This window comes from Orcinus orca, chromosome 17 (genome assembly GCF_937001465.1).
Source record: "Orcinus orca chromosome 17, mOrcOrc1.1, whole genome shotgun sequence".
Taxonomy (NCBI): Eukaryota; Metazoa; Chordata; class Mammalia; order Artiodactyla; family Delphinidae; genus Orcinus; species Orcinus orca.
This window is the reverse complement of record NC_064575.1, coordinates 79729554-79873732: the sequence shown is the minus strand read 5'-3', so window position 1 is coordinate 79873732 and position 144179 is coordinate 79729554. Positions and strand designations below refer to the sequence as shown.

The 144179-nt window shown below is 44.6% G+C and overlaps 2 protein-coding genes and 2 long non-coding RNA genes across 4 annotated transcripts; 1 reads left to right on the top strand and 3 right to left on the bottom strand.

Moving 5' to 3' along the window:
* Nucleotides 1–66237: 66237 nt before the first annotated feature.
* Nucleotides 66238–116300, bottom strand: LOC117199646 (uncharacterized). Its single transcript, XR_004480923.2, has 3 exons — nucleotides 116086–116300; nucleotides 67665–67756; nucleotides 66238–66665 (listed from the first exon to the last, which is right to left on the bottom strand). It is a non-coding gene; the product is annotated as an uncharacterized LOC117199646 (long non-coding RNA).
* Nucleotides 102555–110380, bottom strand: LOC125961661 (uncharacterized). Its single transcript, XR_007472637.1, has 2 exons — nucleotides 110086–110380; nucleotides 102555–102634 (listed from the first exon to the last, which is right to left on the bottom strand). It is a non-coding gene; the product is annotated as an uncharacterized LOC125961661 (long non-coding RNA).
* Nucleotides 102853–107732, bottom strand: LOC125961660 (uncharacterized). Its single transcript, XM_049700472.1, has 2 exons — nucleotides 107165–107732; nucleotides 102853–106557 (listed from the first exon to the last, which is right to left on the bottom strand). The coding sequence occupies exons 1-2, from the start codon at nucleotides 107175–107177 to the stop codon at nucleotides 105344–105346; spliced, it is 1227 nt and encodes a 408-aa protein (XP_049556429.1). The 5' UTR covers nucleotides 107178–107732; the 3' UTR covers nucleotides 102853–105343.
* A 23275-nt stretch (nucleotides 116301–139575) lies between the features above and the next one.
* Nucleotides 139576–140085, top strand: LOC101270502 (protein FAM229B-like). The gene has a single exon (XM_004265305.3). It carries the CDS (start codon nucleotides 139742–139744, stop codon nucleotides 139982–139984), a length of 243 nt encoding a protein of 80 aa, XP_004265353.1. The 5' UTR covers nucleotides 139576–139741; the 3' UTR covers nucleotides 139985–140085.
* Nucleotides 140086–144179: the final 4094 nt, after the last annotated feature.

The window sequence follows — 144179 nt, the reverse complement described above, 5'->3', positions numbered from 1 at the left end:
CAGGCTCTGTGCTAGCTCCTTTCCTTCTTGAGGGATTAGGGCTCTGAAGAGTCTTTTTTGTCAGAGAACACCTGTAAACTGATACTTGAGCTAACACACATGCCAGCAGACTGACCTGCGTAAATTATTTAATCCCTGCTAGGCTTAGCACCACAGCTGCAGCACACAGGAAACTCATCCTAACTCCTAGCCACATAATCATAAAACCTGAGGCCTATCTACCTCTGTTCCTTTTACTTGATATGTTATGTAAAGCTTTCAACAGAAAAAAAAAAAATATATATATATATATATACATGACATACTAAAAGGCAAAAACACAGTCTGAAGAGACAAGCATCAGAACCAGAGTAAGATATGGCAGGGATTTGGGAATGATCAAACTGGGAATTTAAAAGAACTATGATTGATATGACAAGAGCTGTAATGTAAAAAGAAAAAGACCTGTCAACTGAGAATTTGTATCCAGCAAAACTGTCCTTCAAATGTGAAGGAGAAATTAAGCCTTTCCCAGATAAACAAAACCTGAGGGCGTTTCACATTATTCCACCTAGAAAGAAAGAAAATTCTATGTGTGACAGCATAGATGGACCTTGGGAACATTATGCTAATTGAAATAAGCCAGTCCCCAAAAGGCAAATACTGTATGAATCCACTTATGTGAGGTACTAGAGCAGTCAAATTCATAGACACAGAAGGTGGAATGATGGTTGCCAGAGTCTGAGAGTAGCAGAGGGAGAATAGGGAGTTATCACTTAATGGGTCCAGAGTTTCAGTTTGGGAGGATGAAAAAAGTGCTGGAGGTGGATGGTTGCACAACAATGTGAATGTACTCCATGCCACTGAGCTGTGGACTTAAAAATGTTTAAATTGATAAAATTTACATGACATCTATTTCATCACAGTAAAAGAATAAATAAAGCATAGTTCTCCTCATAAAGTTGCCATGATGGCTACTTTTTTCTTTTTTCAGAAAAAGAAACTATTGTATCCTACCTTAATACAGAGATGGCAAGATTTTTCAATCAGTCTATCTTCTTTCAAAGCTTAAATGAGTTCATTAAGATTCTCAAAAATAGTTTTATCACCTTTGTCTATTGCTTCAGGCACCATCTCCCTTTAAATATGCATTAATATGGAAATGAGGCATTGCTCTTCACACATTTTCATTGTTGGATCCAGAGTGTGAAGGCGAAGTGGATGTAATCAAACCTGCTCGGGTTCCTGCAGCTACTTAAGGCCTGAGTTGATTGCAGACTTTGAATACAGGGCTGCTTGGTGAAATAAGTGGAGGGAACGACTTCAGCTGCAGGGAAGGTGAGCTCACCTTGAATTTGTGACTCTGGCTGGTTTTCACCATGATAATGCTTGCTACCCTGCTCACATCAACTTAGCCTCATTCCCCACACACAAGAGAGCCAGCCTCGCCATTACAGGAGTTAAATCTGGTCGCGACGCCTGCTGCAAAGGCTGTGCTGGCCTGGAGAGGTCCCACCATCTGCCGGCACACCACCTCTGTCTTGATGCTTCCGGCAAACAGGTGTGCAAGCGTCACAGTTGGCTGCCGGGGCGGAGACAAGGCGAGGTGGCCCAGGGCAGATGTGATTTACGCGGTTGAGTAGCGGAGGGCCAGATAGAGACTTTGGGAGCTTGGAGAAAACCCACTCCTTATTCCGAGAATGGAATCGAGTGAATTTCTTTTCACTTTGGTCTCCTCTTTTGAAAAATGGGGATAAGACTTGCCTGGCAGGTTTGTTTTCAGGATTGCATGTGATAATACACGTCACTTGTCTAACACACTGTAGGTAAGATGAATCTCATCTCTATTATTTAATACGATGTTCTGAGTAAAGCAATTTCATTCTTGCCTTGACACTTTTGTTTGAGCTGCTCCAAAGGCCTGAAATGTCCTCCCACTGCATTACAAACTACTGTTACTCTTTCATTATGCAACCCAGACGCCATTCGTTTTTCCTTTTAGGAAGGCTACTATCCCCTTGTCTCCTATAGAGACAAATGTGCTAAAGAACTCTCCCTCTTCTGTGTCTGGACCGTATTTCCAATGTCAGGCTGTCTTCACTGAATCACTGCTTGCTGTTTCTCTGTCTCCTGCGCTAGTCATTGCTCTGTCCCTGGTATCTGCAAACTTCTTTTGCACAACACCTCAGAGTAAATATTTTGGACTTTGAGGGACCATACAGTCTCTGTGATAACTGCTCAACTGTGCTGTTGTACTGAAAACACAGCCGTGGACAATAGGTTGAAAAAATGAACATGGCTGTATTTCCAAGAAGCTTTACAAAACAGGCTGCGAGCCAGAGTTGGCTCACAGCCATAGTCATATCCCACGCACAGAGCACAGAGCTTGGCATGACAAACACTGGAAAAATGTACTTGTCCCAAATTCTAGACTCAAGCCTGGCCCGGAAATGTCCTCTTCTAATCCATATGTTCTGTCCCCGTCTGTAATGGGCTTGCTGGATGCAAACAGAACTCCAGGGAAGCCTACTGCATGTGACTTTTGCTCCACAGGCTAAATATAGTGTTTTGTTGCTTGAGGCAAAAACATAAGACATTATAGTATGGAAGGTGTACTTCCTGTTCATGGAATCAGAAGACCTGTGCTGAATTCCTAGTTTGGGTACTAAGTGTGTAACCTTAGGCTGGCCATGTCACCCCTTTGAGCCTCCATAAAAATTCATCTACAGAATAGGCCGTGTGCCTGCCTTGGAGGACGTAATGAGGACCACGATGATATCACACATGGCATTGCATTGTGAGCTGTCGATATCACTAGTCGATATCATTAGTCGATATCATCATTATTATTATTATTAGACTCAGATTCTAGATTATTTCCGTACTCTGCTTTCTGGTAGGGCTGGTAGGAAGGTCATGTGTGCATTCATTCATTTATTTAATTCATTGATTCATTCATTTAATTCATCATTATTCACTCATTATTCATTCATTTCATTACAAATTTAAGGTTGGAAAATTGTCAAATAAGGAAAGAAACCGTTCTCTTGGGCCAGTACAGACTCAGAGAACATTCCAAGCACCGTCTAACTGATCTTATTTATTGTCTAGTTCTATTTTTTAATGTTCTGGTGGTTTGACCATTGGACAAAGATCTAGGATGAGAGAAACCAAAGTGCTGGATTCTTAGACTGTGAGACTCAGTAAGCCATGCATTGTCTACGGAGCCCCACTGAGAATGAGTTGGTGTGACAGATTGTTTCTGTTCCACCAGATTGATGCTATTCTCCTTTCTTCCCAAGTCACAACCATACTACCTGTCCCTTGAAGGTACACCTGGCCGTGAGACTGACTTACAGCCAGTGATGTGTAAGTGAAAGTAGAAGGTACCACTTCTAGGTCTGGCCCTTGGGAAAACAAAGGCACTCATAAAAGAAAAAAAAACAAAACATTCCGATGGACACTTCTCGAGTTCCCAGCTCTGCATGACCTGGGAGGGTATGAATGAGAGAAACCCTGGAAGCCTCATGCCAAGGACAGCATCCTGGATCCCTTAATGATATGGTGGATTGGAGCTGCCCTTGACTGGGAACCCCTCCCTGGACAGTTACCTGAGCACAACATGCTACTTGTTGTGTGTATTGTATTGTGTTATGTTGTGTTTTCAGCAAGTGCGTATTAAAGTCTAGTTGTTACAGCATTTTCTTACCAAAAATGTTATATCTACCTTATTTCCTTCCTTCCTTCATATCTTCCTTTCCTTCTGTCTTCCTTCCTTCTTCATTCCCAAATTGCATAAATCCATAACTTTTGAGGTGAGATGTGGTTTGGATTGAAAACTTTTCAAATTTTACAAAGTTCATGTGAAGTACAAGGGCTGATCCCTAGTGAGGTCTGAAGCTTATGCAATTTGGGGAGCTTCTTCAAGTAGAAGATTACAAAATGTTGAATACAAAATCAGATATAAAAGCCCTGAAGTCTAAGTTTCATCAGCTTCACCATAGGTCCCCCACTGGTGGTGTGTACACTGTAGATACAGGAATCTAATTCTACTGGCAAGTTCTGACTGAGTCCTCTAATCAAATTTATTAATAGTTCTGCACAAAACATATGAATATTCTACTTGGGAATCAATGAAGACTACATATAGGCTCCCAATATTTTGGGTCAAGTTTTCCCCCTAAAGTAGTTAAGGTCAGTAGTTTGCTTTTGCTGTCAAATGAGTTTTTAAAAATATAGTTTTCAGAGCTTTTTGGAATTTGGAATTGTGGACGTGGGATCTGTATCACAAATAGTCAGTCCTCACAGACATGGAGAACAGACTTGTGGTTGCCAAGGGGGAGAGGGGTGGGAGAGGGATGGATTGAGTGTTTGGGTTTAGTGGATGCAAACTATTGTATTAATATATAGAATGGATAAACAACAGGGTCCTACTGTATAGCACAGGGAACTATATTCAATATACTGTGATAAACCATAATGGAAAAGAATATGAAAAAGAAAGTATGTATATATATAACTGAATCACTTTGCTACACAGCAGAAATTAACACACTTAAATCAACTGTACTTGAATGAAATAAATTTTAGAACAAACAAACCAAAACAAATGATGAGGGCTTATTAGGTGCTGTGAGGGAAGGAAGGTACCATATGTGCAAGCTGAGCCCTAACCTCAGGGAGTCTACCGTCTCACTAGAACATGGACCATGATATAACATAGCTACAGTGTGATTACTGCCACAAGAGCAGCTCTCACGAAGTGCAAGACTTATGCTCATTAGAACTGCCTGTGGACAAAAGTCCATATAGAACAAGGGGTCTTGAAGAGTGTCTGCACCCAGTCACTGGGATGTTCCCTGATGTTCACCCAGATGACCTGATAGGTTCAGGCATCCTACACAGTGAATCAGTTAGAAGCAAACTGACTTAAGAAGCAGAGAGATGTGAGCTCAAATACCGATTCCTCCACTTGCTGTTCCATTGGGTAAGTTACTTAACTCTTTGGAATCATCAGCTATGATTAATGAGATACAACAATAGCTGTATTATTGGTTACCATTTACTGAGTCCTTCCTATGTTTCAAGGATTGTGATAGGCGATTGAGATGAATCATCTTATTTAATCCTCTCAATAACCCATGAGATAGATTTATTATCATTTTAAGACCAAAGAATTAAAGATCAGAGTGGTTTAGAAACTCATCTAAGATTCAGGTCTGTTTGACCCCAAAGCTCAAGTGTGGAACTATTATTAATTTGCCTCCTTGAGACAAATAATAATATAAAAACAACTCAGGAAGTCGTGAACATAAAATGATGCTGCTGTCTTGTCCTGAGTCTGTTTTTCCGAAGCTTCTGAATTCTCTCTGAACTTGAATTCTCCCTGACTCTGAACTTGACCCAGACACTTGGTATCTTCTCCTAGCCTGATCTTTTCCTTTCCAAGATGACATAATCCTGGATTTTAAGGCAAAGATCATAAAAACAGAGAACAGAGAAGCAACTGGACTCTGACAAGTTTTTGTTGTCTTCAACGTATCTTAAACTTTTTTGAAATCTTAATTTGGTAATTTTATATAAAAATCATGCTTCTCTTGAGAAACTGAGATGACACCACTAGGCTTGCATTTTCCCATGACACTAACTGGCCACCCCCAAAATCTCAAGTAAGTCCCTTTCTCATATATTCTCAAAGCACCCTGTGTATTTCTTTATAGCATTTAACATAGTTCATAATTTTACATTTATTTCTATAAATATATAATATATATGCATTACTTGTTCTCCTTGACAAGAGAGTAAGATCCATGTCTGGTTTGCTTGCCCTGCACTCCCAGCCACTAATAAAGAATCTGGTCCAAAGTGGGAAGTTAACAAATACTTGTTAAAGAAAGATACACTTCTGAGTTAATGAGGAAGATAACATGAAGGTAGTGTGTTCACCTGTCCATTTCATACCCCGTTACTATGACAGCTTAATAAACCATGCCCTTCAACATGCAGCTGGCTCTCAGTCTTTTTGAAAATTTGATGCATAATGGCCCAAAACACTTACCATCGAGGTCCAAATGTTGGAAGTATAATGACTTCATAGCGATGTCTTTCAGCCACTTAATGACCCTAAATATTAAAGAAATTAGAATTGGCAGGGTCTGCAGGGCAATTGTTTTTTAACTTATTGGAGTTTCCAGGTGGTGGTTTCATGCTGCCAGCTAGTATAGTATTGAGGATTTATAGGCAATAAAACATAGACGGATTCCCAACCATAAGAATTGTCATGGGCTGCACGTGGGAAAACAGTCTCCCATTTATGTTGCCTGATGAGACAGTGATAGGCTATAATCATACTTTTATTTCATACACTGGCCTTCTTCATAGGATCATGAGGTCCTTGAGCATATGGTCTATGACCTTACCATCAAGTACCAGTCATGACACATACAGACAATGCAGGTCCATCATCACCGAACCTTCTGTAGAGCACTCAGCATATCAGTCCCTCACTGTTTTAGGTTGTTTCTATTTGGGCGAATCTATTAGCCTTAGAAACTGAGCAACTACAAGATTCCAACCCTGAGAACATGGGGCTAATCTCCCCGTTGTTGTAAAAGGCTGACTCCATTCATGTATTTTTCCAGCAGGTGTTTCCTGATCCTCCCAAGTAGAATAACCTTCTCCCAGTCAACTGGGAGAAGACAAAAACTGGGTTTTTTTAAAGGGTTCAAAGTATTTGCTCACTGACTTAGGCAGATTAAACTTTTTCCATGAACATGTGTTGATATTACTCATTATATATATAAGAGTTTTCCTCATGCTTTCAAATTGAACTAATACTTACATAAGTATTTATTATGAGTCAGCCACTCTCACACACCTAACTCAGTGTGAGAACTCTCTAAGATTAGTATTCTTATCCACATTTAAAGGGGAGAAGATCAAAGTTCATAGAGGTTAAAGAACACATTCAGTCACACAAATAAAGAATAAACTAACTTTCCAGCAGGAGAAAGATTTAAACCTAAACTTTTTGCTTTGAAATCCAGTGCTTTGCTACAGTATCAAATATTTATCCAACAGAGCACACTTCAACAGAAATCATGAATATTTAACAAAAATCAGATTTAGCAGACATGTAATGATGCTTCTAAAATGTTCAAGTTGGGGCATAAGTGTTAAAAGAAAAAATGATACTGAAATAAGGGCCACCTACAGTTAATTAGCAAAAATGTTACAAAAGTAATGAGTTATAAGCACTGTGTTTAAGTGAAACAAACATTTGTTTAAGTCCTTCATGAATAAAAACATGCTAAGAAACAGGTGGTGAAGTGTGCCCACATTGACACCGGTTAAAACTGATATACCCAAATGGATATAAAAACTGGTAACGGAAACTGCTTGAAGTTGGTCATCCTGAATGCAATGTATGTGTAGCAGGAGAGGCTGTTGACTTTTGGTGTGCTAACGAGAATTAGTGGACCAGAAAATGTATCTTCATTTTCCTCATTCCAGAAATAATAGACTGTACAATAACAGAATTGTTATCACAAATGCAAAATCAAAACCTCATGCGTAAGCCTCATCTGAAACAGCGTGGGTAAAACATATGACACTTACGGAAATTCTTTCCCTTCAATTCTCATCATTACAGAGTTCAGCTGCTCCCATGCGATGGAAGCAACTTGCCAATAAATAAAAAAGAGATAAACCAATCTGCCTATGCACTGTGAGCAGCAGTGTCAGAAATGATAGCCATTGACAGAAGGACGTCTCCCGTGACAACATGTGGAGTAGAAAAGATGTTCCCATTTAGTTCAAATTCAAGACTTCCAAATAATGTGTCTGTAGAGAAAGACAGTGTTCATCGAATCTGGTGGCATTCACTGGTATATAATATATTTCAGAATACAGTTCTTGAAGGAAGGCTACTTTATCACATCTCTGCATCCACTTCTCAGCTTCCCCTGCCAACCACCTCTATGAATTTGGAGTCAGTAGACATGTGAAACCTGGTGAAGGTAAGCAAATCCTTGGGACGTGCCAAAATCCAGACCTAACATTGTGCTGAAGGATTTCTGCTCCCTAGATCAAATGAGAGCCTGAGAATGAATAGAGACAATCCTGGAGTGAGGAGTAGGACATGGCAGCACTTGTAGAGATTTGGGGTCTCCAAAATGTTCAGGGGCTGGAAAAAGCATTCCTAGAAAAACCTGTTGACCTTGATTTCAGAACAGCTTTATAGGAACTGAAGAGATGGGCTGGAGTCATCTGTTTAGCTGAGTCTTGTAAATTGTTAGTCTGTAGGATAGAGGCCAAGGTGCCTATCTCATCTTTGGGGATTGATGCTAAGATACTCTGGTAGCTGAACCGGAGCCCCACTGCATGGGCAATGGAAATTTGCAATCTACTCAAGAGGGATCTAACAGCCAGAGAGAGAAAATGCTGGAGAATCAGGCAACTTAAACAAACAAAATTATAACACTTAAAGTTACGTTACAGCATGAAAAAAAAAAAAGACTTCATAGAACCAGATACTGTCAGTTCTCATTATTCGTGGTAGTTATTTTCTAGACAAAGATGCAAACACTGAATTAGCAAATACTGAAATGCTGCTGCTTAGGGTCAGGCTCCCATGAGCCTCTGGCCACAGTATTTTCATTAACTTATCAATATATAACTTTGCCAAGGACACCTTATCTAGTACACACTGTTTATTCATTAACATTGTACTAACAGGTGAACAAGATAATAACAGATAGAGAAAGGGCTATAATAAAACAGTTAATATGTTAAAAATGCATTAAGTTAAAGAAAGATTGGAGTCTGAATCCTGAAAGCTTCACCCAATTCTAGGCAAGATTGATATTAGAAAAGACACACACCAAGACAAAGTCTGAGAATGTACTTTGTTTTTGAATCTCGGGGATAAAGAGAAAACATTTAAAGTTTTCATACAGAAAGCACAATAATTTACAAAGATTAAAAAGGATCAAACTGGCATGGAACTTTTCATCCACAGCCCCAAAGTAGAAGATAACGTAATAACACTGTGAGACTGCTAAGAGAATGAGTTTTGACCCAAGATTTCTACCTCTAACCAAGATGATATTTATCTGTTGGTGTGAAAGATGTTTGCAGGTATGTAAGGATTCAGGGAAGGTATCACCTACACCTCACTGAAGAAAATACTGAAGTACGGACTCTAATCAAAGAAGAAATGAATATAACAAGAGATCCCCAGACAGGAGAAGATGGGAGGGAAGGGTGAGAAGCAAATAAAGATAGAAGTAGAGATAGAGATACATAATCATCAAAGTCTTGGAATGCACAGCATACACACCAAAGACCAATTCCTGAAATAGAAGTCACATTCTATAAGACAAAATATTTAAAACTGGAAGAACCAAACTCCTTCTGTGAATAAAACCCTGAAGATGTGTGATAGACCAGAAGGCGGAAGTAAAAGTATTTCTAAATTCTTATTACATTGGGGTAAGAAATTAGCAATGGTTAAAGAATCTTGCATAGGAATAAAAACTGATATCTTATTTTAATACAATCATAGAAGAATAGCAATTCTGAGCTTCAAGAGAGGGGAGGTAATTGGTAGTGGTATCAAAAAGGACAGCATAAATTCTAAACTAACGAAGTGGAAAAATAGGGATGTGTAGTAACTAGAACAGACCAGCAACAAGAAATAAAAGAAAAACCTGGAAATAACCATATGCAATAAACAATAAATACAAAGAATGTGAAAGGAATAAATCATATATAGTTGTTATACTACATGTGAATGACAAAGGCTGCCAAACTTGTTTAAAAATAAAACCCATCTCCATCTTCTTGACAAAAATGAATTTAAGACAAAGTAATAGAGAAAATTGAAAATAGAAAAGATGTATAAACATATACCAGGCATACAATAAGAAAGCCAAAGTAGCAACATTAGTGCTACATATACTGGAATTAATTCACATGTTGTATACATATTTATAAATAATATGTGTGTATATATATTTCCCTATGTTCTTTGAATATATATTATACATTTTTACATATGTCTAACAAACATTTTCAAAAAGTGATCATATTCATGACTATGAAAAAGCTTAAGAAATTCAAAAACAGAAATTTGACAGACTACATGCTGTGATCAAAATCATAATGGCTATAAATAATTAATAAAAAAGAGCACCCCAAATGATTAGCTGCTTAGAATTTTAAAAAACTTGGTGATTGCCACTGAAATTACATACTATCTAAAAAAACATGAAAAGGAGAGAACTTTATATCAAAACCCGGGGGGGGGGGCACAACAAAATCAATATACAGAGAAAAATAGAGAGCCTTTAAGGGCATTGTTTTGTAAGAAGGAAGACAAAATATAAAAGAAATTAAGTCTCTTCTTCGGAAATCAGGACCTATAACAAACCAAAAACTCTGAATGAAGAAAGACTTATTCAAGTAAAAACTGAAATTAATGAAATACATATAAAATATGTATGTTTTAGAATAAATATCAAAAATCTGATTCTTTGAAAAGATTAATAATATAAATAAGTGCCTTATGAGGCTGATTAAGGATAAAAGAAACAAGGTAAAATATTCATGGTTCAAAATGAAACGGGAGGGTTAAACACATATGAAGGAGATTTTAAAGAATTACAAGTTAATAATATGTGTAAATCTATAGCAAATGAATAAACATGTAAACAAACCTGGAAAAATGGATATCTTCCAATCAAAATACAAACCGCCAAAACTACTTTGGAAGAAAGAGAAAATCTGAACAGATTAATTACCAAAAAAGGATTGGAAAAGTGATGAAAGATAGACCCTTAAAAAAAGGGATGAGGACCAGATGGTTTTGCAGAGTTCTATCTGATCTCTAAAGAACACTTATTCCCAATGCTATTTAGAAACTTCTGACAATACAAGAAAAATGAAAAGCTCAACCATGCAACTCTTAAGCCAGCATAACCTTAATAATAAATCCTGCAAAATTCTGAAAAAAGAAACAACAATGGCAATAATTACAAAAACTATAGATCAATCTTCTTTATTATTTGGGAGGCCACAACTTTAATATTAACGAATAAGATCATGCACTATGACCTGGCAGGGTTTATTCCAAAGATACTCTATTAAGAAATCTCTTAATATGGGAATAATAAAAATCTTTAAGGCCAAGGTGTGTTCAGCATGGACTCTGCACCAGATAATCTGTTAAATGACTCACATGTATTAGCAAAATTCCTCTCTCACGTAATCCTGTTTGGTTATCATAATCATAATTAGCATTGAATTTTGAAGATAAGAAACCTAAGGCATTAAGAAGAGAAGTTAAACTTCCATGATCACACAGAGTAAGTGGTAGGGCTGGAAACCTCATCTGGGAAGTATTGCTTCTCAGTCCTGTTCTTAACCCCTCCACTACAGAGCTGCATGTTGGGGGCAGGAAGGAGGTAGGGTAAGGACATAGGAACAGATGCTGGAAAGGAATTTGATAAAATTTGGTAGCTATTATAATTATAGCTAAGAAAAATAATATTAGAAACTAGGTAATGACTCAGTATTGATAAAAATCTACTCATAAACATAATTCTCAAATAGTGAAACTCTGAAGCTGTTTCTCTTAAAATCAAGCACAAGATGAGATGTCCATTAACTCCATCAATATTCACTATTTTTGTAGGTTCTTGCAAATGCAATATGACATGAAATAATAATAGTTTAAACACTGTAAGAATCTAAAAAAGAGTGGATATATGTGTACGTATAACTGATTCACTTTGCTGAACACCTGAAGCTAACACAACACTGTGAAGCAACTCTACCCTGATAAGAAATAAAAATAAAAAAAATCCTCAGGGATATTGCTCCAGCGGTTCTAAACCTCAGCCTTACATCGTCATGATCGTCCTGCCCCTCTAGCATCAGGACCATTGGCATACAGACAGAGCATCACTTTTCCTGACCACACTCCCTCCTCCAACACCACAGCGCTTCATCTTTGCACCAGAATACGTGAGAGTGGCTGTCACACATTTGTGGTTCTTCAGTCTCTTTCCACCCGTTTACTCTCACCACAGCCCAAGCTGGCTAGCCCTCTGCCCGAAATGCTCATATGAAGATGGCAGATGACCTCCAAGCTTTGGAAGCCTGTGGTCAATTTCATCTTTCCCACGTGTGGGTGCTGGCTGTGGCATACCACCCAGGTTCCCCCTTCAAGGTTAAGGTACTCATTCCTACAGGTGCCGGGAGTGTTGGCTGCTCTCAGCTGAGTGTCTCCTGGGAATTTCCCCCTAGGGATTGCTTGCAATATTTTGTGGTGGGGGGCACACATCCAGTGACTGGTCTGTGCCAGTCTACCAAGGCTTGCCACCTTTATCTCAATTCAAGATATGTTCTCCAAACTGTCCCAACATTGGTGTGTGTGGCAAATATGTGCAAAGATGCAAAATCAAATCAACCTGAGAAAGAAGTGAAGAGACCGAATGAACCTTACATTTTTATCTTTGGATAAAAGCAAAATGCATTTATATCGATTATGAGTTGGAGATTGTAAACATTCCCTGTTTGAACTCAAGTTCTGTTTGGTTACTCTTACTTCTTAATGAAAGTTTAAAAAACAAGTTTATGTCCAGAGAAAAACAAAACCAAACAACACTTCAGTGGCTCCCTAATTCTCTCTCTTTCTACGGAAAGAATAGGCAAATTCCTTACAGTGGTCTAATAGGTTGGACATGACCTACCCTACTCACACCCGACTACTTCATTATATCTCTGACCTCCTTCTCTACTATTGCCCACCCCCATTCCCTACTCCACTCAGCTGCTCTCACACCCTTGCTCCTCCTGGAGCAAACCAGATTTGCCCTCAACCCAAAAACTTTGCCCTAATGTCATTGTTTTCCCTTTTTTGTTTGTAGTTAGCCCTGCTAGGATATAAGCTCCACCAAGCAAGAATCCTGCACCATTCATTCACTGATAGACTCCAAGCACCTAGAAAAATGCTTGGCACAGGGTATGAACCCAACCAATAAGTGAGAATGAGTGAATGAATGGATGAGATAAAATTATCTATTTCTGATGACATTTTTACATACCTATAAAACTCAAGAGACTATTTAAGACATGCACACCTCCTAGAATTAATACGGTAATTGATGAGTGAGCTGGCTACAAAATCAATCTCTTTTTTTAAAATAAAAAATATAACAGGCTAGAAATAAACATGGAGTAAGAGTGACAAAAGCTCTAGACACTTTAGGAAGAAAATTACCAAAATGTATAAGACATATATGAAGAAAACTATAAAATCTTACTGAGGCCATAAAATTAGATCTGAATGAATGGAAAGAAAAACCGTGTTCCTAGTTGGGAATTTTGAATATTATAAAAATGTCAGCTCTTCAAAATTTATATACATACATTAACTGAAATATGAATTAGAACACTTTTTTGGCATTAGGTAAAATAATCTCAAAGTTTATATGAAAGGATGTCACTTAAAATCAGCAAGAATATTATGAAAAGAAATCTAGTGAGACTTGTTTTATAGACACTAAAATATAATAAAGCCATGCCAATCCAAATAGTATGGTATTTAGATAAGGAAAAATACATAAGTAAAATAAGACATATACTTCCTTTAAATGGGAATTTATGGATGATAAAGGTGATTTTTACAACAGAGAGAGAGAAGGTAGGTTTATTTAATAAATGGTTCTGGCTCAATTGGCTATCCATCCAGAAGAAAGTACACTTGGATCTCTACCTCATATGGTAAACAAAAACGGGGATAGATTAAAATTTCAGCTCTAAAAAATGAAACAACAAAAACTTAACAATTTTAATGTAATATATATGATATATTAACAATAATATGCCAGGAAAGATCTTCTTTTAAATAGAACAGGAAATCCAAAAGTTATAAATAAATCATAAAATTAAAAGAGAGACATCAAGAATTAAGTCAGTAGACAAAGTTTACATTATTATTCTAAATAAAATTGCAATATATTCTTTATTATGGAAATATAAAGAGTTTTTCAAATGAATAACTAAAAGACAAAATATCTAATAAAAAATGGGCACTCCATATGAATAAACAGTTCACAAAAGGAAAACATGAAATAACTAAATGCATGAAAAGTTACCAAGACTACCTTAATTAAACAAAAGAATACAACTAAAACTACCTTTAATATAGCACTTTATATCCATAACTGGACAAAACTAAAAAGAGTTATTACGTCTACTGTTGGTGGGAATGCAAGAAAAAAGAGTTTAGCATTACACATGGCTGGTAGAAATGTTCACTGTAGTGTTTTTGAAGAACAAAAAAGCAGCATCTTTTACAACATAAAAGAAAAAGATTGTATCCATTGCTCAGTAATCACATTTCTTGGCATCGATCCCCAAAAATTTACCAGTTAAATTTTTAACTGGCAAAGAAATCAAGAGCACAGTCTTTGTTTACCAATAGGAGATTGTTGATCACCATTATATCCATTCCATGAACTGTGTGTGGGATACAGCATATATATATATATATATATTTGTATTTATATACATTATCTATTAACGTTATATATGTGTATGTATATGAATTTGGAATATTGAGGATATATATTATATATTTATATATGTTTATACATATAGAGAGAGATATCAATCAATCAATATAATATATATGCCCTCAATACGGATTTGCCCCTTAACAATTAATTACATAAATCACCCAGGCAATTTGAATACATTTAACTCATATATTTAATGACTATATGCATACACACACACATATATATATTCGAGTATATATATTTGATTTAAAAATCAAATATTGATAACAAATTTTTAAAAATCTGTATATGTCTGTATGTGGAGGATAGAGAGAGTATGTGTATTACCTGCTAAATGGTGGGAGAAGGAAGAGAAAAAAAATTATCCCTGATAAAATAATATTATGGTGTTTCCCCCATTTAGTTAAAATTATAAGATTCTTCTTGTGTGTTTTCATCAAGAGAGGACAGAAATAAGGATAATAAATTGTTAATGGTGGTTAGCTTAGAAAGCTGGGATTTTAATTTTTATCTTTTTCTTTATAATTTTATATATTATTCAGATTTTTCACAATGAATATGTCTTGCGTATATGATTGGGGGAAAATAGAATAAAGCTCTGTTCTTTGTGGAGAAAATAGACTAACAGTGCTTACAAAAGAAATATTTAAAAGATTACCTCTTCCTTTCCCCTCATTCTGAGATTGTCAGGGCTAACTACTAAAGTGGGGGAAATCAGTGGAATTTAGTATGTAATAATGGCAATGTAATATGCAATACATATTACATTTAACATGTAAGGTTAACGTGTAACGATGGGAAGCACCACAACCTGCGGGGGAAACTAAGCTGTTTAGGAGAGAATTACAGAAGAGCCTCAAGTCTGGCAAGGGCCGGAGCTGGGTGTGATAGTCCAGGGAACCAGCAGGGACCAATAGGGACTCCTTCAAGATTGCTGAGAAGAAAGTGCTTGATAAGTCCTAGGTCTCAAGGAAATCTTTTGTTTGTTTGTTTATAAATTTATTTATTTTATTTATTTATTTTTGGCCACATTGGGTCTTCGTTGCTGTGCACGGACTTCCTCTAGTTGCGGCGAGCAGGGCTAATCTTTGTTGCGGTGCGTTGGCTTCTCATTGCAGTGGCTTCTCTTGTTGTGGAGCACGGGCTCTAGGCGCACGGGCTTCAGTAGTTGTGGCACGCGGGCTCAGTAGTTGCGGCTTGCAGGCTCTAGAGCACAAGCAGTCTCAGTAGTTGTGGCGCACGGACCCAGTTGCTCCGCAGCATGTGGGATATTCCTGGACCAGGGCCCGAGCCCGTGTCCCCTGCATTGGCAGGCGGACTTTTAAAAACCACTGCGCCACCAGGGAAGCTCCGAGGAAACCTTTTCTGGGGACAGTAAAACAATAAAACTAGTATAAAGCAATCTGTTTTGGTGAAAATAGGATTGAGGGGCCTTGAGGACACTCCACAATCCCACCCAACTCCAGTAAAAACTCCTGAAGGGCCTCTGCAAAATCCACAGGCTCCCAAGAAGCCTCGTTTTGAGACCACTTCTCCAGAAGACATTCGTATGACTGTGGATCCCTCCTATGGGCCACTGGGATCCTGACTCAGAGATAGATTAGTTAGCTTAAAGCACCACAAATTGGCCAGACAGAAAAGAAAACCTCTGTCACCACATCCATAGTGGCAACTGCTCATTACTAAGGCCAATAAGAAGTAAACTCCTCTTTAGTTTGGGTAATACAAGGACGTAAGATAGCCCAAGAGCCAACTAATTACCCTTCTAACATTGCCATTTATGATTGTTTATAGAATATATATAATGTGTATATATACATATTATATATAAGTATGCAATTATATATGCATATGTATACGTACTGTAAGATTTCTTACTTCTTATGTATTATTATGAAGTTAAAATACAGCATAGAAAATTTAGAGTAATTACTCATCTTGATCGACCTTAATAACTTCATTCACTAATTTGTACAACGATCAGTCACTGCGTAATGATCTCATTCTTTTCTTCTTTGGGGACTGAAAAACAATCTTTTTTTTCATCCATACTGCATTTGAAAATTAACATGAGCCCAACAAAAGGCTTAGTGGGTCACTATTCATTATTGCAGATTTTATTATAATGAACAACTGGGAGCCATCCAAACAGTAAATAAGAAGGGACTGAATAAAGATATTCTAGTGCATCTCTGATAGAATAGTAGGTATGCAGATGTGCAGATGTAAAACTGCTGTTTGCTTAGAGTTTATGATGAATTCCCCTATACCTCACCTGAGCACATAAGGGTATTTTGTCAAAAGTCATTAGCTTTTTTAACTTTCCCAACATTTTTATTTTTAGGTACAACTCCATTTCGCCTTAGCTTTGCCTGACCACTGAATACTTCTTTAATTGGGGTGATATTTTTGCATTTATGTATTTTTAAAATTTAATTTAATTTATTTACTTTTTATGCAGCAGGTTCTTATTAGTTATCTATTTTATACATATTAGTGTATATATGTCAGTCCCAATCTCCCAATTCATCCCACCACCACCATGCCCCAAAAGTCATTAGCTTTTGTCCCCACCTGTTTAAGAAGTCTCACCCAGATGGTACTGGTATACAGTAAGTGCTCAATTACTACTCCATCACAGTCCTAATGTCACTATTGTTGCATCTGTGGAATGAAGAAAATCGTGGAAACCAAGTAGCAATTTAATTTAGTGAAAAAGAAAACCTATGTCTCACTTTCCTTTGTTTCATCCATCTTGCTTTTCCTCCCTTCAGGGCTAATTGTCCCAGGCTAACTGGAGGCATGTTTAGAGAATACTAAATTGACTTCCTTAATGTACAAAACAACTAAACTCTTTGAGTTGGCTATGTCAACACTGATGAGATGGCAGCTTCACCAAATTTGTCTATTATGGAATGAGATCTGGAGAGGAGAACCATGTTTTTGCTGAGCCTGTCTTGAATTTCATGATCTGTGCCGATATGCATTCCAGAGACTTGACTTCTCACAGGAGTCAGTCAGAAGAACTCCAGATAACTCTGTGAAGGCCTCACAGGAACTGGAGCGATTAGGTCAACTCTGTGATCTGTGTCTCTACGTTCCTAAGAAAAAACTCTCTGATCTATAGCAGGAAGTGGTCCTAAGGACACAGTGTGTGCTGCAAACCTAGAATGCAGCCGGTCCCTGTTTCACCTTGCCTTTTACTAGAGAGGATATACATATATACCTGAAGGTGTGGAGACTCTCCTCAGCCGGATGGCCAAGGGTAAAGTTATTTCAGGTATAGAATCAATGGGACACTATGCTACTCACACAAGGTCTAGAACACGATATTCAGACCCAAGTATTACATCTGTCGCGGAATACACAGCCAAGGACTTCATCCAGATGAGGGTACCCAGCCTGTTGACAGGGATCAAAAGGGAGGTCTAGGAGGAACAACGAAAGTGGAAGTAATTAACACAAAGAAAATAAATCTGGGGAGCCTGTTAAAGTTTAAACTATCTTAACAACCATTATAGGAAGATTGGTGTGTTTGTTTTAGGTGCAACTGATACGGATCAGTGGTCTTGGCCTTCCCCAATAAATAGAATTTGATAAGAGGCCAGTCAGGAAATTCAGGTAAGGCTTTACTGGGGCTCCTGCAGCCGGAGGAGGGAGCGAGGACAAGTAACAGTGTCCCTTGCTCACTCCCCGAGGGGTGGGGGGTGAACGGGTTCCTTATGTGAAGTGAGGGTAGAAATGTGTCCAGGGGTTGGGCTGGAGGGGTAGCTTAGGTGTTTTGCCCACCCCTTTGGTGGTGTTGAGTGCAGGGGACATGCTCAGTACCCTGCTTTTGCTCCAGACACCCAGTTTTTGCTCCCAGCTCTTCAGAAGTGGCAGTTGGATATTTTTTGGTCTTTTTGTATCTTTTGTCCATAATTTGCCCCCAACTGCACATGCACGTAGTTATTTTTAGCCCCTTATAGATTCTTTGTATTTTGTTGCTGGAGGAGACTTTGGTCCAGGTGCAGGCACTGCAGCACTGCAGCAAAGGGTCCCAGCTCCCTGGTCCTAGCCTGTCCCACAACCAGTGTAGATTTAGGGTAAATGGATAGAACAATGGGAGAAGAAGTTTGCCTCTTTCTCAGGAGGCTATTTCCTCCTTCATAGTTGTCCAGGAGTGGATTGGGCTGCTTCAAGAAATGAGTTTTACCCATGGAGGTGTTTAAATATAGTAACAGGTATACAGCAAAGGACTAGATAGGATTCGGACACCACTTGAGGATAGAATCTTACGTTTCCTTTCCATTACACAGCATCTGTGAATCCGCAAACCCACTAACCACTCACCCCCCCAACCCACATACGCACGCCAACATAGAAACAAGTTTTGTTATTCAATGTGCCAGAGAAGTATTTGCTATGATAAATTTAAGGTCATAGATATAGACAGATGATGTATTAATCAATATGTAACTGACAGAGTATCGGTAATTGTGAGGATAGTTGGGGACTTCAGCATCTGGGAGATATTATTGTTATTGATTGATATTATTATCTCAGAATCCAGTCATGGTTCTTGGAAATCTGTAAGCTCTCCCAACCCTGTGCTCAATTTTCTGAGACATGTCCACTCATAACGTCCTCTTCCTCCGGCTCCTGGGTCCATTCCCTTCTTGCCTTTGACCCTTAAAAACCTGAATATTGAACTTGGCCATGCTTTGCCTTCCCCTAAAGGACACACTGTCACAAAGAGAATTAGTGATCAATGTAGACTTTACTAAAGATGGAAAGAAGGAGAAAGGAGTTAGAGGGTCTTTCCTTTCCTCCCCAAGTCCTTCTCTGGCCACCCCTCCAAGGATGCTCACTGTCTGTGCAGTCAACAGCTGCCTCCTTTCTCCTTGGTTTTCAATAAAGAAATTCAAAAATTTTCTCCATCTGTTACACAAAAAGACTTTCCCTTCCTAGGTAACTTTGGCAACCAATTCCCAGGTCACCGCAAGGTGGGAGTCTGGGCTGGGCTCTGGACCTGCCTGTGTTCTGTGTATCAGGCAGAATACAGGCAGAGTATATAACGCTTTTATGCTTTATAAGAGCATTCCTTCCCAATAAAGATAATGTTTTACTTCCCAGAATGTCACAAGAATCAGTAAGTTAGCTCCTGCTGCGTATTAGTGTGTGGGTAAGTGTATGTGCGTGTGTGTATGCGGGAAAGGTTTACCAGGATTTTTAATGAAGTTCGAAACTGTTTGCAAAAGATCAAGGAGGACATTATTAACTGAACCTGAACTGGCAGCTGCTGAGATCTGAGGAGATTTATTTCGTAGGTAAGCAGTAATCTCTTAATAAAATCTCGACTGATGCGTAGGAGAATTGGGCAGGCGGCAGACAAATGAAAGGACGGTAAAATTAAAATGTCAAAGGTACATTGAATGAAATGAAACAAGCGCATGGTGGTGGGAGGACTTGCAGAAATCTGAGGAAGTACAAACTCAGGGTTCTCAAGGAGGAAACAAACCTGAAAAATCCAACGTGAATCGGCGGTATTGGCGATTCAGGCCAAGGAAAATTGGCGAAGTTTGCTTCTTGCCTTGGGGGGAAACTTAACAAACTGAAGAATCTAGAGGAGAAGCCAAGATGTTGGAGAGTTTGGAAGCCTGATCCTGCCAGGGAGCTGAATGCGCAGAGGATATTGGGCTTGAGAAAGCCCGAGATAGTGATGGTCCCTGAATTCAGGGCAGGGTAGGCTGTCAGATGGAAGATGATGGAGGATTGTTGACCTTCCCAGAAGCAGAGACAGGAAAGAGAGGTCTTAAACTCAACCTCTAGAGAGAATGGGAGCATGATGAGAACGAGCGAGGTAGACCAGTTGAACATGACAAAGGACAGTGGCACTAGGGCTCACTCAGGCCACAACTAAAACCAGGAAGTGGCTGATCAGCTCCTGTTCATTTTGCCCTTTAGGAAACTAACTCTCTGTTTATAGGTCTTCTGAGTTTTCAAGAGAAGCCAGAGAAGTAAAATCTCTCTATTTCTATTGCTGATAATTCATGTTAAACATGACAACTTTGGGCAATAAAACAAAATATCTCTAAGGGCCATGGGCATCTACTGTACAACTTTGATGGAAACTGAAGAACCCTTAAGAGTTAAGTTTGTGTTCAACATAAAGGACTGAGTTCTAATGATTTGAGGGGCTCAAAATGAGCACGTGCTTACTGGCTCTCGGGGTGGTGGAATGGGCTCTCCTATCACAAGAGATATTTAAGCATAAGGATACTAGATTTAAAATGTTGAAACGTTGGATGGGGTGACTTTTTATCAAACCCACTCTTTATAATGAAAATGCCTGGATCTGTCCCCAAAGAGTCCTAGAGTAGGTATGTTGCAAGGCCAGACACCAGTGCATTGTAGGACTCCAGGTGATTCTTATGCAAAGACAGGAGCACAGGATGCTCTATTTGAGGACCACCAGGTTTCCATCCTCCTGAGATCCGATAGACGTGGAGCAATGAGGAGACTCAAGAAACTGGAGCTGGATGATTGGGAGAACTGACCAACACACACAGACTAGTATACGTTCCCCTGCAGTAATACACATCAGTCTAGTATACGTCCCCCTGCAGTAATACACATCAGACTAGTATACGTCCCCCTGCAGTAATACACATCAGACTAGTATACGTCCCCCTGCAGTAATACACATCAGACTAGTATTCGTTCCCCTTCAGTAATACGCATCAGACTAGTATACATCCTCCTGCAGTAATACACATCACACTGCTATTTTCTCTTATTCGGGTGATAGTTTGTCACAGGGGATACAGGATCATTTCTTTAGTGTCTCCTCTGCTGAACGTAAGCTAAGGGCATTTCTTAGCCTTGTGCATCAATAGTCCCACTGTGACCCCCCAGCTGGGAACCCCTTCTCTGTCTCCAGATATTTTAATGGCTTGTTCCCTCGTTTAATTCAAGTCTCTGCTTGAACATCCTCTTTTTAGAGTTACCTTTCTTATCCACACTTTAATATGGTGGCCTCTGTCTTTTTCTACCACTTTATCTGGCATTAACTCTCCTACGAGTATTATGACCAACATGGTTTATATACTTATTTGTTTGTTAGTTTGATGTCTATTTCTCCTTTCGAATGTAAGAAATTTGACTGCCCTGCTCTCTCTCTCCTGAGCCTACAACACAGCACAGTACACCTGAGATGCTCAATAAATACGTGTGGAATTAAAGAACATGCAAAGACTGGAAATCATGAAAGGATCCAGCAGGTTCACTGAACAGACGTGACTCCATTGTGCCTGGGCCCAGGGAGAGCAGCTATGTGCAGAATAGTGCAAAAAGTGTAGGACACCTGGGGTCAGATTATGGTTTTTCTTTTAAACCAAGGTAAGGAGATTGGACACCACTCTGGAGGGAATAGGTGGCCAGGAATAATTTGACCAGATGTGACTCCATTGGAAAGATCCATCCGGAAAATAAGAAGAGGACTTTTACATATCTTGTTGCAGAGGTTATCATTTGTGAGATAGTGGAGGCCTCTGAATGCTGGGAAATGGGGCTCTCGGGCTCTTTCTGGAGGAGACTGTGGTTCCTCATTGGTGTTTTCTAGCACTAAAGGCCCATTAGGTTGCCTTAGTCAGGTTGGAAGTCCAATCTTTTCCAGCAGAACTTGGGAACAGTTCCTAAGTTACACCCACACGTAAACTGATCCAAAATGTTGACACCATGAGACTGGTTTGAACATCACTCAGGGTCCACTGTTATCCAGACAGATGGACCAAATCCTGTACCATGAACTTGGGTAGGGAGAAAATGAAGCCCTGTGATGGCCTCCATTGGCTCTGCCTGTTTTCAGGCAGGCAGAAAAAGACAGGGGAGGCTTCTGAGCCAATCTAAGGGCTGAGCGGCCAGCTCTCTTGGTTGGCTGTGTCAGCATGCACCTGCCTCAGTTCTACCCCCTGACCCTCTGCCTTCTGAAGGCTCAGCCTTCCCAGATCAGAGCTCTGGGGACCCGGACAGGTAGGGTCTGGGAGTCAATTTGCTGCCCCCAGTCTAGTAACTACGATTCCTAAGGTAAGCCTCTGATGCCTGGGGCCCCTCCAGTACCTGACAGAGTCTTCCTCACTGAGCTAAGGGAGGCCCCGTCATGCCCACAGGACCTCTGCGCAGAGAGCAGCGTGCTTGGCCAGTGCTCTGATCTTTAGCCTGCTTGCTCTTTGCCTTAAGACCCCTATGTACCCACCTCCCCCTGAAAAATTTTACCAGCTGGGAAAAGTGCCCTAGACCACACACCCCAAGGCAACCCAGGGACTGGTGTCCTGCTGTCTCTCCTGTTCCCATCCTGCTCTGCTTCAGACCACTTAGAAATTGGCACAAGCCTGGGTGGAGGGGTGGGGACAGAGAGGTTGAGGTCAAGACAGATAAATATTAAAGGAGTGGCAGAAAAGAGGTGGGAACAATGATAAGAATGCCGCTGTGAATGTTACCTCCTATCTCTGCACACAGAGGCAGCTGTGTCCTCATTGCAGGAAGGAAGGCCAAGTGTCAATGTCAACATTTTAAATAAACAGAGACAGGTGGAGAGGAGGCTGGGAAGGCTGATTGACTTGCTGAAGTCAGCTGCTGAGTCAGGACACCATCCCCTGTCTCCTAACCCCTAAACCAAGGTATTTTCCTGTCTGCAATGTTGATTCCTCTCTGAGGGTCTGGAAAGCTCCTTTTTCTTCCTTTTATGTATTTTAGAGTTGAAAACTTAACTTTAAAACCTAGCTCTGTGACTTACGATCTGAATGAGTCTTACCTCATTGAGCCTCAGGTTCCTCATCTGTAAAGTGGGAACTAATAACAGCTATCTCATAAGGTTGTGCAAACAAGACAAAATACTGGAGATCCAAAAGCTATGTTATTAGAACACAATAAATATGCAGGTGATTATGTTATTGGGGCAAAGATCCCCAAACCCTGCTTTTTGTCATTACTGGTTACCATATGCTGGGCAGCTACGTAGACTGTGGGGTGGGTGGGAGGCGTCTGGGCCACATTTTGCACCAGAAAGAAAACTGAGTGTCAAGCCGTATGACATAGCTTGGTGCTGAGCTAGTAGAATTTCCTTCCTATGAAACAAGTACTGAAGAGATCATGGATAATGTCTAGGCAAGACACAAAAAGACAGGAAAGATGGACCAAGAGAGATGAAGAGATGCAGAAAGAACTGGAATCACCTAAGATTACAGCCAGTCCCCATGAAAAAATTCCGGCAATGGAATCACAGAATGTAGGAGCTCTAAGGGATTTCAGAGTAAGGGGTTCAAGGCTGAATTTCTAGCCCTCCCTCCAGACTGAGAAAGTGAGCACATGCACACCAGTCTCTAGTCAACTGTGGGTGAGGAGTCAGTTTTATCAATGACCAGGCAGGTGTCCAATCTTCCTCTTTTTGCAGGATTTGCCACTCAAAGCTAGACTGAATAATACAGCTTAAAGGCTTCTATACAGGTCAGATGTATAGAAGCCACTATACAGGTCAGATGTATAGTAGCCACTCCCCACTACCACCTAACAAACCAATCAGAGTAGGAACAGAGCAGGATGGAGGGGAGGGAATGGGCAGGGTGCTGGGTTACCAGGCTATGCTCAAAATCTGCAAACAAGTAGAGAGACGGACAGAGGGCAGAGGATCGTTCCAAATCAGTTTCACACCAACTAGTATCACTCTGACCAATGAGTGCCAAGATCCTCCTGTCTACTAGACAAGGGTACATGGCACTGGAGAAGATGGGGGTGGAAGCATCTTTCTAGGACTTCCCTGAGAAAGTAGAAGCAGAGGTGAAAATTCCCTCCTCTTTGCACCTAGTCAAGACTAAGAAAAGAGAAGGGCTTTCATATCAATGCCTTTCTCAGGAATCACTTTGTCTTATTGTTTCCCCACCTGTAAAACAGGGATAATAATAAGAGTTAGCACTGTTGTGAGGCCTAAACCAGTTAAAGTGTACAAAGCACACAGCATTAGCTGTTATTGAAACAGCATTAGCTGTTATTGTCACTACTGTAAACATGATTTCTTTCAAGACTCACACTGACTGATTTGCAGTGGCCCCTAGAGGAGGGTTCTGAAGCCCCTCTGGGCTCAGCAGGAAACAGTGCCCAGATGTATTCGTGATGCACCATGGACTGGCGTGGTGGAAGGGGACGGCCCCTGTGCAAGGTACCTGCCAATGCTCCGAAGCCCCACTGTCTTTTACAAATGAAAGAACTGATATTAGAGATAGGTAGTGATTTTCTAAAGTCAAATACAATATGGAAGATATGGAAAGAAAGCTCACACCTCCTTTCCAGTCCCACTTTCTAAGTTTGCTTTTGTTCCCCCAAGCTCTGTAGCCAACAGTGGCAACTGGAGGAAAATGAGAGCGGGAAGGACAAGTCCAATAGATTCTGGAGTTTTGTCCAAGAGGGGAAGGAATTTCTCTGTTCAAATGCAGGCTCCTTCTGGTAGCCGATTTTGACAGACTCTTCCAGAACTGCCAGAGACTGCTGGTCTACCCTGGAGGATTCCATGGAAATCGTTCATGACTTCTTTTCTCATGAACTGCCTAGCAAATTGCTTATTTGCTCTGTGGTTTGGGAACATTTTATTTTGCTGCAGAGGTTCTTGTTTATCTCAGAAGCACTGAGCAGCTCTGATGAGCCAGAAAGGAACACGCCAATTCCACTGTGTTCATTGAGCACCCACGGGTGCCGGAGAGGGCGCCAGGCTCTTTGAAAACTCTCATTTAAGCCTCCTAAAACACCCTGGAGTGGACATTGTTCTCTCTCTTAAAGAAATTAAAGTTGGAGTAGTTACAAAACTTGCCCAAAGTCCTATAGCAAATGGTGGCATCAGGAATCAAATCCAGCTTCATCCATCTCCATAGACTGAACTATTCCATTTCGATTGCAGGAAAGTTGCCTTTCTTTTCCTTAAGAAAATTATCAGGTATGGGTGGTGGAGGGATGAGTCACTGAGAATCTACAGCGAGCCAGCCTGCAATAGGTATTTGCATATATTGTTCAGAACATTCTATTCCCTCCAGGCTTCTTGTTCCCTGTGTTAGAAGTAAAGTAACAGAGTCTAAAAAGAGGCCCAGTATCTTGCATCAAGTTGCACCAGCTGAAAAGTGATGGAGCCAGCTTCAACCCAAGTCCCCTGGGTCCAAATCACCACGTTCTTTTCACTGCCTGACACTGCACAGCAGAGATTTCAAGCATTGTCTACAGGAAAATATGTCATTTGGGTCTCAATTATTCCTGATATGCCTCTTTGGGGGGGAGTAGACATTCGCTGTTTTGCCTGCCTAGGAATTATTATTATTTTTTAATCTGGTAAGAGTTTTTTGACTTCCCTTTAAGATGGATGTGGGGTACTTCTCTGCTCTTGGGTTCAGGCTCAGTGAGACCATCAGTCAGGTTTTCCTACCCTCCCTTGTCCCAGGTATGGACATGTGACCCAAGTTCTGCAATTTGTCTCTCTCTCTCCCTAGAGTTTGAAGTTTAAGTGGAGAGGCTAAAGAATGAGAGAGAGCTGGAGCTAAAGCTTCCTAATTAGAAAGTCCAAAGAGACTACCCCCATGGGAGCACATGCTGCAACGAATGTCTGTTGTCCCAACACAACTGTTAACAGCACTCCCTTTCACTCTCCAAAGTGAAAGGTTGAGATGATAAATTGTATAATCACTCTAACTGCCATCCCAGTTCCCACAGCCAGATGCCTTCTGATGTCTGGACATCCCCTTCGATTATGTAAGCTGTCTCATGCCTCTCCAATAAATTATTTTTGCATAAGTGAATCAACTCTGTGTTTTGCTTGCAATAATAACAAAGACTTGCACTGTGTCTCTTGAAATGATTCACCATATGAACTCGTGTGGAAGAGGCCCTTAATCATCAAGTGGCTAGGGTTTTAACCAATAATACTCAGCCTCCTTTTCTAACAATGCCCATGCTTACTCAGTGGGCTTGTGGACAGATGTCCACAGGAGCATGGACAGAAGTCATTCTTGAAAGCATGACTTCCCTTCACCTGGGTTGACCCAGTTCCCGCCATCACTCCGCGCAGAAATAACCAACCCTGAGGCTTCTTGTGGTGCCGTTCTTTGAAAGGATCAACCAGGCTTAGCTGATGAAAATGAATTGCATTCGTTTTGGTGAGATGGGAGTTTGTCCTCACTGGAACTGATGTCCATCTAGATTTGATTTTGCTTTCCCAGTTTCTGATGCTTACCCAGTCTGTGGATTTGCCGAATGCTTTATACACTGCCCTAGTATATCAAACCAAGGAACAATTGCCACTGCAATGAGACAGGACAACAGAGGGCTGCCTAACTGCCCCAAAGCAAGCACAAAGCCTTATAGAGGGATGCGGGGGGCGAGGTCCTCTCTATAGCCTTGGAGGAAGCATGCAGACAACATCTCGTAAGGATGGGGGCTTTCTTGCATGTGTGATATATGCTTTGAACCAACAACCAATGTTTGGCGCTCTTTTTCTCATTGACAAAATAGAAGGAGGTAGGAACTAATGGACCAATGTAGCAATAATGCAGTTCCAATGTTCCTAAGGAATTGCTTACAAGTTTTGGCTTCCCATCCTGCAATGAAGGCTTCTGTTGTTTTAGAAGTCTCTCTACCTGTTTCAACCAGGATCCCGACAGAAACAGCCCACACACAGACCAGGATAATTCTAGTTGAGCTTATTTACAAGACAACTATAACAACGTTGTAGGCAAAATATAGTGGAACCACGAGGGACAGTGATGGGACTCAGGGCCAACAGCATGAGAGCTTTTATTACCCGTAAGCTCAAGGAAACAAGGGGATGAAAACGAGGAGCGTGATCCCCGCAGAAGCAGGCGAGAAGCCATGACTTTCTGTTGAGAGACACAGTCAGCCAGAGGCTATCTCATAGGGATGGAACCAGACAGATAAACATGCTGGCTGCACTCTCTCTCCCTTACAGCCCTCTCCCATGGGACTCACTGGCCAAATTCCGCAGAAGTTCAAAGGCATTAGATCCTTTGATATGCAACCCAATAGGGCAGAGATCAGTATGGAGAACGGTAGCTTGTAACTAGAGAGATAAACAGGAGATATTCAGCCCAGGACCCAAATAAAGAACGGGGAAAACTATTATAATTAATCACTAGCTATGAATCAGTATTTTTTTAAGTCAATTGTATTTCTGTATACCAGCAATGAGCGATCAAAAACTAAACGGAGGCGGCATATATAATAACTAAACAACTTCAAATACATAGAAATAAATCTAGTTAAAAATGGATGAGAACTTAGCACACAAAACTATAAAATATTATTGAGATGAACTGAAGAAGACCCAAAAGAATGGAGGGATATACAGTTGACCCTTAAACAACTCAGGGGTTAGGGGTGCCAACCTCCTGCACAGTGACAATCCCTGTGTAAATTTACATGGTCCCTCCGTATCCATGGTTCTGCCTCCATAGATTCAGCCAGCCACAGATCATGTAGTACTATAACACATATTTATTGAGAAAAATCCACATATAAGTGGACTTCTGCCGTTCAAACCCATGTTGTTCAAGGGTCAACTGTGTCATGTTCAAGGTTTGAAAGAATTAATATCATTAAGCCAATATTGTATTATCCACAGTTGATCTATGGATTTCACGCTATTCTAATCAGAATTCCAAAAATTTTTAATGGAAATTTCAAGCTGATTCTCCCTTTTACACGGAAATGCAAAGAGACAAAAAATAGTCAAGACAGTCTTAAAGAGGAAGAGTGAAGTTGGAGGATTTACACTACCCACTATAAATGCTTCTTATAAAGCCACATGAATGAAGACAGTGTGGCATTGGTGCAAAGGGCAGACAATATATCACTGGACCAGAATAGTGTCCAGAAATAGACCCCGTCATATAAGGACACTTCAGTTATGACACAGGTGACACTGCAGAGGAGTGAGTCATGGACAGTTTTTTCAATAAATAGTGCTGCATCCACTGAAATTCATATGGAAACAAAAGTTCTAATTTTCTAATAATAAACAAAAAGCTTCTAATTAACTCGAAAGGGATCATGGACCTAAACGTAAAAATGCAAAATTATAAAACTTCTAGAGGAAGCATGGGAAAAAATCTGCATCACCTTGGGCTTAGTGATGAGTTTCCAGATACAACACCAAAAATTATTGTAAAATTGAAAAGTTAACTTTATTAGGAAAGAAAAATGGATACACTGGACTTTATTAAAATTGAAAAGTTTTGCTCTGTGAAAGACAATATTAAGAGAACAAAAAGAGAAGTTGGAGAAAATAATGAAAATCACTTATCTGATAAAGGACTTATATGCAGTACATGGTACAACTTATACTCCAGAGCTCCCTACAGGATCAGGCTGGGGGGTAGGCATTTCATGAATCCACATCCTTGCTTAGCTTCTCTCTCTGACCCAGAACTTTCCCCACATTTCTTCCCTCGCCTCCTTATTGGTTTCTCCTAAGAGTACCCCTTAATGAATTACTTATCCAATAATTCCTGTCTCTGGCTCAGCTTCTAGGAAACCTGACCTATGACAGGCCTCAAACTGGAAGCCACCTGTAATGATTAATTTCATGTATCAATTTGACTGGGCTAAGAGATGCCCAGGAAAGCTAGTAAAGCTTACTTCTGGGTGCGTCTGTAAGCTGCCTCTAACAGTACTAGTGTTCGAATCGATAGACTGAGTAATGATTATCCTCACCAGCGTGGGTGGTCATCTTCAGTAAGTCAGAGACCTTAACAGAACAAGAAGGACATCGGCACTCCTGGTTCTTGGACCTTCAGACTCGTAGGGAGACTTACACCACCAGCTCCTTGCCCCACGTCTCAGGCTTTGGGCTCAAATGGGGACTTATACCATTGGCTCCCCTGATTCTCAGGTCTTCAGATTTGAACTGAATTACACCACTGGCATTCCTGGTTCTCCCTAAATTACAGATAGCAGATCCTGGGACTTCTCAGCCTCCATAATCGGGTGAACTGATTCCTATAATAAATCCTCTCATCTCTCTCTCTCTCTCTCTCTCTCTCTCTCTATCTATCTATCTATCTATCTCCTATCAGTTCTGTTTTTCTGGAGAACCCTGACTAACATACCCCTCAAATGTCCATTATAGAAAAGTGGATCAATAAATCATGATATTTCCATAAAATGGGAAGCAAAAAACACCCATGCGGATGAGTGAATCATTGCTACATGCAATCACATAGATGAAGCTCACGATCATGTTATTTAGGTAAGAAACTGTACACATTACATAGATACTGTAGGATTACTTGTATGCAATAATTTTTAAACATAGAGTAGTATAACTAATCTATAGCATTAAAAGTGAGAATTGTGCCCACATCTGGGGAGGAGGGAGGAGGTAACGGGACATAGTTAACAGGAATGTATGGGATTCCAGGGATGTTCTCCTTCTTGGTTTGGGCAGGGTTAGATGGGTGTGCGTGGAACTTAGGTAACACTTGAATTCTCCCTCAATGGAGAGGAAAACATTTTATATAGGTTCTAAAAAACACGCCATAACTAAGTGTCCTGGCATGACCACAAAAGACTCTTCCCCCCTTACCATGGCAGCCTGCTGACTTGGGGCAGGATCAGAGTCCCTGATGCTAACTTGCTGAGAGGCCGTATCTTGTCGTTGATATCCCCAAATTTACAACTCGATGAGTTCAGCTTTCCAAGTAACCCATATAAAATTTCAAGAAAAATTCTGGAAAGTGGTTCCACAAAGAAAATAGTGGGGCAACCAAAAGAACAAAGGAAAAAACATTTTGAGCCGTGTAGAAAAATATATATCTGGTCATCTAAAGCTATAAAATTTCATTCTACTTTGACGGGAAGATGTCAGATGCCTATCGGGGAATGAGAAGAGGAGAAAGCTTGACATTTTTCTGTACCTTTAGATCACTACAATTCTATTTCAATATCATCATTAATATTCATCTCCCAACCACATTGCCTTGTGTAATATTCCTTGGCTGAAAAAGCATGGCCTTTAGAATCAGACAGAACTGAATTGAATCCCAGCTTCGCCATTCTCCAGCTGTGTGTCCATGGACATCTGATTGAACAATGGGCATGACTACAGCTCTCTCCCTGCATGGCCGGGAGAATAAATGTGTTACTACTTAGTTCACCGTCCTCTGGATCCATAGGAATTACATCTGAGGAGTTTCAATCAAGGAATCACACCTAAGAAGCTTAATGTACATCTGGGCCTCTTTAGATGATGAGATTTTGGACTTGGAGTCTCAGTCCAAGATTGCATGAGACTTTGGGGGTCTTGGGAGACTCTGAGGGCATTCTGCACACATGAGAAGCGTGGTATTTTGTAGCCAGGAGGCAAACTGTAGGAAATTATTAGCAAGGGGTCTACCAACTTTTCTCCCAGCCTGACTCCCTTCACCATGGGGAGTTGATGTCCCTTCCCCTTGGATTCTGAGCTGGCCTTGTGACTCATTTTGACCAGTAGAATGCAATGGAAGCCACGCTGTATAACTTTCAAGATTAGGTTTTCATAGGCCCTGAAGCTTCCGTCTCTGCTCTTTGGAGCTGTTTGGAACATCCCAGCCCCTGATGAGCTCTCAGCGGGATGCAGCCACACACACCCCCATAATGAGACAGGGGGGCCAAACTGAGTCCAGCCAAGTCATAAATTATGGGACGTAATAAACTGTAGTCTTAAGCCACTAAATTTTGGGGTCACTGGCTACATAGGAACAGATAACTAAACACCTTGTAACTAAAGAGGGTGGGACTCTGTGATTGATAACCCCAGTGTAAACACACAAAACGTGGAGGGAGAGACATACCCTCAGAGGAAATAAAAGAGTTATGGCTACCATGTTCCACCCCTTGGCTGCCGTGTACAACTTATGCAATTCTTTCCATGTGTTCTAGAAGTATCTCCTTCTTAAAAAGAGAGCTCCATCTTACAAGTGCAATCACACCCACTTCCTCCCCAAAGACAGACACCCCCAAAATACTTTCATTGACTGCAACCAGTTCCAAATCCATTTTCTGTTCAAACACCTCTTCGTCCCATTCAGGTGTATTTTATCAACACAGGGAATTTGTAATAATTTTAACTCCTCTTGACACACCCACTATACAATAGTGGAGAGAAAACAGGAAGAGAATAAGGTCAGGGTCGTCTCCACTTCGATTAAAAAAAAAAGGCGGGGGGGAAATGGCCTATACTTGCACAGCCATCCTGTTGGGCTGTGTAGTGAGAATCAGTTGTTTCATCTGTTCAAGGTGCTTCCTGGTCAGCCATCCTGGCAAGGTCTGCTCTGTGAAAGGCTTTTTTGTGTCCACCGTTCTCCAGAACCACATCTGAGTCAGGTACCTGGGACAATTCTCTTCCCAGGCCTAGGATCACTTAGTAGTTCACTTCCTGTTCCCTCAGAGGCCTGGGGTTGTGTGGTTGCACAATGTGTTGTGCAATGTTGTCTGAGTTGCCAGGACTGGGCTTCCTCCTGCAGATAACGCCCCCTAAAAATCTCCGTCATCCACTGGTTGGTTCAATTTCTGGAAACGTCGCTGGCTGGTAACCAAAGGCAAGAGCTTTTGAGTCAGAGTTCACGAATCTGGGTACACCCTTGAAGTTTCGGTTTCTTGTTAATGGGGCTCCAGGCTCTGCCCATTCCTGTAGTCCTCAGCTAAATGACTTCCACTTGGGTGACTGGTGGATAGCCAGAGGTCATCTGTTCCCTGACCTCAGGCTGTAAAGGGAGTGCACAGAGAGGGTATTTCTGGAGGAGATAAAGGGTCAAGCGTCCCCAATTTTCCAACTCTTTCAGGACCATGGTCTTCTTTCCAGTTGTCTTTCCCAGTTTCACTAGCTTTACTGGGTTAAGGAACGGGGCTTTTGCAAATTCATAAGCCTCCTACAATCTGATTTGCAGTGATCTTGGACAGCTGCCCAGAGGCAGAAAATACCTCTAAACAGCCTTGAAAGGATTGCTTTGGATGGAAGGTGATCCCTTGACTACAGTACGATGTGAAGGTTGTGAGAGAAAGCAAACACTTACTATTAAGTCCTCTAAACGCCTGTGCTCAGAAGGTTTGGGGTTGGAGGTTTAAGATACACAAATTAACAATTTAACTGGCTGCTCTGACACTACTGCAGAAGAGGGGCTGCCTGCTTCCCAGATGCAACAGAGGACTTCTCATACCTTACACCCCACCTGGCCAGGTAAACCTGTATTACAGGGCCTGTCACTTCCAAGAGCTAATTCTGCAGGTAGAACTCTTTCAAAAGAACTCTTTCAAAAGAACTCAACTAAATGTAAATTAAGTTAGGAAGGAAGGAAAGAAGGAAAGGAGGGAGGGGGAGGGAGGGAGGGAAGGAAGAAGAAGGAAGGAAATATAGGATTAAAGTAGAAGAAAACCCAGGACAGAAACCTGCTCAGGCCACGTCCAGAACCAGGGGCGCAGGGGATCTCATTGGTTTCTGAGTTTATAACAACATCTCTCCTGTTCCCTGTGTGTTACCTTCATTCTCACCTGGGCTCTCTGTAAAAAAGACGCCTTCTGCAAATCCCAAACATCTATTTTCATAGTCCATAATCCCAGAAAACAAATGAAGACCATTTGTTTCCCAGCATCTATAGGTTGTTTTTCAGAGGAACCTTCTGAGGAGCCCTGCTTGGGTCTCCCACTGGCTCAAGGGTCCTGGTACAGCCCGGCACCACGATCTTGTTCTCTCCTGCCGGTCTGGAGCAGACAGGAGCTGGGAACAGACAGGCACACTGGGCAAAGAGGAGTGATTTTCCTGGGGACCTAGGGGTTTAGGCAGAAAAAATAAATAAACACTATTCGACGGTGCCTAATATTTTTATTAAAGTGGGCAAAATGCGTTTACATTTTTAACCTGGTTTTATCTGGGATTTCCCCAGCTGCAGAGTGAAAAGAGACCCCCAGTAAGGACTTTCACTCTTCCCCGTGACCAGGATTTCGGGCCAGCTCTGGGAGTGAGGTGAGGGGCAGAGTCAGCCAGATGTCATAAGCGTGGGCCTCTCAGTTGCCTTACCTGCTGTGGTTTTCGCTTCCGGGTGCCTGGGATCCCGTGGCTGAGCACTGCCAATGGCCGGTGGAGGAACTCATCCCCTAAGGAACTGGCAGCTTCCACAAAGCTACTAGGTGCCCTCTGCAGCCCAGGGAAAGCCTCCACCCCACTGCGGGGAGCTCCAGACCTTAAAGCAGAGCTGCTTCGTGCTTCCAGCATCTCAAAGTCTTGGGGCGCTAGCCCCCCCAGTCCTAAAATCAGTCCAGAAGACACAGGGCTAGCCTGAGGGTCTGCTGACGGTCTCTGGGACAGACACCAACTACACTCCACTCGCGGCTCCTCTCCAATGCAGGACCTTTGCCCTAGAACCAAATGTGTGTGTTTATAGTTTCTCTTCTTTCAGGCCAAGCAGTTGCTCAATTATTCCTCAGACTCACGGGTAAATAGATCCCATGGGGACTTTCTGCTCCGCCTGCCTTTAACCCTCTTATCTAATTTGATTATAAGATGAGTGAATTCTCTCCAGACTTTACTCCAAAGGAAACTATTGCCTGGGGTCATTTTGAATTCCAGGGAATTCCTTGGTGGAGACTTTGTCTTGCCTTTCTGGAGCCTAGAATGTGTTCCAAAGACAGCAGTGATGTCAGCGGCCTGTGACTGGCCACGATGAAGTCGGAAGCAGCCAGCCCTGCCCAGTCTCAGATGTTCTTCCAAATTTCAAGTCGTGAAAAGAAATTGCTGCTTTCTTACAAATACGTTTTCCCTGGGGTTCTATTTTTTTTTTTTTTTAACCCACATGCATCATGCTGGAAATTTGAAAAATACACATTCTGTCAAGAAGAAATTTAAATCGCCCCAAAGCTTACAGTTAACCGCGGTTATCACATCCAGTGGGTTTCTGACTTAAAGTGACTTGAAAAATAAGCAAATTTCTGGACAGGAAGTCAAGAGGAAATATGAACCCAGGCATGGGGTGATTAGTTTCTGCTCATTTCATAGTGATTTTCCGCCTTCCTTTCAATGCCTGTTTGCTCTCGGGGCAAAACCTTTCCCTTGGCAGCTAAAGCCACATGCTTCCTTGTTCACCTCCAGTGGCAGAGAGAGAAGAAACCCGCCTCCATCCATCACATAATGGAATTTGGATGCATTCATTCAGTTCTGGTGGGAAGGAAGAGGTAAATGGATGCAGCTCGGTAAACCACGCTTACTTTGCAAGAGTTCTCTGAGCGTTGAAGGATGATGTAGGTGAAGTTGCACATTCTGGGGAGTTATTGACTATTAGACGTAACCATGAACACTTGCATTGCATCAGCATTATTGCAGGGGCAGGATTCACTAATGTACGCATTCCTGGTCCTAACCCAAGATTTGTTACAAGATATTGTTAAAGTCGGGTAAGAAGAACAGATAAAATCCTAACAAGAGAGACTAGAAGAAAGGGGAGAGATCTCAGCCAAAGAGGCTGAGTCAATTTACAGACTGATGAGTTTGGGAATAAAGAGAAGTGGAGAGAGGAGCGAAAAGCTAGATGGCCTGGAAGCTTAAAGGAGATTTGGGAATGGGGGTAGGGGTGGCCTGAAAGAGATTCTGGAGCGGATGCAGAATCTGAATGCACAGGGCTTCAAGGAAAAAGATTTGTGAAAAGCTAATGTGAATTACAGATTGGGTCCTGGCCAAAGTTTCTCAAAAGATACAAGGAAACTTTGAAATTGCTTTTTGAGAATGACATTTTCATGGCTGGCCTGGGCTTCTTTCTCTGTGACTCTATGTAGGGGCTGGACTACCTGTGACACAGATTATACTCGGGTTATAGCATAATTTACACATAATCTCTCCTTTCCACCAGGGTGTAAGATCCTGGAAAGAAAAATGTAATCTTGTCTAATGGATAATGTTTAGCGCAGTGTCTGTCATAATGCAGGCACTCAGCTAGTCTTGAATTAGAGTGGAGGTGAAGGGAAGGGACGGTGACTTAGATTTATTTAATACCACAATATTTCAAATACGCTGTGCACAAAGTTGACAAGAGGAAAGTTCAGAGAGGTCAAGAGCCTTGTGCAAGTTTACCATCTTTGATCAAGGCAGCCAGGGCTCAAATTCAGATTTTTGTGACTGAGGTTCATTATCCCACGTAGACCAAAGGAAACAGGGGTCCTGAGCTGGGAGTGGGGGAGAAGGAGTGCTGATGAGAGATCAATAACTGTCTTTCACGTTATGTGTTAAGTCCCACTGTGTTCCCAGGGTCTACTGGAGCGTATGACCCATCATGGGCTCTAAATAGACGTCTATTCCATGAATCCCTTAATGAGTAAATGAATGAGATAAAGGCAGCCAGAGACCAAGGGGAGAAACAGAGAATGGGAAAGAAAAGGTAGCACAAGGAAAGAAGAATATGACAGGGAGAGAACTGGGAAAGACAAGAAGAGGTACAGAGAATGGAGGACCCAGAGATTGTCAGAAAAGAGAAATGCACCAGACAGAGGGGAGGAAGACGAAAGAGATGGGAACATTTAGAACTCTTACGGGAAAGCAGAGAGATCCAAGCTGAAGAGCTCAGGAACGAAGTCCAGGAGAGAAGGAGGCTGAGACAAATCCTGAGCTACCGGGGGAACAAGTGGTGGAGATGGGGGTGCCTTCCCTGCCCGAAGCATCATCCCAAACCCCATCAGGCAGGCATGGTGGGCAGTGTGCTCACACCTCAGGCAGGATCCAGACGTCTGTCTTGAAGTATTCAGTGTGAGAAGATGCTGGGGAAGCACATACACACTAAATAAGGGCAAAAGCACCACCAACGTAGTTGTCATGATTTTCCAGAAACAATGAATGCAGAGATGTCTACCTGCCCCCTCTCATGTGCCTGAGTGTTCTCTCCACCTCCCTCTGCCCTTGCGCAGCTGGGCCTTCAAAGCCCGTTTCCAGGGTCCCCCCTCCACCTGTCCCCACCCTGCACTGCCATGTCTCCTGCTGCATAAAATGATCCTATTTGCTTCCACCAGCTGGGAGAGCAGTGTGTGATGCATGCAAACGGGGTGACGGGAGCATGCTGCACCTCAGCTGGAAGGATGGAGGACAAGCCTGCAGCTGCTGGTGGAAAGTAGCCTCAGAAAAGTAGGAGCGAAGGTTCCGGAAAGGCTGAGCTCCTGCAGAGGACGTGGTAGGCAGCTGAGTGGTGAGGACTGGCAATGCTGGGGCTACACACATCACTGCAACCAGCGCCCTGATGTCTCACAGAAGGGCCACCCTCCTACTGGCAGCAGTGCTGAGTGGCCGGCATCACAGGCAGGGGGGGACCCATGACGGGAAGCCCACTCCAGCCTGTCAGAGCTGCCTGGCGAGGTTCCTCACCCAGGACCTCCAGGGGGTTCCTAAGGCCCAGGCTGAGCCAGCAAACGATCCCGCCACCCGTTCTTCCGATGCTCACCTTGTTGTATGTGCTCCTTCTTCCAGTTATTCATTCATTCATTCATTCATCAAGGGGATGAGGGGAGAGGAAGGGAACTGGAGACAAGACAGAGGCCAGAGCACAAGGACCCAAGAGGTGCTTTTGCCGGGGATGGGGCGGGGCGTCCGGAGGGAAAGGAGCAAGCTGGCTGTTCTTTGGGAGAGGGAGACTGGAGTGGTGGGCAGCGTCGAGGGCCTGGGGCCTCTGTCCTGGAAGGTAAAGACCACAGAGGACACCAGTGCGGTTTCCCACAACTGAAAGAGGCATTTATTGTATTGAGAGTAGAGATTAGCGAGGGGGAGTTTAAAGCCCTTGTAAAGAAGAGCTCTCGAAGATTAGCATGAGGGTAAGCTGCCTTGGGGCTCAGGAGCTCCCACCTGGGAGGCCTGCAGCCTGGGCCATGCAGATTCGGCAGCCTGCGTGGGGCTGTGAGTGTCCGCCAGGACCAGGGGAGATTTCTCTGCAGCCTCGGGACAGGAGCTACACAGCAGTTCGGGCCAACCTGGTTCCTGACCAATTACATGTGAAATTCTGTGAAAATCTTTTTTAGCTCAGCGTGTTTTGAGATTCACAAGAGTACATTCTGTATGGTTCCATTTATAAGAAACTCCAGAATGACTAAACTATTTTATGATGACAGAAAGCAGATAACCAGTGGCCTGGGACAGGAGTCTGGAGAATTAAAGGCAAAGTAGTGGGAAATAAAATTTTTGGAAATGTTCTGTATTTTGACTGTGGTTTATACGATTGCCAAAACGAAAACGTAACACTTTATTGTATGTGAATTGTACCTCAACAAGGGTGATTTTTAAAACTAAAAAAAAAAAGAAAGAAAATTCTGTGAAAATCTTCATATGGCCTGATTAGTTACTCTTTTCCCCATTTTATGTAAGAGGACGCGGAAGCTCAGGAAGACTAAGCGCCTTGTCCAAAGAGTGGTAGAACGGAATTCAGGCAGACGCCCACATGCCTGTAACCGCAGCCCTATGTGTCTCCTTTACGATTTCCTATTCCTAATCTATAAAATGAGGAGAGCCCACTGGAAAATCTAGAAAGAGACAGAGTGGAGAGAGACAGAAAACCAACATGGCTCCAAACTAGCTGTGTGACTTCACATGAGTTACTTCACCTCTCTGATCTTCAGCTACAGTAGGGAAAACATGGAGACATGCTACGACCTATCTCTAAGGAGTTCTTGGAAATTAGGTGAGTTCACTCATGTAAATCACAGAGCAGTGCCTGACTCACAGGCAATGCTCAGAAAGCGTTACTACTGTGACTGCTGTTGCTACTACCGCTATTTCTGTTATTACTGCTACTACGATTACTACTACTGATGCTGCTACTATTGCTACTAGTACTGCTGCTGCTGCTGCTGCTGTTACTACTGGTACTGTACTACCAGACATAGTGTCCCAGGAGCTACAAAGACATGCATTATATCTGGGAGCGGGTGGTCTTCTGCAGGGTCAGAGCATGCGATCTGGAGTCAGGCCTGAGTGCACATGTCAGCTCTACTGTAGCTCGCCCTATAGCAAGGTCTGAACTTCATTTGCTCCTCTGTACGGTGGGAAAGGTGGGCACATCCCTGCATTCTCTAAGACTCAAAGGAGATAATTTGTGTAGAAGTCTTAGCCCTTTGCTCCTAGCAATGGGAATGGATTGGGAGGATGTATTTATTGGGGAGATGCAGATGAGAATGGTGATCATAGATACTCCTCAGTGCATATTGTTGGATGAATTAAAAATGGTCCTTACACATGAGAAACTCCAGGGACACAGATGTGGAAGTAAATTGCACTCAGGAACCTTCTGGGTTGCCTGGATCCCTGAGTGCCCACCCAGCTGCTGCCCCGGCCCTGCAGTCAACGTGCCCACACCCTGTGGGTAGGCGGGGGCGGGGCAGAGGCACGGGGCCATGCCTTGTTCTCACACCTCCGGTCTCTGCTGAATATCGTCTCTTTGGTGACCTTCACCACATGGCTCGCCCCGGTGCCTCTCTCCCACTGTAACATGGGCTGGCTTCCTGACGTCTCTCTTCCGTTTCTAATGACATGTTTATTTGTGCCTGTTTGTTTGTTTTTAGTCCCTTTCTGTGCTAGACCCTAAGGTCCACGAGAGCAAGAACTAGGTCCGTTTCCTTCACCGCGGCATCCCCTGTGCTTTCCAGCATGGTTGGCACACAGTAGGTGCTTAATAAATATATGTTGACTCATGAATGAATAAGTGAACTCACATTTGGCTTTTAGAAAAGAAAGAAGAAAAACAAACCCTATATATTGTTCCAGAGAACCGCAGCATCTGGGCACTGAGAGGTACTTTAGCAATTGTATTCTTAACTGCTCACCCAATTCTGACACTGCAGCTGCAGAAGCTGAACAAATGGCTAATATTAGCCAATATTCTCCCCTTGAACGAAACTGAAAAGACAACCGTGGGCCTCATTTGCTGGCTTGGCTTATTTACAAAGAGTCTGTTGGAAAGAGACCTGTCGTGGGTATTCTGGGACCTGAGTTCCAGTTCTGTCTTATTCATGGCATTGCAGGGTGAGCTGAGCTAAGCACTTACGTCTTGGGATGTTCGTCTCTCCTGGTCAGCCGGGTGAAGCTGGATTATACAGATATACTTAGTATCTGTGCTTTGGGGCTCCATTGTATTTCCATCTCTGTATCCATTGTTCAAAGCATCAAGGCTGAAATCTCTTATCTACTTCCCCGCAGGCACTGGAAGACAGTGGGCTTTCTGAGGAAGAGTGTGAACTGAGAAGTTAGAGGAACCTGGACTCCAGCCCAAGCTGATTGATCTGGACGAGGCTTTCAAACACTCATAACCTCAGTTTCATCATCTGCAAAATGGGTTCATGACACCACTGCACGTGGTATCTGGCACAGAGCGTACGCCTAACAAGGTATCATCACACTTAGTGTTTTACCGATGAGGATATTCCAGATTTCTTGGTCTTGATATAACACATGGATCAGTGGATTTTTATTCATTCAGTTTACAGTTAACTATTTATTGATTAAGAAATACAGGCACTGGGACCGTCCTACATATTATGTTATATAATCCTCAAGTATCTCTCTAATTTATAGATACTGAGCCCCAAAGAGTTTACTTGTCTTTGCCTAAGATCATGCAACCAGTAAGAAGAATAATAGATTTTATTTTTTATAAGTTACCGTAATAATAGCTACCGTACTTTGATGGCTTACTATAGGTCAAGCATTGTGCTAAGTACTTTACTGCGCTAAGTATTTTATCATTGAATCCCTATAGCAATCTGCAATGGTACTTGCTTTTATCCCCCTTTTACAGATAATACAACGGAGGCTCAGAGAGTTCAGAAGATTGCCTGGGTGAACACAGCTAATGAGTAACCAAACTAAGATCAGTTATGTTCCACCTCATTCCAAAATACCACCGAGCTAGGACTACAGATCTCTTCTCCTGGCTCTAAGTCACCATCTTGCTGTGTTAGGTCGGGTTAGTTCTGTTCCAGACCCCTCAGAAAGGATGCCTCACTGGATGGTGGACAGAGTCCACCAGGAGATTACGGGACAAAGTACGTTGTAGCCTGTGAGGTGATATGCTCAGGAATGGAATCGTCTGTGTTTGTGTTAGAAGTTTAACAATGGGGAACAGAGTACAAAGGTCATGGCCTTCATGGTTCAGGGGTAGCAGTGAAGATGGTGGTTGTCAAGAGCGGTTTCATGGGACAGGTGGTAGTCAGATGAGGACCTGAAGGCTGGTAGTGCTGTACACACCATGTTAGGGTAACCCCAAAGCCAGCCCCAACTCCTCTTCCCTTTGCTTCCCTACCCAGACTCCCTTGTAGATAGCAGTCGATATTGGCCCAGTCCACGCAATGGAGTGTAAGAAGTCCCTAGGTGGAACTCTGTAAAAGGCTCACCAGCATATGCCCTGCAGCCCTTCCTTCACTCTTCTGCTCCTGCACCTTCCCTTCTTCTTCCGGCCTGAGGGGCAGGTAAGGCCTGGAGATGCAACAGTCTTCTTATGACCATAGGGATAAAATCACAGCACCAGATGGGGAGATGGCAGGGCCTTATTCCTTAACGGCTGCCGACACAACAGAGTTTCATAGGAGACACATAAATTCTTAGGTGGTTAAACTCCTGTTCTACTTGCCGTTGAAAGCATTCTTAACTGCCACAGGTGAGAATCAAATAGGTGGTGACACAAATAATTGGGGGGTGGGGCAGGAGAGAAAGGAGGTGAAGAAGCCACCTCAATTTGAGCCAAAATACATATGTATGTGGGCTCCAGGGAGAGGGGAATTTGCTTACCCAGAATGGGGTTCCCATGCTGTGCATTCCAATCCACCTGTTCCTCCAGCTCATGCTTGGCAGGAGATACCAAAGCCTGTGCCTGGCCCAGAGCGGGCATCCATCTACTCACATGGATGGCAGATCTCTCCCAAACACACTGCCAAGGGCTTCCCATGCGTAGCCTCATTCAGTCCTCCCAAGATAGCTGAGGGGTTGAGTGCTGTGCTATCTTATCCCCATTTTACAGTGAGAAAACTGAGGCACAGAAAGGCAAACACCACGTCCAAGTGGCTGACCTGGGACTCAAGCCCAGCCCTCACACGCTCTCAAGTCTGTGCTTTAACTGCCAAGCTATACCGCAAATCAATTGCCCGCCTCTCTCTGAAATCTGATTGGACCCACTGACACACAAAATTGTTCAGTCTCTTTTTTGTGGCCCGCATGCCTACCCTAATCTACATGGAATCATAATGTAATTGCTAACATTATAGACTTTTCCACGGGGCTGTGAGCGTCTGCTCAGCCAGGGAACAGACTTCATCCAGCTTCATAACCCAGAGCCTAATGTGTTCTCTGAATAAACTTCGGTTGAAAATAAGTTAACTAATTAAAGACAGAGGTCAGATTTGGCAAAACTAAAAAATGCTGTTTCCGAGCAGGACCGTGACAGAATAAAACCCAAGCACTAGTCGCAGGAAATAAGAACGGGGTGATCCTGAACTTTCTATATGATCGGTAGCTCTGCAGCCTCTTGCATTTTTGTGATATAAATTTTGATATTAATAAACTCTGCCTACATGTCTCACCTTTGTCTTCCACCTCGAATCCATCCTAAGATTTCTAGATGTGGCAGAATGGAGAAGCGTTGCTTTTGAGATGGTTCAAGGCGCTCTGCCAAGTCTGGGATACATCTTCTCTCTTTTTGCGAGAAGTATGCCGAGGAAAGAAAGAATCGTTACATTCTGAGCCAGATGAAGGCTGTATACCTTATTTATAACCGAGATAAATTGTATACACCCTCGAAGCTGGATTGATAAAGATTCCACAAACTTTGTTACCAAAATCTTAAAAAGCTGTGATGTGAGTCACGGGGAGCTACTTTGCACAAGAACTGTCACCTTGATCTGAACCGGAAACGAATTACTAAATATAAAATGCCATTTTGCTGTGATTCGTGGCTCTTTCAAGCTGACAGGCATCATAAAGTGATACAATCTTTTCCCTCTTTCTAAAAAATGAAGTCAAAGGGTGTGCTTCTCAGTTTCTTATCAACCTGAAGAGGGATCAGAGAGAATGCCTACAAGCCAACCATGAGGAATAGGTTTGTCTTTTCCACTTTCTGACAGTGTTCATATGCGGAAGAGAGGCTGTAATCCACGTGCTCCGTTTCTAGGGAAATGACAGCTCCAAAACATAATCGTCTTTACTGTAGGAGGATGCAACTGGGTTTCTTTCCTTCCCACGAGATGGACTGATGATTATACTTGAAAATTAGAACATATTGCAACCAACCCCTCTTCATCCTCAAACACTTCTCGAATGTAATTGTAGCCTGTACAGATGACTTTCTGTTTATGTAAAGCATTTCTGATTGAGTTTATGCAAATGTCAAGGCATTCCTCGAGGTCTCTCAGGATGAAAAATATAGAACTATGAATGGTGAAGCTCAAAGGTGCTCAACAGTCAGAAAACCAGAAACTAAAGCTTCGTTCTTAGTCTGAGTGTTCTCTGCAGTTAACGGAATGCGTAAGTATCATCTTGCTGTGACTCGGAGACGTGTACACCCTGAAGAGTTTCTAGTGATAGAGGGATTTGTAACTAGATATTTACACACAGTGGATTTGACACTGCCCAGGGCAGTGGCTGCCAACCCAGGTCGGTGGTGGACAAATCCATGTTAGAATTATGGCTCTGCTACTGACTCATGGCCTTGGGCACTTAACTATTTCAAGCCTCTGCAGAGTGTGTGTGTGTGTGTGTGTGTGTGTGTGTGTGTGTGTTTCATTTGAAAACAGCCATAAAATAGTGTTTACTCCATAGAGTTATTTTAAGTATTGAATGAGATCATTAATCTCTTTTAATACATGACAGTACCTAGTGTTGTGGGGCAGAAAAAAGCAGTGATCAAATTCACATTATTGTTACTAACACAGGATGCAAATTATTTTCCATGAAGTGCTGTTTCATTGGTAAATGCTAAAACAAAATCTCTAGTGTTGTCAAACTTTCTTTCATGACTTTGCCCCTCCAGCTCAATTTTACATGTTTCCTTAATCACAATTTCTCCCACGGTGAGAGTTTCAGGAACCCAACCTGCAAGGGAGTGGATGGACCCTTAAGAGCTCATGGTTTCCCAGTTCATGTTTTTTAATCCCTATTCCCTTGGACTTTGTGACCTTTTACTCTCCTAGATCTGTAGCTCGGCATGTTTTTTCTCCTCCTCCTTCCGGCACTCATGTTTTCTCCAAAGATTGGTGATTCACAGGACGCTGTTCTTGGACCTCCTCTTATCTATATGCTCTCTAAATGATGGGGTTTCTTTTTGACTTTAGCCAATTAATGCCAAGTCCAGAGCTTCTGCCTGACTTCAGTCTCTTGTATATTTACTTTCCTGTTGGGCTTCTCAGACTAACTATTCCATTAGCACCTCACATGCCATATATCCCCCATTGTCATTCCTTACCCTTTGTCCTTGTCATCTAATGCAGGTAATAGAAGCCACATGAAGCTGATACCTAGGTTAGAAGTCAGGGAGTCATCTCTATCGGTGCTTCTCCTTCACCTGTCGTATCCAATCAGTCAAAAAGTCCCATCAATCCTGCCCTCTGAAGATTTCTTTAATTTATCCAACCTCGTGATAGGATAGGATAGGAAAGAAAATGAGTGCATTGCATGCAGTAAGGGTAAGTATTGTGTAGTATATTTGGTTCAATTGTATATATCTTTGCATGTATTTGTGTATGTGTGTGCATATTGGAGCATGATGTCAAATGTATTTTTTACAGTAAGTCATGGGACAGGGCAGTTTAAAAAGCACTAACTTAAGCCCTTCCTTATCGAACATATTGGAGCCCAACTGACTAGAATTATCCATAACTCTCTCTTTTCTCTTCCTATGAAGCCCTTTCACATAATGAAATAAAATAAAATAAAGTAAAATTAAATTAAAAAACCACTCCCTGGCATGTTTCCTCATAACAGCACTTCAGTTGCATCACCCTTAGGAACACAGAGACCAGCCTGTGTTCACAGCCCCTCCCCAAGGTTTGGAGCAATCTGTCCCTGTAGAATACAGCCATGTGCATTCTGGAGGTGACTCAGTTATCTGAGGACAGGAGTCCCTGCCTTCAGAGAGATTTCTAATAACGGAGAGTGATATAGTAAAGACCTCCTGGTAGACTCTGGGAGAATCAGAAAGCCCATTTTCCATGGGTGACCCCTGTACACATTGAGTTCTTGGAGAATTTGATGAATGAATCCTAATACACCCCAAAGGTCCACACACTCACACAAAACCGCCCACATGCAATTTTATCCTTACACCCTCAGCATTTTATTTTTCTTCTAGGTCAATGGTTTTTTAAAGCATTTTCAGTAGCAGAGTACTTTTTTTCAAAGGAAATCTTTACCAATACCCCAACCTATGAAATGGGTGAAAGCAATAAATGGGTTCCTAGGGCATTTAAATATTCATTGTTTGATGGGGAAAAATAACTATAATAGTTGTTTTTTATTAAGAGCCCCTACCTTCAGAGCCTGGCTTGAAAAATTAGTCCTTGAAAAACTATGATGGGATAGATGTTATCTCTGGGTGGGATTACGTATGAGCAGTGTCTTCACTGTAAGCTGTACACCACTGAAGTATTATTATTAGTTGTACTTCTACTGTCTTTAGCTGAACAACCTTGGGCAAACCATTCAGCTTTGGGGAACTCTAGTTCCCATCCATGAATCACTAGGATCAGACTGAAGGATCTTCAACTTCCTTTATATTCCATGTGTCCTTAGAACAGATATGAGCTCTGTTCTTCACACCAAGGTGCTGATGCTGGTTATAAAGCTGTGGTCCATGGTGAAGTTTGTAATCACCACTGCAGGTTTTTCCTAGGTGGTTGATTTTATGATCCACTCAAAGAGGCTCCAGGTGTCTCTTAAGTCGTTTTTCCAATATTTAACTGTACAACCAGGAAACTCATTTTCACATGTATCAATGAGTTCTTATAATAATAATAGCAACCATAGCAACTTGTTTTAATACGTGTAAATCTACAAATGCTTATAGCTATTATTTCCTTTGATTCTCACAATAATCCTATGTCTGCATTTTAAGAGAGTACAGATGTAGAGAGGAAAACGGATTTGCTAATGTCTGTTAGCAAGAAGCTGGAGCTGTGATGGGGTGTCAGGTGGGGGCCACAGCTTGGGAAGCCTTGGTATCAGGCTGAGGAGTTTTCATTTCACTGGGTCCACACGTTACCAAGTCCAACCTCATACTGCATGCCATACAACAGGCCACTACATTGAGAGACCAGCTGTTAGGGCAAGGAATAACGACTTTATTTAGAAAGCCAGCAGACCGAGAAGTGTGGTGGACTCGTGTCCCAAAGAATCATCTTGCTTGGGTTTGGATTCTAGTTTCTTTTATAGAGGAAAAGGGGGAGGGAGGTGAGGAGGGAAAGTAAAAAAGGTAATAAATTGTTGCAAATATTTCCTAGTTCTGGCCAGACTCTGGAAGGGATGTGTTAATTTCTTCTTTCCTGCAGCCATTCACAGGTAGACCTGTTTCCTGTGAGTTAAACTAAGGTATTTTAGCTTAATGCTCAGGCGTGGGAGTCAGGGTTCCCAGAGATGAGCCATTAAGTATACTTTAAGCTATGGGCAACATCCCTTTAGAGATTAACTTGTAGCAAATGCAATAGAATACAAAGGTTAAAGGAAAAGAAAGAGATCCAATACGGAGTCAGATATGTTCTTGCCTATTACACACAGCCCTGATGGAAGAAAGAGGAGAGTTACCTGATCAAGGTAGAGAGGTACAGGCCAGGTGATGGACACCTGAAGGACCCCAGAGTGATCCTTTGACGGCTGCCTTGAGGTGGTGGCAGCAGGGTAGACAGAGGAAGCAAATACAAGAGAGCATTTCACTCTTATCTCTCAGGGAATCCTGAACCCTGCAACTGAAACCTCCTTCTTTAGTATGGCTCATGAAAAAACACAGAATACCTCCAAACTAAATACCCGTCTCCCTCTGAACGTTGAGTTCCAGAGGGCAGAAAGATTCCCCTTCTCACCTACTCTTTCTTCATCGAAGCTTTCCCTCTGGGCTCCCTTTCCAGCCCTCCAGCAGTTCTCATGAGTATTAAATACATTAGAGTGTCTTCCATTCCCCGCCTCAAGCTGGAAACCAGAATCCAAGAGTCACGAGAAGGTTTAGGTCCGTTTTGTGGAGCTGCCAAATCTGATGGGCTAAGTTTTCATTCTCTTTATGTTATGTATTTCAAAGGTTCATATTCATTGAACTGTGAAAACTGCCCTGTTCCCAAGTTATATAAAAGGACAAAAGCTGCATTGTCGGCAGCAGAATTTGGCCTAAGTCTGAAAAGTAACTAAGGAATAAAATGATCTTGGATTTCTTAGGGATCCTACAGCAATGAGGCAGCAGGTGGAGGGTGGGTGTCTGACCACATGGTGGCAGAGCTGAAGGCATGAGAGACAGATCTGAAGATACTCCAGAACTTGCATGAGGCTCTTGCGTTGTCTTCATGTAACTTTTGCCTTGGAAAGAGAAGCAGGACATATACTACCATATTTACTTCTCTGGTGCTGCCACAATAGGGATACATTTCAGTGCTCACCCCATCAGACACGTTCAGTATGTTGTGTGGGAATAAACAAAGACCAAGCAAATGAGAATAAGCAAAGGATGCTTTTTGCAGAGACTCAAAGGCAGACAGAGGAGTGAGAAAGCTTCATAGCAGAAAAAAAGGGAAAGCTTCAGGGATGCCTTGATTGGAAGCTTTGGGCATGGGAAAGCTGTAGGTGGTCCAACTAGCTGACGGACTGGCACGTAGAAGAAACTCCAAGCCTCAAGGCTTGCACTTGGGTGAAGAGCTTCCAACAGTCAGGACTGCCTGAAAATGGGATGCTTCTGACATAATGCAAACATCAGTGGGAGGTGAAGGATTTTCTGGGTACTTGGCCTCTGCAGTCACCCTGCTGCCGTGACACAGGCTGCATCTGAGGAATGCTAACCCCCCTCCTTGGGCCAGTTCAGGGCATGGTTCTGCCTAAGGCAGTGGTTCTTACATCTGGCTCCATGTTTAAAGCTCTGGGGAACTTTTAAAAAATGATACCCAGCCCCAGGCAAGAGAAATCAGAATTTCTCAGGATAGCAAGGGGTCATTTGTATTTCCTAAGAGCTCCCCAGATAAATCTGATACAAACCCCACGGGGTTAAGATGTATCTTCCCCGAACAGTATCATTGGTGTAAGAGGAAATGAGAAGGTCATTCAAAGGGAAAATGAAGCAGTTTTCTATTGTATAATAAGATCAATAGGAAATAATTAATCCCAAGGGAGCTAGCCACAGTAAGATAGAGCAAGCAATTGGCCAGTATAAGCAGGGTCTGTGGCATTAATTTTGACTGTACTGTATCAGAAGAACTGAAGTTTTGTTTTGGCAAGGAGATGCAGTGCTCTGTTTCAGTAAAGTATGTCACACAGCTCAGTGGGAATAGAATGTCTGTACGCTTTCCCATGTAACAGGAACTGTGTTCATAGCCAGCCCTTCAGTTCTCCAGGACTATAATACAGTGTTAGGTTGTTTTGCTAACAAAAGTAATTGATAGATATTAAAGAAAACATAGAGCTATAGGTAAGTATAAATATTAAAAAATATAAAGGAAAGCATAAAGAAGAAAACAGGAGATTTTCTCTAATCCCATCATACAAAACTAGCCATTTTTAGAGTTTTGCTATAATATATTCAGAAAACACACACTGATTTATATGCACACACATATAAATATACATCTGTCTGTCTATCTAAACTTCTATTTATTTACCTGTTTATTAGACTCTGTACTAAGCACTTTTGATGAGTTATTTTTTGAAACCTCAAAACAGAAGAGATTTTTTTTCACCTAGGATGACAGTAATAGTATTTACCTCATGGGATTGTTGTGTGTTAACATTAGGTAATACACAGAAAATGCTTAGAACAGTGTCTGACATATACTAAAGTCTCAAAAAGTGTTATAAAGAGAGAGGAAGGAAGAGAGAGAGAGAGAGGGAGGGAGGGAGGACATTTGCTGGAGTTAGAAAGATGGGAGCTTACAGCTGGGTTTCTTAACTGACTGCTGACATGTGGGCTGGATATTTCTTTGTTTTTATTTGCCGGGGGGTGGAGTGCTGTTCTGTGTTTGGTAGGGCGCTTGGCAACACCCCTGGCCCCTTCCCAATGAATGCCAGCAACAGTCTCCTCCCCAAGGCATGACAATCAAAAATATCTCCAGATGTTGCCAAATATCTCAGGAGGGGGAAAAAATCACCCCCAGTGAGAAACACTGACCTAAAACCATCATATTCTAATTCCTGTTCTTTCAGTGAAAAACTATATTTTAAACAAACGCACATGTAGTGAAACACAAATGTGATCCAAATATACATACGATGTTATATTCTGCCTTTTCACTTAACATCACGTTGCAGTAATTTTCCCACGTCATTAAACATTCATTATAAATGTCATTTTCAGTGACTGTATTATATTCCATTTTTTGAACGTACTGTCATTATTTTAATGACACACTACTGTGAAGTAGGTTGTTGCCACGTTTTGCTGTTATTGCAAGAAAACTCGTCCTCCAAACACACACACACGTGCACACACATGTGCACAAATATACACTCAAGTGTAAACATATCCAGTCCACATTTTCCCTTCTTTTCCTTGGGTAAATTTCTCAGAGCAAAATGACTGGAACAAAGTAATTAAGATCCTGAAGAGTCCTGATAACTACTGTCAAGGCGCTTCCCAAAGCGGCTGTCCAAATTCACACCCCACCAGCACTCAGGTCAGCATCTGAACTGCGCTGGGTATGGACGGCAGCATGGTTTTGATTTGCACTAAATAAAGGGGTTCTTTTATCCTAAACCTCATAAAGGAAAAAAATGAGGAGTTAAAAATAAGATAGGACTCTTGTTATGGAATGAGCCAACTCAGGGCCACCAGCCGGGATGGATATCTGATTCCCGTCCACTCAGGGAGTAATGGCCACGTCTTACATAAACTGAGTGAGTTCCTTTTGTAATATTCTAGAATCCTTGCAGTAGGCAGACAATCTGCTGCTTCACTTCTACATTTTGGTGGAAAACTTTTAGAAACAGAAAGGGAGCCTTGTTCTGCTCTGGACAGATACACGATCTTGCAGCAACTATTGGAATTTCTAGGCTCCAGTGTCCTATTTGCATACGGGATGTGGATCTGAGCTTCTCTGCGGACACATCTGGCCCTGATGTTCTCGGACTCTCTGACTCCAAGCCCTCAGTTATTCTTAATATTCCTGTGAATATCACATGGGTTTCTTCAACAGTATAACCAAAGGCAGAGTAATTGAGCTAATAAAAAAGACTGACAAATCCAAATGCGCTTTTAGCTCAGCCCGATAGAGCCGAACATACACTTTTCAGATTGGCTTCTGATAAGTGTTAGGGGCTGAATTGTGTCCCCCTAAACTCCATATGCTGAAATCTTTACCCCCAGTACCTCAGAATGTGACTGTGTTTGCAGACAGGGTCTTTAAAGAGGTAATTAAAATGAGGTCATAGGGATGGGTCCTAATCCAATCTGACTGGCATCTTCTAAGAAGAGATTAGAACACAGACACACACAGGAAAAACCACGTGGAGACACGAAGAGAAGATGGCTACCTACAATCCAAGAAGAGATGCCTCAGAAGACGTTAAGCCTGCCAACACCTTGATCTCAGACTTACAGCTTCCAGAGTTGTAAGAAAATAAATCTCTGTTGTTTAAGCCGCCCCCTCTGCGGTACCTTGTTATGGCAGCTCTAGCAAACTAATATAAGTGATGCAATTTCAGAGACTTTCACTGAACACTGTCTTAGCCTGAGCCTCTATTTTAGGTGCTGTGGAGAATAAACAAAGCATTGTTCCTATCCTTCAAGACTTTAGAGTCAAGAAGAGAAGATTTTGAAACATGCAATTATCTAGGATGTTAGACATAAAGTTAAAAAATGTTTACTAAAAACTGTGTCCAAGGACTTCAGGGCAAGGAGACCAGCTTGGCAGCAAGCATTACACGGCACTTAGTACGTGCCAGGCACTGTTCTAAGTGCTTAACACAGAGCTAACTCAATTCTCAAAATGCCTTTCTTAAAGTGGCATCATCATTAAACAACTTGCCCAAATCCCAGAGCTAGGAAGTAGAATAGTTGAGAGATGGATGCCACTAATCCCACTAGCTGGAACCAGAGACTGTGGGCTTAAAGGCTAGCCAAGCTGCTTCTCCTTAGCTGGGGTTAGGAAGAGCCTCAAGAAGGGCAGATCTCCCAAACAGACCGGCTTGTGAGTTACGCTAGACAATCTGAACGTAACCAAGGGGGCAAGAGGCTACCGATGCATATTGAGCAGGGGACCCACATTATCAAAAGTGAACCTTAAGAAGATGAATCTTGTAGCAGCAAGTAGGAGTGAGGAGGCACCCCAGGTAGAGGAACAAAGGTCAATGGTTAACAGTCATGCAGGCTTGCCGCATCTCCACAACGATGGGACAGAAACTGTGAGATAAGTAACCAATCTTTATGGAGCTTGGCACTGTGTTTTAATCCTCACACTAACCCAGAAAGGGGGCTGTTGACGTCCAAGTTAGCAGATAAGGAACCCAAAGCAGTGGGGAGTTAGATGCATTGCCCAAGAGTTCACAGCTTGTCAGAGACAAAACTGGGATTTAAACCCTTATCCATCAGAATCCACAGTCCTTTTACTTTCTAACATCCCCGTGCATAAGCGGGCATCCAGCTCCTGCTTGCTGAGGTGGGGCTGGAATAGTTGCCACAGTGACTGGAGATGGGTCCTGCGTGAGACAGGCAGAGAGAGGCTTCCAGTTTTCCCTTTTCTTCTACAGCACGTGCAGGGTTAACCAGTAATGAAGGCATCGTATACCGCTGTTCTTTGGCTGGCTGGCTGCAATCTGAGTTTCACTCCTGCATCGAATAAAGGCCCCTGGGAAACCTGCTGTGGCTACAGATTTCTGTCAACCAGGAGGAGTGGAGTTTTGCCCCTGAAAGAGGCCGATACCCTGCACGCTTGGACCATGGAGTCTTTCTTTGCATTTGGAGCCCCTGATGCTTCTTCCAGAATCACAGAGGGAAGCTGGTATCTGTTGAGAGGAAAGTGGTGTAGATGGAGCTCTGGGCTGGATTATAGCTCTTCAATACACACACACACACACACACAGAGGAACATGCATTGAATAACGTACTATCATAGAGCGCTAAGGTAAGTTGGAGGCACAAAGTTCATTTCTTCTCTCAGAAGATAATCTTTATGGAGTAGTAGTTACTGTGTCATTTGTCATGGGATCATTAGTGATACTAGATTCTGGGTAAATAAGTAAAGAGACTCATATGATCGTATGATGTAATGTTATCACAGGAGCAGTACAGCAACATCTTTGCCATATTCTGTCAGTTACGAGTCATCACAAGCCCTGCCCACACACAAGGGGAAGCGATTATATAAGAACATGGAAACTGGGAGATGGGGTTGGAGGGACACCTTTAAGTCTGCTCAAGACAGAAGCAGAAAAGATACATGTATTAGTCAGGGTTCTCCAGAGAAACAGGACCCATAGTCTGGAGAGAGAGAGAGAGAGAGAGAGAGAGAGAGTAAGATTTTAAGGTTTATTATAAGGAACTCACTCAGGTGATTTTGGAGACTGAGGAATCTCAGGATCTGAAGTAGGGAAGCTGGACACCCAGAAAAGCCAGTGGTGTCAGTTCCAGTCTGAAAGCCAGCAGACTTGAGACTCAGGAAGGTTTGGTTCCATTACAAAGGCAGGAAAAGGTTCATGTCCCAGATCAAAGCCTTAATGCAGGAGGAGTTTCCTCTTACTCATGAGAGGGTCAGGCTTTTTGTTCCATTCAGGCCTTCAACTGATTGGATGAGATCCACCCATACTAGGGAGAGCAATCTGCTTTCCTCAGTCTATCAATTCAAATGCTAATCTCACCTCAAAACACCCTTGCGGACACACCCAGAATAATATCTGACCAAATGCCTGGGCAGCCTGTGGTCCAGTCAAGTTGACCCATAAAATTGTCACAATAACACCTTTCAGGTTAGAGATAAACCTGTGAAAAAGTGAGGAACAGTCCTGGACCAGGGTGAGGCAAGCTAAGTGCCCAGGGTATACAGTTTAAGACAGCCCTAATTCTTAGGGTTGTCCAAGGGCAGGGGTGGCACCTAAGGGTGATGGCCTCTTTCAGTTTTACACCCTTGATTCCTCACTCACCTCACCCTAGCCGGGGCCCTGGTGAGAATTGGTGAAAGGACTCACAGGTGGAGACTGTGCATCTGTCAGCGTGGCTGAGGAAAGGGGGTGCGTGGCTCATGAGACAGTCAGGAGATTTCAGAGAGCTGAGAGCAGCCTTTGATTGCTCTGGCCTCTCCAGATGGGAGTGCTGGGAACATGCCCCTCAGGACCCCACACATGGGAGGGACCAACCAATTGCCCAGGGCAAATACAAGCACTACCCCCTCCTCTCACCACCTAGACTTGCAAGAGAGACACTGCGGAGTTCAAATTAGGTAGTATTAAAACTCATCCACGATAGCCAAGACATGGAAAAAAGCTAAATGTCCATCAACAGATGAATGGATAAGAAGATATGGTACATATGCACAATGGAACACTACTCAGCCATAAAAAAGAACAAATCTAAATGTGGAATCTAAAATATGACACAAATCAACCTATCTATGAAACAGAAACAAAATTAGGGACATAGAAAATAGACTGGTGGTTGCCAAGGGGGAGGGGGTAGGAGAGGGTAGTAGTGGGAGTTTGGGATGAGCAGATGCAAACTGGCATATATAGAATAGATAAACAACAAGGTCCTGCCGCATAGCCCAGGGAACTATATTCAGTATCCTGTGATAAACTGTAATGGAAAAGAATAGGAAAAATAATATATATGTATAACTGAGTCACTTTGCTGTACAGCAGTAATTAACACAACATTGTGGCTCAACTCTACTTCAATAAAAAATAAATTTAAAAAAAAGAAAGCTTACCCACAAAGGAATGGTAGTTAGACTTCACAGTAGACTTTACTTCCCAGCAATAGATGTCAGGAAAGGGGAAGTATCATCTTGAAAGTGCAGAGGAAAAATGACTGATAATCTAATAAAAAGAAAACTAAACAATAGCTATCGACGTTTGCGCACTTAGTATGACACCCTGGAGTCTGTACTCAGCAGAACAATCATTTCATGAGAGTGAAGTGCAGACTTTCAGACACCCAAAGAATTCACTAACCATTGGCTCTCAATAGAAAACAAAATCTGCAGGACGATGGGTAGGGATGGAGAAAACAAAAGTGAAAACAAAACTGGTAAAATAATTGCTAAATATATCTAACAATTATTATTTAAATAATTATTTAATAATTATTATTATTATTTAACAATTAAGAAATTGATAATAATGACTACTTTGTGTTTTTAAGATGGTAGAATTAAAAATGATAACAAGAAAGATATAGAATATTTAATAAGTAAAGTGTCTGAGATAATTTGTTCCTCTTGAAGATGACTGAGATACAGAGTATACTTAGACTTGTTAGAAAAATGATTAGTTGTGTGTAGATATTGGAAATAAATATGAACAAAAGAAAGAATAAAAATATTCATCATCACACAGTATATATTGCACACCTACTCTGTGGGAAACTCTGTTCTATGCACTGATACAAAAAAAAACAAGACAGAAAAGTCTCTTGACACATGGATTTATTAATTTAAATTGCAATGTGTTCTTACAGTAACTATGGTTATTTGTGACAATGCTGAGACACCCACTTCAGGTTTTCTTTCTAGAAACAGGAGGTGCATATAAACCTTAAACAGGGCCCTGCTGGTCGTGGAGGAGAAAAAAAGAAAGTCTTCTTGATGAGAATCTCAATTCCACTGTCCTTAGCAACTACCATACCTGACATGACACACGTCTTCTCCCCATGACTTTAACACGAAAGGTCATAAATGGCTGAGCTGTAACACACGACACAACTGAACTCTGGAAGGTAAGAGGTGAGCCAGGCCAGGCAGGCGTGGGGTGGGGGAGAGGGGCGGACCATGGGGAAAACCAAAGCACAGAGTGGGCTCAGGTGACCAGATGTGGATTCAAGCTCCATCCTTTCCTCTGAGCTGTGCAACCTTGAGCAAGTTAGTTACCCTCTCTGAGCCTCAGCTTCCTTGCGTGCAAGAATCACCAATTCACGAGGTTACTATGAAAATCAGATACGGCAAAGGACACGATCACCCTGTAGGAGCTCTCAGCTGATCGATAATAGGTGTCCAAATGCTGATCTGAGGCCCCTCAGGTACGATTTATATTTCTCTCAGTGTGGTTTAAGCCCTGGGAGGACACGTGCTGGTTCTTATGTATGTTTGTATTCCTTAGTATTGCGCGAAGAAGATGGTCATTTCTTCAATATTCCCTAATTGAAGTAAACGAAATGAAATTAGATTGGATTGGCAATCTCGACACAACACAATTAGAACGCATTAAGGGCTGGTTTTCTTGGCTTTTAGAGAAATATCATAGAAATTCAGAGAAGAGGGAGATTAAAGTAGGCTAACCAAGCATTTATGGGAAATGTGTTTTATTGAACTTCTGTTCTGTACCCAACATTATGTCAGCTCTTCTCCCAAGCTTTATCTCATTAACTCCTAACAACACACTGAGGAAAAGTACTATTACCTTTATTTTACAAGTGAGAAGCCAGGGGTTCAGACAAGCAAAGTACCCGAAGGTGACCGTGGGAAAGCAACAAGGACAGGGACAAAGTAAGAAGCCAGCTCTCTCTGTCCCCATAGCCCCCTCCCCTCCTTGTCCCTCAGCCCCAGGCTGGAGCTGCGGGAGGCCACCTCTGCTTGCTTCCAGTTATTTCTTTTTTGTTTCTTCTTCTACATTGGCTGAGCTGCACTCACCATGCCCATTTTCAATTATAGCCTGCATGCCTGTGCTTTGAAAAACATAATTTATTTTCCCAGTCAGACCAAATAGAAAACACAGTTGAGTGTTTAAATACTAATTAACCTTTCACAGCTGCATGGCTCGCTCTCTCATTCTCAGCAAAAATGCAGGACAGTTCTTGACACAGCTTCTTCCTTGAGTCCACCACGTGGAGGTCTACTGCAGATGGCTAGGAGGACCTCCACGCTTGAATTACACTCCTTTAGAAAGGAGAGATGACCATGGGTATGGTCAATAATGTGCTTTTCTCTCTGCAGTGAGAATTCTAAGCTTCCTTCACCGTAGAGTTTGCATGGTCTATTCCAAGGACGGCTCCACTGAGGTCCCCATAGACATCATTCCCATTGACCATATTACCTCCCCCTGTCTGAAGTCTCTAGTGGTTAAAAGGGCATGGACTTTGAAAGCAAACAATCTGCCCATTTAAATGAACTTCATGCACCACTCAAACCAGCTTAAAGTTTATTTCAGTCATCACTGCTTATCAGCATCATAATTTTCTTATGCTGCTTCCCATCACCCACTCAGCAGCTCCTTCTCCTTCAGCCTTCCTACTTTCATAGCTGTCTCCTCCAGTTTGGGGCCTCACTCGACATCTAGATTCCTGCATTGCCACTTGACTGGAGTAGTAATACTTTGAACTTCAAAACCTTTCTAGACTATGACCATTTGCCTCTCTCCCCAGTCTGAGTGCCACACTCAGAAAGCCCTCCTCGATCCTCAGTACCATTCTTTGATGAAACTTAATGACACATTTAATTTCGGACGCACTGAATTTACAATGCTTGAGGAGATATTCTAATAGAGATACAACCGGATATGTTGGTTCAAAGCTCCAGGAAGACAGTGCAGAAGACAAGAAGATAATGGTGTCATGGAAGATAGAGAAAAGTAAGGGATTTCTAGAAGAAAAGAGTGGTAAATGGAATCAGATGCCACAGAGGAGCCCAACAGAGTGATAAAAGGATGTGTTCATTAGATTTTGCCACAAGGAGGTCAATGTTTTTCTTGTCAGGTACATTTATATGAGTTGGAGGCCAAAGTCCCCAAATTGCAACAACTTTAAGAGAGAATGAGAGGAGAGAATGTTGAGACAGAAAGATTACATCTTGATTTCAAATAACCTAGCACAGAACCTGACACCCAGCAGGCTCTCGAGAGATTAGTGTTGAATGAATGAAAATGGAGGAATGAGTCAAAGTAGAGGGCAAGGACCCCAGTGCTTTACCTTGAGAAAATGGCCTGAGGATTTTGCTCTCAGAAGGAGTCCACAATCCCTCCCTGCACCTTTCCCCTTTGTAACCATTTTGAAATCTACAAGTCTGTTTCTGTATTGTAAATAAGTTCATCTGTATAAGTTTTTTAGATTCCACATATAAGTGATATATGATATTTGTCTTTCTCTGACTCCACTTAGTATGATAATCTCTAGGTTCTTGGGATTAACATATACACACTGCTGCCTATAAAATAGATAATCAACAAGGACCTACTGTATAGCACAGAGAGCTCTACTCAATAGTCTGTAATAACCTATATGGGAAAAGAATCTGAAAAAGAATGGATATATGTATATGTATAACTGAATCACTATGCTGTATGTCTGAAACTAATACAACATTGTAAATCAACTACACTCCAATATAAAATAAAAATTAAATTTAAAAAAGAGTCCACAATTTAGTTAGAAATATATAAGTATACAGGCAACAATTACAATATGACTTTTTAAATGTGTACAATTACTTATTAAATTGTGGGTAACATATTGAGGCATGAGAACAAGGGGCTGTCTGTGTGCTTCCTTTGCAGACAAAAGGGTGAAGTCTTCTTGGTGATCTAATCTTCAAGTCAGAATCCTGCTTGACTAGTGTGTCAAGAGATGGCATGTTTCTCATTATTAATTTACAATTAACAAATCCTCTGGAGACTTATATTCATTCATTCATTTATTCAACAGATATTGATTGAGTTCCTACAATGTATAAATCAGAATGTTCACCTATCAGGTGACGGTGACCAGGTCCTATGAGGAAAACCAGAACGTGTGCATTTCTTGGGTAGAACATGTGCTCTCTGGAAACAAAATTACACCGAGGCCTATATTACTAATCTGACAATTGCCGCCAGCATTGATTTGGAATGAGGGGAGTTAGTTGGGTAAAATCTTAATTACTATAGACTTGGAGCAATGGTAGACCAATGGCTCCATTTTTGCCATTGATACTGACTTTCCCAGTTGACCAGATTTACATGTGGGCAGGTTCATCTCCCTTGGATGTTAATAGAAAAATTAAAAGCCATTCTTTTATGAATTTCTTTTCATTGAAGTGCTAACTTTATTTTTAACAACAGACTATATACCATGCATGATGGTAGGAAATGTATATTTACTCACTCACTTCTATTCATTAAAAGCATAAATTATGGGCCAGACACTAGGAAAGTCAATTTCTATTCAGAGACTCATTCAACAGATTATATACCAAGCACCAACTACGTGTGTATCTCTACTAACTCATGTGCCCCTCACAAAATGAGGTGTCATTATACCCATTTTACAGATGAAGAAACTGAGGCTTTGGAGACCCCAAGCAGCTTTCTCAAAGCCCATCTGGTAAGTGGACAGGTCAGATCTGAGCCCAGGTTAGCCCGGCTCCAGGGCTTGTCCCCACCGTAACTCATGATCCCTCCTCACATCTTCTATGACTGCAGACATTGCTCTTGCAGGGACTGGGAGAGTTTAACACGGAGCTCTCAGCCCAGAAGCCAGCATCCTGGGAATCTCTCACTCAGCCCTGGTGCTGTTGTTTCTGATGATACACTTCTGGGTGGGCTCTGGCTCCAACTCCACATCAAGTTATCAGGGACCATTCATTTTGCAGCATTTTCCAACCTGCCTTCCGATCCACTTCCAGGGCTGATCACACAAAAATCTCCTGGGCCAGGATGAAACTCAATCCGCCCATGGCCCTTCTCACAGGCAGCAGACAGGAGCTGGACCTCTCCAGGGACTCCTGCCTCAGCATGGCCACAGGCCATCCTCGGAGACAAAGCAATTACTTTGGACACGGGGGATGGATTTTGGTGAATGAGGAGGTGCACACTTGGAGGAGGTACAAAAAGCCTGTTACATCTCTAGGGGCAGCGCAGGGCAGAGGTGAGAACACGGCAACCAGAATCAAAAGCAGAAAATGGAGATCAAGATAGTTATTGAGCACGGATTCTATGCACGGATTCTATGGGAGATCTGAGGAACTTTTTCAGGAGGTTAGGAGTCCACCCAGATGTTACAAGACACACACACACACACCACACACACACCCCAAACCATTACACCATAAATACTCAGTTTTCCACCTCCTCTTCTCCCACTTGCTGTGCTAGAATCTCTTTGCAGGGATGGTAGGACACTGGGACTTAGCTTGCTAATTGGGGATTGGATTGTGATGGAATTGGAAAGGTCAACAGTGGCTAAAATGATCTTTATAAACAGCACTGAGATTGAGATTTGGAGGAGAGAGATGTTGAGTCAGGAGGAGTTAGGAAGCTCTCTAAGATAATATATGGGGTAATTTTCCTTTTGCCAACATTTGCTGGAAAAAAAATAGTAAAGGAATGTATTCTCCTTTTGGACATCAGCAGTCAGATTGATAATGTGGGAGACTGGTCATCTTGCTGAGGTCAAGTTCTAAGTTAAATGAGGATGGGGGAGAATGAGTGGGGCAGAGTTGTAGCCAGGATCGTGGCCACCCAGCTGCAAACACCCTACTTTCCAGCCTCTATGGCAGCAAGAAAGGCTGTATATCAATTTCTGGCCAATAGGGTGTGAGCAGAGGTGCCATGAGCACTGTAGGCTGAGCCCCTAAAAGGAAGGGGCACGCCCTGCCCCCCTCTTTCCTCCTCCAGGTAATAGTGGAGCAGCTGTTTTAGACACAGAGATGAACACCAGCTCTTGAGGACAGTAGATTGCCTGGGAACACTTAGCTCTGCACTGTTATATAAGAGAGGAAGGAACTTCTATAATTTTGCAATAAGGAAGGTGAGAAGATAAAAACAACTGCCCCTCTGAAATGTCTCTGCCCCCTTTCTGAAAAGTATCCTGATATATTTAGAAATGTGTGTGTGTGTGTGTGTGTGTGTGTGTACTCCTGCTTATTTTACAAGATTGTTGTAATTGTTGTAAGGATAAAATCCAATGAAAGAACATATGATGGGCTTCCCTGGTGGCGCAGTGGCTGAGAGTCCGCCTGCCGATGCAGGGGACATGGGTTCGTGCCCCGGTCCAGGAAGATCCCACATGCCGCGGAGTGGCTGGGCCCGTGAGCCATGGCCGCTGAGCCTGCGCGTCCGGAGCCTGTGCTCCGCAACGGGAGAGGCCACAACAGTGAGAGGCCCGCGTACCAAAAAAAAAAAAACTCCTTCTTCCCAATTACCCTATTTTCATAGACCCTCACAGTTCATTCTTTGTCACCATAGCAACCCACATCTTAGGAAAAGAAGAGTGAATAGAAGAGGGAGTATCATCAGGGTGGGTATGGGAGCCTGAAAACACAGCCTCATGGGAGACATGGGCCCTCTGCAGACCTTGTTGACAATCTCATGAGTGTTGGTCCCCTTGTGACATCAGAACCTTCTCAGGAGCCCCACAGTGCTCTTGACCCCTGGGCACCAAGCACATCAGTCAGACCCATACACATCCTTCTGTAAAATCTTGGCGCTATACATGGGATAAGTACCCAAATCATGTAACATCTACAGCTCAAACAGGGGAAAATTGGAAACTCATGTTCTAAGGGAGTAGTCAGTGTATAGTTGGGTATCTCAAGTTCCACACTGCCCTGGGGGGTGAGGGCTATCATCGTAGGGAAGATCAAGTGCAAACTGCTAAAATTGCTCCCCACTCCACACACACCAGCCAAGACAGTAAACAACAGGCAATAACAATCCCTGATTGGTGGGGTGGGGGAGCAAAGCACTCTTCCTAAGGATCTAAGGATTCGGGTAGTATGCGTGTTCCCCGTCATATTTCTATTCAGTTCACTCGGTGGCTACTGCAGAAACCAGACAGACTACCGAGGACAAGTCTCAGCTCTCACAGACTCACCAAGTGGAAACCGGATGGCAGCCCACGTCCCAGTCACAGTACTTAACTAGAGCAGATTGAAACAGCCTCAGGGCACGGTATACTGACATTGATTTGGCAAATGTGTCTGTTGCATCCAGGAAGAAAAGAGGATCAGAAACGGTTTGCATACACGAGGAACGGGCAACAGTATACACTTCAACCCTCCTGTCCGCTTTCATAATACTGTCAAAAAAGATCAGAATGAGCCAGACATGCCACAGAACTTCACTTTGACGTATTATCTCGATGACGTTGTGCCGACAGGGCCAGATGAGCAAGGGGCAGCTGGCACACCGGAGACCTCGGTACGACGCATGTGCTTCAGAGGGTGACAGAGAAACCTTATGGAGATTCAGGTTCTGCCACATGCAGAGACTGTCCAGGGATTCAGTGGTCCTGGATCTCTGGGGATCCAGGGGCCAGGGGCATGCCTGGACACCACCTTCAAAGTAAAGGGGAAATTATTTCATCTTGCATCTCCCTCCCCAAACAGGGATCTCAGCATCTGGCGGGCCTCTCCAGGTTCTTGTTGGAGCACTTCGCACATGTAGGATAATACTTTGACACATAGATGGAGTGACATGAGAGGCTGCCAGCTCTGAGTGGGGACCAGAGTGCAGAGGGCTCTGTGGCAGGTTCAGGCTGCAGTACAAAGAACTGCCGGATGAACCAGGTCACTCAACCGACCTGCTGCTGCTAGAGGTGTCAGTGGTGGGAAGAGATACCCTCTGGAGTGTGTGGCATCATGCTCCAGGGGTAGATCCCAGCAGGACAATGGATTTTAGCCAAAGGCCATGCCACCTACAGTAGAGTCTCATGTCTGTTGAAAACAACTCCTGTGTGTTACTGGTCTCTGGTCGAGACGGAATGATGGCCGGGAGACACCATGTGACCACCTGGCTAGAACCACCCATCATGAGCTGGGTCAAAACCAATAAGTCATAAGGCTGGACAAGATAAGCAGGAATCTCTCATGGAAAAGAAGTGGTGGATCATCCAGACCCAGCAGGTGCAGCATCAGCGGGCTGCACGAGCAGGCAGCTCACACCACCATGGCCTGCGCCTCACACCACATGCCTGTGCCTATGCCAGTATGGGGGATGCTGTATGACCAGCTGAGTGCCACCACCAGGTACCACCAGGACAAATAGCTTCCATTTCCCATTGACAGCAAGCCCATGAGAGCAGCATTCGATTTCTCCCACAGGTGAGAGAGCCTGTGTCTCCCAGAAGCCAATCACCTTGCCCTCCAGGTGAGTTTCCAAGGTAGGAGGTGAAGCACACGCCATCTTTCTGCTTTACTGATTCGCTGTCTGAAGCCAACATCCTACAAGATGCGCGTGACCTCAAAAGGGAAAAGAAGTAAAACTTGAAGCTTGAAGAGAACAAGTCCAGCCCTAGGACAGCTGGGCTGGGGCCCTCTAAGGGTGATATTCCAGAAGGAGCCAGGACAGCTGAGGTTTCCAAGCTGCTCATTTGCCTGTTTCCTCTCAGACCCTTTCCTTCTGCTCTGGGCTTCCCAGCCTCCTGCACCAGCTCCTCTGGACATGTTCAGACAATGGGAAGGGAGAGGAAATAAAACCATGCTGGCTGAGGAATGATCACAAGAACTTAAAAGTGAAGTAAGTCAGAAAAAGAAAGACAAATACCATATGATATCACTTATATGTGGAATCTAAAATATGACAAAAATGAACCTGTCTACAAAGCAGAAACAGACTCACAGACATAGAGAACAGACAGGTGGCTGCCAGGGGGAGGGATGGAGTGGGAGGCGGAGGTTAGCAGATGTTAGCTATTATATACAGAACGGTTAAACAGGTACTCTATAGCACAGGAAACTATATTCAGTATCTTATGATAAACCATAATGGAAAAGAATGCTTTAAAAAAGAATGTATAGGGACTTCCCTGGCAGTCCAGTGGCAGTTCCCTGGCAGTCCAGTGCTTTAAAAAAGAATGTATAGGGACTTCCCTGGCAGTCCAGTCCATTGCTTCGATCTAATTCCAAAGGCCAAGCCAGGCCTGGTGCTTCTCTCAAGTCAGAGGCTAAGTTACCGTCTCCCCCGGACTCTCCCCCAGCCCCGTGGAGTTGTCTCTCTCCTGAGCAACAGAAGACTTTCCAGAGAGACCAGAGGGCATTTCACTACTGCCTGCCTAACGAGCCTTTTAGATAAATATATTTTTCCTAATCTCCATGCACCACCATGAGATTTTAATACCAAAGATGTACTCTGTAGTTGCTTATATACTGTATGAGTATCTGTGCTTTAGCCACAAAAAAAGGTAAGATTTTCCCCGTTTCCTGTTGAGATTCCATGGATTAGATCTTAATCCCACTTTTCTATGTAACGCAGATTGTTCCAGGTGACATTCTTCATCAGAACAGGCTTATTTAATAAAATGGGGAAGCTCTTGCTGACCAGGCTAACATTTCCCAGGAACCAACTAGGTCATACATGCAGACGGAAGCCACTGCCCTTCCACACCAAGCAATTCTCCAGTTCTCTGGGGAACACTGACTGGGTGTCCTACAAGTTAACTCAACACTGACCCTAACTGCTTGGAGTGAGTGCAGACCCTACAGGTTAAGGATTTATTCCCACAAGACTGTCACCCACTTCAGATGCCAGACACAGGTTATCTGTCATTTCTGTCCAACTTGGCTACAAATCAGAGGTTCCCACAAACCGCCCCCCTCCCAATGCCCGGGTCTGATAATTTGCTGTAACTGCTTACAGAACTTAGGGAAACACGTATGTTTGCAGGTTTATTATAAAGGATATATTAAAAGATACAGATGAACAGCCAGGTGAAGAGGTACATAGTGTGAGGTCTGGAAGGTCCAGAGCACAGAAGCTTCTGTTCTCATGGAGCTGAGATGTACCACTCTCCCAGCAGACAGATGTGTTCACCAATCCAGAAGCTCCCCGAATCCCCTAGTTTAGGGATTTTTATGGACGTTTCATCGCATAGGCGTAATCAATTATGAACTCAATCTCCAGCCCCTCTCCCCTTCCCAGAGGATGGGGGACGGTGCTCAGAGTTCCAAGCTACCAGTCATGGCTTCATCTTTCTGGTGACCAGCCCCCATCCTGAAGCTGTCTGGGAACCCACCCAGAGTCACCCCATTAGAACAAAAACCCTCTTATCACTCAGGAAATCCCAAGGGATTCAGAGCTCTGTGTCAGGAATCAGAGACAGAGACCAAATATATATTCCTTAAATGGCACAAGTAACCTCCCTTTGAAAGACCTAGAAATGATTTCTGCTTACCCAGCTTCTTGATCCTGACTAATTCAAAGGGCCCCAGGTTTCTACGCCCTCTACCCCATGCCTAACCCATCTCTCTGTTTCTCTATGTCTCTGTCTCTCCCTCACGCGTACACACACAAATACACACACACAGACACACACACACACTTTTCTAAAAAACTGAGTTAAGCAGCCCTGGTTTTACATTTTTGCCACCAACAGAACCAAGACTAATTCAGTGCATGAATTATGTTCTGTAAACCATGAAGCAATTTGCAAATATGCCCCGAACATGGGAGGTGCTCAGTGAATGGCTGAAGAGTGCTGAATTGTGCTCATTAGCCCCGGCTGACATGTCTATACGCAGGTAGATGGCAGGACTCAAGTATTCATGTGTATTTCATCCTCACCATCACAGGTACTTTGTCTTCCCCATTACAGCCTGATTTCCTTGCCTCAAGCTTGCATTTTTGCCTGTGGCAGAACCCGAAGAAATTCTGGACAGAAAATTCACTGGGCCTCCTGGCTTTGAGGGGAGTCGTGAAGGCTCTTTGCAGAAAGAGGGTGTCTGGAGACGAATGTTCAGGATTTAACAGTAGAAAATCTTTGGACCTGGTCCAAAAAGGGATGAGAGATCCCCAGGAGACTAAAGAAGGAGGGAGAAGTCTTGGGAAGAATCTTGGGCTCTGCTCCCCCAGAGCTCCCCAGAGAAAGTTGCTACAGAAGGTCAAGGGCAGTGGATCATGCTGCGTCCAGTACTGTCTCCAAATCCAAATCCAGAAGTATCTTATGCAAAGTGAGGGGAAGAGGCTGGACCAAGAAAATCTCCTCTTTAGAGTTTCAAATGCTTCCCTTTGTTACAAAGGGTCTCAGAAGCCTAGAGCTGGAGAGGTGGCCTGGAGGCACAGACTTGAATGGCCCCATTTCATACGCGAGAAGACTGAGGCTCAGATATAAGAAGCCAACTCAATGTCATTGCCAAGGGCTGGCAAAGCTGCGCCTTTGGCTGTGCTCCTTGACACGGGATCCGTGCTATTAAGTGTCTGAAATTCATCATAAAGGAATCTGTTTAGAATAAACCAAACTTTTCTTTCAAAACCTGGTGTTAGTCATTGTGCCTTTAGAGAAAATTATTTTGGTCAAATTACATTTCTTTCAGTTATACTGTGAGATGGAAGTTATTTGAGGAGAAAGAGGTACTGTGAATAAAGGCCAGCTTGGGTTGGACCGGGGACGGGTGGGAAAGACCGAAGAGAATACAGAATTCTGAAACAGTGTGAAGGGAGCTAGAATGGGAAAAAAGAAAAAAGAAAAAAAAAAAGCAAAGCAAAACCAGGATTCCCACCCTCTGGGCCCTCATCCCAGCTTGACCACTGAGCAGCTATGCCTTTCTGGAAAGTCTTCCTCCTTTCCGGGGTCAGCTTCCCACAATGGGCAGTGGAGTTAGGAGATGCCCTGTCTGCCTGCTTGCCTGGGGTTTTATGACATCAAGTGGGTCATGAGAAGCCCCAGGTATTCGCAGGGCTGGTCCTCTAGGGGTGAAAGGCAGAACAGACGTGCTGCAGGCTCAAGCAAGCTATTCTCCCGGTGTCTCTCGCACCTGCTTCAAGCCCAGCTCTGCAGGGAGCCAGCATCACGCTAAGCCAGAGCCTTGTAGGGTAAGAACGTGAGAATCGAGCAGCCAGCCCCGCTGACATTTTCTGCTCCTTCCCACCGACCGGCCGCAGTACGCAGGCATCCTTAGCCACCCAGGGACCCTCTGATACAGGATTTAGCCCTCTGCCGTATCCTCAGGAGGCAGAAGGGATGCTTGCACAAAACACAGCTCATGATGGAAGGGAAATCCACTTGCAGTAGAACATGCTCCAGCTCAGTCTTGACCTTAATAGGGAAACTGAAAGAGCTTGGGAACCAGAAAGGTTTTGCACCCAAGGATGTCTCTTAGATGAAGAGAAGCAATAGCATTGATGGAGCTCTTACTATGGGTCAAACCACATTGCTGCTCCTCGAGGTATTTTGTTTCATTTACGCCTCCTAACAAACTTACACAGAGGTAGCATCATTCATAATTTATGGATGAGGGAATCAACACAAAGCACACTAATAGAGGAAGTGAAGCAAGCCATCGATGAAAAGCAAAGCTGGGACTAGCACCTAGGACAGCCTGACTCACAAATGCACGTGCACACATTACAGCAAACAATTTATTATGTGTGCGTTATGCGGTGGGACGTGTATTCAGTGCTTGGCATGCATTGTCTCATTTTTCTCTTAAAACACCTCCATCAGACATATTATTATTCCTACTTTATGAGAAAACCAAAGCTCAGAGACATGAGATAACTCAACCGATGTCACACAGCCAGGTCTTATTGATGCCAGGTTCCAAGGTTTAAATGTCATGATATACTGTCCTCCTGGGAAGACCCCAGCTTGCCTTTCATGGGAGAAGTAGAGAGAAAGTGTGAGTTCAGGAAGCCATCATCCTCAAGTTCAATATGGTTGTCTTTCTTAGGGAAGAGCAGCGCAGATACTAACCCCAAACCGTGTGCTTCCCACACTGCCTTCACTCCAGGAGGGGCTGTGAGTTGTACAGATATCCTCACATGGCAGGTGATGGAGATCCAAGGTCTCATCTTCCCACTTCCTGCACAAAGCAAGTCATTTTGGGGAGAAAACTTCCAAAATCTGTCCAAAGTCACTTTTCCTTTTATTATCTGCTCAACGTATTGTTGGTGTTTTCCTATCAATAATTTACAGCTTCTTCTTAAATATCCAAGATAATAAAAAAGTTCTAAAAACTTGCTAGGAGACTCAATGCTCTCAATGACACACCTTTTTGACTCTGCCCCTTTTTTTTTTTGGTATTTAGTACTCATTAGGCACAGACTGTAGGTTGCAGATTTCCAGACACTAGCTGTGATCTCTTTGAAACACCTAGCTCTAGAAAATGGACCTCAGCTCTGTTCACTAGAAGCTTCTGCAATGATGGACATGTTCTCTATCTGTGTTGTTCAATACCATAGCCCCAGCCCTCTGAGACTAATATGCACTTGAAATCTGGCTACCGCAACCAAGGAACAGAATTTTAAACTAAATTTACATAGCCCCGTGTGACTAATGGCCACAGGATTGGACAACACAGACCTAGATAATTACTAAGAAAATATCAGCCTGGTGCCTCACTTATACACTTATTTTTATTGTAAATATGGAAGGATTTCAGTTTGTTTATCCAATGGGTTTAATTCTTGGCCCCAGTATTTTGCACTCTGGGAATTCACAGTTATGTAAACACTCTTTGCACGAAATTAAGTTCAAGAAAGAGGCCGTGTACTGGTTTATTAGTATTGCACTCTAAAAACTCCAAGTCATAATTAAAAGATTAAACACTCACAGACGCAGTCTCGCAAGCATTCACTGCCTACCTGCTACTCAACAGCGTCAAGGTTGAAGGGCAGAAATGCAATGATCACATCACCTACGTGAGTTACACCTGCAGAAATGCACCTGTCCGGCGTGAATGGCGCTGGAGTGGGTTCTGCATATGACGGAGGTGCCGGCTCCTTACCAGTAAGTTTTCTCTGTTTAATAGTTCGCTCCCCTTTCCTCACTTATAACTGTGCCTTTTCTGTGGAGTCCTTACCTTGTACAAGAAGCTTGTGTAATAGGGAAATGACCTCCCATGAAGCATCGGCATCACGACATCTCTCTCCAGAGCTGCATCCTTTCTAACTCCTGAAAGGGAAATGCAATGGCCACGCCAACATTTCAAATGCACAGATTCCTCAACCCAATCCAGAGATCTGGGTTAGAACAACCACAGCATGGCCTGGACAGCTGTGTTTTTTCAAAGCTCCCCAGGTGATTCTGAGCCGCAGCCAGATTTGGGAAACACTGACCCAAATCGTCCTCTGTTGACACAGGCTTTTAGCAGCAAGGTCAGCTCTGAAGTCCTGCCCCCCGCCACGGGGCGCCAGATGGGACCGATCATTATAATCACAACTGCTGACTGACATTCTCCCACGTGCCATGTCCCGTGCTAGACACTTAATATAAGCTGTCTCCACATAACCCTAGGAGGGAGGGGCTTCTATTCCCAGGAAGAGTCAGAAGCTTAGAGAAATTAACACATGTTTGTTCAACCTCTATGCAACAAATAGTATTACGTACCTGGTCTGTGCCAGGTGCTGGTCCAGGATGTGGAAGCACAGCAGTGAGTAAAAGATATATCTCTGTTCCCAGAGAGCTTACATTCTAATTGGAGGAGACAGACAATAAGCTATGTCAGATGGCAAAGGCCACGATGAAAACCCACAAAGCAGGGTGAGACAGGTAGAGAATGATGCAGGGGCTGTCTGAGGCAGAGACTTGAGAATCTGCTCCCATAAAGTCGCCTTTCGAGCAGAATCTGGAAGAAATTCAGTGTTTGCCACGAGGATCTAGAGGAAGAGCTGCCAGGTCCTGGGAAAGCACGTGAAAGAACCCTGTGGCCAGAGAGTCACGCAGAGGACAGACGGCGGAGCCCGGGTTTGATGCAGCTCTTTCCAGCTCCAAAAAGAGCTCTTTCTGTAGTCTTGTGGTCACATCTTTCTGGCTCACTGTGTGAGCAATTTTGTAGCTAAGTGACATTGGACAACTAGTTTATCCTTTTTTCTCATCTGCAAAAAATGGAGTTTGGCAAAACTGGGAAAAGTCTATTGCATAGCAAGTGGGGATTTGTACACACGTGGGATGGTTTATTCCTCCAACACTGTGAGATGAGCATTGTTATCATCTCCATTTTGCAGATGAGGAAACTGAGGCACACAGAAAGGAACTGGCTCTCCTAAAGCAACCCAGCTACTATGAGGCAGAGGCAGGATTTGAATCCAGATCTGTAGAGCCACATGTAACACAATCATTTATTCCCTTTGGAACATTCTCTGTTGCTGTCATGTACGCCCCCAGCTTGGTGTAGTCCAGGGAGAATGTACTAAGTGTCATGGACTGTGAACTGCACCCTGGTGGCTGAGCTGGGCTTAAATAACATACAAGGTCCCAACCCTTGTGAAGTGAGAAATTGGCAGAATTCACCTCTTAATGTTGGCTTTCAAAGGAAAAAGGAAAGAGAGGCTTTCACTGAGGCATACGATGGCTGACATATTAGAACATCATAGCTCCAAACTGCAGACTTATTAAAGCCATTAGAATAATTATAATTGAGAATTTACTTAAAAGCTCATAATGACTTTTTAGACAACCCTTTGCTTGAGCACCTTCTCCCATCTCTATCATCCTCCCTCCTCCTTCCCGGACACAATCCACCGAGACCCTGACGGGAGACTTTGTTCTCTCTGCATCAGTACCTGCAGAGCCCACAGTCTTATGAGCATCACGGAAAATTCATGCAGAAGAAAGGAGATGAGCCTCTCCAGGCTGCTTGTTTTGCTTTGGTCGTGTCCTGCACTTCCTTAACTTGTTTGAAGACGGGGAAGCCTGGGTTAAAAGCCCTGTTCATCTGGTGAACTCCTACTGATCTTGAATGACCCAACTGCAATGCCCCACCTAAGAGGACCCTTCTCCAGGCAGGCAATCAGTTTCCCCTCTAGGCCCCTACAGCTTCTATACATGACTTGACTAGAGTTGTTTCGTATGCAGTTTAATTTCTGTATTTACATATCAGTCTTGCTTGGGAAGCCATGTCTTACCCATGGTTTAATTCTCCCAGTGTTTACTGTAGAGCCTGACACACAGAGGAAGCTTAACAAATAAATTAATAGATGACTAAAGGAATGACTAAATGAATGAACTGGCCCATGTGTATATTGCTACTAATGACCCTCTTTAGATATGAGAGCAAACATGCTATAATATCTTAATAGGAAATGCAGATATATCAGCGATAAATCAGAGATTATATGTGGAATCTAAAAAAATGATACAAAGAAACTTATTTACAAAACAGACTCACAGACATAGAAAGCAAATTTATGGTTACCAGAGGGGATAACGAGTGGTGGAAGATAAATTAGGAGATTGGGATTAACATATACACACTATTATATATAAAATAAACAACAAGGACCTACTGTATAGCCCAGGGAGCTATACTCAATGTTTTATAATAACATATAATGGAAAAGAACCTGAAAATGAATAGATAGATAGATAGATAATGTATAACTGAATCACTTTGCTGTATACCTGAAGCTAACACAACATTGTAAATTAACTAGACTTGGATTTTAAAAAAGGTTAGAAAAAACAGGCAAAGTCTCACCCTTAGGGAGCCTCTAGTCTATCAAACAACAAAAGGTTATAATCTCAGACAGTGATATTTTCTATTAAAAATAAAACACAGGCTAGTATGATAGAGTCAAGGGCGATGAGAGGCAGCACTAGATTGATTAGGAAGGGTGTGGCAGAATTCACTAGCTGCTTATCCAACTATCCACCCTATTCATTCTTATAACCTGAGTTTATTCCCAGAAACAATATAATAAATACTATGTTCCCCAGCCTACCTTGCAGCTAAGGGTGGCTAATATGATATAAAAGTAATATTTGAAAGTTGAACTTCCTGGAAAACTTCTTAAAAGAAGAAACTGACAGATGGAGGGTGGATGCATTTTAGACTCTTCTTATTTGCTACCTGTATCTATCTGGAATACATATATGATGGATGGAGCTCCAGCAGCCTTCCTTGAACTTGAGTATAATCTTCAAAGACTGATGAAACAAAGGTTGGTAGAAGAATCCCAGTCCCTAATGACTTCACAGAATCTTTTCCAGACCTATGCTGCCTTCTCTGGCTTTATGTAAATGAAAAAACTCTTGGTGTAATAGCCAAAAGCCACTTTGGAAATGTGCATTTCCTGTCCCTACCACTCTGCACGCTGCAGAATTTGTGGTCACGGTTCCCAAAGGAAAATACTTCTTTAGGGGACACAATGGGAGTTGCACTGAGCAATGAGATATGGCTCTCCATGCCAAAGGACCAGCTAGCCAAGAAAAGCAGGGACCATCCTAGCCAGATTTTAAGATTCTGATCTTGGGGGGATGCCGTGTTGCTGCTACAACAGGTGGGAGTTAGGGGATGTGTTTGATCCATTTAGGCAAGTCTTGATACACCTTTTCTCATTTTAACTGTAAATAGACACATGCAAGAACTCCATCTGAGAAGAGCCCGGTGACTGGAGCATCAGACCTTCAGAGCTGTGGGTCTGGGTCACCCCAGCAGACAAACCATGGAGACTGACAGGTGCTGGTTGAAGGTGAAGGGAATCTAGAGTGGATAATGGATAGTGGACGAGTGATAACTGTCTTTTGCAGCCAAGGCCAGCCACAGTGTTGGGGGCTATAGCGCATCCCACTGGAATTCTACTGCTAAATTTCCCCAGGAAGAAATGTCCACTGGAACCCTGAGGAGATGCCCCTCAAGTCTCTTTGAAGAAGTTGACCTGAGTAGTACCAGAGTTTGGCTGTGGTGGGGAGCTGTGAAACGTGGCCCGACCTCCCTCAGAACTCAAGGTCTCAGTGCCCTGCTGCCGACAGACAACACTCACCATTGGTCCCTTCGGGGATTCCTGAAGGGAACGCCTCCTGCCCAGTGATAGGCTATGCCTTTTTAGAGCCCAGCACAGAGTTGCTGCTCAGCGAATGCTTGCTGAGCGAATAAATGAGCTATCTAGGATTTCCAGGGCAAGTTCCTGGTAATGAAATGGTCCCCAGCAGGTCTTCGCACCCCAGAAACATGGCCCTGAGAGAGATGAGCCTGGTTATTTCCATTCCCCTTGCAGATGAGGACTCTGCCTCTCCCAGAGGTCAAGTGTCCATCTACTGTCAGACAAGCAGGGAACTTCAGGGTCTCAATTTGAATCCAGGCTTCAAGCTCAAGAGGTTAAGCTTGGGACATTCCTTTTGTCTTCGGTACATTGAGCAGAAGTACAGGGGTAAGTCTGCGTTTCAAATTATTCTATGAGTAAATTAAGAATAAATAAATGCTGCCCCCCACCCGCTTTCTTTCTATTGTTTGCATACGTGTTTCCTCCTAAGATTAACAGGCAAAGAAAAGCGCCAGCTTCCTGAAAGGGAATGCTTCTTTAATTTGTGTGTGTAAAAAAAAAAAGGCCAAATTGTTTGTTCTATTGTGAGCCTTGTTTAACGAAACTTCCACCTTGGTAATGTCTTGGTCTCAAACACAAGATGTCAGGCAGGTCAGTCATGGGAGTTACTCATGAAGCCCACACACAAGGAAGCCTGGGGAAGAGGTTTCTTGCCTTCCACAAGCAATGTGGCCCCGAGAAGATGGTTACAGATCCTATTTTTTTTGAAAATCATATCCTATTTTCCGTTTTTTAAAATATATTTATTTATTTATTTTTGGCTGCGTTGGGTCTTCGTTGCTGCACGCGGGCTTTTCTCTAGTTGTGGTGAGCTGGGGCTACTCTTCGTTGTGGTGCGCGGGTTTCTCATTGTGGTGGCTTCTCTTGCTGTAGAGCACGGGCTCTAGGCGTGCGGGCTTCAGTAGTTGTGGCACGTGGGCTTCAGTAGTTGTGGCTCACGGGCTCTAGAGCACAGGCTCAGTAGTTGTGGCACACGGGCTTAGTTGCTCTGCGGCATGTGGGATCTTCCCGGACCAGGGCTCGAACCCGTGTTCCCTGCACTGGCAGGTGGATTCTTAACCACTACGCCACCAGAGAAGTCCCTCATATCCTATTTTCAAAGTACTGAGGGTTCCTGACTTTTTACACGACTCCAAAATGGCTTTGTCCCTTTCTCCTTGGCACTGTACCTGGCACAAATAATGACAGGTACTCCTTCGCTCTCCCAACTTTTGTGGAGTGAAAGATCCTTTCTAAAGATGAACAGTTCAACTGTGCTATAAATTTAGAGCTTTATATAAAAGTGAACTTCAGCTAAATGGAGGACTTTAATCATTCATTCGTTCGTTCATTCATTCAAGAAATTTGCTATGTATCAGGCACTGTGAAAAGCTTTAAGCATAAGATATGCATTCTGTGAATAAGTAAGTGTACGTGGATTTCTGTGCATCATATAAAATGCTAGGAGAACAATGATTACGAATCATAGGATTCAAATCATGACAGTTTTTTTTTTTTTTTTGGTGGAACTTGACAAGCTGATTACAAAATGTAAATGAAAAAGCAAAGAAACAGAAATAGCCAAGACTCTCCGGAAGAAGAGTTGGTGACATAACTCACCTTACCAGATGTCTAGACTTGCTGTAAGACATCTGGTAAGGTGAGTTATGTCACCAATTCATTCCAAGCTCAAGGAATGAAGACAGTGCGGTGTAGATACAGGGATGGACGCTGGCTGTGAATGGAGGGCACAGGGACAGAACTTCCATCTCTGAAAACCTTATAGTTCCTCAGTAGGGAAAAGGTAGGTAGATGTTCAATGAATGATATGAGATCATAAAGAAAAACGATTTAACTAGGACCCCTTTGTCACATTATACACAAAAATCAACTCCAGGAAACTTGGAGACTTTAAGGTTAAAGGTAAAACTGTAGAAGCTTTAGAAGATGACATAGAAGAAGGGCTTTACGGCCTCCAGCTGGGAAAAGATTTATTAAACAAGGCACAGCAGCCACGTACAGTAAAGGACAAAAAACTGACAAAATTGTCTACATTAACATTAAGAGCTTCAATTTATCAGAAGAAACTATAAAGAGTGTAAAGGTAAGACAGAATTAGGAAGACTTCTTTGCACACAGAAAATTGACAATGAATTACGTTTCAGAATATGCAATAAACTACAAATCAGTAAGAACCAACAACTCAGTAGAATAATGGGAAAAACAGATTCAATAGAAAAGGGAAAAGGAATGAACCATCAACATACAGAAAGACACCCAACCTCTCTAGTCATCAGGGAAACATAAAATTAAACCACAATGAGATATCCTTTCACATATGCCAAATTAGCAAAAATTAAAGTCTGACAATCCAATGATGCCGGGAAGTGGGGCAATCATTCCTCCCAACCAATGCGGGATGGGAGCGTAATCTGATGAAACCACTGCAGATAGCAATTTGGCATCATGGAAAAGAGTTGAAGATATGCACAAGTCAGCCCTAGCAATTCTGCTTTGGGGTAGATGCCCTGAGGTATCTTGCAATTGCTTCAAGGAACCTGTACAGAGTTGGCCACATCAACACAATTTTTAATAGCAAAAACCAGAAGTAACAGAAATGCCCATCACCAGCAGTAATGGATTTTTTTAAAAGTGTGCTGTATTCAGCTAAAGGAAAAGTATATAGCAGTGAAAATGAACAGATTACAGAAAAGGACAAAAGAATAGATCAATCTCTCAAATGTCATTTTGCGGGGGAAAAGCAAGTCACAGGGAATATGCAGTATGAGTCCATCTATATAAAGTTCAAAATCAGGTGCAACTACATAATACATTATTCAGGGAAACAAATGAGCAGGATAAAATTATGAAGAAAACAAATAGAAAGATAAACACAAAATTCCCAGGTGGAGTCCAGTCTGAAAGGGGAGTGAGAGAAGAAATCTGGGGAGGGACATACAGAAGATGGCAGAGGTGATGGCATCGCCTATGAGTGGTGGACACACGGCTGTTTATTTTACTGTGGTTCTTTCCATCTGACATGCAACTGATGACTAGTCTGTTTTTCCCTCTCCTCTAGTATCGGATATTATCATTAAACAATGAATCATTTAGTTCTACCTGTGTGAGAGAAGTAAAGTCAAAGGGAAAGGTTGATGGAAGAGATGGCTGTGTTCCTTTTTGACCTAGATCTTAAAGGTCGAGTTTGCTTCAGGAAGTAGGAAAAATAAAATATGCTTCGGGCAGATGAAACGGAGACAAGAAGGTGCAAGTGGGGATGACAAGATGGTGAAGGTTAAGATTGGTGGGTAGAGAATGAAATTTGCATGGCAGGGGACGTGGGGTTCTCTGAGGTCCCTGCAAACCTGACCAAGGTATTCAGAGATCAGTGAGGAGTCATGAAAGAATTCTGTGTTGTAGTAACACAGACATAATCTAAAATTTACCACTATAACCATTTTTAAGTGTACAGTTCAGTGACACTAAGCACATTCACATTGTTGTGTGATCAACACCACTGTCTCTAGAACTTTTTCATCACCCTAAGCCATTAAAGAATTTCTATAAGGTAAGTGATATGATTGGATTTGCATTTTATGGAAAAAAATAAAACCCAAATCCAGGGAGTGTCTGAAGTCAGGGAGATTATTTTAGGAGGTCAAAGGCGGTCGAGGTGAAGGAGGGTCAGAGGAATGGAGGAAGTGAGGGAGATAGTGCAAGAAAGGCCACAGATGTCCAGGGTGGTTGGTCCTAGGAAAAAGTGCACAGAAGTCCATGATTAATTGTGTGGGAGAGAAGATGGAGTCCAGGGTAAACCCAGGTTTCCAGGTTGAATATATACTGGGGTCATTTATGAGACCAAGGTTATAAGAGAAAAAACAGGTTGGTTGGTTTTTTTTCCTGTGTTTTAAATCAGCTGTGATCTGTGCTTTTCCCCCACACACCACATGAGGTAACCCAGTCCCTTATCTTGTGGAGACTTTTATCTCTAAAGCCTTGAAGGCTGTCAAAGCCTATTTCATGACAACAAAGTGTGTGAAGGGAAGTATTGATCCCCGTAATCTTGTTTAAGGAAGGATGGATCCCCGTAATCTTGCTTAGTTTTGCTAGAGGGGAAAAATGAATGAGTGTGTGGTGGAGACCCAATTCTAAGAGTGAATATGAGGGTCTCCAGGTGAATGAGAAGACAGCCAGACCCCAGGTGGTACCCACAGCCCAGGGACCTGGTATCTGCTTCCCTAGCTGTGGATAGCTCCCTATGAGCTGGGTCCTACTCTGACCCTCAGAGTCTTCCTCAAAACCAAATGGAGCTTCCTGGGGAGACCCCACTGCCTGGAGGGGCATGGCAGACAGCACCAGCATCACCCAACCAGCGTGGAGCCTGGGCCCTAAGAGATGAAGTGACCCTCCCGAGGCCACACAGGAGTAAAGGACAGAGTGGGCACTTGAGTCCAGCCAGTTGGAAACTCCTTCTAGGAAACAGCAGAGAAGACACCATGAGATCTGGAATAATATAGACCAGGGGTCAGTAAAACACAGCCCAGGAACCAAATCCAACAGGCGGTCTGTTTTTGTACAGCCTATGAGCTAAGAATGGTTTTTACATTTTTAAATGGCTGCAGAAAAGAACATCAAAAGAAGGAAAATATGTGTGATACATGAAATGGTGTGAAATTCACATTTCAATGACCATAAGTAAAATCTGAGTGGAACACAGTCATGCGCATTCATTCCCGCACTGTTCATGGCTGCTTTTGTGCTGTGATGGCAACGGTAAGCAGCTGCAACAGAGAGCCTGCAGCCCACAAAGGCTGCAGTATTTACTTTACAGAGAATGTTTGCCAACCTCTGGTGCAGACCTGGAGGACTCAGTGCTCCCGATTCAGGCAGAAGAGAATTCGGGGTCAGTGACGGAGCAGTAGCCTCACACCTCTCACCTGCCCGGGAACAGTCAGGGAAGTCTGACACCCCAAATTCAGCTCCTCTCCCCTTCCAGGCCACTACACTCAAGCCCCCTCCCCAGGTACGAACAAAAGTCCAGCTCAGAATGAATCTACCATCCACATCCATGGAGCTGACCCCCGAATCCACCTGCGACCAGAAAGAAGCATCCTGTTTGTTCGTTCCTTCGACAAGCCTTTGCTGAATCCGTATTATGTGTTAGTTGGGAAGGATGCAATAATAAACAACGATGAATAAGACAGGAACAGTCTCTGTCCTCATGGTGTGAAGGGTCTAATGCATGAGAAGTATCACCAAATAAGACCCCAAGTAAATGTCCACCTGTAGCTTTGGCGAGGATGCTGAAGGAAAGCTACACGGAGAGACGAGGACCCAGGGTCCATGAGAGGCCAAGCTGAGGGTCTGAAGGATGAGCGTGTGTTACCTCCCCAAAGGGAAGAGAACAGTGGGCAAAGGGAACAGCATTTGCAAAGACCCTGAAGAGCACAGAGCATTTAAGAAGGACAGTGTGGATGGAGCTGGGCAAGGGGGCAGCGGCAAGGCCGGGGGTGGGGGATGGGGGTGGGGGAGGTCAACATCCCAGCCCTGGCCCCTCTTCCCACATCCCTTCCACATCCCCACATGCCTTTAGAACAGGGGATGAATTACCATTCATCTATGCTATGGTTATATTATCCAACGATAAACGTTCAATTAAGGAGATTAATTGCATGTAAATTTCCTAAGCTGTAATTTAGTGTGCCTGGAAAATAGATCATAAGTGGTTTGGACAGCAGAGTCACACCTACGTCAAGCAGGTATGTGTGAGTGAGATTAATTTGAGTAAAGCATTTAGTACAGTGCCTGGGACATTGTAAGGGCTCAATATATGCTAGCTCTTCCTATTACTGTCATCATTCTATCACCATCAGTTTTATTTCATGGACCAAAAATAGAATCATGACTCTAAGAGAAACATTCCCCTGGGGATACATCTTTTCTTCGTTTTTCACATTTTCACAAATATTATTGACACATCATCCTTTCTCTTTCAGTGTAAAATCCGAAATCCTTGAGATGACTTGAAAAAGATGGGACCACACAGGCACTGCACACCACCCATTGCTCCATGCCAGGAGGAAAAGCCACAGGAAAAGCACAGTCGTGAGTCACAGGCAAGCAAGAGAATTTGCCGCAGCCTCAAGTGTCCTAAACTGCCCCACCCCCATTCCCTGGAAACGCAAAATTTAGACATCGGAGGGGGAAGATCTGTTATCTGCACGGGCCTGGAAAGTGCTGAGTCAGCCCAAAGCTGTAACGTGAGTAATGACCCTGCGGTTGATCCGTGAGGATCCACAGTTTGGATCAGAGAATAACGCCCAGCGCTTTCAGTCCTGCGGAGGCCTCCACTCTGAGTGTCCTCCTGTGAACCCTCGTCCCTTCCTCTCCGGGTCCCAGACCTCTCCGTGCAGCACCCGGCTGGCAGCATGTCTGGAAAGACCTGTGCTGCCACCTGTGCCCGGCCCTGCTGGGTTATAGGAAGTAAGGTTCCTGGTCCTGGCCTCTGTGCCTGGACCAGGGAGTTTCTGGACACTCCATCCTAGTCAGACTGAGCCCCCAGTTCGAGTCCAGAAGAACTGTGATGAGAATACCAGGGCTCCAGGACCAGATGGCCTCAGGCAAATCCAGCTCTGCCCCTCTCCAGCTGTGTGGTTATGAACAGGTGACTTAACCTCTCTTGCCTCATTTTCCTTACCTGTTAAAGGGGAATATAGCTAATCCACTTTGAGGATTACATATAAACATGGCAAGCGCTTAGAATGGCGCCCAGCACACAGTCAATACTCAACAAATGTTAGGTCTGCTGACTGCCAGGCGGGTTGCGTGGGTCTAAGACCAGTACAGCTACCTACGGCCCAGCACTTAGTAGAGCCCTGGCTTGGTTTCATGCTCTACTGTCACTATACTGAAACTGAATAATTTTTGAAAAAGCTGACCTCACGTTTTCATTTTGCACGGGGTCCCACAGATTATGCAGCTGATCCCGTGACCACCATTTATCGAGTCCCCGCTGTCCCAGGAACAACCTGGGGACTTTGCAGACACCAACCCCACAGAGGTCCCTTTGATCTTACAAGCCTGGCAGTCTCCAGGTTACAGAGGAGGAAGCTGAGCTCCTAACCAGCTCCACCTAAGAGCTCACTCTGCAGAGATGAAGTGCAGCTTCTCTCGGGGGCGCACACAGAGCCCGCCAGAGCCCAGTTCCCCACTCCAATCTTTCTCAGTAATAACTCAGGCTGCTTTGGCCTTGGTATGCCTGACTGGAAGCTTGAGGCCGGTCACAAGAGGCCTAGGGTAGCTGAGATACGTTTGTTAGAGTCATCTGCATCAGAAAAAGAATTTTAACCGAAACGCCTGCATTAAATTGTAAAATGATTGGTACCGTAGGCCAAGTGGTAACTTGCCGACAGATCCTGTTACGTGTTATTTTGAGGCAGTATAAAATGCATGTGCACACACGTTATGTGAATTAGCTGCTGACCCCTGGGGGATTTTCCTAAAACCCCCAGTGCGTGGCTTCCCCTAAGGCATTGGCAGATCTGGCAGCTCGCAGCCATGGCGGGGGAGCTGAGGGGCAGCTGCCCCTTTAGGTGGGTTGTGTGTCTGCAGCTGGCCAGGTTTCCTCCACTCTCCAGGGCTGGGCTCCGTGCCCGTTCCTCACTCATGGTCTCTTGGGCCCCAGTTCCCATCGGCTTCCTGGGCCCTCCAGGCTTTGCGCTTGTGACTTCTGGTTTCAACTCTGAGTCGCAGAGAGAACACGGGGCCTGGAGCCACCGGAGCCAGCGGGATCTCCCAGCCCTGCCACTGCACTGAGGCACCACGCCGAGGAGAGACCAGGGGCCTCCAAGTCAGGCAGGCAAACTTGACTCCCTGTGTCCCACTTACTCAGCAAGGTGATATGGGGTACATCACCCCCTTCTGCTTCTTCACGGGTAACTCACTCGGGTGACGGGGCCGTCCCCCCTTTATGTGCCGCCACGCTCTGCCTGGCCCCTCGCATCCTTGGTCTCCAGCCCCCCCATATCTCTGCGAGGTACCATGTCCCTGCACTACAGATGTGGAGGCCAAGAGACCTCTTAGGAAAAGAACCAACGATGGATGCTAAGTTAGGATCCAGACACCTCCAGGCCTGCGTGGAGACCTGTGATTTTGTGTGCTTGGGGGACGGGGGGAGAAGATGCAGCAGGAGGCCACGGCGCATTGCAGGGAGGGCTTTCAGAAGAGCTCCGATGCACGGGACTCAGCCCTGGGCCTGGCGGGGAGCGAGAGGTGCATATCAACTCAACTTACTCTGCCCCCGTCAGGCTGGTGAGAAAAGGAAGCGCCGCCTGCTAACCTCCCAGCGCCCAAGCAACTCTCCTGTGGGGTCTCTCCAAGGTCAGGAGTGACTGAGACGGGGACCGTGCTGGTCTCCCTCCAACCCCTGTGGGCCTGAGGGGAGCAGCTGCAGGTGAGGTGGGGTGTCTGGGGGCCGAACAGAAGCCAGGAGGCCAGCGGTGGCGGGGACACCTCAAAGGTTCCCTAGGTGACAGCCTAGAATTCAGAGAGAAAGCCCAGGAACCCAGCTGACTCCTCAGGGCATCTGAGGCACACCTGGGACTCCCCATCACATTCTTTTCATATGTGCATATAATGTGTGTGCATGTGTGTGTGTATGCATGTGCATATGTGTATGTGTAGGGGTGTATGTTTTATGCATGTATACGTGCATGTGTATATGTAGGTATAGGTGCATGCGTGTATAGGTATATATGTACACATTTATATAAGAGATATACCCATGTGTTTGTATGTATTTATAGAAATGTGCCTATAAGTGTGTGTGTGGGGGCATATACATGTATATACACTTATGCATCATATATATAGATTATATATATATATGTATATATATATAATACACCTTGAGCCTTAGGATACAATTATACAATAAATGAAAATAAAAAGCTTGTGTAATGAATGGGTGAAGGCGGTCAAAAGACACCAATTTCCGGTTATAAATAAAAAAGCAAGTCCTGGGGATGAAACGTGCAGCATGGTGACTCCAGTTGACGATGTCGTATGGCGTGTTTGCAAGTTGCTAAGAGAGTAGATATTAAAAGCTCTCACTACGAGGAAAACTTTGTAACTGTGCATGATGGATGTCAACTAGGCTGACTGTAGTATTCATTTCATAATATATACACATATCAGATCACTGTGTCGTACACCTAAAACTAATACCATGTTATATGTCCATTATATCTCCATTTCTGAAATAAGTAACTCAGTTTTTCAGAAGGTTTTGTATGTCTTACCACTTAGGGAGGTGTTCAAGGTAGGAGTAGAAATCTTGAAAGTGGGCCTCACGCCCTGCTATCCAGGGAGCGAACTGTCCAGCAGATAGAATCAGAAATGTATGTAAGACGCCACTTTACACAGCAACTGAGGCTCAGACGCAAAGGAACTACACACACATATTCTCCTGTCTTATTTTCTATTTCTAGGTAATTACCTGTTATGGCTGGAGTCGTTTTGCTGGACGAGAAGAAGGATGATTCATTTCTACCTAAACTCTAGCAGTGGGTAGTGCCGCGTTACCGGCGGGGAGACGGGATGACCAGAGTGAGCTGTGCCTGCAGCAGAGCCTTAGGAAAGGCATGGGCAGCCTTGGACTAGAACCCCAGCTCTCCCACTCCAAAACTTTTTTTTTTTTTTAATCTGGCACTTTGCATGTATTTTCTCAATAATATATTGATTACAAAAATGTGATAGCAATGAGAAAAATTTAAAAGTACTCTAAATCAAAGTAAGTTAAGTTCTTTAACAGAGTCAAACGTAGAATAAGATACATGACACACAATGTATTTAGCCAAGTGTGTGTTCTGCAATCCACTTTATACCCATGGATGGGACACTTTGCGAGATTAGATAGGCAAATGCCTCTGTTTTACTCCCTGACCTCACATCAAGGAATCTCCATTCACTATTTAACTGAGGAGTCAGAACTCTGCTGACATGAACAAAAGAATTGTTATTGTAACTAGATTGTTTTCATAGAATTCATTCTCAGATTAACTTTTATATTTCCTCCCAATCTAGTTCAGGAGAAGTAGCCAATTCCCTTTCTGAATATTCCCTGAACTTCATTTTTCCCCCTTGAATTGAACTGTTTCAGATTACACGTGGATTTGAAGAAAACCAGTGAAGTTCCATTTCTTCTACAGGTAAATACATTTCTCTGTATGTATGTATATGTTACATATTTTACTAGATTCTTTTTTTAAGGTTTCAGTGAGGCTTGTTTATTTTCTTACTTTAAAACTTCTTTTTACCTCTCTCCGGAAGCTTTCTGTGAAACAAATTTGAAACAGGCAGCAAATGAAATTGTTTGTAGGACTTTGCGGTCACTTCCTTAAGGCTCATGAAAAAAACAAAATCGCTGAAACAAGGGCAGGAACCGCAATGAGCTCTGGGCTTGGGGACTGGTGTTTGCAGCTCTAACCTCTGCTTCAGCCCCTGGGCCACTTTATTCCCCTCCTGGAAACTGTCTTCGGGTGCAAACAGAAGAGAGGGCGAGGAAGGAGGGCAATTTATCCTCTCAGCAACACGTCCAACAAGTCCTTGAAGGCCTCCAGCGGCTCCTGGAGGACATCTGGACGCTGAGAACCCCTTGGCCTCCCCCCTACAGCTCTCTGATGCTGATCAGGAGATATAAAGAATCTTCGAGAACCAAGTTCTCCAGGAACCCCCAGGGAGCCCTCCCCCCAGAGTTCCAGCAACCATCTGCTAGCACTTGGGCAGCCACCCCAGAGGGAGTTTTCCAATGCCAGGAGGGCATTCCTGCCAGCAGCCTTTAATTAAGAGTGCCGTGATTACAGTCACTCAGAGCCAAGGTGGCATTCCTCTTTTACTAAACGTTGCCCATTTAAGCACAATAGCTATTTTATGGGCAAAAAGAGACAGAAGCTTTGTAAACCTTTCCCATCTAGAGAAAGACAGCCGTGAAGGGTCCTTCCCACTTTGTCTTCCTCAACCTTTGAAAACAATCCCCCTTCTTTCTTTTCCCTCTGCACCACAGACCCACAGCCGGCCAGGTGAGCTCCAATGAAACCCCAGGTCTTTACTGAAAATGGGGCTTTCCCGAGGGGAGAGCCGTACGTCACCCGAGGCCCCTCTTTAGAAATGCAGACTCCTGGGCTCTGCAGCCTTACGGCGTTAGAATCGTCACAAGCAGGACTGAGAACCTGGGTTTTTAACGTGCCCCAGGTCACACTGATGGACACTGAGGTTTGAGACCTGCTGCCCTACTGTGCACTAAGACCCTGAGAGAAACACAAAGAAAAAGAGCCACGCTATGATGATTTATACATTCCTGGGACATGCCCACAGAAGAGAGGACGAGGGAGAAGTCTGACCATCTCATATGTACGAGGCTTGATCTTTTGCAAGCATGACCCTTTACCATCCTTGCAACAGCTCTGAATGAGAAAGGTCCACTCTTTCCCATTTTGCAGGTGGGAAAACTTGAGGCTCAGAAAGGTTAAGTCATCTGCTCAAAGTCACACAGATGACAAGGGGCAGAGCTGAGATTTGAATCCAGGTCAGCCTGAAACCAACTGATTTGGGCCTCCGGGATGACTTCCCAATTCCAGCCACCAGCAGCTTTATCAGTTGACAGGCCAGATGGTGCAGTAGGAGGGGCGAGGCAGAGACCTGAGAGACAGTGCGATCCCTTTTATTCATGCTGAGACGTCCAGGAGGCGGGAGTGGTGGTCTGCAGAGAGAGTTGTGTAACTCCAGAGTGCTGTGCAAAGGGAAGAGCTGTCATTGCTTCTTACCATGTGTTAGAAGATCACTGAATTCTCGCATCTATTAATAGAGTCTGGCAAGTGGTGAGGAGGTGGCCAGGATCCCTTGGTAATTTAGCAACAGCTGCAGGATCAACATTCTGGCACAGCAGGCCCCATGGAACCACCCCAAGCCAACATTTGGGGGTACCACATGGTGTTTATCGTAAATTAAAGGTGCGAGGCTGCTTCAGACAACGAGCGCTCTGACGCCTCCCCCGTGCACCGTGCTGTCCTTCAACCCACGCCTGGTGGCACCGATGTGCCTGGACAGAAAGCAAAAGTACGCATACACCAACCTCTCTCCCCTTCCTTCCTCGCTTTCTCCCTTCTTTTCTTCTCTTCCTGTCTCCTTAGCTCAGACTTGCCCAGGGCACCTACTCTGTGCTGCACGCTGTGTAGAGCTGAGGGTTCCAGGTCAATGGCACAGGCAGGAAGCAGGCGCTGGCTCAGTGTCTGCTGAGAAGCAGCACCGCAGCTGGACACTCGCACAGCTTCGTAAACTCAGTTACCTCTCAGTGTTTCCGTCACAGCTGAAAATACATGGGAACTGTTCCCGGCAAGAAAGCCAGTCTCTCCTGGAGGGTGACCAGCTGCAGAAAGTGATGGGAAACGTGGGGGAGGGATTAGGGGTTAGGGATGTGTGTGTGGGGGGGGATGCGTCCTTTTGTGCGTGGAAGGACCTGGGACTTCTTCATGCTGCCTTCCTTTCTTTTTTTCTTTTCTGCTGTAAATTCTTGGGGACATTCATTACAAAGTTAGTCCAGTTATTGATGATAAGCAATTATTGCCTACCATGTGCCTGGCATTGATGTAAGTGATCTCATCAAATTCTCATTTTTTTAAAATAAACAGAGATAGATGTCCTTGTTCTCATTTTGATAAACGAGAAAATCAAGGCCCCCAAATGTTGCATTTCTTGCCTAAAGATGTTCAGATAAGGTGATAAGAACAGAAGTAGAGTCCCAGATGTAGAAAACAAACATAATTACCAGGGGATAAGGCAGTGGGGAGAGGGGATAAATTGGGAGATCGGGATTGACATATACACACTACTATATATGAAAGAGGTAACTAATAAGGATCTACTGTATAGTACAGAGAACTCTACTCAAATACTCTGTAATGGCCTATATGGAAGAAGAATCTAAAAATGATTGGATATATATATATACATATATTATACATATATATATATAGAGAGAGAGAGAGAGAGAGAGAGAGAGAGAGAGAGAGATAACTGATTCACTTTGCTGTACACCTGAAACTAACACAACATTGTAAATCAACTATACTCCAATAAAAAAAAAAAAGATGATAAGAAAAGTCAGGAATCCTTGAACAAGTACTTACCAGGCACCCACTGTGTGGCCAACACATGGATTCAAACCCAGGAACTCATGTCATTTCTGTTCTACAAAACTAGGTACTACGTGAATCTGACAATGTCCCTCCCCAGTTTAAAGGGTATCCATTATCCATAAAATCCAGTTATCTTAACACAGGGTTCATGGCCGCCCGCGATCTAGCCCTTATCTCTCATGTCTATCACCTGCCGTGCCCAGACTGTATCTAAAAACACATACCCACATAATGTAAGAGTTCTATTAGGGAACAGTTTAAGGACTGCAAACCTTTGGGCACCATTTAATACCTTTCTCATCTCTACTTGCTTTTTATTTAGACATGTGACATGGCTTGCAACACATTAGACATTGGGAAGGAATAAAAATGAATCATATGCAATGTTAAAATAGACCAGTGGAGGATGACCTCTTTGCTGAATCCACTGTAGAGTTAGAGACAGATTGAACACCCCTCTGCCTTAAGGTCCTGTGGTTGTCAAATGCCTCTGCCTTATAGCTAAAGTGCCCCGGGGGTGGTGTCCCCAGCCAACACTAATAGCCTTAAACATTTTATCCTTATCTGCTTTGGGCTAATCTCAGGAAAGGCCCCAGATCACCTTTTCAATCATCTACAGCAGCTCTCAATAGCTCTTCCCTTTCAAGTTCAGGAACAAATACTGAAGAGCTTTACGAGTGTCCCTGTAACTATTCTATGACTTTAATTTTCATGGCAGGATTTTTGTTCCTGAGAAATCTTTTAAAAAATAATGTCAAATTAATCTGCATTTATTGATTTTGGACCTTTTAAAAATATACACACGTTTGTAAAAGTTTTAATTCAGCATCTGCTGGAGAGGAACCTAAGGGACAGAACGTACTAATGCATGGAGAGAATACAAACTGGAATTGGACAAATCTGGATTCGAGTCCTGGATATATCATGTCCTAGCTGTGTGGCCTTGGGCAAGTTGCCCAACCTCTCTGAGCCTCGGTTTATTCACATAGTAAGCAAGAATCATCATATCTACCCCTGAAGTATGGTTTGCAGATAAAAGGAGCCTAAAAGCCAATGATGTAAGCCCCAGTCCAAGTCCAAAGGCCCAAGAACCAGGAGTGCTGAGGTTCAAGAGCAATAGAAAATGGCTGTCCCAGCTCAAACAGAGAGCAGATTCACCCTTCCTCCACGTTTTTGTTCTATTCAGGCCCCCAGCAGGTCGATGTCCACCCACACTGGGGAGGGCGATCCGCTTTACCCTGCCTACCAATTCAAGACTTAATCTCTTCCAGAAACATCCTCACAACCACACCCAGAATAATGTTTTACCAGTTCTCTGGGCATCCCTCAGCCCAGTCAAGTAACATAAAATTAACCACCGCACTCAGACTGAACCCAGATGTCTTTGCCTCTAAGACCCCTTCGCCCGGTGCGCTCTACTCAGTACATGGAGGCATTTCTGTGAAACTGTTGGGCACAGGAGCTGCCTGGTGCTGTAATAGGGAAGCCCAGCCTTGACAGTGTCCAGCAGAGATTAGACCATCCGCTGATCTGTCCTGCTGGCTCTGGGATGCCTACACTTGGTTGAGGACCCCTTGTGAGCCAGAAATTCTATAAAATTTGATCTGTCCGTCTGGGTTGCTACCCAAAGAGGGTTAAGAGAGGAACTGTGGAGAAAATTAATTTAATCTGGTGAGGAGTCAGGAAGTAAAGCAGGCCTGTTGGCAGAAGACCCTACCGCACTTGGAAGACAAAACCAGCTCATTCAAAATGGCCCATGGCGATTCGATCCTTATTAAAGCAGAATGTAAAATCGTAACGTGGACATTGTTGCTGTTCATAAAGGATCTTATAAAGATGATTGCCGGGCACTTTCGCTGTCCCTCTGAAATACAGGAGCCATTAAACTGCCTCCATAACCCTGGGAATATTGAGGAGGACTTACTGGGAACAAATAGAGCTTCAGACCTCAGTGGGGATGACTCATGGATTTACTTCTTTCTCGTACTTAACCCCAGCCATTTAACCTCAAGGAAAAGGGAAAATGCTTACAGTGACAAAAAAGAAATTAACCCCTACTACCCTCAACTTGCTCGACAGTAGCCAGAGGCTCTTCCCAGTAGGGTCAGCCGTGCCCAGCGACTCAATGGTCCTGGCCAAAGGCAGGCAAAATCCTGGCACCTCCTCGCCCTCAGCCTCAGCAGCGGAAGAAGTGGGTCCGTGGCACAGACAGCAGCTTCCTCCTCCCACAGCCCAAGCTGAGTTCCCAGTTGACATGATGAGGATTCTATCTAAATCCCTAACTGGGACCCAGATCACCTATTGGGAATGATGCTCTGGCCAGACATCAAGCCCCTTGCCCACATGACTCTTCCCTTGCCACGGTCACCCTCCTGTCATCCACACACTGCAACTCACACACACGGTTCTCTGTCCGGCTCTCTGGACCCTAACAGATGAACCCAGATGCTTTCTCCCATATGGTGGCCCTTCAGGATTTGAACACAGGGATGAACATGTTGCTTGAACATGGTAGTCTCCAGACCTATGAGGCTGGCCTCTTTGGAATAAGCTCCAACTTGCCAGCATCCCTCTGGGCAGTGCCTGGGTCCTCTGGCTGAGGACGGAGTGGAGCCTGCCCTGGGTACCACTTATACCTCCCATGAGGCCACCCATGGGGCAGGAAGGTTTTGGCAGGTGTTTCACAAGGTGACGTTTTGTCAATCAGCTCAAGCCCCAGATCTTTCAACACAGGACAGAGCAAAATGAGGCCATTATGGCCTTAAGTCTTGATGAGAACAAGAAGACTGAGCTTATGAAATCAGGCGAGTCAAGCACAGAACAAATTCACCTCTGGGGGAGGTCCTACAATTTAGCAATTGAGAATCTCTATTGTTTACAGAGGAAATATGCCAAAGTCTTGGGAAGGAGGGAAAACAGGTTGTTCTGGCCAGCCCTTGCCTCAGGTAGGTAGCTACCTTCCCTGCCCCGGCCCAACTCAGAGCCCCGGCATACGGGTCACCTGTGTCTTAGACATGGACAGACACTAAAATAGCTTAAGATACAGCAAGCCACTCCCACCCACCCCACATGTCCCCAACTCCTATTATCTCTACACAGACACACACACACACACACACACACACACACACACTATAACTAAACGCAATAAGCCCTGGGAATTCAATTTGACAATCAAAAAGAACAAAGTACTGAGACATGCTCCAACATAGATAAACCTCAAAGACATGATGCTCAGTAAAAGAAGCCAAACACAGAAGACCACATATTGCATGATTCCATTGCTATGAAATGTCCAGAGAAGGAAAATCTACAGAGACAGAAAGTCATTTAGGTGGAGGGAGGAATGAAGCAACCAATAATGGACGTGATATTTCTTCTCTGGGTGATGAAAATGCTCCAAAATTATATTGGGGTGATGATGGCGCAATTCTTTTTTTTAAAATTATTTATTTATTTATTTTTTGCGGTACGCGGGCCTCTCACTGCTGTGGCCTCTCCCGTTGCGGAGCACAGGCTCCGGACATGCAGGCTCAGCGGCCATGGCTCACGGACCCAGCCGCTCCGCAGCATGTGAGAGCTTCCTGGACCGGGACACGAACCCATGTCCCCTGCATCGGCTGGCGGACTCTCAACCACTGCGCCACCAGGGAAGCCCGCGGGTCCAATTTCTGATTAGGCCACTCCTGGCGATGTGACTTGGGGTGATGACTTCCCTCTGTGCCTCCCCTGTATAATAAGCCTGGCGATACCCACCTCCACCGCTGGGTTATTTGGGAAGGTGAAATGAGACCCCGGTAGGACGGCACTCCTGCTCTGGGCTCCTGCAGCTCCCCGTGTGTCTCTCCATTTACATCATTAACATACGATTAATACAAGTTTGGGTGTCTGTCTCTGCCACTCAACTGAGTCTCAAGGTCAGAGATGATGTCTTACGGATTGATAGATCCCATCTCTCCATCCCATCTCTTACCCATCGTAGGTGTTCAATAAAAGACAGCAGTTAATATCACTTAGTGCTTGTGAGAGACTCATGGAGAGAGAAGGGCTATTCCTAAGTTAGGAGAGGAAATGAAAGCCCAGAGAGGCGAAGACTTGGCCCGTGAAGCAGTTCATCCCAAACCATCCCTGTTTCCTAAGGCTCCAGCCTGGTGTGACTAGCTCTGTGTCTTCTCAGGGGCCCCCTTCTCTGCCTTCACAGATGCAGTCCCGGCTCTCACCTCCTACAGTAGTTTGGGGCTCCCCAAAAGGCCGGGTCCATCCAAGTCACATCTATGATCAACCATCTTGGAACAGTCTGTTAAGCATGTAGTCTTAGACCACACTAACAATCCTCACCTTTTAAATTCGGCAATGAACTTGTGCCAAGCATGGCAGTAAGACCCATGCAGTCTTGGCTCTAACGAGGACAAGCCCATCCAGGCTAGAAGCTCATGAGCGTGCCCAGGGTGGCACAAGGCCCAGTCTCTGTTGATGGACGCGAGCATTTTGGCATGCCCATCTTTGCACGTGGTGCATGCCTGCTTTCCCCCCTCTACTCATGTGCTCTCGTCATGGCTGTTAAGAATGAAATAGCTGTTAAGTATTAAGGACACACAGCCATCAGTGCCTGAATTCTGCCTGCCAGTGATCCCTCTCCCTCCCCTGGACCCCAAGAAATCTGTAGACACAAGACATAATAGCAGAATGAAAGGCAAAGGACCACTTGACTCAGAAGTCGAGCCCCTGTCATGAATCCACAGCATAGATGAGCCGCCTGAGGCCGACAGGACCCCTGGACCCAGTGAAATCTAAAGCTTGAGTCTGTCGACCTCTGGTTGCATGGAAGATGCACATTGGAGGGAGATGGAGCCCAGGGAGGAAGCACGTTGTTCAGCTGCACGCGATCAACCCTGAACTCACTTCTCCAGCCACCTATGCGCGTGGAGAAGGTCGAACGGAAGGGAAGGTGGATGGAGGCTTTGACTCTTTACCACAAGTACCCTGCCAGCTAAGAAACAGAGCCCACAGGCTGGACTGTGCCCAGACTCCTCCTCCTTCCTTGGCAGGGAGTAGGATGTGGCAGCCGGAAGGGATATGGGCAGTAGCTGGGAAAAGGGTGAGTTATGTTTCCTTTCCTGCAAAATGCTGTAAAGGCAAGAATGTGGGCTCTAGGATCAGGAAGATGCCACGTCCATGTTGACTGCGGGGGACTTCCGAGGCACATACACTTCAAGAACTGTTGAAAACAACCCTGTCGCTAGGACCGGGCAACTCCTTGGAAGGTAGTGGGGTTGATGGTGAGGCCAGTGGGGAAGGATGCCCCGGGAGGAAGCTGCTTCTCCCAGGGTCACCAGCGTGACGACCAGGCAGAGGCAATGGGACTGCCTTAAGCTTCACATCCTCCACCTGTGGGTGCAGACTTCTCAGTACCTCCTTTCAGGGCTGATGGGAGGAACGCATCGGAGCAGGGCTCGGAGGACACTACTCACTTCCTCTTGCCTATATCCCACCAGCCAATACCCGATGGCGTTTGCAGGCTCCTGGAAACCGGCATCCACGTCCGTGAACTACAGCACTGGAGCATTTACCTACCCCTTCCCAAACCCCCAGGAGAGCAGGTGACCCGGTGGGTAGATGATGCCCTGAGGGGCTGTGGAAGCAGCGTCCATGCTTCCCTCTCCAGGACGGTGGGGTGGCAGCTGGAGCATGCCTGGTGGGGAGATACAGCCTCAGAGCAGAGGGATCTGAGATGATCCCCACTTCTTTGCCTTCTGGTTGTGCGGCTTGGAAAAACTGCTCGACTGCTGGAAGTCTCTCCTCCTCATTTGACAGTGTGGTCCAGGTTAAATAAGACCCTCACCAGCTTGGGAAGCCGTCTCCTTTTTGACCTCAGTACCTTCCTATGTGATATGAAAATTATAACAGAAGTTACATCATGACTGGTAAAAGGATTAGATATGCACAGACAGTGCTTAGAACAGGGCTAAGGGGTGCAAGTAAAGGTCATAGCAAAAGCAACAACAATAATAATAATCACAGGATATGATCCTTATAATGTGACAGTTGTTTTTATGACAGTCCTCTCATGTTTTCCTGCGAATGCCATGCACCTCAAATGCTCATCTTGCAGCTAAGCCTGATGTCTTGATCCGTAACTGTCGTGGTGAACTCTCCTCTGTAGGGAACTGGGATTGTAAAGGGCTGTGGTCGGCCTCCTGCCCCCTAGCCAGTGCTCAGGCAGAGAAGAAAGGCTATGACACATCAGGAATGTCCTTGCAGGCAGGCACCCCTGCCCTGACATTCAGGCTGCTCCGCACACCAGAGGTCTGGTCTTGAGCAACTTTAAGAATTTATCTGCACCTCGTTTTTCTCATCTGTAAAATGGGAATAAAAGTAATCATACTTTTATGATTAAAAGTGATGATTAAATTAGCTCAAGAGCTACTGTGGGCCCTGGGCTTTGCAGGGTTGCATACAGTTGATAGAATAGTCAAAGGTCACCAAAGGCAGCTGTGATTAGTTCCGTTGCCTCCATATGGGCCACTCCCCTGACCTAATAACCCATCAAGGGTCTGCATGGCAAGGACGGATCTAAATCTAACCCTCAAGCTAAACAGAGCCAAGATCTGAACAACCTCTGGGTTATGGCCAAAGTTTAAATCACGTCATTTCATGTGTCCATAAACACTTAAGAATCAGCCCTCCCTTACCCCACTGAATTCTTTGGAATGAAGAGAAAATCTGTGCGTGATCTCAGTTAGTCCTAACCTCAATGGGATGAAACAGTCCATAGCGTTGGGAGAGAAGATGATTTGCCCAGTCTTGGAACTGCCGCCAACTTTGAAACGCAGATATGTCTTCCTTTAAAGCCACCATGCTTCCTTTTGCATCCTGCTGTGTTTTCCTATTGAACATCTAATTTTATAGTCAATCTGTTGGCAAAACATCTAAGTTTTCAGGTAGAGAAAAACCAAGATGATAAATATCACCGGAGGGATGATTTTCCAAAGGTTAAACATGTGGTTGGAAACAACTAAAACACTACATACAAGATGATGAGTCAAGTGTCTGTGATTCATGCAACCAGTCAATCATTAGTTAATTTATTTAACAAACATGTATTAACCTCCTACTCTGTGCTAGGTACTCTGTGCTCTTACTCCCTGGGCTAGATGCTAGGGATGTAGCAGAATGTAAAGCCTATACTTGTTCTCCCAGAATTTCCCATTTGTTTAATATTATAGCTTTGATTATAACCCCTCTTGTCAGTTTTCTTGCCACATTACTCTGTTCTCCCACTCTAAGCCTTTTAATAGCATATTATCATTTCTATTTTTAATGGAAAACAGCAGTACTCATTTGTTGGTTAATTATTAACTGTCTCCCTCTCCATCCTCTTTTTCTATCTGGAATCCTTCTCCACTGTGCTGAATTTTAAAACCACTGGGTCTGCCCTTCTTCCATGAACTTTTACCATTGGAAGCTCTGATTGACTCCCACTGAGTAGGAGGGCAGCTATAGATTACTGGGAAATATGGTAACCAGTGCTAGAAAAAAAGTGGGTCACATCTTCATGTTTTATAAGCACCCAACACAATAGTACTCTTTCCATCTTTGAGTGGAGGGACCCTGAATCTCATCCTACTTGGCTTTGTAAATTAAAATGAAAATGTTTCCAATACAATCTGCTTCGCTCCAAAGTTGTCAGTAAGCCACCCCTGCCCAAGCTACCACACACAAAGCTCTGGCTGTGATTTTTGTGATATGGGACACAGGACTGCTCCTGGTACTGGGGCTCACACCAGGATCAGTTGCACAAGGGAAAGATGGGGTTACCAATTTAATTGTCAGTTCTATACGAGATGATGCCAGCATTTTACTGACCCTGGTGTGCACAGTAGCCCTGCGGGCCTCTGACTTCAAAAAACCATGCTCAGTTATTCTCATAGGTTATAAGTGGAAGCTTTAACCATCCTTTATCTGCCTTTAAATGATTTATTGCACTTACTTGTTTACATGGCATTCTGTTCTGTTGGACCATAACTTTTGAAATCAGAATCTCAGATTTAATCCTGGCTGTATCCTCAGTACATAGCCTAGGACCTGGCATAGTGTAAGGGCTTAACAAAAGCTTGTTAGATGAATAAAACAAAGAATGAATGAACAAACCACAGACGTGTAGCGCATCGTCTTATACACAGTGTTCCAACTGTTTCCAACTACACGCTACAGTTGAGGTCTATCAGCTCGGTTTTGCTCTGCCTGTAAATTTAGACACTTTGCCAACAGACTGATTATAAAACTATGTATTAAATAGGAAAACACAGCAGGATGTAAAAAGAAGAACAATGGCTTTGTAGACAGACATAGCTGGATCTGAAACCTGGTGGCACTACTAATTTGCTTTGGGCAAATCTTTTGCTCTTCCAGCCAGTATAGATAGAGAGAGACTCTAGGGAACAGATGTCCAGCAACTATACTCCGGGATCTTCTGCCCCACCAGGAGGGATGGTGCCTGTAGCAGGTTGGGTTCCCCTGGCAACAGGCCTTGAAATAAAAATTAGGGTACCTAATGTAAATTGGTACAGCCACTATGGAGAACAGTATGGAGGTTCCTTAAACAACTAAAAGTAGACCTACCATATGATCTTGCAATCGAGCACTACTTAGCCATAAAAAAGAATGAAATAACGTCATTTGCAGCAACATGGTTGGACCTAGAGATTATCATATTAAATGAAGTTAAGTCTGACAGAGAAAGACAAATATATGATATCGCTTATAGGTGGACTCTGAAAAAATGATACAAATGAACTTATTTACAAAACAGAAATAGACTCACAGACATAGAAAACAAACTTATGGTTACCAAAGGGAATAGCAGGGGGTGGTGGGGGAGAGATAAATTAGGAGTTTGGGATTGACATATACACACTACTGTACATAAAATAGGTAAACAACAAGGACCTACTGTATAGCACAGAGAACTACACTCGATGTCTTGTCAGAACCTATAATGGAAAAGAATCTGAAAAAGAATATATATATATTTACATATATACGTACTGAGAATATACAATATAAATATATATATGTATATAACTGAATCACTTTGCTGTACACTTAAAACTAACACAACATTGCAAATTAAGGATAGTTCCATTTTTTTTAAATTAAGGTACCTAGGAATTTGCTGTTACAATCAATACGTAATAGAGAGGGAGAAAGCAGGATTTGGCAAAGGGAGAAGTTGAGCTACTCGGCAGTTCCAGCCAAGCAAGGTCTCTGGTGACACCCCCGCCCCGGGGGGCCTGGAAAATGGAAAAACCTTCAGCATTGTCCCAAGTCAGGGCATGGGGGCCACTGTTTCCTCCTTGCTTCTTGGAGCCAGTGCTCTCTCAGCAGCCCCCAGAGTTCTTTCCAGAGTTCTAACTCTTGTCTCCCAGGAGACTGCTCCCAGATCAATAAACTCTGGCTTATCCGATCTGATGTTCCCACTCCTCCTTGATCACAACCCTCAAAATCCAGTCTCCTGCATCCTCCCCCAGCTCCTGCTGACTCAGGCGGACTAGATCCTGCAGCCACTTCAGCCCTCTTCCTGCCTCTCCACATGGCCCCAGATGAGATGCGAATTAGCCCTGGTTATTAGCCAAGCAGCTAGGGATGGGGAGAAGTGGATGTAGACCCTGAAGCAGCTGATGTTCCCTTGCAGGGGCAAGGCCACTCCAACATCTTCAAGCAAAGAAAGAGGGGATGTTACTCCTCAATAGGGATGAGAGGCCCAGAGATTCAGGGGAATCTAGAGAGTCAAGGTTTGGGGACACATCAACCCAAGTGGTTCCCAAGCAAGGTCAGGAGACCTTGGCATGGCAGACCTGCCTGAGTGGGGAATTACTTTTTCTTGTAAATTGCACAACTAGGCTTTGAATCCAGGCATGCTGACCCCAAGTCCTAGTTCCTGAGCACCCGCTAACAGGCAGATCTAAGATTTTTCCTCCATGGCCATTCCATGGTCCCATTGCAGAGGAGAGCAAATGTCCTTCTACATGTTCTCTTATCCTCTGGGCCCACTATTACCATTTTTTTTAAATCACCCTAATTAAAACATAACCTCTTTGATACCCTACTTATCGCTGTATCCCAAGCAACCATCACAGGACCTGCCACATGGTAGGGGCTTCACGAGGGTGACAATCATTAGGAAGGAAAGGAACTAGTGTGTGTCAAGCCCCTTCCACATGCCAAGCTCTGTGCTAACACCGTCAGGCATTCAGCTCCATTTCATCCTCTCTGAAATCCTCTGAGGTCAATGCTGATGACCTCTAAGGCTGCCCTTGAGGAAACCTTGGAGGCAGATCTGCTCAAGAGGACGCGGCCAGGGTCCCCTGAAGTCTGACTCCAAAGCCTCACTCGTTAAAGCATTGCAAACGAAGGCATAAAAGAGCAAACCTTTAAAACCACACACAGGCACCATGTAAAAACCAGGGGAAGGGACAGGCTTCAGCATTAAAACATGCACCACGACTCCAGCAAACTAAGAAAGTCAACGTCAGGTAGTTGATCGAGAACAGCATCTTTGAACCAGCTTGTATTGCAAAGCTTCTGTCCAACACTTGTCAATCTAAACCCTGGGAACTGAAGCTACAGAAAGAAAGCTGTTTAATATGCAGGGAGCTCAGCTTTGCGGGGAGCAAAGGGCCTTTACCTCCCCCAATATATTCGGGGAGTGAGCAGAAAATGGCATTTAACAGGATTTGAAGATACAGAAGACCTGTACGACAAAGGGACTGTGGCTAATTGTTATTGGGTGGAACAAACCACCCCAAGGTTTAGTGTCTTAAAATCACAGGCATTTATTTAGCTCACGTGTCCGCGGACCCGCTGGGAAGTTCTGTGGATCTGGGCTTGATTCTGAGTCTGTACTGCCAGCAGGTCAGCAGAGGCCTGATTGGCTGAGAACCCCGCGGTCATGTGGTCTCAAACTCCAGCAAGCTACTGCAGGCTTGTTTACACACGGCCACTGCGTGGGACCCCAAGTCAGCGAACAGAAATGTGCAGGGCCTCCTGAGGCCCAGCCTGGAATGACATACTGCTCCTTCTGCCGATTCTATTGGCCACAACAAGTCACCACCTCCATTCAAGATGTGTGATAGCTGACTGCACCTCTGATGAAAGGAGCTGCCGGTCATGTGGTAAGGGGTGCGGAGACAGTGAGAAGAACTGTGACCATTTTTGCTGAGATGGACCGTGGGGATCTCAGACAAAGAAACGTCCTCAGGTCTCACTGACCCTGAAAGAAGGTCAGAGGTTTTATCTACTGTCACACAACAAGGCATGGTCAGAGGCCAAAATAGAACAGGAGCGTTACAGAGAATAAAAATGCAGTTAACCCCTACTTAGTACTGTTAGGGGAAACACTGACTGAAACCGGCCACCCTGGCCAGGCACCACAGTAGCCACTTGCATGACTTATCTTACAACAGGAGGTCCTGGTAAGGAACGAGGAACTAGCAAGCTACCACCAGCCGGAAGAATTCGGGAAAGGTCAAAAGCAGAGAGGAGACGCCAGTCCGCATGGCCTACCAACCTCCCAGAATCCTCCTTGCTGGAATCCATCTTGGCTGAGCGATGCCCGCGCCACCAGAAAGGACCCTGAGTCAGAGTGATTGGCCAGAGACAACCGGGAAACTAATCCCAGCACCATAAAGCCCGAGACTGCGAGCCACGTGGCAGAGCCGTCCTCCTGGGTTCCCTCACCCTCCTGCTCTCCACCCGGGCGCCCCTTCCCAATAAAGCCTCTTGCTTTGTCAGCACGTGTGTCTCCTCAGACAGTTCATTTCCAAGTGTTAGACAAGAGAAGAGTCCACTGGGGCTTCCCTGGTGGCGCAGTGGTTGAGAGTCCGCCTGCCGATGCAGGGGACACGGGTTCGTGCCCCGGTCCGGGAGGATCCCACATGCCGCGGAGCGGCTGGGCCCGTGAGCCATGGCCGCTGAGCCTGCGCGTCTGGAGCCTGTGCTCCGCAACCGGAGAGGCCACAACAGTGAGAGGCCCGCGTACCGCAAAAAAAAAAAAAAAAAAAGAAGAGAAGAGCCCACTTTCAGGTCCTGGAAGGGGTCTCCCTTCCTGCAACAGCACCATGGAAGGTCTTGATACACTTGATCTCATGTAATCTTCCCAATAACCCGGTGAGCAGCTTCTGGTCCCCACGTGTATGGGCATCTGAGCTTTCGCCTGCCCAGCAGGCCTCCTCTGCTTTCTTTAGTAACAGCATCCCAACATTCCTTTGAGAAAATGTGGTTCTTCCATGTTCTATTCATGAGGTTTGATAGGCTTGACCCTTCCCCTGGCTCCAAAGTGAGCTCAAGACATAGCCTATCAGAGAAGCCCATCTCTCTAGTCTGGGGTTACATGTGGGCGTAAGACCCAAGGCAGATGAATCATGTTGGCCACGGGAATTCCATGGAATGGTGTCTTCCTCTCACTGGGGTTAAGAATGCTGAAGCCTAGTGCTGTCAGTGGCCTTTGCATCAGTCAGGAGAGACCCTGACAATGACCCAGCACAGACGGAGCTGAGGGAGGGAGGAACAGAGACAAATTCCTAGGAAAAGTCATAAGAACCCAAAGATTGAGGCATGCCTGGAGCCGCGTGAGATTTCGGGTGTTCCGAGGAAGCTAATTCCATTTTTCACTTGAGGCAGATTGAGTTAGGTTTCTGTCATTTGCAACCAAAATCATGGCTAATAAACCAATTTAAAATATGCCTTTATACCTGAACTTGTGGGGCTTGGCTCTCCACCCTTGAAGAGCTTTCTATTTTATTGGAGAGAGAAGGAAAATATGCATGAATCAGTGAGAAAAGAGAGAGAGTTTGCAACAAAAGGCTAAGAAGTATTCATTTAACAAATACTGAAGGTCAAAACTGAGCCAAGCTCAGGTGTCCCTGTTCTAAACCTTTGTGGTACCCTGTGCTTCGGAACACTCAACGCTCTAGCAACTACCGGTTCTGTGTAAGTCATGCTAGGCTGTAAGCCCCAAGAGGGCAGGTAATATTTTTGCCATGTTCTTTAGTACTTTGCACAGTTCTGAGAGGTGGGGCGGGTGTCCTCTTTGCTCCCTCATTATTTCTTCAGTATCTTTAAAATTCATTGTTCAGAACCCTCGATTCCTTGGAAGGCTGCCATCAGGCCTCACCACCCTCTAGTGGTCCTTTGTGCTGTCATCCATGGCACACTGTCCTCCTCCCTACCTCAGGGACCATGGCTCCTCATTGGAATCACTTCCTTGAAAACAACCTTAAATTCTCCTCCCTCGCCCCACCCCGATCATTCTTACCTGGTCAAGCTCCAAACTTCATTAATTCACTTCTTCACCTATGCTCTGGCCTACCCCGCAACAGTTCAATATTGCTGCAGGTAAACACATCATCTCTGCTTAAAGGGAGACTCTACCTGGAGACTTTAACTGACCAATCACCATCCTCTCTCTCTCACATGGTGCTTTTTTTTTCTTGAGCCGAGTCATTTTTTTTTTTTATTGGAGTATAGTTGCTTTACAATATTGTGTTAGTTTACACTGTACAGCAAACTGAATCATATACCCCCCTTTCTTGGGTTTCCTTCCCATTTAGGTCACTGCAGAGCATGGAGTAGCGTTCCCTGTGCTATACAGTAGGTTCTCATTAGTTATCTAGTTTATACATAGTATCAATAGTGTATATATGTCAATCCCCATCTCCCAATTCATCTCACTCCCACCCCCATTTCCCCCCCTGGTATCCATACCTTTGTTCTCTACGTCTGTGTCTGTATTTTAGCTTTGTAAATCAGATTGTCTATACCAACTTTTTCAGATTCCACATATATGCATTAATGGAAAGTTTTCTTCCTCTCCTTTCTCCAGCCATATCCGTTGCCCCTGGAGTTAACTGTTGTTCTTACTTTCCCTGTATACTCTATGCAATTAAGAACACATATTCTTTTGTTTGATTTTTTTCCCCATAATTAAATGACAGCACTCTAAACCTACTCCTCTACGTGTTGCTTTTTTCACTTGACAAAATATCTTAGATGCCATTTCATCTATCTAGCTATCTAGCTATCTATCAATCACCTATCTATAACCTGCCTCCTCTTTTTAATGGCTACAAAATGCTCCACTGTAAGGACACACCTCATTCTATTTAATCAGCACTCTTTTGGTGAATATTTAAGTTGTTTCCACTCTTTTGCTAGCTCAAGGATGCCATGAGTATCTTTGCTTTGCATAAGTACTAACACATCTGTGGGATAAATTACCCAGGAGTCAAAGTGAACTGTGCAATTTACATTTTCATAGCTATTGTCTCTTGCCCTCAACAGAAGTTGTCCCAGGTTACACTTCCACCAGCCTCATCTTGGTTTAATCCTCAGCAAAACAATTACCACTTTCCAGGAGTGTTTGTTGGTTGCTGTCTCCCCCCAGGGCAGAAAATTGTTCGTTGCTGCTGGACTCCCAAGTGCCTACATTACTCTCTGGCAAGCTCCCAATAAATAGGTTTGGAATAAATGAATAAACAACTGAAAATGGACAGAATGAAAAGAGGTTTGACATCCAACTGACATCAGATTCTAATCCTGGGTCTGTCACAACTGTGTGATCTGGGACAAATTACTTAACCACTCTGGGCCTCATTTCTTCATCTGGTAGACAGAAAAAATAATAATCCTTATTTACTTTCGGGGCCAAATAGGATAATGGATGTGTCCTGTGTTTTATAAGTGTAGAGCGCCTACTCCCACCCCACCCCCCACCGCCTTCCTGCAGAAACTGAGGTCCTGGGCTGAGGAGGAGCCATAACCAGCTAAAAGGCAAATCCTAAATCAACACATTTAAACTTAGTGATGGCACATGTTGAACCTCATAAATTTCCGGTTAGATTTGTAGAAACCACAAGGATAATTTGGCAGGACTTCCACTGGCTAGTCCTCATTGGAGAGAAGGTTGATTTACCAGTAGATATTCTCTACAGAGAAGCAGATGTCTAGAGCCCCAGGCTTAAGGTCTATCAAAGAAATCAGGATACACGCCATCCAGCCACCACACCGATGACCAGCACTAATATTCTAGTAGATCCAAAAAATGTCCACCTAAAGAAACCGCTGATGGCTGGGATGAAGTGGGGCCAAAGTGAGATTTCTAGCAAAGATCAGGGGAAACACTTTTTTTCATGGATGCAGGGGGCTCTTTCCCCAACATAGAAAACAGCCTCAGAGGGTGGGCAAATAAAGAATTTAACAGCTCCTGCAAAAACTCACCAGAACCAATTATAATTAGGACTAGACTGGCTTAGCATGAAATGTCTGATGGAAACTCCATGCTGAGAAATTGAGTGCCTTATTGGGGAGAGGGGCTGGCTGGATTTCAGGAATGGCGGGGTGTAAGGTCACCCTGCTGTCTCTGTTTTAGATTGTGATTGACCACTGAATAGCTGCGCAAATTGAGATGCCCTGCCCGGACCCCAGCCTGACAGAACAATCAGCCTACACTGCCCTGGAGACGGTGGGGCAGGAGCTGGTAATTGACAGAGAGCTCACTTTGGAAGCAAGAGCCAGGAGCAACCAGGAATCTGAACTGACAGAGCCCCAGGGCACAGGAGCTGGAATCATCGAGGTCTGTGTCATGATGCACAGAGAGCTCTGGTTTTCAAATTCAGCTCTGCCATGTGACTTTGGACATGTGACCGGCCTCTATGAGCCTGTATTACCCCCTGCAAAACAGAGAGGAGAATAAACATCTTTAGAGGAGTGAAAAATGAGGATGCTATGATGATGATATTGATGATCATTCTAACAGCAGCTAGCCGCTATCTCACATTTTCCAGGTGCCAAGAACAATCTAAGGATGTTAAAAATGCATTAGCTGATGGAATCTTCACAAGGCCTCTGCTGGTATTCTTCCCATTTGCCAGACCGAGGGACTGAGCAATAGAGATTCTAAGGTATTGCCTAAGGTTACATAGCTAGAAGCTGACAAATCCTGAATCTGAACCTGAGCTTTCTGGTTCTGGAGTCCATGTTTGGAAACACTGGAGAGGCCATGTGGGTTTGAAGGATTAAAAGGGAAAGGATCCCTGAAATGTCTGGCAGGAAGATTGTGCTCAATAAAAGTGAGTTCCTGGGCTTCCCTGGTGGCGCGGTGGTTGAGAGTCCGCCTGCCGATGCAGGGGACACGGGTTCGCGCCCCGGTCCGGGAAGATCCCACATGCCGCGGAGCGGCTGGGCCCGTGAGCCATGCCCACTGAGCCTGCGCGTCCGGAGCCTGTGCTCCGCAACGGAAGAGGCCACAACAGTGAGAGGCGCGCATACTGCAAAAAAAAAAAAAAAAGAAAAAAGAAAACAAAAAAAATAACGCTCTTGATCCGAAAACCATCAGGACCCAAAGAGGCTCAAGACACGTCTTCTCCCAGGACTAGTCATTGAAGACCTGCATGCAGTGGGAAAAAGGAAATGAACGTTTTGTAAAAACCACCAACCGAGTCACACATGGCAAAGGCTTCCTCCAAAGCACAGGCCCTTCTGGGTCCTCTAAGCTGTTTTAAAAAGTAGTATCAGCCTTAATTTTTTAAAAAAAGATATGTTAATTTATATATTAATAATATATATTAATATTATTAGTATATTGATAATATATTAATTAAGCAGATCTATTTTTTAAATAGATATACGCAGTGAGTGGGTGAAGCTCCAATGCTGAGGCATTTTGGTGGGTGAAAGTGTTACAGAGTCCAAGCTCACTCTGCTTGCAGCACAGCAGGCCAATACATCAGGAAAGCCGGCAGACCCAGAAGAAGGCAGACTAAAATCTCAAAATAACCATCCTGTTGGGGTTTGGATGCCAGTTTCTTTTATAGCACGGAGAGGGGGAGGAGATGAGGAAGTAAAGTAAAAAGGCCGGTAAGTTCTGCAAATGTCCCCTGGAATGGCCAGCCTCGGGGAGGGGATGTGCTAATTTCTTCTTTCTTGCAGCCACCCACAGGTAGACAGGGTCTGGATGTTTCCCTGAACAAAGGCACTTTGGTTTAACAATCAGGCAGAGGGGCAGGGTTCCCTGAGGCAGGGAACATTATGTATACACAGTATCCTTTTAGTGAACAAAAGCAGTGGAAAGCAAATGTTAAAGTAAAAGAAACAGATCCAACCTGTATTCTGATTTGGGCTCTTCCCTGTTACAAAAAGGCGTGGGCAGGACCCCAAAGGTCAAAGCTCGGTCCTGACTTGTTAAGAGAAAATCACAAAGTTGAGGGTATGTCTGGGTCACCCGATGATGACTCAAGTGGCCCAGGGGAGTAGTCAGCTGTTTCCACATGTTCTGCCCTCCGTGGGACAAAGAATGTTGCCTGCCTTATCAGTAAACGAAGGATGTTGCGTGAATAAAGCCCTCAGCCACTGCAGCTAAGGGTGCACCCCGTGGGGAATTCGGGGCGGAGAAAAGCAGGATACTGGCCCTCGCTAGTCAAGATGCACAGCAAAGGGATGATTTCAGTAAGCTCAGACTTATGTGTCTTCCCATATACAGAAAAGCGCTCAAATCATTCATCTGAGATGTCTGGTTTTGTAATTAGCAGTAATCTTTTGATGTTCAACTACATTTTTTTTTCAGCAAAAACTCCTAGATATCCTGGTTCCTCCCTTACCTCTTCGGAACAGTCCGTCAGAACCACCTGAGAGGCTGCTGTTAGACCTGCGCGGTCTCCTAGGAGTTTCGACTCGCCCAGGAAACAACAAGAGTCGGAAGTCGATGCAAAACGCAAGAGGTTTATTGAAGGCCGGTGCACCGGGGTTCCTTGGTCCTCACGCAGGAGGTCGAAGAAGGAACCCTTTTGGGCGCGAATATGTCAGTTTTATAGGTTCCCACTTCCCCGTATGTAAATTATAGATTTGGTTGTGTTCTCCTGCTGATTGGTCCCGGCTTAGGCTCGGACTAGAGAGGGAACTTGTCCCCAGCTGCCTGATTGGTCTTTGACAGACACCTTTTTTACATTTTGTTATCTCCCTCCTTCTCGGAAGGGGGCCGGACATCCTGGAAATTCACCCATTGTCTAAGAAGCCCCTATTGTCTGGAGAGTTCTTAATCATTAGCTGGAACAATGTCCCTCGAGTCCCACATTCCCCCCTTTTTCTTGTGACTATTGATTCCAATCATGGAATCTCAACCTTCTGTTCGTAAACTTTGGTACTGTTGTCTTAACATTAGAACTTGTACAGTACTGATACGTTCTCTAATAAATGCTATCAAGCGATTTAGAACACATGGTCCAAAAGTTAAAATCAACAATAAAACAATAAGAGGTCCCAACAGAGTAGAGATTAAGGTGGTAAACCAGGGGGATTTATCAAACCATGATTGAAACCATCCTTTTTCGTTTTCTCTCTCCCTTTGCCTTTTATCTAAGCGTTCCCCGAGTTTATCCATGGTTTTGGTAATGGTTCCTGAATGATCAATATAAAAGCAACATTCTTCTTTTAGAGCGGCGCATAATCCCCCTTCTTTAAGAAACAGCAAATCTAGGCCTCTTCTATTCTGCAACACCATTTCTGAAAGTGAGGTGAGTGATTCCTTTAGTTGAGTTATGGAACTTTCTAATGCTCGAAGGTCGATGTCTACAGCCTGTCTTAAACTTGCATAATACTGGGGTTGTTGTATGACGGCTGTGGTTCCTGTTCCTATCCCGGCAGATATTCTTAGTCCTAGAAGGACAGCCAATGTGAGGATTACAGGTTCTCTCTTCCTTCTTGTTTTTCCCTCGTATTCATCTAAGAAGGACGAATCTGAATGATAGATAAGTCTAGGAACTAATTGCACTAGCACACAAAAATCAGCTGAATTGTTGAGAACCTCTAGAGAGACACAAGGGGTTAGCCCCGTGTTACATGCCCACCATCCATCTTGGGGAGGTACAAGATATCCCGAGCCTGAAGGGAGGCTGAAATCATGACAAAGGTGTCGATGGGACTGGGGAGGTGTTCCTATACAAGTACCATTTCCAGAAACCGAAGACAGAGTTAATTTACTGTTCCCTTTCTGTTTCCATTGACAATGGTCCGGGGAGCTGACATTAATATAATTAGAACTATATCCTATAGCATCATAATAAGGGGGAGGGGCAGCATAACAGAGCCAACATGATTTTGTAGCCTCCGGGTTTGTAGCATTAAGGACCTTAAAGGCTGCCTGCACCAAAGAAAGCATCCTATCCTGAGGAGTCCCAGGCTTAACTGTGGGTTCTTTGGATCCAGAGGTTTCATTAGTCTCATTCTTTGTTGACGTAGTTGAAGGGGCCGGGGGAAGCAAAGGGGGGCCAAGTACGGGATTTGGGCCTATTGATATAGGAGCAGGAGTCTCAATGTTTAGCTTAAGAGTCATTAATATTCCCAAATCATATCCATTCTTGTAAAATCTAATGCCCCATGAGTGGCCATTTACCCATTTTTTATCTCTTTTTCCGGGATTACTAAAGGAAATTTTAAGGGGATGACACCATCCTGAACATTTACTCCGGTGTCCGGTATCCTCATTATGAGAATAATTAGCCGTTACAGTAATAAAATCCCAAGTTGAGGTGGGTTTCCAATTAGTATCCCCGGTAGTTTCACATCCCCAGCTTTTGCAATAAAAGTTTTCAGTTCCACCACATTTATAATTCAGAGATCGAGGGCGGTGGAACCCGGATCATACGTAGAAAGTGAGGATACCAAGCATCATTCTTTTGCCTGCATTTTTGCAACCCGGCCCAAACTAATCAGTTTCCGAAACTTTGGAAGGGGCAGTGTTCATATCATGAGAATCTTCTGTATCCTAATAAGGTGTTCCTATAGCCAATTTACAAACATCAGGAAAAAAGATCTGGCCACCAGGTCCAGGGGGGTGCAGTATGACTAATGGACCAGGTTACATCTCCAGTCTGAGAAATTACCTGCCAAGTTAAACGTTGGGGGAGGTGAGGGTTAAAATCACTTACAGTCAGTAAAGGCAGTAAAACCAAAATTATAAGTCTTAGGTTCGTAGAAGCTTGAGTTTGAGCGGGTTGTCGGTTCTTTGGGCCCGCCATCCTGATGATGCCGTCGCTGGTGCAGCCTTCACATGTGAAGCATGGATCCAGGCAGCGATGCCGTCCACTTTTATGGCCGTTGGGGTGGTGAGGAGGACGGTGTATGGTCCTTTCCATCGAGGTTCCAACGTCTGGGTTCGATGCCGACGGACGTATACGGAGTCTCCGACTTGGAAAGGATGAGTTTCTCCCGGTGTTCCCGGTTGGTAGGCCTCGGCGAGTTGGGACCATATTTTTTTCTGGACCAATTGGAGTCCTAGTAGCCTAGCATATAAGTCAGTGTTATTTTGACAATCAGGTTTTATTTCTTTTCCTAAAGTGAGGAGGGGAGGTGGGGCACCATATAATATTTCAAAAGGAGTAAGATGGTATCGGGAAGGTGTATTTCTAACCCGGAATAGGGCCAAAGGAAGGAGCACCGTCCAATCGGTACCGCCAGTCTCCAAGGACAATTTGGTTAGGGTCTCTTTTAGAGTCCTATTCATTCTTTTTTACCTGACCTGAACTTTGGGGTCTATAGGCACAATGTAATTTCCAATCAGTCCCCAAATATCTGGCCACATCCTGACTTACCTGGGCGACGAAGGCTGGACCATTATCAGACCCTATTACCTTTGGTGCTCCAAATCGAGGAAAAACTTCTTCTAAAATCTTCTTGGCTACTACAGCAGCTGTTTCTTTCTTTGTTGGGAAAGCCTCTATCCATCCTGAAAAAGTGTCTACAAAAACTAAAAGGTATTTATTACCGTACCTTCCAGGACGCACTTCGGTAAAGTCCACCTCCCAGTAAGTTCCTGGGCGGTCCCCCCTGAGTCTCTTTCCAGTTTCAAGTTTCCCTTTGTGAGCATTTACCTGTTGACATGGGACGCATTCCTGCACAATTTGTTCAGCTAATTTTGTCATTTCAGGGGTTTCGTACCCGGCTTTTTGTAACAAGGCTACCATCTTTTTAGTCCCCAAATGTGTCCATCTGTGCATCTGTTGTAACATGGATTCTGCTTGCTGAGGGGACAAAGTTCCTTTTGTTGTGGCCGGGATGATTTCTTCATCGCGGCCTGGTTTTTCAGGAACTTTATCTGACAGTCCTAAAATGACTTCTCCCGATGCTATTTCTCGGGCCACTTGGTCAGCCATATTATTTCCCCTAATTATTGGGGTATTTCCTTTTTGATGTCCAGGGCAGTGGATGATACTGACTTTAGTAGGAAGCATGAGTGCAGTCAACAAAGCCACGATTTCGTCTTTGTTTTTAATTTCTTTGCCACCTGAAGTTAGTAGCCCTCTCTGTTGGTAAATGGCACCGTGGATATGAGCGGTAGCAAACGCATATCTACTGTCTGTGTAGATGTTTACTTTTTTATTCTCTGCCATCTCTAATGCCCTCGTCAGGGCAATTAATTCAGCTCGTTGGGCTGAGGTCCCTTGTGGTAGCGCCGCTGCCCATATGACTTGTTTTCCGTCTACCACGGCTGCCCCAGTTCGACGCTTACCTTCCTCCAGGAAACTGCTCCCATCCGTGAACCAGGTGAAATCAGCATCAGGGAGGGGCAGGTCCATCAGATCTGGCCTACTGCCGTGTGCTGCGGCCAGTATTTCCTGACAATCATGTATGATGGTGGAGCCTTCCAAGTCAGGATCAGGTAGCAAGGTGGCTGGATTGAGTCCTGTGGCTGGAGCAAACTTGATGCGATCTGAGTTTAGCAACAGGGTTTGGTAATGGGTCATCCTGGCATTAGTTAGCCACCTATCCGGTGGTTGATGGACTACATTTTCCAGGGCATGAGGAGCTGTTATCGTTAGATTTTGTCCTAAAGTTAGTTTGTCAGCATCTTTGACTAGAACGGCCACTGCAGCGATTATCTTTAAACAGGTGGGCTATCCTGATGCCACAGGGTCCAATTTTTTTGACAAATAAGCAACTGGGCGATTCCAGGGACCCAATTTCTGAGTCAATACTCCTTTTGCAATGCCCTTATTTTTGGCCACATATAAATGAAAAGGTTTGGTTACATCTGGCAGTCCTAGGGCTGGAGCTGAAAGTAAAGCTCGTTTGATTTGGTCAAAAGCCCGTTGTTCCTTATCGCCCCAAACGAAAGGAGTGCTGTTTTTGGTTAGGGGGTACAATGGGGCTGCCAGCTCAGCAAACCCTGGAATCCATAGTCTACAGAATCCGGCCGTCCCCCAAAATTCTCTAACCTGCCTGGCGTTTTTGGGAGCCGGAATTTGGGCCACTGTATCCTTTCTGCTCTCCGTGAGCCATCTTTGCCCCCCTTTTAATAGATACCCCAGGTAACTGACCTGTTGTTGGCATATTTGTGCTTTCTTGGCTGAGGCTCTATATCCCAGGGTTCCAAGTTCCGTTAACAGTTTTTCAGTACCCTTGATACAATCTTCTTGGGTCTCAGCAGCTAATGAAATATCATCAACGTATTGGAGTAATGTTACCTGGGGATTTGATTCTCTATATAATGCCAAATCCTGATGGAGGGCTTCATCAAAGATGGTCGGGGAGTTCTTAAATCCCTGAGGTAGCCGTGTCCATGTCAGCTGACCAGACATTCCCGATGTTGGATCTTTCCATTCGAAGGCAAAGTAGGGTTGGCTCAGGGGAGAGAGTCTTAAACAGAAAAAAGCATCTTTAAGGTCCAAAACAGTATACCACGTATGTTGAGGTGGAAGAGTGCTCAGGAGGTTGTAAGGGTTTGGAACTGTGGGGTGGAGGTCTGCCACCCGTTTGTTTACCTCTCGTAGATCCTGCACCGGCCGATAATCATTTGTTCCTGGTTTCTTTACCGGCAGGAGAGGGGTGTTCCATGCTGATTGACATCTTATTAAGATGCCCAAGTCTAGTAGCCTCTGCATATGGGGACGGATACCGTCTTTGGCTTCTCTACTTATGGGGTATTGACGGACCGTTATTGGGGTGGCAGTTGCCTTGAGTTCCACTAGCACCGGGGGCCGATTTTTGGCCATCCCCATACCGGCAGTTTCTGCCCAGGCTTGAGGGAACCGAGTTATCCAATCTGTAACATTAACTCGTGAGGATGAAGGCTGCTCGTATAATTTATATTCATCTTCTAATTTCATAGTCAATATTTGAAGTAACCTTCCTTTATTATCAGTTATGGTGGGACCTTCTGGCTGAAAGTGGATTTGAGCCCCTACTTTGGAGAGTAAATCTCTTCCCAGCAAAGGATAGGGGCATTCCGGAATAATCAAAAATGAATGGGTTACTCATCCAATCCCAAGATCTACTGTCCTTCGTGTGGTCCATGAATAGTTTATTCCCAGTGGCTCCTTGTACCCATGACCTTTTAGCTGAGATAGGACCTTTTGAGTGGAGAAGGACGGAGTGCTGGGCTCCGGTATCCACCAAAAATTGAACAGGTTCCCCCTCCACTTTAAGAGTTACCCGGGGCTCGGGGAGAGGGTTCGAGCCCTGACTTCCCTAGTCTTCTTCTTCCAATGTTAAGATTTTGTTTCTGGTTGGCCTTCCTCCATTCTTTTTTTAGGGCATTCTCTCGCCCAATGTCCTTTTTCTTTACAGTAGGCACATTGGTCCTTGTCTAATGGCCGCCTTCTGTCTGCCGTTCGCCCTTTCTGCCTATTCCTATCCCCTATATTTCTTCCTCCAACCACAGTGGCCAGTATCTTACTTAAATTCCTCTCCTGTCTCTTATCCCGTCTTATTTCACGGGCTTCCTGCTCTTTCTGCTTTCTTTTTTCCTTCTCTTCCTCTGTTTCTCTTTTGTTATATACTTTATCTGCCTCTTTTACTAACTCCTGAAGCGAAAATCCCTGCAAGCCATCTAGCCTCTGTAATTTCTTCTTAATATCAGGGGCCGCTTGATCTATGAAAGCCATTGCTATAGTAGCCCTATGTTCCTCCGAAGTTGGATCATAAGGGGTAAAGCGTCTAAAGGCTTCCATTAAACGTTCTAGGAACACAGTTGGAGATTCCTGGGGCCCCTGAGTGACTTCCCTTACCTTAGGCAAATTAGTGGGCCGTCTGGCCGCTCCATGGAGACCCGCCACCAGAGCCTGGCGATACATTTTCAGGCGCTCCCTACCTTCCGGGGCATTGAAATCCCAGTTTGGCCTGACGAGTGGGAAACCAGCATCAATCTCGTTAGGCAGCTGGGTAGGTTGCCCATTGGCGCCTAATACATTTTTTTCTGGCTTCTAAAAGAACCCGTTGCCTCTCCTCAGTCGTTAGGAGAGTCTGGAGCAGCTGCTGACAATCATCCCATGTGGGCTTCGGTGGATCCGGGGCGTCGGGTAGCTTCTCCGTGTTGGGGTTTTTCTTTAAGGCTAATATCTCCGACGCTGCTGATGTATGCGCGGACGTACCTGTTGAGGAAACAAAGGGCCGGACCCACGGAGGTGGGGAGAGAATTAAATCTTCCCAGACCAAGACATATGGTACTTGGTCTGGGTGTCCGTGGGGATCTATATTAAATATCTTAGACTTCAGCAGCTTAATCTTGTCTAATAAAAAGGATCCTTCGGGGGGCCATCCTATCTGAAATGTTGGCCATTCAGAGGCACACAAAGTCTGCCACTTTCCTTTCTTTACCTCTACCGAAAAATTATGGGCTCTGGCCCGAACTTCGGTCCAATGGCTTAGGGTAAGGGAAAGAGGAGTCGTCATAGTTTGTCCCATTGTCGTCCGTCAGAGAAGAAGAATAGACCACAATACAGAAACAGTTAAAACTCCACGAAACACATATACGCATGGGCCACCGCGAGCTCGCTTCAAAACCGAAACCTCTTCAGATGGCAGTTATCACCAAGGGAACTGCCGAAACCGAGTGAAGGGGAGACAGAGTTTGCCTCTCCTTCCAGATGAGCCACCAGGGCGTCCCCTAGGGCTCATGGACGCCGGCTATTAGCACGTCTGCCTAGCCAGAGGTCCGATACAGATTCCATAATAAGCCGATTCTTACGGCTTTCCTCCGATAATGGCCCACAAAGAACAAGGGACAAACAGACAATCAAGCTCGAGCTTACCTGGTACCTCCAACTCCCGATGTTCTTGTGGTCCGGGGCGAGTGGAATCCCGGACGAGCCCCCAAATGTTAGACCTGCGCGGTCTCCTAGGAGTTTCGACTCGCCCAGGAAACAACAAGAGTCGGAAGTCGATGCAAAACGCAAGAGGTTTATTGAAGGCCGGTGCACCGGGGTTCCTTGGTCCTCACGCAGGAGGTCGAAGAAGGAACCCTTTTGGGCGCGAATATGTCAGTTTTATAGGTTCCCACTTCCCCGTATGTAAATTATAGATTTGGTTGTGTTCTCCTGCTGATTGGTCCCGGCTTAGGCTCGGACCAGAGAGGGAACTTGTCCCCAGCTGCCTGATTGGTCTTTGACAGACACCTTTTTTACATTTTGTTATCTCCCTCCTTCTCGGAAGGGGGCCGGACATCCTGGAAATTCACCCATTGTCTAAGAAGCCCCTATTGTTTGGAGAGTTCTTAATCATTAGCTGGAACAATGTCCCTCGAGTCCCACACTGCCATCCCCGGCTATAGTCCTCGGTAAGTCTGCTGAATAAAACATAATTCTCAACGTTTAGGTTGTGACATTTTCTTTTAGTCAACATTTCTCACCCCACCCTTGCCTATCTCCAACATCCTCTGCTCCCAGGCAGCCACTTTGCAGCCTGGCACCTGCCTTATTGCACTGATAATATCACCGTCTCGTGTCCACTGAGCACCTACTGTGTGCCAGGCCGTCTATATCCATGCTTTCCAGACACACAACCATTCCTGGAAAGCAGCTCCATTGGACAAATGAGCTAATTGCACACGGGGAGGTAAAGTGGCTGCCCAAGGTCACACGGAGGGGAAGTTTCCAAGTCAGAACTGGAAGGCAATGGGACATCAATCAAGCCTCAGACCGCCCGTTAAAGAGTCCAGGGCCTGCAAACATGAATTGTCCATGAGGCCTGGAGACATCTGTCCTGGACCACCAGCTCCTTACTCTGCCACCTCTGTACTCTGCCCTGCCAGCTGGGGCTTCCACCAGCTGCTGAGTCATGGTGTTGAGGCTCCTCTGTGGGTCTGTCATTCTAAAGAGACCCAGGTCTCATGCGGCAGGTGGAGTAGGAAAGATTTGAAGAGTTCTCTCTAAAACACATCAGTGTTTTCCACCCTCTGTGACTGTACTCACTTGGCCCTCTGTATGTGTGTGTGTGTGTGTGTGTGTGTGTGTGTGTGTGTCCCTCTCACACTCCAGTTCCCTCCAACCTCTGTTCAGACATGGCCCCTGCTGGCCCTTTTCTTGACTGTGTGTCCGTCCCCCTTACCAGCCATGAGTTTGCTGGACATGGGAATGGCTTATTCATCTCTATACCTCCAGGGCCTAGGACTCACTGCTACCCGGCACATAGTAATGGCTCAGGGCACTGAATTATCTCAATTTGATGTAACTTGAAGCGGAAAGGAATGTGGAAAAAAACCCTGGATTCTAGGTTAATGAAAACCTCAAATTCCATGAGCTCCTTCATAGATAGCAGCTATTCCTGCACAGGAGAGGGAGAGAGAGGAAGGGAGAGAGGAAAAGCGAGAGAAGGAGACAGAGATGCTGAGGAAAAAGATGAAGGGAGAGAAAGAAAGGAGGTGAGGGAGAGAAGGGGCAGGAGGAGGAAGTGGTAGAGGAGTGGAAATGGACAGAATCAGGGATCTAGGGAAAGAGGAGAGACCATCTCTCCTTTCAATGAGCAAAACTTCCCTGCTTTACTCTGATTGCACCATCCTGAGCCAGCCCCTGAGGTCAGTGGGGCCTCAGTGAATTGATTGACTTAGGCCTGGGGTACTAAACCAATCAGGATCAACCTTGCAGGGATGGGGGCCAAGTGGTCCCACTGCTGAGAGAAGCTCGGGGTGGAGGTGGATGGAGAAAGCCACGCCCCTCTCCGCAGCTTCACAGGGGCCAGCACAAACCGCTTGAGGACCACACCTGCCAGGTGCCCACTTTTGTAAGTAAAAGGTCTTGGAACACAGGCACGCGCCTTCGTTTATGTGGTCTGTGGCTGCTTGTGCTTGACAAGGTCAGAGTTGAGTGTGGCCCCCAGAGCAAAAGATATTTACAGTGAAAGATTGCCCACCCCCTGCTCTGAGAACCCCAAACACCATAAGCTCTGGTTTCAGGAACCACTCTAGACTCTTCCTTTGGGCATCTTTGTTATTCAAGTCTTACTTCAGTCCCTGAGCTGATCAGGATCCTTCCTACAAAGGAACCTTTCTGTCTTAATTAAGCAAATTGCGGGGACTTCACTGCAGGGGGGTGCGCCAGGGAACTCAGATACTAAACACCGCGTGGCACGGCCAAAAGAATATAAAATAAAAAGCAAATTGGGATCTGTTTATATTACAATCCAAATGACTTCCAAGTAGCGGCTCTGCCCCCGCCCCGCCCCACTCCCAGATGCACTCCTAGGTGTACTTCACAGCATCTTTTCAGAAGAGGCTCCACTGTTTCCAAGCATGAGACTCCACACGAGGGAGAGGAAAACAGCCCCTTTGAGACCTGTCTTAAGGCACTGGTTCCCGCGGGAAAACTCTGCACAAAGAGTCTCATGTCAATACCCCTTTGGCCAAATATTTCACAATGGACTCAGCCCTGAATCGGTGAGGTCCAGCCTGGGAGAAGCTCAGAACTAACTGGAATTCCAGACACTCCCCAAACGTCCCCTTTCTTATGTGTCCTAACACCAACTTCTCCCCCGCTGCAGAGTCAGAAATGACACTTGGCTGCCGGCACTTTGCACTTGACATTTTCCTGGAATATTTTATCACCACACAGACTCAGCTTAAGTAGTTATGACTTCCCAGGAATTCCACCCACCTCACAGATACGTGCTAATTACCCGGGCCCTGTGCCCCATGCCCATGCCCCTGGCACACTGCAAGTGGGGCCTGGAGGCTGCCCAGACTGCTGGGAGGCCCCGCGCTGTGCAGTGTGAGGCCCTGGCCTGGGGGCAGGACTCCTCAGACAGAGCTCCTGGGAACTCCAGCTGGTGCGTTGAACACAACGCTGCAGAGCGGAGCGTCAGGCCACAGCGGGCTCTGCACTCCTTAACTTAGGGCGGGGAGGGAGCAGGGAGGCACTACTGCAGATGCTGGACAAGACAGGGGAAGGTCAGCAGTTACAGAACAGTCTGGCGAGAACTAAGCTGGGGGCTGTGCAGGATGCCAGGAGGGCACACACCCCAGGTAACCATGGTTGCTAGCGTTTATATAACGCCAGTGCTTTACACGTGGCCGCTATTGTTCTAAGAGCTCCACGTGTACCAGCTAATAGAGTCACGAAGGTGGGTTTTATTTGGCCAGAAGGGTGTTGACACGAGGCTCTCTGTACACAGCTTTGCGAGGTCACACACCAAAAATGACAGAGCTGGTTGTCCATAAATGGCAATGAATGACCATGCTCTCCCCGCCTTCTGTACCCGAGGAGGTCCTGGGAGTTTTCACATAAACCATCGCATGCAATTTTCATGACAACCCATAAGGCAGGTGGAGGGCTCCTCACTTGAGGAGGACATCAGGGCTCAGAGGTTATGAAGCGATTCTGTGGTCACACAGCCAATAGCCAAGCAAAGATTCACACCTGACATATTCGGGACCACGGCCCTGGCTCGATGAGACACGGTTCCTCCATTCAAGAGGTGAGCAAATTAGCTGAAAAAGCGTCACGGATGGATTAAAGGAGAGTAAGACTGCAAGAGATTCAGCCTTCGGATTCCAGGAGCTTAGAATGGAATTCAGAGTTCACCTGTCCCCATCTGTGACCCCACGTGGAAAACGAGCACGCAACATCTCAGCCAGGTTCGCACCCAGCCGCTAGGATTCTCTGCACACACAGGAAGCAGGGGCCCCAGCTCACAGAGAGGCCTCCCCCAGCTCGGTTGGGCTGGGCCTCTCCCCAGCGGGGAGAGCGTGAGGGATGAGGGTTGCAAGACGGGGTTGGAAAGTGAGAGGCTGCCAGATCAGCGGGCCGGTGAGCCAGTTCTTCTCAGGGAACTGACATCTGCTTCCCATAACTCGCCTAGACCATTCCTTCTCGCATAGGTCTTTAAGAGTATGAAGAAAGAGATCTCAGGTCTCCTAAGTATTTTGTTTTTAATGAACATCCTGACGAGCACCGCATCCTCAAGACAACCTTCATCTCACGTCACTGTTAAAGGACAGTGTCTAGGGCTTCCCTGGTGGCACAGTGGTTGAGAGTCCGCCTGCCGATGCAGGGGACGCGGGTTCGCGCCCTGGTCCAGGAAGATCCCACATGCAGCGGAGCGGCCGGGCCCGTGAGCCATGGCCACTGAGCCTGCGCGTCTGGAGCCTATGCTCCGCAACGGGAGAGGCCACAACAGTGAGAGGCCCGCGTACCGCAAAAAAAAAAAAAAACCAGACAGTGTCTAGAAGCAACAAACCAACCCCTAAGCTTTTGTGACCAGAGCAGATTGAAAGACATTGTTAAAAGAATAAATAAATGAGTGAATGAATATATGAATGAATGAGAGAGTGAAAAAGTGCATAAGTGTGTGTGCTAAGTCCCAAAGCCCTGAGGGGAAAAATTCCTTCTTACAGCTACGTATAAGAAAGATGGAGAAAGAATGCTAAAATCGTCAGTCCCGTGGTACTAGGGAAGTTTCCTAGGAGCAAAGATTTATTCAGATACATTTTTCATATCTGGCCCTTTAAGAAAATCCATGTTCTACCTCGGCATGAGGCCAGGCCTGCTGCTTCAACTGGACCAAATACTCATGATCAGACACTTTCTGCATGGCAGGCAGACTCGGGGAACAGGATGGAGAACAAGACAGGCATGGCTTTGCTCTCATGAGGCTTATAATCTGGTGGATTGGAAGTCTGGTGGGACATGTCCCTTCACTCAACATGTACTAATTAACATCCTCTATTAGGCAGACACTGGGAGCACAGAGAAGAAAGATATAGTCCCTCCTTTCATTAAAGTGTATAGAGGCAGAGAAGTAAGCAGATGAGCTTAACAGAGTGCTTAGAAAAGGAAATTGCAGGATGCCATGGGAACCCAAAGGAGGGAGCTTGGAAGGAGAGGGTCAGAGGAGGTTTGAAATGTATTTGCAAGGACTTCAAAGGAATTACAATGTCTCGAGGTGAACAATGTGTTCAAAGGCAAAGTTTCAAAGGAATCACAGTATCCATTCATCCATCCATCCACCATCCACCCAAACATCCCGGCAGCCAATGTGTATTCAGCTCCCCACCTGCCCAGTTGCCCCAGCCAGGAACCCTCCTCCATCCTTCACCCCTAGACACTCTGCCACTTGCCTGCTTGGCTCTGTGGACACTGCCACGGCCGCAGAGGGCACTACCCTGACACTGCAACACCTCCTGAGTGTTCTTTCTGTGGCCCATCTTGCTCCGTGTCACCTCACCGTCCTCCGCGCTGCTGCCGCCGTTTGCTGCAGAAAGGCTCACTTGAGTGTGTCATTCCCCTTTCTGAATGCTCCCATAGCTCCCCAGTGCCCCTGGGGGAAATGACTCACCGGACCCGCTGATCCGGCAGCTTCTCACTTTCCGACCCCGTCATCCCTCACGCTCTCCCCGCTCCCCCCTGCGCCTGTCTCCGGCTCCCACGTGTGCCCTGGGCTCTCTCCTGCCTCAGACTGGCTTTTCCCTCTGCCAGAATCAGATCCACCTCCCCCTCCGCCCGACCTGGCTGATGATCAGGACGTGTTTCCAGAAAACCACCGCCCCCAGCACGGGTTCTCTGTGCCTCCGTAGCCCCTGGGAAGCTGCCATTGGAACACCTCTCTTCCTGGATCACAAAGCTCCTTCCACTCACGTGTCTTCCCCACGAGAAGGTGGGCACGGCCCTGGCAAGGATCCCATGTGCCTAGGTTCCTTATTGACTCCCTGCCCCCTGGAGAGACATGATAGCTATTCCGTGCTATGGTTTCCCCTTCTTTATTTAATTCCAATTTCAATTCTTTAAATTGTGGGAAAGTGTATATAAGGTAAAAGTTAGCATTTTAACCACTTTTAAAAGTGTACAACTCGGTGGCGTTAAGTACATTCACACTGTACCGCCATCACCACCATCCATCTCAGAACTTTTCATCCTCCCAAACTGAAACGGTCCCCATTAAACACTAACTCCCCGCTTCCCCACCCCTCACGCCCCCGCCGCAGGCAAGCACCCTTCCTTCCACACGATACATTTTAAAACCAATATTATACCTGAAGGCTTAGAAGAACTCAGTCTCACTTTCTTCCGGCCACAACCCTTTTTCTGTTCTTCTGCACGTTTGCATGAATGGTCCTTGCATCTAATACTTTACCTATTTACTTATTTTGGTACTCTAGAGTTCACCAAGAGGATTGACATGGCTTCTCATTTGGCTCTCAAACAGCTTCAGAGAGGTAGAGATTATTTCTCCTGTTTAGCAGAACTCACAGATTAGGAGACACACCTCAGGTCCTAACATAAGTAAATATTATCTGCCACGTAGATTGACTTAAAGCCTTTTACTGCCACGGAGAAGTGGATCTCTTTGCAGGTGCGTGTTCTCTAATTATAACCATAAAAAAGGAAGCAACCAAAGCTGTCTGATTTTCATCTACAAAGCAGAGAAATACGGGTGGGAGGATGGCCTCCTGGCTCACTGATGGCACGGTTAGAATACAAGCATTTAGGGTTTTTTGCATAATTGTCTTTCTGCGAAAAGGGCTCAGAGGGATTTTCCAGAAATTAGCAATTTGCCAGCCAACAACATGGCTCGATCTATTGCTGAGTCAGTGTCCTGTGGCGAGGGGTGGGGGGCGCTCTCTGCATCTCACAGACAAGCATAAAATCCGGAGGAAACTGAGGACTCACCTCCTGGAGCATAAGAAAGGTATCTGTAGGTAAACAGGATGGGAAATGCTGTCCTCAACCTAGTGATACCAATTTCTTCCCTACAGAATATTGCATAACCTTTCGTGGAATAATGATAAAAGAAAATGTGCAAAATTTACTGGGTACTTATATGGGGGGTCCTGGGAAAAGGGCTCTGTATATTTTATTCTCTTTTAATCCTTGTTCAACCCTGTCATCCTTATTTTACCAGCAAGGGAACTGATGTCTAACAGGATTGAGACATTACCCTGAGTCCCACAGCCATTAAGTAACAGGGTTTTGAGCCAACCTTGAGATCCTCATCTCTCTACTTCACCCCGAAGTTGCGTGTCCTTCTCTCCAAGAGGGAGATGGAGGGCTTCCCTGGTGGCGCAGTGGTTGCGAGTCCACCTGCCGATGCAGGGGACACGGGTTCGTGCCCCGGTCCGGGAGGATCCCACATGCTGTGGAGCGGCTGGGCCTGTGAGCCATGGCCGCTGAGCCTGCGGGTCCTGAGCCTGTGCTCCGCAATGGGAGAGGCCACAGCAGTGAGAGGCCCGCGTACCGCAAAGAAAATAAAAATAAAAGAGAGGGAGATGGAGTGGGCATTTGGTCTGTGCAACAGATGACGTGGGACCAGCCATGTCCTCTTGGTCCCCCTGGAGTTACCTGGGCCTCAGTGGATAGTTTCTGTGTGCCCCACTGGCTTCTGATCTCAAGCAACTTCTCTCTCCTCACTTGAAAGAATAACCCTTCAACAGCAGTGTTAAATATCTCAGATTCCTCATCTTGGCAGGACAATCCCATGGAATGTTCTACTAGGTCTCTCAAGGGATCCCAGGAGCATGGAGTCCCACTTCCCCACGTGGGCAGCTCTGTCCTTAATGCACTGTCTGATAGCTTTCCTGTTACCCTTCTCTCCCTTCTCCAACCCTCATCGTGCTTCTTGGGATCAGTTCCTGATTAATCCACTTGTTGCCCAAACCATTTCTCAGAGTACGCTTTGTGGGGAACCCAAACTAAAACAGATCATGTTTCAATAATGATGTAATAGGGCTGGAGTTTTGCAGAAAACCCTTTGGGAAACACTTATCAGCTTCCACACCTTCTTCTTTAGAGTTAAGGAAACTGTTTTGCAGAGAGAAGAAATTCAGAGCGATGACTTAGCAGCCGCACCTTGGCAATATCCCAAGCCTGCTTCTCTCCATCTAGGGCCCTTTAGATCACCCTACACAGCCAACCCCTGCCTTCTGCCTGGCAAGACATGGCGATGTGCTTCTTGTCCTCACTAGACGCCCACCGCCCACCTTATCCATCAGGAATTTGGGGGTCTGGGGAGAATAGTACGCCTGAGTTCACAGACTGTGGCTTATGGGACCCAGGGAGGAGTAAAGATAAGCAAAAAGGGGAGTGTGTTTTGTGAATTAGAATAAATTCCAAACATCCCTGCCATCCTGTGATGGGGAGAATTAGCATCTACTAAGTAATGACTGTGCCTGACATCCTAAACGCTCTAGAATTAATATTCACAGTGCTAATTCTATAAATGAGGGCGACGAGGCAGAGAGGTGAAGCAACTTCTCCATGTGACCAAAGAGCTGATAAGTAGAAAGGATAAGACTCAAACCCAAGCTCTCCAGGTCCTGAGTCTGCTCCCAAACTGCTATGCTATCCACCTGCACGTATGGTGGGGGTTGAATAAGGAAGTATAGTTGCACAGGCTTTGCTTAAAGGAAAGTTAAGGAAGCACACGATGAGAAGGGGCTGTCTTACAGGGTGAAACCTGTTCACATGCGTGTGCGTGCACGCGGGAGAGAGAGAGAGAGAGAGAGGGAGAGATAGAGAGGGAGAGAGAGGGAGAGAGAGGGAGAGAGAGAGAGAGAGAGGGAGAGAGAGAGAGAGAATGGCATTTGTGTGAATGGCAGCCTAAGATTTGTCTGTGTTCAGCTGAGGTGCCCCCAGAACCACGGGGTAAGACTCCTCTGTTGAAAATTCAGGGTTCTTAAACAGGCTGCCTATGTGGCCTCAGTTTGTAGCCCCTCCTGGGTTGTTTCCTGTTGATCCCTAGTTACTAAGGGACCGTTTTTGATCATTACTCTATGGCCTAACCAACCTCTTCAGCTTGGAAGAAAAAAAAACAACTCTACCGGCATGATTTTTGAGAATCACATCCTTTCAAGGGGAGTGTGGTTGTAGTTGTATATTCACTTATTCACACACTCATTCATTTAACAAATATTTAATGAGAGTCTATTATGTGCAGCAAACAGTGCTAATTGCTATGATTGTTACTGAACCAAACTTGGGTCCGCTTGCCCAACGCACAGCAAAGCCAATCTACTGACACCAGGTTGTGGTGAAGGAAAGTACAGCATTTATTGCAAGGCCAAGCAAGGAGAACAGGCAGGTCGTGCTCCGCAATGGCTTTCAGTGAAGGGTTTTTAAAGGCAAGGTGAGGCAGAGGGTTGCAGGGTGCCTAAATGGCTCTTGGACATTCTTCTGACTTGGTGGTAGCAAGATAACCAGGTGGTATTCCTAGAGTCAATATCATCAACCTTCTAGTTCCTACCCACGTGGATTCTATGTGCTGGTGGTCAGCAATTAACTTCTTCCACATGGTGGGGGTTTTATTACCTGCAAAACAACTCAAGGATTGTCTCAGGATATTATCTACAGCCTTGAGGAGGAACAAAAAGGTCCTTGCCTTTATTTTATGGTTAAATGATTATTACTTTATCTTGCTTAACTGTTGGCCTTTGTTTCTGCATTTTCTAGCTTCTCTGATTAAAGTTGCTCTTTGTAACTCAGGGAAGGCCTAGGAGGCTAAAGGTTTTCTACAAAAAAGAGGCAGGCAGGGGAGATAGGAGTCCCCACAGGATCCTTCTTGGTTCCATGATAAGATGGTGAGAAAAAACAAAACAAACAAAATGCAGTCTCCATATAGAGTTGACCGTCTAATTTTCAGTACTAATAGAAACATAATACAAGCCACACATGTAATTTTTATTTTTCTAATAGCCACACTAAAAATAGTGAAAAGAGGGTATAAATGAACTTATTTACAAAACAGAAGTAGAGACATGAATGTAGAAAACAAACTTATGGTTACCTGGGGATAAGGTGGGGGGAGGGATAAATTGGGAGATTGGGACTGACATATACACACCACTATACATAAAATAGATAACTAATAAGAACCTGCTGTATAGCACAGGGAACTCCACTCAGTATTCTGTAATGGCCTCTATGGGAAAAGAATCTAAAAAAAAAAAAAAAGAGTGGATCTATGTATATGTATAACTGATTCACTTTGCTGTACACCTGAAACTAACACAACATTGTATATCAACTATACTCCAATAAAAATTAAAAACAAATAATGAAAAGAAATAGGTGTAGTTAATGTTAATATTTTTTCAATCCAATATATCTGATATATTATCATTTCAATATAAAAAGTTTTCATGAGATATTTTACGTTCTTGTTCTCACACTTAGTCTTTAAAACCCGGTGTGTGTTTGATTGTTGCAGCACATCTCAGTTGGGACTAGCGACATTTCAAGTACTCAGTAGCCACATGTGACTGGTGGTTACCATATTGGATGGTGTAGGTCTAATTGGAAGGATAGTGGAAATAAGTGATGTCCTAATTGTGGTGTCTAATGAGAGAAGGGATGGAGTATTATGCGATGCATGGAACCGCACTGAATTGCGAATCCACAGAAATGGGACGCCTCTTAGATCTTCCTTTAACCAGGTGACTCCATGAAAATTAATTTGCCTCTCGATGTCTCAATATTCTTATCTGTAAAATTACATAAAGGAATGTGTGTGTGTGTGTGTGCGCGCGCGTGTGTGTGTGTGGACTGCAAAGGAAAACCAATAAGTGGAAATTAAAAGACTGATTTCAATATTTGGGAAGAAAACTGAGCTTGGAATCTCACTTCACATCACAATAACCTCCAGATAAATTAAAAAGTAAACTGAGAGTTTAAAACCTAAAAGCCTATCCTAAGTTAGGTTACCCTCTTATCAAATGTCTTTAACAGGGAGGACCGTCTGTCTACACTTTAACGTTTTTGAAGAAGTCTCAAAAAAAGAAAAAAAAACAAGAGTGTAAAATGACTGTAAAACATTATGCAAAAATGCTAAACTTATAAAAATAAGCACTTTACGATTAAAAATAAAACAGAATCTGGGGGGAAAGTCACAGCTCTGGTTTTCGGTGACTAAATTCTTTACTCAGTGCTGCACTCATGAAAACTGGTAAGAAATGTAGTCTATTGAGACCACAAGATATAAATAAGCAAAGGACAGAAATGAACACCCTCTACAACCTTGGAAAATTGCCCGCAAACCGACTAACGTAAAGTACCAATTTACTCCCATTAAATTAATATCGAAAAATAAGAATTCACAATGTTACCTAGGGTGCGAATAGCCACGTATGAAACAGAGAAGGAAAGTAAATACAAAAGGGAAAGAATCATTCTCATTGTGAAACGACATCATTATAATTTAAACCCCACCTATCTTACAAGGTGACGGATGTCAGCAAGACATGGGCCTGCCTTGATTCCAGACTTCTAGCCAGAACTGTCCGAGAATACATTTCTGTTGTTTCAAGCCACCCAGTTTGTGGTAATTTGCTGCGGCAGCCACAGGAGAGGAATACACCCACCTTGCCCAAAGTCTTGGAACTCAGGGACCATAAACCTGGGATTGGCACCTAGGTCATCAGGCTCCAGAGCCCGTCCCTTCAGCCACTGCCTTATGTCACAACTGCCTGTGACGGTTGTGCAAATTAAAGGAGTAGATTGATGTCGGCACCCACCACACTGTAGCACTGCTCAAATGGTAACTATTATTAGTCTTTAATGATGGGGAAAATGCTCACGGCCTAATTTTAAGGGAAAAAAAGAGCGTGATTTAAACTTGAGTGTAGGATATGATCTCAACCAGGATTCATACGGCATAGAAAACCATTTGACTGAGAAGAAACCAAAGATGGTTGCCTATGCGTATGGAGTAACAGACGATGTTTTTCTCCCTTCTCATACTTTACTCCTCCATTTCTGCCTTCTTTTTCTCCTCAGTGAGTACACATTACCTTTGGATTGGATTGGATTGGCCTTTTGACTCCAGAAGCAATGTAAAAACAAGTAACAGATCCTAAAATACAGCAAAAGCCGTTAATAATTGCTCACCCACCTGGTCAAGTTCACCCTGTGCTTTCCCTTCTTAATCAGAGCAAACAAATGTAGAAAAGGTAATTCATATAAAAACTGCTGCGCAGAAGGCGTACCTGCAGCTCTGCCTGCTGGGCTGAGCGGGCTGGTGGAGCGGCCCCAGGAAATTCCCTCTCAGCCACCCGCGGGGACAACACCCGCAGGCACCGGGGCTCAGGCTCCAGGGACTGAGAGAATCCTCAGCCCATCAGGGAGTTGCTGACACAGTGGGCCCCTCACAGATGCAGTGGCAGTCCCTAAGGGGTACTTGCACTCCAATTTCCAGCCCACACATGGTTACTGAGCCCCTTTTAGTTGCCAGGACCCACTAGGGAGCAACAGCAGTGACAAAAAGACTCAAGTCCCTGCATTTTTGCAGCTTGCATTCTTGAAATGGCAGTCAGGAAACAAACAAACAAACAAAAAACCGAATGGAGATTCTATCAGACAACCGTGAGTGCAAGAAAGGAAAAAGAAGGGTATGGTGGGCTGAATAGTGTTCCCCCAAAGTTTACATTTACCTGGAACCCCAGACTGTGGCCTTATTTGGGAACAGGGTCTTTCAAGGTGTAATTAAGGTAAGAATCAAGATGAGGTCTTACTCGACCCTAAATCTAATGAGAGTGTCTTTATGAAAGACAGAAAAGGACACACAGAGAAGAGGTCATGTGAAGATAGAGTCAGAGGCTGCAGTGATGTGGCCACTAGCTAAGGAATGCCAGGATCCACCAGAGGCTGGAAGCGGCAAGCAAGGACTCTCCCCTTTGCAGGGAGCATGGTCCTACTGACACCTTGATTTTGGACTTCTGGTCTCTAGAAGTCTGAGAGAATAAACTTCTTTTGTCTAAGCCACCAAGTGTACGGTAACTTGTTACAGCAGCCCCAGTAAACTGACCCCAAAGTTAAGGTGACTGGAGGAGGGGTAAGGAACTATTTTATAGGTGGAGGTTGGGGAAGCCCTGCCCAGCAAGAAGTATTTGAGCAGAGTTGCTTGAAGGGAGAACCAGGCCAGGAAAAGAGCATTCCTGTGGAGGGAAGAGCCCCCGCAGAAGTCCTGGAGGGTCAAGAGGAAGAGCTAGAACCTGAGTTATGGGACGTTGCCAGGCCAGGGACAAGACCCTATAGGCCTGTGGGTAGCAGTAAGGATTTCCCTCCTTTGGAAGGGATATTCTCAACCAATACCCAACAAGACTACCATTTAAGAGCTGCTGATGGCCTTGTCTCACCTTTCCATGCCACACCAGGGCCACAGAGATTCAGGAAGCTGCCTTGGCCAGAGATGCCATATAGTCACAGCTGTTCGGTGGCTGCCACCCTGTGCTGGCACCAAAAACGTCTCTACACGTTCCTGGTGCAGCACCCATGTCCTCTCTACACTCTGGTTCCTAGACTTATGGTGGGATCTCCACCCTCCCCTTCCCCGAGGATCAGCCAGAGGGATCCCACACTCCCATTTTGCTCCTAGGTTCCACTTCCCCAAACTAGAACGTCTTTGGTTCAAGGGCTTTCACTGACTTTCCCCCCAGAAAGCTAATCAGGGAAGGTTGGGAAGGCTCTGAGTCTAGCCTCTGAACATGTCTTGGGAAGAAGAAGTCATTTTTTTCCATGTCAACTTTTGCCAACTTCAAATGACACATAAGAGAAAATCTTGATATCGTTGTGAGATCACATTATGAGACATCTGGACCTAGAACAGAAAATGAGGTTACTTGACACATCTATTTTGGCTCCTTTTACGGCCCAGAGCCAGTTCCAAAGGGGCAGCATGCTGAAAAGAGAGGTGACTCGGCCAAAGTCACATAGTTAACATGGGGTGGTAGAGTGAGGGGCAGAACCCCAGTCTCTCTACTGCAGCTCAAGTTCCCAATCTTATAGCTAACACTGCCTCTAACCTGGGGGGTCTCAGTCACTTTCCTGTCCCCAAAACCTGAGGTTCCTTCCCTCACTTTATTTCATCCATAAATATTTATTGAGCATCTACCATGTGTTAGACACTGTGTTGGGAGTGCAAGTGCGGTTCCTGCCCTAGTGACTATGACCGTCGTCAAAGTACCACGACTCTCAGTAGCCTCCTGAATCAAGGGTGGGCTGAGGAGGAAAAGAAGACACTTTGCTGACCATATCAGGACGACTCGAAGACAGTGTCCGCCGGAAGTAGGGGGGCGGTGTCCCAGGGGAGCAAAGACAAACAGAGCCTGGGTCTGGCTTTACAGAAAAGAAATTTTTCCAAGTCATATACTCTTTTCTGAGTCTTACCCTGCGCACACTCCAGGGGCAAGACCTTCCCGTGTCATACCTAACTATTCCTCAAAACACTTCTTTCTTCTTGGTTGGGGGTTTCCCATAATTGTAATCATAATAGCTACTCTTTATTTCCATGACAAGAGTGGGCTAGCCCCCTGTTCCAGGTTTGTTTTGTGTTTTTATTCATTTCAGTTAGTTCACAAAGCAATCCTATAAGCTTCCATTGACATCATCATTGTCATTGTCATTCTGACTACCCTGACAACTACCACAGCCATTTCTACCATTATTGTTTAAAGAGAGTAGAGAGATATCCCAGACAGAAAGAGGCAGAGCTGAATCAGAAGCCCAGGACTTTCCCCACCAGACCACAAGGCCCCTCTACAGGTATATATTCTCTACAACCAATTATTCCAATGCACTCTCCCGGATTCCTTTGTGATGTGAATAACCAGCCCTATTGATCTATTTCCTCAAATGCCATTTCGTTAGAGTGTGACACATCTCATCAACATTTGCACTGGGCCAAGAATCCATAACACTGGTGATGTCCAGGAAATCCAAGGATTAGACAGAGGAGAAAGGGAATTGATGTTACATTTGTATAAGGTGTTTTAGGAAGTGTTAGATTACGTGGTGGTCATCTGGAGAAAAAGAAAGGTGACTTCCTAACAGAGCAACACTTATCATTTATATTCTTTAACTAGGCAATGATGTGAGTGTATTCTATATGCCTAGTTGCATATTCATAAAAGCCACATTGTGAAGTGAAGAAACATAGAGAAAGCATATTGGTTTTGCCGATGCTCGTTTACGTGTTGTTTGGTGAACCATCTCCTTCTCTGAGACTAGGCATCTTCAGAATTTTTTTAACATTTTATTCAGCATTTTATAGTTTTTTAAAATTGAAGTATAGTTGATTCACAATGTTGTGTTAGTTTCAGGTGTACAGCACAGTGATTCAGTGCTATACAGTAGGACCTTGTTGGTTATCTGTTTTATATATAGTAGTGTGTCTATTTTAATCCCAAGGAGGCAAGAATATACAATCGGGAAAAGATAGTCTTTTCAATAAGTGGTGCTGGGAAAACTGGACTGCTACATGTAAAAGAATGAAATTAGAACATTTTTTCACACGCTATACAAAAATAAACTCAAAATAGATTAAAGGCCTAAATGTGAAACCGTAAAATTTTTAGAAGAAAACATAGGCAGAACACTCTTTGACATAAATCTTAGCAATATTTTTTTTGGATCGGTCTCCTAAGGCAAAGGAAACAAAAGCAAAAATAAACAAATACGTCTTCAGATTTGTAGAAAGACACACCTTGGACTGGCAGTCAAAGAGTTTTAAAAACCTTCCGTGCATTCTACAAAAAGGATTTGGGTTTTCGTAGTTTCCCTGACACGAGTGACTATTAGTAGTATAACATCTCAGAATAGATAGGAAAAGGGAGGATGAGAGTGTGAACAAAATAAGAAAAAGAATGCAGAGCTCAGTTGTTTCAAGAGCAATTGAAAATGAAGACAGAGCCCCTCTGAAGCTAAACCATGATTGAATAGGGTAAGGAGAGTTTGATTTTTAAAATCTAATCACACACTTTGTAGAATATTCCATCATTCAAAAGTCACATGGTCTGTCATTCCTGTCTTGGGTCCTAAGACTTGTTCTGGGGCTCACATCGGAAGGACCTATTCTTTCCCAGGCTTTTCCCAGTACGATAGCTCTATACCAAGAGACGCTGGATCAAGGACTTGACCCTCTGAGCAGCGGTTTCTCAGTCGGTGAAGAAGTGCTAATTCTCCTTACTGCACAGAGGTGTATGGGCACCAAGTGAAGAATGGAGCATGGCAGCACTTAGGAAACACTCAAGACCTCCACACAGAGGAATTCTGATTGTTCACAGCCCAACTGGCTGCCTTTCTCTCCTCTCGTCCCTAGATCTACTGACAGATGTACAGACACTCTCTCTCCTTTTTGGGAAGGCAAAGATTTTTTCGGTAAGTTCCTCACCTCCTGATTTCATCGTCTGCCCGTGGTGGGTGCTCAGCGGACTGTCCTGGTGGGGACGGAGACGGGACATTTGGTGCCATTGTATCAGAACCCTTGCTCTCCTCTACTGCGAGTCGCTGTGTGACCCTGAGTATATATAGCCACCTCTGGGCTACAGTTTCCTCACTGGTATAATTGGGATGATCTAAGTGGATGCCGCTCACTCCTGCAATTCAAGTACCTACGGCTCACTCAACAATGAGGAGGATGTCAAGATTTACCCTGAAACATCGTTTTAACCTAGCATTTGCTGACACAGAAACAAATTCTTCTCTAGAGAACAGGTTAGACACTGGACTCACAGGAAACCCTAGTCTGCTTTGTAATGAAGTAGGTCCCGGGACACTGTGAGTATCAGCCTTGACCTGGGGCATTGGACCGAAGTCAGTGCTGATGCCCTCCAAGGCCCTCCTGCACCCCCATATGTTCACTTACAGTCCCTCGTTCGTTCACTCAGTGTCTTATAGTGAATCTGCTGCCTATAACAGAAATCCAGCCACAGCGGTGAAAACAACTGGGATTTAGGTGTCTTCCAACACAAGAACCCCAGCAGGAAGCAGTTCAAGTTCAGGGCTAATGAGAGTTCTCAGGGATGCTAGCAGGGATCCAGGCTCCTCCCTCCGGATGCTCTGCCATTCCAGGGTGCTGGCCTTTCTCCTTGTACTTGGTATCCCATGGATGCAAGACAAACATTGCATGGGCACCCGGGGGCAGAATGTCAGTGCTACAGGCAGGAAGAAGGGGACGGAGCAGAAGCAAAGAGTCTTCCCTTCTTGACCTTTGGCACTTTTTTTCTGGGAATGAAGCACCTCCTGGTGTTTCTGCCAACACCTGGTAGGTTAGGGCTATGTTAGTTACTTAGGCACTCCTAGCTTCGAAGGATGCTGGACAACGAAACATTTAACTTTCTAGCCTCTGCAAGAGAAGGTGAGGGGGGAGGTGGTTGGACCAGTGGTGTGGGAGCCTGTTTGTGGGGCCTGCCAAGCATACATTCAACAAACAGGGATTGATGGCCTCATAGGACCCAGGCTAGAAACCCTGGGAGCTCCCAAGGAGAGAAACATAGACAAATAAACAACCTGAAGATGGTAGCGTCCAAGGCAGGTATCACAATGCAGCCTTTAAAGCATTTACATTTTATTTGTTTCTTATCATAAAAGTAAAAAAATGATCTTCTTGATAAAACACTTTGCAGGCCCAGCGGCCATGGCTCACGGGCCCAGCCGCTCCGCGGCATGCAGGATCCTCCCAGACCGGGGCACGAACCCGCGTCCCCTGCATCGGCAGGCAGACTCTCAACCACTGCGCCACCAGGGGAGCCCTGATAGAACACTTTTAAAATACAGAAATAAAAGGAAACAGGAAATAAAAACACCTTTCCTTCAATATTAATGTTTGGTGCTTTTTCTTCTAGCTTGTATTTTAAATCGGTTTCAATGGTCAGAAGCCAAACAAAATGCATTGCTTCATGTACCTGAGGGCTCCAGGGATGGAGGATGGTATAAGCCACCTGATTCCCCAGTGTCAGGACCCTGGGCCTCTTTCCCTCTCTCAGCGCTGCTCCGCCTCCTGAGATGTGAGCTTTACAAGATGCATCGCGTACGTACATCTATGATCCCCAGAGAGACCTCTTGTTTAAGGGCCTTCCCAGGAGTCGCTGATTGGCTGACATGGGGCACATCCTTCAGGAGGAACTTTGCAAGATTACGAGGGAACTCCAGGTTGCCAGGCAGAGAGAATTCCCTCTCTCTCTTTTCAAAATTAGGATAAGCTAAGTATATGATAATGTTTATTGAATGAGTGAATGAATGAATGAGTCGGTGAGGGAGTTAGGTTCACCCACTAATCTCACCTCACCCTCCATGTCATCCCTCTGATGAATTCAACACAAAAGGAAGCATTATGTACCTTTTACAGATTAAAGAACTGAGCCCAAACAAGTGCAACGACTAGACCCAAATTTTTCTGAATCCTCTCTTTTGGTTCACTCAGCTAATCATCATCACTAAAATTAATAACGTATAAGGAACACAGACCAAAGCTCAGCTCGAAACAAGCATTAGTTCAGAATAAGCATTTGTCATTGCTATTGTTGGTTTTATTACTATTATCTGTGATAGCACGTGTCAACTCACTTCTGATCCACTTGGTTAAAGCATGTGTCAGGTCCCTGTGAAGTCCCATCATTGCTTAGTGGACTTTCGTCCTATGGCAGGTTCTTCTGCAGAAGGCTGGCGTCTCAGCACAACCAGCACCTTCAAAGGTGAAGACATCCCTGTCTATAGGAGGCCAGCTCATAAGGTTATTTCAAACCTACTTAATTGTCATTTTAGAAGCAAAACTTCATACAAGGCAATTCCGAATCCCCTCCAGGAAAGATCAGGGCAGATGGCAGTCCACCAACAATCCAATCTTCAAGTCACTGAGAGTTTTTTTTTCTTGTTAAGTAATGTTTATTTTCTAAAGATGTACATAATTCATGCTCAGTTGCAGAATTTTGGGGAGATACATAAAAGTATGGAAAAGGAAATAACTATCACATAGAATTCCACCTCCCAGAGACAACGATAACATTTCATTGAGTCTCTTTAACATTGATTTTTTTCTATGCAACGCCAATACTTTTTCATTTTCTCTTCCTCATATTCCTTTATGAATGAATCAAACTTTTACTAGCCCATATGAATATTCACCACTTCTCTCGACACGTTTTATTATTCAATCTTGTAAGACACTAAGCACGTCCGGGAAACATCCTTTGATGTGTTTGACACAGAGAACTCCGTAATTTCAGATGAAATTTTCTGCGCAAGACCCATTATTATTTCATAGGGCATTAAATATATACTTTTCACAGGTTTTCCCCTGAAAGGCAGGCAGGGAAGAACCTGAGTGCTTGATCGGGGCATTAGCAGGTTAGCAGACCCAGCAGCTTGTTCTGACTTTTTGTTCTGAAGGCATTGGTTCACGGGGGTGTCGGGACTGGAAATCGGCATGGAGATAAATCATCTATTTTACTATGTGGGGAAGTGAGGTCCTGAAGGGTGTGCGCATAGTTCTTTTAACACGTATCTCAGGGCACTGTAATTTCTGGTTGGTACATCTGTTTCTTGCTTTAGACAGAGATCTTTGGGGCAGGAACTATATCTCATCCATCATGGGATCCCAGGGCTTATACGATGCTGGTGCATAGATGCTGCTCAGGAAATATCTGCTGGACTCAGCTGAGGGACAGGTGGGTTCATATCAGGTAGCTGAGAACCTGGGGCACTAAGGTGGAGGCACATGTTGCTCAGTGAATGTTAGATGGATGAATGAATGGAAAAAAATGGAAGAAAAGAGGGGGGGAAAGAAAGAGGGAGGGAAGAGAACAATATGAATATTCCTTACTATGTTATTATTGTGTTTTTTTTTTTTTTTTTTTTTTGCATTATGTGGGCCTCTCACTTTTGTGGCCTCTTCCGTTGCGGAGCACAGGCTCCGGACGTGCAAGCTCAGCAGCCATGTCTTACGGGCCCAGACGCTCCGCGGCATGTGGGATCTTCCCGGACCGGGGCACGAACCTGCGTCCCGTGCATCGGCAGGTGGACTCTCAACCACTGCACCACCAGGGAAGCCCTAAAGAATATTTTTAAACCAAGGCTTAAGTGGGCCGTGGCTAGGCCCATGGGTACGTGTCCTCCTTCTCATCGAGTCCCACAGGATGTTAATATGTGTCATGTGGGAGAAGGGAGTTCTATGGCCAAATAAGTTTGAAAACTGCCGCTCAGATCTGACAAACGATTGAGACGAGTCATAGTCACGTGCCTGAAGAGTCCTAGTGTCTGAGTCCTGCCCCAGGCTCTCCTCCTCCTTGGTTTTAAAACCCCTCTTGTCGAAAATGGCCATTGAGAACGTGGCCTAAAGTCATTCAGTCAAATGGCCAGACTTTTCTTCTCCCTCTTATAACTAGGACACAGAGAACAATATAATGTCGGGGAGTCACGAATGTGTTCTGGGTCCCAGGCTCAGTGCCCTGAATATTGCGAGCTTGTGGATATCATCAAGAAGAGAATTCTCAGTCTGGTGAGTCTGGTGGGGCTTCTACTACCAAGAGATGGAGGGTATTTGTTCTCTTGTTTAAAAGACCTTAACTGAGCATTCCGCGGGCACTTGGGGCAGGGTAGAATGTGGGAACTAGTGGTAACAAAAATATGAATCAAGTCCAGATCTCAAGCAGCTTACAATTTAGAAGTTATCTCTACTCTAGTAAAGATAATGAACTATGTGATGGATAAAACACAGGGCTATAAGAAAAGCACAGAGGGCTCTGAGAGGCCAAAGGAAGGAGAAAGAGATTGCAGCTGGGGAACTCTGGGAAGCCTTCCTGGAGGAGGAGGCATTATGATAATCAGAATCATTGGCTCCTCTTCCTCTTCTTCTATGGGCAGAGTTTATTTCCTGTTCCAGCGATGCAAGGTTTGACTTGCTGTTGCCAATGCAATGTTAGTGAGCTTGATAGAGAACAGACTTGAATGTGCTTGCTTGCATAAAGCTTTTTTTTTTTTTTTTCTCACGCTACTGCCATCACCATGACCAAAAAAAAAACAACCATGGTCGGGGAGGATGAAAGAACCCACCCTCCCGCTGGGAGCCAATCCCACCTGAGTTCTGCTTAGATCAGCTAATCTCCAGCTAACCTGCAGAAACATGAGTGACAATGAATGTTTGTGGATTTAAGCCACTGACTTTTTGTGGTGGTGTGACGTGTGGCATTTTTGTGACAATTGCTGTCTAACATAGATAAGTTGGATCCTGAAGGAAGGGTATGATTTGGATTATGGAGAAGGTAGGGGGCCTCTCAGATGGAAACAGGGAGATAAAGGCAAGCAAGGGGGATTTCAGGCCTGTGGGAAAATAGCAAAAGAGGTGGAAAGGGATTCAATAGACTGAAGGCTCAAAGCATTGGAGCGACTCCAAATTTTAGGTCTGAGGCCAGTGTGAAAAATTCAGGCTTTATACTAAAGAGAATTGTAGTAGGCAGAATAATGACACCTCCCCGAAGACCTTCCTAACCCTCAGAACTTGTGAGTATGTTAGCTGACGTGGCAAAAGAGATTTGCAGGTTTCATTAAATGAATAATCTTGAGATGGGGAGGGCCCAATGCAATCATCAGGGTCCTTATAAAAGAGAGGCCAGGTCAGAGGAGACATGCGGCAGAAGCAGAGGTCAGAATGATGCCACCAAAAACCAAGGAATGCAGGCAGCCTCTAGAAGCTGGGAAGTTACCCCCTGAGCCTCCAGAAAGGAAAAAAGCCATGCCCCCATCTTGATTTTAGTCCCATAAAACTATTTCGGCTTGTGATCCCCTAAACTGTGATCTAATGCATTTGTGTTCTTTGAGTCAGTAAGTTCATGACAGTTTACTACAGCAGCAAAGGGAAACTCATAGCGGGACAGAGGTTTATATGCAGGGGAAAACCCTGATTAGAATTGTATTTTTGGATGATCACTTTATCAAATTAGCATGTGTAATATTTATACTAAGAAGAATGAATAAGAATTAATTCATGTCAGTAATAATTATTACTAGTAATAATGATTAACTATTATAAACAGTGTATTATTATTATTATTACAGTCATCACTCGTATGCAAGGGGGGGTCCTGGAACAACTCCCCCAAGGATACCAAAATCCAAGAATGCTCAAGTTCCTTATATAAAATGGCGTAGTATTTGCATATAACATACAGCACATTCTCAGCATCAACTCATTTAAATCATCTCTAGATTACCTTATAATACCTAATACAATGTAAATGCCATGTAAATTGTTGTAAATACAATGTAAATGTTAGGTAAATAGTTGCCTATACTTGGCAAATTCAAGTTTTGCTTTTTGGAACTTTCTAGAACTTTTTCCCGTATTTTCAATCCACAGTTGGTTGATTCTAAGATGTGGAGGGCTGACTATACTAGCATTCATTGGGCACTTAGTATTTACCCAGAACTTTTCCAAGAACTTTACAAGTGTTAACTTACAACATCCCTATGAAATGGGAGCTATGACTGTCCCCAGCTCACAGACAAGGAAACCAAGGCACACTGAGGAGACTAAGCACAGAGAGGTGCAGCAACGTGCCCAAGGTCACACAGCCCATCTAGCTCTGCACTTAGACATTGAGGGTCGGCCACGGGAAGGGTTCGCTGAAGTGACAGAAGGGATGGCGGCCTAAGGTGGTGCATCCCAGTCCAGGGCTATTCCCACTGCACCACTGGAGGCCACCATGGGTGCTGCCCCAAGGAAGGAGAGAAAAAAACAAGGACAAATCGTAATATCAGCAGGTCAAACGTAGGAGCACACGGGCAATTGGTCAGCAGAAGGTACCCTCCCGGCATGAAACCCCATCTCGGAAACAGTGATAGAAGAAGCCTGTGTAAAGCTCTATGAAAAGGTTTAACATTTTTAAAGGAGATAGAACACAGCAAGAAGCAGAAATAAAAGCAGGAGAGGAGAATGGGGTGGAAGAAGGCAGACCTGCCCCGCTTTAAGCAACCTTTGGATTCATGAGAAAGAGATGGTTCCTCTGGGCAGGCACAGTCCTCCCCAGTTTGCAGAAGCTTCCATCTCTCCTGTGCTCAGCCAGGGGCTCTGTGCCGTGGAAACCGTATGACCGTACTCCACTGCCCAGCTGCAAGGGTGAACACCAGCAACCCCCTTTGGGTTCTGTTGTTGTTTGTTTGTTTCTGATAAACCTTTAATTTTAGAATAGTTTTAGATTTACAGAAAACTTGCAAAGTTAGTACAGAGAGTTCCTATATACTCCACACCCCATTTTTCTACTGTTAACATCTTATTTTATAGTCAGATATTATCTCTATGGGAATCCCAACGCCAACCATTTAATTCCTGAAACCTAAAATAGTATTGAACACTTACTATGTGATAAGTGCGAGGTGTCGGCAAAATAACTGAGAGAGCAGACAGCTCTGTTTTTTTGTGGTTTACATTCTCACAGGAGAGACAGTCAGTAACTTGTAGATAAGGTGGTTTCAGACAGATAATAAATAGCAAAATGTAGCAAGAAAGTGACTCGCAGAGTTGGGTGAGGCAGTCTTAGACTGGGTGGTCAGGGAAATCCTCTTTGATGAATTGACATATGAGCTGAACCCTGAAAAATGAGAAGGGAAGAAAGCATCCCAGGCAGAGGAAAGAATGCAAAAGATCTGGGGCAGGACAAGCTCAAAAATGAGAGACCAGACAAGTGGCCTGTGTGGCCACAGCACAATATGTCCTGACAGGCGGCAGAAGCCAGATCAGATATAACCTTGGAGGTCAAAGGCTTTGAGCCAATCGGACAGATTCTTTTATAATCCAGGCTCCACTCCTTATGTGCTGTGTGACCTCAAGCAAGTTACTCAACCTCTCTGTTCCTCGGTGTCTTCTTTATAAAGAGCTAGTGGGACAGAGTAACATCCAGAGGCCTTGCAGCTCTGCAGCCATCATGACTCTTGCATGCAGTCCACACAGCGGTGCTGGGCATGCACTTTACAAATCCACCAGCACCATCACAGCAAGCAGGGGCCAATGATGCTCTTGGAGCCTGTGACACAGACACCTGGTGGTTCAGCTCCAGTGCTGTCCAGCTCTTCCCCTATGAGAGCCCACTCCTCACTCCCTCTATCCTCCAAAGAAGAAAACCTGGGTTGACATTACTCCGGAAATGGATTCTGGATCTGAGATTCCCCAGGACCAGCAGCCCACTCAGAGACACCAGAAAGGGCCGTGAGGAAAGGAGACATCCATTACACATGCTCTGGGAAACTCCTCAGGACATTCCCAGACTTGCCTGAAGAGCCTTTGGGACAGGTTGACAAGATGATGAATGTCAGACACAGAGGAAAAGAGTTCAAAAGCCGAGGGCTAATTGCCTTGGGATAAACTCTGACTGCAGGAGACCCCTGCAGAATGCCATTGCCCTGTGCTGGAGATTAGCCTGGGAAACGGGAAAGCTTCTCAGACTGGAGTCAGAGCCACACGGCTAGGTGGTAATGGCCACCATTATTGAGTAATGAGTGTGTGCTCTGAGATGTTCTCACAAAAGCACCATTAAAGCAATACAACCACTGTCCTTGCTTTTAGAAGGATGTTTCCATTAGGAATATGCTCACAGGCAAATCAGAAAACTGTACTAATAGCGGCTTAAACAAATAGGGTTTGTTTTTGTTGTTTTTGCACATGGGGAAAGGTCTGGAGATAGAGAGCTCCTAATATTGGTTGGGCTGCTTTGACTGTGGCATCAGAGACCTAAGCTCTTTCTGGTTGTTTTCTCTGCCATTCTTACCAGTTGCCACATTACCTCATGCTTGTTGCCTCATGATTGCAATGTGGCTGCTGTCAGTCCAGCTACCACATCCATTACCAAGGCACTCCTATTTGAAAGGGATTGAATAGGCAACTAATGTCACTATATTCAAAGGGTAAGCTGAGTCAGGGGTCTGCGGCATGGTATGGTGGAGATGACATGGAATGTCTCCTGTTTATCACTTGCGAGCTATGAAACTTCAATACCCTCGTCTCTCTCTGAGCCTCGGTTTCCTCATGTACAAAAAGGAAGACAGTGATGCTAGTATCCATGTAAGGATAACAAGAAAGGGGATGTGAAATGTCTTAGTAAACAATTAAGTGGCATGAATGTTCCAGAAATTGCATGGTCCTCTCTGTGTAACACAGCATCACTGGGCAAAGAGACTGCTCTGGACTCAGCCTTCCTTGGCTTTGAATGCTCCCTTCTCCACTTATTTCCTGGGTGACCAAGGTTAAAAAACAACTTCTCCACATCACAGTTTTCTCGTCTGTAAAATGGGGCAAGAACCGTATCTTGCTCACAGGGGCAGCGTGCAGGTTAAAGGAGATAATGCAGGGAAAGGGCCTTGCCTGTTACCACCACATCACAGGTGTTCAGTAAATGGCGGTTTTTAGTACAATATGCTGGTGACACACAATTTGAAACCTTTCTGTTCAACCTCTCCAAGTTCCAGAGCCGCTGCTTCTACACCTGTCCTGGATCGCTTGACCTGGATGTTTCACAGACACTGGAAGGGAAAGGAAAAGAGGATGACAGCCTAGAAACTCATACCTCTCCCTCCTCCTTCCTCACAGGCCCCTGTCTGAACTGTCACCAAGCCCCACCAATCCCATCTCTCTAATATCCTCCCACCTCATTCCTGTTCCTTCCTCCCTAGAGCCAGAGCTTCAGGGCACATTCCTAATCCTCCAGCCTAGAAACACCCTGCCAGACTACTGCTTCTCAAAATGCAATGTGCTGGCAGATCAGTTAAAATGCAGATTCTAAGTCCTAGGCCTGGGGAGAGGGGAGAGGGGACAGGATTCTCCATATTAACAAGCTCCCAGGTGATGTTGCTTCTGCTGGTCTGAAGACCTCACTTTGCATCACCAGGCTCTAGAATCAACTGGATTATGGGTAAAACTCTGGGCTGTAGCCCAAACCCCAGTGCTACCACCACCACTGCCATTGCTGCTGCTACTACCACCAACCATGATAACAACAACAGGGCTTCCCTGGTGGCGCAGTGGTTGAGAGTCCGCCTGCCGATGCAGGGGACGTGGGTTCGTGCCCCGGTCCGGGAAGATCCCACATGCCGTGGAGTGGCTGGGCCCGTGAGCCATGGCCGCTGAGCCTGCGCGTCCGGAGCCTGTGCTCCGCAACAGGAGAGGCCACAGCAGTGAGAGGCCCGCGTATCGCAATTAAAAAAAAAAAAAAATTGTAAAAATAATAACAACAACACCTAGTATTTGTTGAGTTCTTACTGTCTTCCAGGCACCCTTTTAGTCCTTGTATATTTGTCATCTCATTTAATTTACATGAATTCCTCCCAGTCTGTGGATGAGGAAACAGAAGCCTGAAAGGTTGTCACATAGACAAGATATTTCAGCCAATTAGTAATGCAGCTAGAGTGCAAAGCCCAGTCTCTTATGGTCTAGGGACATTAGATTATTCTTGTGACGTCTGTCTTAAATTTCCTGGAGCCGATGATTTTTGGTACCTGGTGTCAAATCCCTTTGGCTCACATCTAATTTCAGGCACAGCCACGGTGGACAGTGATGCCAGCAACTGAACTTAAAAGAGCTTTTGTATTTTCTGCTTTCTGTGCATATGGTCCAGAAGAACTGGGTGTGGGTGCGTAAGGGTCAGTGGTGGAAAACATCCCCAGGGCAACCGTCAGCCAATGCACTAGCCTTCTGTTCTCAGAGGAGCGATTCTGGAAAACATTCGACACATTGCAGATGACCCAACAAAGTCAAGACTCCATTGTCTCCACTGGCCTCCTGTATAACACACCCTCGTGGTAGCTTTTCCTCTACTGTCTCCATCTCTGCTCCCTCCCTCCTGCTTCCTGAGGTCACCTTCAAAATAAACTACTGGTACCCACGTCCTGCTCTCACGCACTGTGTCTGGGGAAACCAAACTTTCATAGGACCCAAAAGGGCATGGAATGGGTAATAGGGGTGAGTGGGTGTACGGTTTTAGATGGAGAAAGGATGGGGAAGAAAGATGTATCGAGCTCCTGTGTTGAGTCAAGAACAATTACACGTGCCAGCTCACTGAATTCCCACATGGCTTGAGGCTAAATTAAATATCCCCCTTTTACAGGGGAGGAAACTGAGATCCAGGGAGTTGGAAGAGCTTACTAAGGTTACTCAGATAGCTAATGATTCAGATACAATTCAAACTCAGATCTGCCTGACTCCACACCCAATGTTCCCTCCTCCATACTGTACCAACCCAAACATTCCACAGGGAGACTGTGCCCCAGCCTCCAGTTAACACTCCCTCCGTTCTGCACTGTGATGATGCAGCTGTGGGAACGGGCATCTGCTTCTTGCTCTGCCCTCCACAGCCTTAGTGATAATATTTGGACAGTTGAGAAGAAACATCACCACTCATCTACAGTCCTTGACTTCTAAAGACGAGGATGGGTTATTCACCAAATATTTGTACAACGTATTTGATTTTTGCTGACTTTTGAAAATGTGTCTCCTAGAGACACGTGACCCTTCCCTTTGTTTACTCTTTTGGTTTGTGGTACAAATCACGGGTAGGGCCCAGGGAGGCATCCCTGCCAGCAAAGCAACACGCACGCTCTCCATGGACCCCCCGCGCCTCAAGGGATTTGGCAGAGACCTTGCTGCACTTTCTTCTGCAGCCATCACTTCTCCCGAGTAAAGCCCAGTGGTAAAAAGTCACGATTCTGGAGCCCAATATGTCCCGGGAAGTAAGCACAGGACAGGAGACTGAAGGCTGGGTTTCAGCGCCAGCTCTATACCAAACAGCAGTGAGACCTTGAATGAGATACTTAGACTCACCGAGACTCAGTTGTCCCATCTGTAAAAGGGCTCCATCGAGGCATGGAGCACATTCTTCTTCTTCTATTTCATTGATTTTAAGACAGGATTTTTGGTTTTTTACATTTTAAAAGCTTCAACAACAGGCAGGATGAATCCTAAAATCCGTGGCATGTCAGATTGATTAAAATGCAGCATTGAAGAAACTATTCACATCCAGGACAAATAGCTGAGGCAGAGCCCCCAGGCCTAGAGCTTCTGCGCTGGTTGGTCACTGACTCTGAAATCCCCAAAGGTGTTTTATATCTCACCTAATAAAATTACTGTAAAAGTTGGTAGAAAAAATAATTAAAATTCTTTTTTTAATTATTAAAACGTTTGGCAAGGGGTCATGCTGTAGGAATGCAGGAAGCACAGGCTTTGAGGTGGAATCCTGGGATCAGAGGTCTGGTTTAATAACCTGGGTTTCAGGTTATTAAAAACTGGGTTAGGTTTTCAGACAAGATCTGTACCAAATATGTATAAAACTGCCAACGTTCTTATCTATCACTAACTAGCTCTTTGAACTCGAACAAGTTACCTAGTCTCTCTGAGATTCAGTTTCTTCATCTATAAATTGAGGGGGAATAAAAGTGCTTTCTTCATAGTGGTGTAAGGATTAAAAAGTTAATACACGGAAAGTGCTTTCATTAGTTCCATCGTGTATGTACTGCTCAGTAAATGTCAGCATTTACACACACACCACAATAAGCATATATGTGTGTCTGGACAATGTCCTAGAGTTTTTCTTTATCAGACCCTTCAAGTGCACCATGAGTGCCCCACTTTACAGATGAGAAAACAGAGACCAGAAGCTACGTGACCCCCTGAGTTCTCAGAGCTACTAAGTGGCTGAAGTAGGTTGGAGAGAAACCCAGGTATACACCACACTAGAAGGCATCCGAGTGACCATCTTCCCCTAAAAATTCCCTATAACCTGCTTTCCCAAGGTCTTCCATGGGAATAAAGGATGGCCAGGGGCATAGAACTCCAAGGGCTGCTTTGCTTATATTTGCTTTATATTTTGGGCTTCTGAATAATTTTTTGTTTTGGGGGGAAAGGGTTCAGCAGCTGAAAAATAAACAAACAAATACTTATAGGAATAAATATGTAAGTGTCGAGCCACTGGCTTCTCCCCTCCTCCTAACTTTCCTCTTCTGGAAAGTGAGACTCAGAGAAGGGAGAAGCTGGCTCAGGTCTCCGTGTCGTTTGATGTCAAGGAGAGCCCCAGAGGCTGGGTCTTCACGCTGCCATCTCTCCAAGACCCACACCACCTCTCTGCCGGGGAACCTCTATAGTGTATTTTACCCTGAGTTTGATTTGGAGAAATTAAGCCATTTTAAACTCCACCACAGACTGGACTCACTGCGTGCCTGTCCAGAAAACCATGAAGACAACTGCAAATCCCAAACTAATGACATCACAAGCTGGCATCCTTCTAAGGGTGGACACATGCCATTTTGAACATGCGCTGCATTAGTAAGCAGTGGAATGCTAATAAAACGTGTGCAATAAATTGCATTTTAAAAGCGTCATGGGAGGCTGAGATTGCTCTTTCAAGAAACCCTACGAGGAATTCTTTGATAGAGTGAGAAGGGGGGAAAAAGCCTTGAACAATGGAATAAAAATCATTCATTTGGGTCTTGTAAATCCAGACTGTAGTATATGGAGCTTCCTTTGAGCATGTTGCTTTTCGTGTGTGTAGCCTATGCCTGAACACTCATAAATAAATCAGCGGGGTAACTATGGCTGGAAAGCAACAGCTCCACCTCTCACCAATCCCCTCTTATCTAGTTTCTCCCCACCTCTCCCGTCCCTCAAAAACGAAAACTACTTCCACCCTTAAAATATCTAAGAATAGCGACTGGGCCTCTGGACCACAGATCCTCGCTCCCTCATCAACATCTTTGAGCATCGGCAGCTCCGGAGGCCGGGTAGGAAACTATGTGAAAGAATCCTCTGAGGTCACAATTTCTGGGTGTCACTGGAACATCTGATCATCATCCCTTTGGCAATTCCAGCCTTCTCTGGAAGGTCAGTAGAAGCAATTGATGTATTCACCTCTACAGGAATCAGACTCGGGCTATTTTGGTTTTCAGTGAATTATGCCTTTTCAGTTTGGGACCCAACCAAGGAAGTTTCCAGTGGAAGGGGGAGATTCTCCAGTTGGGCTGGAGCCTGGGCTGAGCTCCAGAGCTGCCTGTAATGAGAAAGAGATGTCACCAGCCAGGCAACTCGGAAGATGCCCTGGAAGTCATGGCCCGACAATAACTGATGTTCCCATCACTGTCTATGCAACAATGCGAAAGCCACCCGCACAAAGCAGCAAGGAAATGCAGTCTAAATAGCATCATTAAGTCTTCTGTGGAGGTTTGACTAGGTCAAGGGTAATGGGCCAGTATCATCTTATGATCTAGTAAACAAAAGTGGTGGCACCTTTGGATGAAAAAAAAAAAATCTAAGTAAATGAGGTCACGGTGATTTCGAGCAAGGAGAACAGATGGGCGATGAGGGGACCTGAGTTCAAGCACTTTGATTTTTGGGGGGGGGAAGCAGCTTGCGGGTTCTTAGTTCCCCCACCAGGGATTGAAGCCGGTCCCTCTGCAGTGGAAGCATATGGAGTCCTAACCTCTGGACCACCAGGGAATTCCCCAAGCACTTTGATTTTTAAGCAACCCATCCTGTCACCTCTCTGAGACTCGGTGTCTTCATTTGTGATGCAGAAATAGCATCTGCTCAACTGAAGTTAGAGAACAATTTGGGGAATCAAATTAGAAGATGAATGTAAAAACGTTTATCAAAAGAACACTAGTTCAGGGGCTTCCCTGGTGGCGCAGTGGTTGAGAGTCCGCCTGCCGATGCAGCGGACAAGGGTTTGTGCCCCGGTTCGGGAAGATCCCACATGCCGTGGAGCGGCTGGGCCCGTGAGCCATGGTCGCTGAGCCTGCGCGTCCGGAGCCTGTGCTCCGCAACGGGAGAGGCCACAGCAGTGAGAGGCCTGCGTACCGCAAAAAAAAAACCAAAACAAAACAAAACAAAAAAACACTAGTTCAGAGGGAGGAAAGAACACAGCCTTCAGAATGAGGCTGCCCTCTCTTCCTCCTTCTCCTATGTACAGTTAGCCATCGAGTCCCACAGAATCTACTCAATTAAATTCTCTATGTGTGTATCTCCTCCACCCCTATCCCATGGCCCTAACTCAAGCTCACCTCAGCTTTCACCTATATTATTAGAACAGCTCCTCGCTAGCCCCTCTACATCAAGGTATATCCACAGGGCAGTTAAGGTGATTTTTCTAAAATGCAGCTCTTAACAGCTCCCCATTTCTCACAAGAAAAAAAGATTCAGTTCTTGTGTAAGGCTTAGCAGAGCCTTCAAGATTCACCCCTGCTCACCTCTCCACTTCTCTATAGCCAGAAAACATGGCAACCTCAAGGAACAATTAGTAGTTACCACGGGTGTTGCGTGGAGTAAGGACCAAGATGAGAGGTGGGTGCAAACCTCTGCTTCCCCGCTGTCCTGCTGTATGACTAGCTAGCAGGTCACTCGACACTCAGAGCCTCAGTCCCCTCATTTGCAAACAAAAAGGGTAACATTACCTTGATTTAAGGATTGGATGAGATCATGTATATAAACACCAGGTCGATATCTGGCACATAATAGAAGCTTAATATATGACAGCTGCTCTAGGCTTTTGCTATATTGTAGTGTTGTTTCCCTTGTTTATGACTGAGAGAGGTGTTCCTCAGTGGGGTCCACGGACTGCCAACAATCTACAAACTCCATTATCCACCTGCCTCAAGATAAGGGGCTTGCACAGATGTAAACCCACTCCTCTCCCTGAGAGTCTCCCAGGGTCCCACCCAGGGCACGGCTGGGATGCAGACAGTAGGGGCTCAGCCCTGGCCCCTCACAATGGGACCCCGAGAAAACGGTGGTGATACGGCGGGTCCAAGCAGAGCTGTGGGCGTTTGCTCCGACCCTTCAGCCCCGTGGTGGGGGAGCAATCGGGCTCCTGGCCCTTTCATTTAACTTCTTATTTTCCCTTTGGCTTCCGTTCCTTCGCAGCATCTGGTTTCTGTCACTGGACAGATGACATTTGGGGCCCAAGTTCCTTGACCTCCCAAGGACCCTGAGCCTCCATTGGACTTATCAGAACTGTGCGTCCCAAGCCAGAGGAATGCGCCTGCGAAGATGGGGAAGCAGTCTGGATCCAGGAGGGAGGTTGGGGATCATAGTGAGGACCTGGAAACGTGCCTGGGCTGCGCGAAGGCCTTGGGCTGCCCAGGCCAACTCAGCTGTCCCGAAAGCCCCCCAGAGGCTCCTGCCACCTCCTGCCGCCTTGTCCCAGGCTCCTTGCATGAGGCAGGGCCAGCACTGAACAACTTAGTTGTGCAAACTTTCTTGAAAACAGAAAGCCCTCGATAAGAGATAGCTGTTTTCTTTCTCATTATCATTATTATGAGACACTAAACGAGCTTGCCTCAGTTCAGAAGGATCTGTCCAGATGCGTAAAGCACTGCCAGCGTCTCCACCATTCGGGAGAAGGAATGAATGCTGAGCACTTGCCATGGGCCAGACACCAAATTCGATACTTGACAGAGTCATCTGTCTCACCCTCTCACAAGCTGATACAAGTTACTTTTCGCTTTCTCTTGAACTTATAGAGGAAGGGATGGAATCCCACAGAGGCTGGGTGACTTACCTGTGCCTCATAGCTTCCACAGAGCTGAGCCAGAACTCACAGCCAGCTGTGCATAGCTCTAAAGACCACCACTGTTTTCACGACCCCTTGCTGTGTGCTAAGAGTAAGTACCAAAGCGGAAGCCCCAGTCCCGCAGGAAAAACCTGAACTTGACCATAAATGAGGTCAGGAGGCAGATCTGTAGTGAGACAGGACTCGAAGGAGTGGTCCCCAGAGATGCCATTGGCGCACTTGCACTTAATGCAGAGCCCCTTCCTGCACACTCGGAACTAAGGGAAACTCCTGTCCCCAGACCCCACCCTGGTCTCAGGGAAAAGCAGCTTCCAGGAGCCACCCCCTGCCAGGATGGAACAAGAACTTTAGAATCTAGAGGGCTGATTTTTATTTTTAACAGCTTTATTGAGATATAATTTTCATACCATACACCTTACACATTTAAAATATGTAATTCAGTGGGTTTTAGTATATTCAGAATTGTGCAACCATCAACACGATCAATTTCAGAATATTTTCATCATCCCTGAGAGTGACCCAGTATGCTTGAATCATCATAAGACCAGCAGCCCACCCTTTTCCTCCCAGCTGGAGCAGCCAATAATCGACTTCTTGTCTCTATATATCTGCTGATTCTGGACATTTCATAAAAATTGGACTCATATAATATGTGGTCCTTTGTGACCAGCTTCTTTCATTCAGCATAATGTCTTCGAAGTTCCTCTGTCCACACACCATGCACACAGTTGTAGCAGGTATCAGTACTTTATTCCTTTTCATGTCCAGATAATATTCCACTGTATGGACATACCACCTTTTCTTTATCCATTCATCAGGTGATGGATACATGGGTTGTTTCTCTGTTTGGGGTATTATGAATGATGCTGTTATGAGCATTCACGAACAGGTTTTTGTGCGGACGTAAATTTCATTTCTCTTGGGTGCGTATCTAGGAATGGAATTGCTGAGTCACGTAGTAATTCTGTTTCACCTTTGGAAAACTGCCAGACTATTTTCCACAGTGGCTACACACACCAGCAGTGTGAAACGTTCCAATTTCTCCCCATCCTTGCCAAAATCTGTTACTGTCTGAACTTTTGATTATAGTAATCCAAGTGGATGCGAAGCAGTATCTCATTGAGGTTTTTTTTTTTTTTTTTTTTTTTCATTGAGGTTTTGATTTACATTTCCTTAATGAGGAAGGATGTTGAGCATCTTTTCACATGCTTGTTGGCCATTTGCGTATCTTCTTTGGAAAGAAGACTGCCCATTTTTTAAATTGGATTGTCTTTTTCTTATTAACTTGTAAGAGTTCTTTCAAATATATTCTAGATACAAGTTTCTTACATGATATACAATTTGCAAATCTATTCTCGCATTCTGTAGGTCATCTTTACACCTTCTCAATGGCATCCTACAAGCCCAGAAGTTTTTAATTTTGAAGGAGTCTAACTTATCTATTTTGCCGTTCGTACTTTTGGTCTCATATCTAAGAAGGCTTTGCCTAACCCAAGGCCGTGAGTATTTACTCCTGTATGTTATTCTAAGATTTTTATAGTTTTAGTTTACATTTAGGTCTATGATCCATTTTGAAATTACTCTGTGTGGTGTGAAGAAGAGGTGCAACTTCTTACTTTTGCATGGGGATATTTGGTTGCCCCAGCATCTTTTGTTGAGAAGGATATTCCTTCCACACTGAATGGTCTTGGCATCCTTGCTGACAAATCAGTTAACCAGAAATATGAGGATTTAATTCCAGATTCTGAATTCTATTCCAATGGTCTACATGTCTATCCTTGTGTCGGTACCACTCCGTCTCGATTACTGTAGGTTTACAGTGTTAA

Bases quoted from the DNA above. Each gene is read 5' to 3' on its own strand.
- LOC101270502 (XM_004265305.3), top strand. From the start codon at position 139,742: ATGCCTTTTCAGTTTGGGACCCAACCAAGGAAGTTTCCAGTGGAAGGG.